At 43.1% G+C, this 131728-nt stretch overlaps 1 protein-coding gene across 6 annotated transcripts; it reads left to right on the top strand.

The window, feature by feature from the left end:
• Positions 1-12525: 12525 nt before the first annotated feature.
• Positions 12526-124558, top strand: FGD3 (FYVE, RhoGEF and PH domain containing 3). Of its 6 annotated transcripts, none has more exons than XM_037385437.1 (19): positions 12530-12961; positions 73061-73231; positions 78977-79145; positions 80299-80896; positions 88463-88552; positions 89773-89909; positions 91618-91774; positions 95778-95916; positions 96759-96817; positions 99796-99942; positions 100508-100600; positions 101043-101122; positions 101548-101578; positions 102086-102187; positions 106183-106245; positions 112187-112309; positions 114295-114447; positions 116930-117070; positions 123244-124558. In XM_037385437.1, exons 1-19 carry the CDS (start codon positions 12814-12816, stop codon positions 123466-123468), a joined length of 2826 nt encoding a protein of 941 aa, XP_037241334.1. In that variant the 5' UTR covers positions 12530-12813; the 3' UTR covers positions 123469-124558. The 6 variants fall into 6 exon arrangements, with proteins under 6 accessions (XP_037241340.1, XP_037241334.1, XP_037241339.1 ...); XM_037385442.1 differs by lacking the exon at positions 12530-12961 and adding an exon at positions 43479-43496; XM_037385439.1 differs by lacking the exon at positions 12530-12961 and adding an exon at positions 43832-43950.
• The last annotated feature ends 7170 nt before the right edge of the window (positions 124559-131728 follow it).

Raw genomic sequence — 131728 nt, 5'->3', positions numbered from 1 at the left:
GCTGATAGTCGTGGTTATCTAGTAGCAGCTTTGAAAAATAACATTCCCTTTGCAAATGCAAGTTCCTTGTGGTTTTGTCTTTTTCCATAGGGATGGAATTCCTAGCTATCGGTTATCGCCGGTATACGCATGCTTTTCATGCTTGGGGTGGCAAGGGTTTTTTGGTTAGTGCAAATACCAGTCAAACAGCAGAAAGCTCGAGCGTGAGCAGAACAGCCAGCGCCTGTTGGGACAGCCACTAGTCACCTGCCGGGTGGAAGCTGCAGGTGCTGCTGGTTGGTTTAGCGCTGGTTTAGCTCACCAGTACAGCCTGATATGCCAGAGGTTTGCTGTGCTTCGTGTCTATTGGCAAAAAGTCGCTGCTTACTCTTGCCTGACTCCAGATGCTTTAGTTTGAATAAATCGGGTAACTGGGCAGATTCAGAGCAGTGTGCAATTCTGTCAGCCTGTCTGAAGATGCTGCCGTGTTGGAGGGTGAAGCAGCTACCCCGCTGAGCTGGAGATAAACTAACGCGTCTCACTGTGCTCGGGGAGCTGGGTCAAAGAAAACTGACCGCTGCGTCACCGCTGTTGTCAGGCCAAGCCCTCATCTTCCATCTGTTCTCCCTGCTAAGGTTGTCTTTGGCCTTCAGATCTGTTGTGCTCAGATCCCGCTGCGAGCGTGAGCGCTGCTGTTCTCTCGCAGGCTCTTGTCCTGCGCCTGGGTTTGTGCAAGCTGCCGAGCAGCCAGGAGGTATCAGGTTGGGTCTTTGCTGCTGTTGCTTTAGAAACCAGCTGGAACGAGAATGAACCCCATTTTCAGGCACCATGTAATTTGTTTTTCAGTTGCAGAAACAAAGACACCTTACTCAGGAAGACCCGACTGTTCCACAGGGCTGTTCACTGTGGCTGGCACCTGCGGTTACGCTGCTGGCAGTGCGTGGGGAGAGGGGCACCTTCGGGATGTGGCCGAGTTGCACCTTCCTGTACGCTGCCAGTGAAACTACTTGTCTGACTTTGCATCACTGATCGTGGCTTTTAGGTTTTGTGGGTTTCTTAAGTTACTGCTTTTAGGTACAATACTAGAACGGTAGAGGAAGAGAAACAGGTTGCATCTTTGACTTTTACGTTTTCTCCTTTGTGCTATATGGATGAAAGCCTAGGTATTTTTTCCCCCCTTTAAATAACATGAGATAGAGATATCTATCTTTTCTGACTGAATGTTTACTTTCTGTAAAAAAATAGTTGCTAAAAGCTTGTTGAGCCTTTAATTGGAACAAGGAGGGCACAGAATAGCTGAGAAAATGTCTTCTAAGAGCTGTTATGCAGAGGCTAAAATATCTTTCGTCACCTCAGTGAAATACGCAGTTAGGCTCTTGGTGATGTTCACAACCCCCCGAAGTTACCAGCAGTCCACAGCAGAACCAGAGCTGCAGCTCCAGAGAAGGGCTGAGAGCTAATGGTGATGTTTGCGTTCTGCAACACTTCTCATTGCAGAAGATGGTTGGGTCATGGAAAGAATGGTAAGAATACATGCCTTCTGCTCTTCCCTGTTGTTTCTTATTGCCTTTAGAGTGTTGTTATCATGAGCTCTCCTGATGCCTTTCCTGACTTGGGTTATACTCTTCATTCTCATTTATAAGGCTCTTCCCAGCGATGTAAGGTGGGACTGTCATTTTTGCTGCTTCGTTATATCTGTGGAGCTCAGGGTTCTTTTAGGAAACCTGACAGATGATCTGCTAGCAAAGCATCAACAAATACATCTTCTTCTATCTCTGTGTCATTTGTAGGAGACAAAATTGTTATTGCTGCTTCTGCCATTCCTCTGAAGGCCAGTTATCACCAGTTCCTGTCTCAGAAGGGTTGTTACTTTCCTGGAGGCAGAAAACTAGCAGAAGGCAGATACTGGTCAGATGCCAAATACCTATTTGTAGAAAAATTGGTGTGTTCCTGTGGGCATGAGGGGAAGGGGAAGTGGCAAGGGGAGAATGGAGGAAGTGGGGGGAAAGGGTGTAAGCATTGGGGCAGATCTAAAAAGAACAATGACAAAGGAGAGGGAGGTATGCAAGAATATGAAAGAGGCAGCAAGGGAAAAATGGCAGCAATGGATTAGGATGGACTGTTGAGCAGCTCGGAGCAGCTGGATCTGCTGTGGGCAGGGATTGTTTGGCACAAAGCCTAGGAACAACTCAATTCCAAGAAAGCAGCTGGCAATGTAGAGTAGTCTGGTCGTACAGACTGCATAGTGTGCGTTTCTCCATCTTAAATGCATCAGCTGGCACATTTATTAGCCATCAGGGGCGAGAAAGAGGCACACGAGACTACAGAAAGAGGGAACAGTGCAAGAAAATGAGGAGAACATGTGGGAGAGGAATATGTTTTCTGGCATATTTGAATGCTTTTTTGTGTGGTTTCGGAATGTCTCGTGCAAGTCTCCTGGGCTGCAGCAATCCTCTTTCTTTAAGCTTCACTTCATAGAATGATTTCCTATTAAAGTATATCAAGGTATTTCTTCTAATTAATATCAGAGTCAATCTAAGTGCAGCTATACTTACCTGAATATCAATATCAAGTGTAAGCAGGTACATCTGACTAGCCTTGGTTAGATTGTTTTTAGACGTGGTTTTAACTAAATTAGTTTCTGTGTTGTTATATAAAGAGAACTAAGTTTGCTACCCCAGCTGCCTGTGGAAAACTACCAGCCAAGTCAGTGTCTGTGTCGTACCAGCTTCCAAAGCTAAAATAGCCCAAACACTGCGATACTTTATCCTAGCGATGGACATGCTCCTGGGAGGGCTGGGGAATCCGTGAGTTGCAGTACTGTCTGGAAATTGTGCAGAAAATCATGGACAGAGAGAAACAGAAGGATGATTAGGCAGAGAGGCAAGAAAGCCCGGCAGTGCTGGACGGGTCCACAGAGAGGGAGCCACACGGCTGGTATGGGTTATGTGGCCGTCAGTCCCTGCATGTTTTACAACTTCATATTCACAGCTGGGATATCGCTGTGATAACCATCTCTAGCTTATTATCTCTGCAACATCCTCGGTAGAAGTCACTCCTTTAGCCCGCATTCGGTGCACCCTGCTAAAATGTGTAAGTGCCGATGCTGGTGTGAGTCTCCTGTGGTGGTGTGCGCATAAAGTTTGCAGGGTTTGTGCAGTCACAGGCTACTAGGGCTCCTGACACAAAATACAGCTATTCTCATGTGTAGTTGTTTATACTGGGGAGTCCAAAACTGGTTTAAGTAGTGTGATTTTTTTTTTTTTTTTTTTTTTTTTTTTTTGCGCCAAGTGAGCTGCAAGAGACTAGAGGGGAGGGAAGAGCGCAAGTCTTTGATAGGCAGGACACCTGCCTGTTGAAGGCTTGATGGGAATGCTTGTGCGTTGTCCTTGCTGGCTGTTTTTTATTGTTAGTGCCCAGCAAATCAAGGCATAAGTCTGGACAGATGCGTTAAAATTTGTATGAGCAAATCAATTTATGCAGCATGGCTGGAGGATCTGGCCAATATGAAGGTGCCTTTTAAATTGTATTCTTTACAAGTCTGGCCATCACTGAAGATCAGAGCTGTTTTTTCTTCTATGTGGCATTTGTGCAGAAAGCGCCAAATTTCCAGTTCAGCCCCCTCACGCTCTGCTAATTAGGGAACTGCTGAATGTCTGGACCAGCTCTCTTTGTAATCTCAGTTCTGTGAAATAAGAACAGCTGTGGTCTAAGAGAAGGGAAGAGAATCCAGAATGGGAGATAAATATTGTTCCCATCTTTCCAAGAACTCTTTTTCAGATGTGAGGATACAGAAAAAAAAACCAACAACAAAATATAGACGCTCAAACACCAATGCTTAAATTTAGCACCAGTGACTGGCTTTGAGGTCTTGCCTATAGAAGATGAAAACATTTTCAAAGGCAAAAACCATGAATAAGTTTACTGAAGCTTGCTGGGAAAAGACTGGATGCCCTGGTAATTCTTTCCTTCTCTCTAGTGTTTGGCAGTCTTGTAAAGGATTGTTTCATCCGTTAACTGAGGTTAAGGGTATGTTGCTGCAACCAGGACTTTAAAAGCTTTGCATCCAGTTTGCAGCTTTGTGAAAAAATAAATAAATAAATAAAAGGGAATAAGATAGAAAAAAAACCTTCCGCTTATAACTACACGGTAAAAAAATTGTGAAATAAATTATGCTTGACCGTGCAGCAGCAGCATCGCCTGCAGCTCCTCGGCCGTGTCGCTGGGGCGCAGTTCCGGCAGGCGGCCGCCAGGTGGCAGCGCGACACAGCGCCACGGGGCGGGCGCCAGGCGAGCGGCGCCGCGTCCCCTCCGCGCTGGGACCCTGACTTTGGTCTCAGTAATTCCTCCATTCCCCTCCGCTTCGTCCTCTCTTTAGTTTTGCCAGTGTTCCCCGTGGCTTTTCGCAGTTCGTCTTGAACGTGTTTCTTGCCCTTGTGACAAGTCGCTGGCTTGGCAGGTTTGGCCCGTCAAGCTTCACGGATGGTTACAGTGGCTGCAACCGATTACCCGAAGAGTCACGCGATAGACAATAAATGGAACCACAAGTGCAAAGACGTTTTTCTGCTTCGTTTTTTGGATCCCTCGGGTAACTCAGCTCGGTTCTTGAGTGTATGCCACATAATCAACTACTGTGGGCTTGTGCTGGACCTGCTGGGACCAGGACCCTGCTCTGCCTGCTGATTTTAACGGCTGGTAGGAATGGGTTGTGAGCCAGCGAAAGCAGCGCGTTAGGTCAGCAGGCCTGCCAGAGCAGCTGCCAGCCAGCAAGGCTTCAGCCTGCACCCTCCGCCTCGCCCGCCCCTCACCGCGCGGTTGAGAGCACCGTCTCAGAACAGCATGGCCCAGGCTTCACCCCGGCTCAGTACAGCAGGCGGTGCCCGGTCCTGGGGCAGGCGGTGCCCGGTCCTGGGGCAGGCGGCTGCCGGCCAGTGAGTACTTGTACGGATTTCCAGCTCACCACTTTCCAGCACTACCAGTTTGCACGGGGGCTTTGCGAAAGGTAAAAAGCTAGGCAAGCGCTGCAGGGGGGCTTGCACCAGACATCCAGGCCCGTTGTACAGAGAGGAACAAAGCCAAAGCTATCGAGAGACATAAATCTCGTTACCTAATGGATCGCGTGGCCACACGTGCATGGCAGGTAGAGGAAACTCAAACACGGACTTTTATAGAAGGTGTTGCGCTTCGGCTCTCTTCCCCGTCATGCCTTCAGTGTTTGGGATCTCACCCTATTTTTAGAAGTCAGAGAACTAGAAATCTGCTCTTGCTTTGCAACTGATCGGGAAAAGATTTAATGCTGATGAGTGTACGCTGTGCTTCCTGCCACCGCCAAGCTACTTTCCATTAAGGAGCAATGGTGAATTCTGCATCTCTCGTCTCTTCATTCGTCGTTTCTTGCTGTTTCTGTTCTGGCTTGCTTCAGCACACATTTTGGGTAGGTGTACCTGCCCGCTCAGGACTCTGCCATGTACTGAATCATTCAGAGTCAGGATAGCTTTGCTTATGGAATGCTTTGTGCTTTGGCTTTGGTTGTGTGTCCTACTCATTATGCCTTCAATGGCAATTTCCTTACTTACAGATCTTTTTCCCCTTTTCAATGACTGCAGGAAAATCCAGTGTCTAGTCACAACACGATCAACTAGTCTGAAAAGTTACGAAGATGTGTCTAGCTGATGGCTCCCTTCTGCACTGGACCTGAACTCATGGTGTACCTTTTTGGTTACGATCACTCTTCACAAAAGAGAAATAATGCCATCGATGCTTTTACCACCTGGTAAAAAACCAACCCCCAGTGCCAAACAGCCTGTGTCTGTGATAAGACTGAATAAAAACATAGACTTTAGTGGGGAGCATCAAGGTATGAAGGCAAAAAAAAGAGGATGGAACTTTGCTACTGAATCATGGTAAGATGTGGATATCCATAGAGATGTGAATCATGGTAAGGTGTTGATATCCATAGAGATGTGGGCAAAAATTGGCCCAAGAGTGTTTCAAGCAAATTTGATAAGTACACAGAAAGGGCCTGGATGTAATGGCTTGCACTACCACTGCCACCTTTCCCTTTTTTAATGTCTCATTCTTCACAGAGGTAGAGTCTTCCTCTCTTTTTGCAGAAAGTATTTACACAGAGACATGTTTTGTTCCATTCTGGACACTGGTGGAGAAAAGTCTGAGACAGGTTATTCAGTTATTAATAATAACGGGGGGAAAAAAAAACCAAGTTGAGCAAACTGAGCTGCAGGTGACCGAATTCTAATTGTCAAAATGAAAAGCCTGGTTTGATTTGTTTATAAAGTTCTGCTGCCTAGTGCCGATGTAGAAACTACAGGAATGAATTCCAGTGGCTGCCTGCTACAGCTGGTGTCCTTTCTCAATAGGAGATGGACCTGCTACATCAAAAGTAGTAAATATTTCTATAGTTAATTGACAATTAAAGGCTGATAGCATTCCAGGAAAGACTTTAGTTTTCTCTTGAGATTTAAAGAAACTCCATCCTGGCTATGTAATTAATCTTCAGTTGTGTTTTTTCCCTCACAAGTGAAGTCATGTGGTAGAGTAGCTGGTGCGTGTAAGCCTCACAAACAGATCCGTAGTTAAGACCATGCTACTTAAAGCCTGCCTTTATTCATTAGAGCGACATCTAAGAAAATACAAGTATAAAGAAAACTAGAATCTAACATCTGTTGTCTATTAAGTGTATCCAAAATGTATGCACAAGGTAAAAATTACATCTGCTATATAATTCAGTAGATAAAGATCTAGAAATAAAAGCCCTTTAGCTAAAATGCCACTCACAGGTTCTGACTTCCAAGGAAGTTCAAGCTTTATACAAGTACATAAATTGCATTAGATTTTTGAAGAAGTCACGTAAGATGCTTACGCAGATTCAGCCTACCCAATAAATTCTATGAGGGGGCTGGCCCTCTTGACTCCTTGAAGACAGAAGATGCAAATTGCCTGCACTTTAATAAATCGGGTTTATTTTCCTGCTTTCCTGGGGGCAGATGTGGCACCAGATCCCCTGTGTGACAGCGAGCAGGCACATGGTTGCAGGGCAGGAGCTCTACGGAGACCTTTCTTTCCCTCTGCTTTGTGACTTAGCTCAGCCAAATCACGGACTGGGCAGGACTGTAATTATCACCATGTTAAATTGTAGTTGTAAGGGCAGCTTTGAGGGCTGCAGGAGTAAGCTGTGGGTAATTCTTAATACTATTGCGTTCATCAAGATCCTGGTAACACGTAGACCAGGTCTGTGAGAAAAGCAATTGATGATGGCTGGTTTGAAACTTTTATAAATGATCGTTTCAGAATGTTACTGTATGAGAACCTTCTAGCAGTTTCATGAAGGGTCAAATACAATCTGTTTTCAAAGGATGTACGTTTGTATTCTGGATGTTTTAGTAATAGATTATAGATTACATAAATATTGTACTAACTAATCACCATTTTGGTGATCTTTTTTCAGAGTAAAGAAATTCTACTAAATATTTTGGTTTCAGCTGATTTGCGGGGTCACCCATGTCACAGAATAATTACTTAATCGATGGGATATATTTTGAGTAACATAAAAAAGAGATGAGGATGATAAATTTTTCGAATCAAAATTCAAAAGAAGTCAGTGTTTGTTTCTAAGCCCAAATTAACTGTGACCAGGATGACAAAAATCAAGTGCTGTAATTCTCTCTTCCTGCTTAAAAGCTAAGCCTTACCGTCTGCCGGATCACTGGCGTGTCTTGCCATTTCTGGCCTCTTTCAGGCCAAAGCTGGAGTAAATTTCTAATCTAATGGTGCCCAGAAAAACAGTATTTCACTCTATTGTATGACAAGAGATTCTAGTTTTAGTACCGCTCCAATCAAAGCAACAAACTGACAGAATCTCAGTGTGGTTGATTTTAGGTTACTGAAAAGTTGAGGGTAAAATCTATGATGCCCTTTAGATTGTTTTAATATCTAACTAATAATTTCAGAAAAGGCTTAACCTAATTCCTTCTCAACGTCAAGAGTGTTTAGGTACCTCTCCTCCTTTCAAGTACTAGTTTATATTCCTGAAAGGCGTTGCTTTTGAAAAATACCACCCTTGATGCATGTGTGCCATGTCAGATGACTCAATTCGTAAAGCATATCTTGTTTTTGAGGGTAGTGCAAAATTGGAAATGTTTAATCGAATGGTGACAAGCTGTAACTCCTCATCTACTTTATAATGTGATAGAAAACAAGTTACAAACATGAGAGTTGAAAAAACTTTCTGGGTCGCTGAGTTCATCCCCCAATTCTGCAGATGAATGTACATCTCTGACAGCTTTCAGTAATCTAAAAATATAAATGCAAACCCACAGTAAACAGAATCCGGTACGTGCACAGAGGTTTCTGTAACACTGCTGTGTTCTGTTGTAAGTTTAGCCTTGGCGTTCTGGTTGCAGCTAGCAAATGGAGACACCCACTAAGAACTCGAGAGTCTGGTGGCTGCCACACATGTTGGCTTTTAGCTAAACCGGTCAGTAACACCTCCTCATGCTTGTCACACTCTCCTGTGCGTGTGGATAGTCACACGTTAAGTGTAGCTTTTCTGGTCAGGATATTAGGAGTCCTCTAATAGGGTCCTACCCTCATTTTACACCAGAGACACAAAGAAAGCGAGCGGATCCACCACCCTTTTGCTCATTAGTTATTTGTCCGGTAATATATGTATTTATATATATATAGCTCATTATTTGTCCAGTAAGGGCAATGCGATTATTGTTTTCCCCAGCCCAGCATTTAAAAGATTAAGAATGGCCCTGTTGCCTTCCTTAGGGACTCCACAAAGAACATTTTCAGTTGTGAAGATCAGGCTCAGGAAAGAGGTGACAAGCTCTGATCATTTATCTGTGATATGAATCTACTGCTGCTTTCAGAGAGTCCAGATAAAAATTCTGCTGTATATTACCTTAAGAAGATCTGAATCAATTTATATGAGAAAAAAAAAAAAGTTAAATCAGCGTATAAATTATACCTGTGAAATGAGAAAGACCAGGGTTTGAAATGCCTCGATGCTGAGGAGAATTAACTTGATTCAAAATATAAGCCTTAGTAGTTATTTTAAGTTCAGCTCCTTTATGAAGTGGGGATAAAATACAGACTATTCCACTCTGCTATAAAAATCTTACGCTATAGCATAAAAGCTGCTACAGGATTTGTGTCTTGACTGGAGAACTGCTTTACTTTTATCTGCAGTTCCTTATTTGTGTCTCTCTGTTCTGTGGTTTGTTTCTTTTTTTTTTTTTCCTCTGGATTCCTGGCTGCTCTGGTAACTGGTGTTGGTGAATGTGGAATAAACTTGCTTTTGCCCAAGGTATCATTAAAAAAAACAACCAACCTTACCTCAGTAGGGTTTCAGTTTAGAAATATTTCCCCTTGAAAGCTACCTTTGATGCATCATCTTTTCCCACTTTTTTGTGAATTTAAAGTGACAGAATAGATTTCAGTGCTACCATAAATTTTAATTTTTTTATTGCAATTGCTGGTTTCATCTACTTGTGAATGGGAAATAAAGCAGTACATCTTTCTCTGCAATTAAAAAGGCTCAGTTTCAAATTCACGAAAATGAGATTGCATAAATACTCAAAAGACATGTTGCAGTGATCTTCAAATGAAAAGTAGTCTCTTCAGAAAGGAAAAAAAAAAAGCTCTGATCAAAATTCAGAGACTTACAAATAAGGACTCTGTACACAAAGGAACTTTGTATATTCAGCAGAGTGTCATATGATGGCAAAAGCACATGAGGGTCACCCTGAGGATTACATCATCCGGAAGAGAACACAACATGCATCTCTTACATGAAGAGCATGTCAGACAAAACCCATGTATTTGCAAAGCCATAGCTTCTTGGTCTTCATTGTCTCATTAAATTTGTAAGAGGTTATTTTTACCCTCTTTAGATTTATCTTTCCTGGGCATGCAGTGGTAATCCTTATTTAACTGCAAAGCCTACCATGAGGGAGAATTAATTCGTGTTGAGAGCACTTTTCTTGTAAAAGAACATTAATGCCATATGACAGGCAACTTTTTTTCTTTTGGGGGTAGAAAGAGCAAGTATTTGTGTGAACTTTGCTAACCGCTTACACTTTGACTTTGCATTTATTGATCCTTCTCTCTTACCCTTGCATGCACGTGCATTAGACATCAAGGTTTTGAAAACAATAAAAAAAATCCCACAGTAAAGACCACATGCAGTAGACGTTGCCCAATGCTTCAAAGCTTAAAGAAGTATATTGTACTGTGTACAAAGTGCAATTTGCATTTGCAAATAAGATTTAATAAAGCTAAGACCTTAAGGTGCTCAGCAAGATCCAGTTCAGTGCAGAAGATTGCCAACCAGTTTCTGCTCTATTTAATAGAAGCTTTGACTCTGAGATTAAGCCTCAGAAAAGCAGAAGAGACAGAAATGTTGACAAGGCAGACTTGTTCCTATTACGACTTCCTTCGTGACACAGTGAAGGCGAACAGCTTGGGTGCCTGAGATAGGTTTAGGCGGAAGGGGCTTAACAGAGCTGGATACCTGCAACTCAATAAAAGGTCGAGTCCTGTATTTTTACTCAGGAGTCATAAACTGTGCTGAAAAGCACAATGCCAGGTTTTGCTCCTCACAGTTTTAAAGGATTGGATGCCTTTCAGTGGCGGTGGGGGGGGATTTAAAATATTCAGAGGAAGTGTTCCAGCAAACACCCCCCTGTTCTAACACCAAATCTGTACTGTTTTGCTTTTTTGCTGGTAGCATCTGCCTACCTTCCCAGTAGCCTTTATTCCTTCAAATCCCTAGCAAAGCTTCAAAAAGAGACCTTCTTTTATTTGTTCCTTATCTACTGGAATCACTGTCTGAGTCCAAGTTACTTACCTTGGTTGAAGAAATGTCTTAGATGTGAAGAAACTTGTATTGGCCCTTTGTTACAACCTTAGCTGGCTAGCAGCAACGGCTGCAATTTGATGTTTGCTTAAATTGTAAACTCCCTCCAGAATTAATCAACTGATTCTGGTCAGAAATACAAATTATATACTGTGATTGCCCAGACTGTAAGAGTTGAGAGCACCTTCAATGAAAAATGCTCTAATTCTCTAGAAGAAACACAAAGCAAAGCAAAATGCTGGCTAGGGTGGGGAAAGAACCGGACAGGAAATAAAATGATTTTTTTAAAGAATGCTGGTTATGTGGTGTTCTGGTACCATATCGAGTAGGCTTAAATGCTTAAAATAAACAGGTTTTTGTCTCAGCTTTATACTTCATAGCATGGACCTTGCTTTCTTGAGAGCAAAGAACCTGGGTAATTTTTTACAATGTTTGAGCTGGTTTCTGCTGCTGAGCGCCTGTCCTATGTAGCCACCATGCAGCAATAGCCGGTAAGCTCAGGTCTGCTCTGGTGGAAGTACTTCAGCGATGAGCCGCCTCGTTGGCCTGAAGCACAGGACTGACGTCAGGGAGCCATAACCATCGCACATGGCTACGACTGCGAGGAGCCTAACCTCTGAAATGGGTAGTTGTGTGTTGAATCTGTGTCTGCATATTAATGCTTTGAGGTAGGATTTTGAAAGTAACAGGTAGGATTTTGAAAGTAACAGATATGATTTCAAAAGGAACATCAAGAAATCTGGGTTGGTTCATTACTGAGAAATCTGTTCTCTTACGCTGGTTTAACTAGACCCTACTCACAGAGTTACTCTAGAACAGCAACTCCTTTTATTCTGGAATAGCTAGTCCGAGGAAATCCATTATATGAATTTCATTACAAAAATACGTTTCCATTCCACTGCACTATTGAAGTTACGCAAAAGTGTATTTCCGTAATGCGGCCTACATCAAAGCCAGACGTTTCAGGGATAAGGAGCAATGGCCAGTTACTGGGTAATAAAAAATGGACTAAAGCTCAACTTTAAAGTAGTTCACTTCTGAATGTACTGGTTTGGATTTTTTCCTGAAGGTAAATGCCTTATTCAAGGCAGTTTTACGTGGTTTCATTCTTTCGGAGACAGATTGCTTGATGCACGTTTTGGGCCTAACACGCGCGTGTTGCTCAGGGCTGAGCAGCCTGTTCTCCCAGGGAGCCCATCGCACCTCGCTGCACGGGCCGGGCTCTGCCTCGCCCGCCGCACCCCCAGCGCCAGGGGTGCACCCCAGCGCCGACATCGCCACCCGCCACCCGCCAAGGTGCGCGTCGCCCAGCCGCTCCGCGGCCGTGGCTGCGCTCCCCCCGCGGGAAGGACGGGGCCGGGGGCCCCCACGGCCCCAGCCCCGGCCGCGGGCAGCAGCTGGCGCGGAGCCCGCCCCGCAGGCCCCGCCCTGCCCGCGGCTTCTGGCGTGACTTCGGGCTTCGCCCCGGGGACGCGGTTCCCTGACCCCTGTGCCCTGAACCGGGAGCGGGGAGAGCCCCTCTGCGGCGCGGGCGGCCCCAGGGCCCTGCCTGCAGCGGGCCCGGCCGCCGGCGGAGCCCACCCGGCTGCCGTGAGGGGGCGCGGGCCCCGTCCTGCCCGGCGGGAGCCCCTCGCAAGCCCCCGGGGCCGCGCAGGCGGGGAGCCGCTTTCCTAGGAGCGGCCGGGCGGGAAGGAGGCGGCGGTGTCTTCCCCTCCCCGCCGCCGCGGCCTGCAGCGGGGCCCCCGCCTCCCGGCCGCCAGGAGCGACGGGCCGGCCGGGCGCGTTCCTCCCCAGGGCCGCGGCCGCACCTGGTCCCGCGGCAGCCGGCGCGGTCCCACTGGCCGCCGGGGCCGGGCCGGGGCGGGCGGCGCGGGGCCGAGGGGCGGCGGAGCCCGTCACGCCTCCGCCGCCTTTGGGGGCGCCTCGTCCCGCTCGCGGCGCCTCATGGCGCGATGCAGCTGCAGTGGGAGGGAGAGGAAACCCACCCCCCTCGCTCGGCGGCCGCCTTTGTAACCGCTCAGCCCGGCGCGCCGCCCGGCCCAACGCGCAGCAGCTCGGGGAGCGCCGGAGCGCGGCGGCGGGAGCAGATGGAGCCGGAGGGTAAGGCTGAGCCCCCCGCGCCGCGCCGGGCCCCGCTGCCCGCCCCAGCCGCTGCCCCCGCGTCGCCTCCTCTCGGCTCGGCGGGGGCCGGGGGCGCCTGGGCGGGGTGGGGGCGGCGGGTCTCCCCGGCGGGCGCGGGGGGAGCGCGGAGCCCGGGCCGGCCCCGCTCCAGGTGTGCGGGGGGCAGCGCGGCGCCCTCCCCGCCCGCCCCATCCCTCGCCGGCCGGCGGGCGCTGCTCCGCGCCGTCCCTGCGGCGCTGCCGGGTCAGGGCCCTCCTCCGCCCGCCCCTGCGCGGGGCGCCGGGCACCGGGCACGGCCCGAGCCGCGGGGGCGGGGGCCCGGCCTGGAGCGGAGCAGCCGGGGCGACGCGTAACCGCGTAACTTTTTTGTTCATTTTTTTCCCCTCGCCTCACGGGCGCGCTGGCCGGTCCCTGCGGCTGGGGCGCTGCCGGCGGGGGCAGGGCGGCGCTCGCTGGGCCCGGGGGCTGCAGCCAAGGCGCCGCTGCCCGCTGCCGCCCCCCGGCCGCCCCCCGCCGCCCCCCGCCGCGCCGGGCCCCCCGCGGGCACCGGGGCCTGCCCTGCCCGCGCGCCGGGGCTGCACGTTGGGGTAAATGTAGCACTGAGCTGTGTAAATACATCTTTAGTTCTCCTAAACCACATAAAACCGGTTCTGTGAAACACTTATTTTCGTAAGACTATTATTAACTGCATGGATTAAATTTATTTCCTGCCAATCCATATTTAGGCACTTATGAAGTGCAAAGTTTTTCTCCGCTCTCCTTTTTAAATACCTTTTGGAGCTGTTAGTGCTTATAATGTAAACCATTTCTTGTTGCAAATTGGAAACCTCTGAGCCATAATGGTCTGTTGCATTTAGCTGGCTGCCTCTTGTAAGCTGTACATTCTCATGAAAAAAAAAAAGGGGGGGGGGGGGAACCACCTAGAACGAAAACCTTATGAGATTCACGTTTAGAAAATTGGCTGCATACATCGTAGCTGTTTTTTAAACCTCAGTACCTAAGTCACATTTTCCATTCCAAATATTGAGAGTGGTTAAACTATGTTAAAGGGATATACTCTACCTTGGTTCCCCTGCAAGCGTTAGGGAACTGTAACACAAAGGAAAATGGCTTTACAGTTTAAACGAGTCTGGAACTAACCACTTCTTGCAGCGCCTGATACACAGCAGCACCGGAGGGTGGAAAGGACTGTTGGCGATTGTTACTGACCAGAATTGGTTCTGTTGTCCAAGTGGAGAAGTATACAGAATGTAAATGGGATACATGTGGCAAGAAATACATTGATAAATGTATTCTTGCGTTCTTTGTAGGAAGTTTATTTTTGATAGAAAGCTAGTTTCGCATTGTTATTAGGATGTTTTAGTTACAGAGTTCATATTCAGACTAGCAGAGCTGTGTGTATAAAATCATACCCTGAAATAAGCAAGCTGGTTCTGTTCCTGATTTAGATTGTTTGTGACCATATTGTGTGTCGTGTCTCCTTACTTTAATGAAGCTAGACAAAAATGATAAAAATTAAATGGACCTTAAAGGAATTCCTTCCTTTGAAGAAATAAATCCTTTTTAAAAAAATGGAAGTTATCCACCCTGCTTCTCAGGTAGATAAAGGCTGCCTCAACCCAAGAAGGATTATGGTGGCGAGTTGCAGATCTGCCAAGGTTCCCAGTCTGCCCCGGATTCAGGGATATTCAGACAATTTGACTTCTGACATCTCCTAAACTGCGTGGGTAGCAGTCTTCGGTATGTTAAGATTGGAGATGGGTCCTCCCATGAGGATTGGAGCCTGCAGGAGCTGGAATACCTCTGTTAGCAGCCTCTCCTGCCATTAGTCATGGAAGGAGACAGATTCTCAAGTTAGATGCTTGTAGACAGGTGCTGTGCATATCCCACTGTATGCGTGAGTGTGTGGTGTTCTTGGCTGTGGCTGTCTTGAGTGAGAGATTATATCTGTTCTCAGAGCTGTGGCACCTGGAGTATGGTGATCTCATGGAAGTCTGTAGAGGCTAAGCTGGCTTGCTCTTCTTTGATCATATGCGCCCTGCTTGCATAGTCCTGGCTTGAATCATTCCTGAATGGAGCTGGAATTGCTGTTGTCCAGTCCCTGTTGGTGCAGTTCCTTGCATTTAAATGTATGTCTAAAACTCTTGATGAAAATGAAGCCGGGACTCTTTCTTGCTAGAGGAGCTCAGCCTCTTTCCAAAGATGCAGATGCAAGCCCTGTCAGCTATCTTCTGCAGAGGTGGGGAAGAGAGATGGGGCTGATACTGGGTTGCTCTTTCCTAAAGGAAACCCAGTGTAGTAATGCCATACTGACCCAGAGAGTTCTTGTGGATGGCTCCCAGACTCCAGACATCGACTGAGGTGATACTGTGCAAGGAGGTTGGGACTTCAGAGCTCGTTTGGTCTTGAAGTGCCTCAGAGATGCAAGAGAGGATGTTACGTTCAAACAAATAAAAATGGTGGAATCAAAATAGAGTGGTGATGGTCCTCGTGGCTTTTTGTGTGAGGTGAGGTTCCATAGCATGGTCCGGAACAAGGGAGACTGTCTTAGGTCAGTAGCAGTGGAAGCAGTTTGTCGAAACCCTGGGACAGTGGGAGGGAAAGACTTGGGAAGTCAGAGTCCAAGGCGATGACTTTTTATTTGTGCGTTGTTGGCATGGCAGTGTTTTCAAGACAGGCTTTCTGGCTGGGATTTTTCAAAGCATCTCAAGGGGTTTGTACCCAGAGCTCCCTGACCAGGTTGCTATTGCTATGTGTTTGGGGAAGCCGCCTTCTCAAACCGACCGTGTGTGATGGGGTGATTTGGAGACTGCTGCTCTCTGAAATGCTATCTAAAATCCAGGTGTTTTCCACTGTTTTTAAAAGAAAAATGAGCTAACTTCTGTAGGAGGTCTTTGGAAACAGCTTTGTCTTCCTGTGTGTCTGTAAAGTATCCGGCTCAATGGACACTGACTGAAGCTTGTCTTTTACTACTGACACAGATCAATAATAATGAATGTATTTTTCTAATTATTTGTATTCGAATTATTACCTTTTTTTGTTTTAGGGATCTTGTTAAGATTATCAGATGTGAGCAATATTGGTCTAAATGATCCTGCTTTGGTTACTGAGTGTGACTGAGTGGTCTGTATGAGAATTGAAAGGGCAGAGAGTATAAACACAGCAATGATTTGCTTAATGCTTGGTTTCTTCTTTGACTGTACACCGGTTTCTGCTAAAGCTATAAACTTGTAAAATCCTTTTGAGTAAGATTCATTTTCTTCAAGCAGTTTTGTAAACATTTAAAATATTTTTCATTTAGTAAATACTCAGAGCTTGAAGAATTTGAAACTGTTTAAAGGTGGCTGGTAAAAGGTAATAAATGCTTCTACTTTGCAGGGCTGGATGCAGATATGTTAGGTTTGAGTTGTTGATTATGTGGATGTTAATGTGTCTGAATGGAGGAAATGGTGTGGCAGATTAAAATTAGCAGCAACTGCTTTGGTATTCATTTGAGTTGGCATTACCAAATTTTAATGTGAAAATGAATGTTTCACTTGAGAGGCCTTGGTTTACGATTCTTGCATAATAATCAATATTGATAACCTTTTGCAAAATACGTCTCTGGTTCCAAATTCTCTGAACTAGTTGAAAGTTCCTTTTAAGTAAAAAACAACTTCACGTATGTTTCAGATATGGAACCAGAATTTGAGATAGCTTGAGGTAAGGTGGACTAAGGTACAAGTGGGAGAGAGGAGAGAGAAAATTCAAGGGAGCATCGTTGAACTCTGCTAGCTCTTTCCATGATGTGGCAGCTCCCAGGCCACGCTGCATACCTGCCGCCAGCCCTCGGTCTCTGTTTTCTTGTCCTCTGCCAACCCCTTCGAACACCCTGCTGAGCACTGAGCCCACTTTCCCCGAGCACAGCACCCTGGACCTCCACCGTGAAAATCCATGTGAAACTGGGGATAGATGTTTGCAGATGAGTGCTGTGTTCTCAGGAGCACAGGGTAGTTGGAAGCAGGCGGTCACGGCACAGAATTCCGGCTGGTTTGGAGGTTATGAGTCGTGAAATTTGAGAAGGCCTTTGTTGGTGGAACAATAGTGGAGGTAGGCTGGAAAGTCTTCCAGTAAAGCTGTTTGCCCCTCCCTCCACTCTCCCCTCTCCCATTCCCCAGCTATCTCCTAAAAGCCAGGTTTAGTATAACTGTATTTGCATTTTACACTTTGCAATGTCTTAAAATTTTATGTATTTTATTTCAGTTTGTGTCTTTTCACTTTACTGGCTATCATTAGGAGTTTCTGGTACCAAAGTACTACTGCGCGGTCACTTTACCTGGGTACTGGGCGAATGCTGCACTACCCGTGCAGGCAAGAAGCGCCGGTGCGCAGCGCGTGCTCCTGCAGTGCTGAGTGGAGCGACGGCCCCACGTTCGCCTCCCTTCCTTCGCTGGTAAGGCCACGGCTTTTTCTGGTGGCACTCACAGTGTACTTCTATGAGAAATACCCAGGGCGTGCAGTTGTGACCTGGCTACTTAGAGTTCAGTTACTGAGTTTAAGTGGCATTACTGAAAGCGCGTTGCCTCTGCGGTCCCTGACCGCTGCCTCTCAAATCGCTCTTCTGCCTGCGTTTTCTGGCGGTGTCGCTGACTTCTGGTGCTGTTTTCGTCTTTCTGTGAAATGCAGTTGTATTTCAGAGGTTATTGGTATTACCTGCTTCCTTGTTTTCCAGGTTGCACTTTTCTTACAGTTTATCCAGGCTTAGGACCCTGGTGTGGGAGCGAAAGCCCCTGATTCAGTTACTGTGGGAGGACTGGGCGGGGAGCTGGACGGGGAGGTTGGGGAGAGGAGGCTGGTGGTGTAGTATAACCTGGGTCCTGTCACGCAGGATTCCCTGCGGGGCTCGTAGGGGGCTCAGAGAGGTGATCTCATCAACTCATCACCTCCAGAAGCTCCATTAACACGGGGCTGAGGTTCCTACCTCAGAGCTGGGCTGTCTGGATAACCTTCAGATATCATCAGAATACTTTCCTCCCTCTGTCTTTCTTCTCTCCCTCTTAGCATGATCAGTGTTGCGGCTATGAACTCTAAAACCCCGTGACTCTTTGACAGTCAACTGTCAGCAGAAAAAAAGTTGCAGAAATGCTAAGATGGGATTTTTCTCCTGTGTTAAGACGCTTGATACCGCCTGAATGATGCAGCGTGCGTTGGTGGTGGGACTGGGAGGTCCGGGCTTACTTTCTCATGGCATCCCTGAGGGCTGGTCAGGTGAACGTTGGCGAGTCCTACTCTGTCCTCATGGCAGGCCGTAACAGCCTGGAGAAGGAGCTTTTTTGTCTTGAAGAAATGTATCAAGCGCTACCAACTTTTGTGTCTGGCTTGAATGCTGGTGAGCTAGAGAGGTCAATGTTATTAAGAGCAAGAATAACCATTTCTAAGGTTTTAAATTGCACAGGCACAACATCGAAATGTGTTGGAAGTATGGATTGCTGTTCTGGACCAAGCTCCTGACGTTGCTAAGAAGCTGTCATCAGGCAGAGGATGGAGTAATGTGCAATTCATGATCTTCAAATCTGTTGGTAGTAGCAGTAGTAGCAAAAGTATCTCTTGGGATGATAGAATCTTCAAGGCATCAACAGAGAGGGATGGAGCAGACTGCTGGCAACTGCTGTGAGAGGCGAGGAACTGCTAAACTTTGTAGATCCTTGTGAATATGGCTGTAATTATATTACTGTTATATTTTAAAATGCTGAAGCGTTGCTTTTTGAAAGGTGATTCTAGTTCTTGAATTTTTTCAAAGATTGATTTGATGCTGCTTCTTAGAAATTCTTTGGCCCGATGAAGATTCAAGGAGAGCGTATTTTTATGCTGAATTGCTGAATGAATCAATTTTGCGTATCTGCCATTTTTCTATCTTCAAGCATTTTGAATATTCTGTTGCTGAAGTATATAGAGGCACTGCTTTAAGTGTAAGTACCTCTACTGTTAATTTATGGTACTCATTGAACCGGTTAATTAACGTGAAAGGCTGAAACACTGATACTTTGGACTCTGGTTAGATGTCAGCCTGTTTCTGGAAGCCCAGCCTCTATGGATGGAGCATTTGGGTACCATGTACGTGTGCAGCAGGCATGTCTGTACACATCATCGCAGCAATGTGGATGCAGGTTTTTGGAGGCTACCAACCTTCGTGTTGAAGAATCTGATTTCTGAAAGTCCAAAGAGCCCAGTAGTACTGGTATTTTTTGGAAGGCAGAGAGACATTTAAATATCACTTGAGTGTCCGAGGTTTCTCCTGTTTATTTTAGACTTCTGAAAAGCAGGCAGGTGTCTAACTATAATGAAGGAATTTAACACTGGGTTTAGTTTTCTTAAACTCTTGGCCTCTTTTTATTCTTTCACTTTGAGCTTGCAGGCTCTGAGCAGAAATTCTCTCTTGGTAACTTAACCCTGAGCAAATATTTACATTCATGAGATTCTTGCTACTTCAGCAATCATTTTGGGCCTTGAGGTTGGAACAGGGTGAAAGTTACTGTACCAAACACTGGGGCTGGGGAGGGAGCAGGGAAAGGAAGCCTGAAGAAGCCTCCCAATACACTTTTACCATGTTTGGTGGGAATCACCTGTTTGGTGTATCTTGGTTGTCACTCCACACAAACATTGCCGAACTCCAGACTGAGATGTGCAGACACTGCGTTTCCTACCACTGGCCCTATGCATCTGGTGGGTGCTTGTGGTTTGAATTTCACATGCATCTTCAAATAAATAATGTTTGTGTAAGAACTGTAGTGATTGGAGTAGTAGAAGGGAAGAGTGAGATGGAAAAGAAGGTAATATCGGTGAGTATAATGCAAAAAACATTGAAAGGGATGTAGGAAGAGATTCTGGAGAAAGCGGTTTTTGAAGTTAAAATTAGTTAAGAAATCTGAAATTTGTAAAAGAGCAAACATGTACAAAATCAACCTGTGGACTGTGCAGAAATAAAGAAAAGGTTCTCCAGGGTACAGAACAACGGAGAACTGAATAAATAAGGGAGAGATCTCCCCCCAAAACCAGTGGATGAAAATACCACCAGATCTCAGCCTCCTGCGTTTATTTTTTTTCCTAGATTTTGCCGCTGGCCGCACCCTTTCTGTGAAAGAAAGAGGATGGCAGTGAACTCGGTTTCCCACCTTTTCTGGGAGAAATAGGCAGGCTGCTTGTGGCCGCTCCCAGCAGAGGCTGAACATGGATGTAGCTTCCTCTCCTGAGCCCTTCTCTGGGGTGCTGCTCAGGGTGATGTTGGGAGCCCTACAGGAGCGCTCTGGCCCTTGGGCTACAAACTGGGAGCCCTACAGGAGCGCTCTGGCCCTTGGGCTACGAACTGGGAGCCCTACAGGAGCGCTCTGGCCCTTGGGCTACAAACTGGGAGCCCTACAGGAGCGCTCTGGCCCTTGGGCTACAAACTGGGAGCCCTACAGGAGCGCTCTGGCCCTTGGGCTACAAAGCCCAGCTGCAGGCTTGGTGTGGGCAAGCTGCCGGCAGCGCAGGAGCACATGCACTCGCATAGGAAGGCTGAACTCGCAAGCCAGTACAAACTGCGTGTTGTAGTCCATCTTAAATTTGACAGAAAAAGGAATCGTGCCCCTGCAGCTAAATTTATAGTGTTGGTTGACATGGTTCTACTGGAGCCGTGGCTGAATCCGCACAAACTTACGCTGATCAAAGGTCTAGCCCCCAGGCTGCAACAGCGTATAGCTACATGTTGGAACTCTTAAGGTTTGCATTGAAGTAGCATGTGTGGTTTTTCTATTTGATTTCCCTCCCCCCCCCCCCCCCCCCCCCCCTTTTTTTTTTTTTCTGTTTGTTGAATATCTGCAAAGCCCCAGGTTGGGGGTGGATGAATTTTTCCTGGAGGAACATCTGAGCCGTTCCAATTTCCTGTTGGGGCCAGGTGTGCCACCTCCGTGCGTCGCTCCCACTGGCTGCGGGAGTCAGTCACTGGTAGTTGAGTTTCCCATGGAGGAGTAAACGGTGCTGCCTGCTGAGCCCTCCTGGATCTGTTTTACTGATTGCTATTGAAACCCTTACAACCTGTTTCTCAGTTGTAAAAATGCAGATCCGAATATCCAAGTTGAGGGGAACAGTCCCTCCTCAATTATGGTGCAGCTGAGAAATGAATTTCTTAAAAAAAAAAATTCAACTTAAAGCAAATACATGCCTTGCCTTACCATTCCTAGTTTACTAATGGAAGTGCCAAGTGTTCACAGCTGGGGGAGACGAAGATTTCCTCAAAATAGTAAAATAAAAAAATAATAATAGAAAAAGTCTGTCTCATCCATACTCTCTGGAGCTGTTGGAATTGGGTCATTGCTCTGAGTTACGGCTGCTTGATTTTGATGGTTGTGCAGTCAAAAAAGAAGTTGCTTCACTCGGAATGCAGAACAGATGCTTTTCTTATTCACTTGAAAGGGTAGTCTGATTTTTTTTTTTTTTTCTTTTTTATTTCCCAGACCATGCAAGTCCCAGAAGTTATTTTAAAATTTGCTAATCCTCGTTAGGACAAAGAAACTGTGGAAAGCTAATTCTGAGGGTAAGAGAACTGTTGTGTTAGTTGTCCATCTAGTCCTGGGTTCAAGCTCTGCCCCTGGCCACAGCCACCACTTCAGCTGTGGAAAAACTTTGTAGCAAATGGTTACGGAACAGCTGGCACTAAGAGGTGCTTTTGTGTTTTTTTTCTTCCCCCCTCTATGCCCAATCATTTAAAAATTGGATTGTGTCTTAAAGCAGGAGGATTCATAAACTCAGAGAACTCATGGCCTCCACTGAAATAGAAATTTTCTTACGGCTGGTAACAGATTTAGGGTTGTTGGTATGTATTATTGTTGGTACATAATGAACAAATGTTCATTTCTAGTTGTTGAGAAAATACGTAGGAGTGGTGTCTTTTTTACTTCTTTTGGTATGTTTTACTTGTTTTGTTCTACTTGTATGTTCAAAAAGTATGTTAACAATAAACTTGGGGAGGTGGGGGACGTTCAGCTTGTGCACAGCCGCTTGTCCAGCAGAATGCTGCATTTTGAATTTAAGCTGATGCTCCCAAAGCAGGGATAAGGTGCTGGTAAGGTGCCCCCAGCTGGAGCACAGCGCGTGCCGCTCTGATGCTCCCTTTTCTCTCAGCTGTTGAATAAGGCTTCAAACAAAACCGCTGTTGAAAATTGAGCAGGATCTTACTTAATGATTATCTATGGCAGCAGAGCCATAGGGTGATGTTTTGTTTTAGGTTATGGTTGGAAACCCAGCAGCCTACAGGTGGTGCCTGGAATTTGGGAAAGCCTTGGTGAAATGCTGTTACAGGTGTTAAAGGTTGAGAGCGTAGGTTTTAAACTTGGCTTTTTGATTTCCACTACACGTGCTTTTGTACCTACATTGCTTGGCTGTCCCAGGCACACGCATATCAACTGCTAAGAGTGTATTCCAAACCTCCCAAACACACTAGATTGTCCTGTTTCATGATTGATTCCATCAGCTTCACCAGATGAACCTCAAACTCCTGTTGAGCCCTGGGCACCTGTTTGTCCCACTCCAGGATAACCGAGGAACCCTCATGTGCTGCCAAATGCCAGCCTCTCACTTGCTTTTTCCATTTCTCTGTTCTTGGTCTCTCACCTCTCCTGACATCTTGTAGTTCTGTGGTACCTTCAGGATATTCCTGAACGACATCTCTTTCCAAGATACGTTTCTGTTGTGGCATCTGCTTGGCTGACAGTCTGTAATAAAAATTAATAAAACCCAAGTTGTTACAGTTACAAGCTAACAGCATTGATCTTCACGTCCTTCTGGTGGCCAGATTGCTAAAATGCATGTTTGTACTTTCAGCCTTCTGAAACTTTTGGTTTTAAATTCAAAACGTTGAGGTTTGATTGTGTGCATGCAGTTTTGAGAACTGCATAATTGTGCTGTTGTGTTGCTGTTTTGGGGTTTGGGGGTTTTATTGTTTGTTTGTTTGTTTTGGTTGGTTTTTTTTTCCTTCAGAATTTGTGTTCCTCTATCTTGCAATGGAAAAAACAATCTTATGTATTAAATCAGACTTTTCAGCATGTAGACTCTGGGTGTAACTTGCAGAATTCTGGGTGTGGTGATACAATAAATAACAAAATTGATCATTGTTGTCATCCCCTAGAAATGTGCATCCTACAGGGACTCCCTCAGCGCCCTACAGAGGAGGCACTTTGCACTAAAAACTGGTTTTTTTATTTCACCATGTAGAGGGCGAAAAAAAGATGAGGCTTCATGTAATACCCGTTTGATTAGTAAATTAGTATGTCATATTGATCTGTCTTTTGAAATGCATTAGAGATGTCTAAATGCCATCTACTTTAGTTTCTAAAAATACTGCAAAATCATCATTTGCACTGAAGGCCTTAATATACTCTTTTTGGAATATATTTTAAGTTTTTATTTTTAAAATGTTGGTTAGGATTTTCAAAGGGAGCACAGTTATAAAAGGGGAGCAGTTCAAATGTAACTTGAATCTGTAACTTCCATTTTGGTTTTATTTTTTTAAGACTTGAAAATCTGGTGGTAGTTTAAGGGTTTTTTTAATTGATGATTGTGACTGCAGTGGTGTCCTCTTGCTGAAAAGGCTTATGGCAGACCTGAAAATCAAGATTTCTGGCACGATGGTGCAAAAGAGAAGGCTGTCATTTAGTTCGCTGAAGGAGAGTATGCGCCGTGCTCCATTTTTTAGTTTTTCAGCCACTTTGGTGTTAAAAGACATGACCTGAAGGAATTTTGCATTTTTACGCCTGACACTTCTGCTACCAGGTATTGAGGGGAGGTCACACTTAAAAGGATTAACAGAGGATGGAACAAGATAAAACCTTGTCTGAACAGCCTGAGCAAGCAGTGCTTTGCATGGGTATTGATTCTGCTTGGACGTCTTACAATGTCAGTGGTTAAACAGTCGATCAGCCATATTGCATACCTAGGGACTCCTAGAGAAAAGGAATCTGAAAAATGCTTATCCAAAATAGAGCCTGGGCTGGAAATATTGGTGGTGATGTACAAGTTACTGTTAGATTTATATGCAGAGTTCTGCTTAAAATGATGCTGCTTTATTATATGTATTTTTAGATGGTGTAACAGCTGGGTAATAGACTCATGGAAATGCGTCTGTTGAATGGCTGTGTAATTAATGCTGTATAGTATGTTCGGAATAAAAGAACTGTAGTTCTCAAGATTGTTCTTCATAAGGACTGCATTTAGCAAATAGGCTTGATTTTCCTACGTTGCAAACGTGTAGAAACTGGATGTGGATTGTTGGATTGTTTCACTTTCATGTTTTGGCTTTGACTCTTACTGCTTTTGGGTTTTAGTGATGAAAAAGTGTTACCGTGTCTTTAGCTGACTCTTCAACTGACTCTGGATTTGTCCCCATTCCCTGCACCCTGCTGGTCTATTCAAAATGGTGTGTAGAGTCTTCGATTAGACTTGCTGGTATTGATTAAACTGTAGATTTTTTTTTTTCTTCTTTCTCATTTTAAAATATGTTCTATGTATTTTTAAGAGCTCCATGCTGGATGTCACAATTGCAGGATTCGAGTTAGTTTGTTTAAACAAAAAAACCCCAACAAAAACTGGAAGTCTGCATTTTTTCTGCATTGTTGTTTTTACATTTATTTAATGGCAGTCATGATAAAGTCTGATTTATGTAGGGTTTGTAGCATAGACTCAGCTGTGGTTTTCTACAAGCAGAATTGTAGAGAGCTTTAAGTGTTTGTAGAAGTTAGACAATGACAATATTTGGTGCTGCGCCCTGGCTGAAATATGTGGCTTGTAAAGTCAAGATACCAACATACATGGTCTCTTTTGTGGAGCTGGACTATGTGGGTCAGTGTTGCTGCTCTCTCTTCGGGCCCACCCATTAAGTCTGTTCTCCATGTAGTTGGACTACAAGGGCTAAAATCAAGATAAATGCATTTTCAGGGTTTCTTTTGTGGACTATTGAAATTAAATCTCACGTGGGTTTTGGTTTGGGTTTGGTTTTGTAGGGTGGTGTGTGTTTGGTTTTTTTTTAATATTAATTGCAGTGCACTCACTTCTTGAGAGCAGTCAGGATTATGACTTCCTTCCTTCCAGGCTGTTTTTCAGCACTGAGAATTGTCTTCTAAATATTTGGTCCAAACTGGCAGATTCATGCTCCATCAGAGAGACCTGCTTCCGAATCATTCCTGGCGCAGTAACTTTTCCAGAAGGAACACAAACACTTACAGTTTCTTCCTTCCCTCACCTTCTGTCATACTGACCATGTAAAAATAACTATTTGTGTTTAAATTTGAATTGTTTCCTTTTGCTAGTCTCCAAATTAGGCGTGCTCCTTAAGCTATCTTCTGCTAAGCCAGCTTGGAGGTGTCAGGACCTGGCTTGTTGGGGCTGAACCCGTACGCTAGGCTGAGGTACAACCAGGGCAGCTGAGGGTCTGCTGGCTGGGAAGGCAGCAAAATATTTGTTGCAGTTGGTGTTTGGGGGGTGGGGGGTTGTTTGGTTCAGTTTTTGTGTGTGTGTGTGTTTTTCTTAAGATCTTCAAAAATTACGTGGCGTGCTGTACACATGACACAATACCTCTGTCCCAGTTGAGGCAAACAGCTGATCCTTGGTAATGTGAGCTCAGCTTTAGGTTGCGTTGCGAGTTGCCAGATCCGGGGATGAATTTCCCAGTAGAAAAGGAGCGTTATCTTTTGAATTCGGTTGGCTAACCCTCTACTAAAAGTGGTCTCGCAATGTTTGCAAGCTAGGCCATGTCATAGTCTTGTATCATATAGCCAGGATTATTATAAACAGTGAAATGCTTTGCTCTGTCTGCACGGTCACGTTTAGTTTCATGGGTTTGGGGATGAGACTTCAAAACCAAGCACTGATCCTTGACTTTTCGTGTGGTAGGCACCCTACGATGCTAAGCAGACCCAGTACAGCAGAAGATAAAACAGTTACCAGTGTCTTGTCAGGGAAACCAGATTCTTCTGAGTTTATAGGGATTCAATATATCCCCTTGCAATTACTTCCAGCTTTGTAAGAAAATCGGTATTTATTTTGCTCAGGTTTAGGCCATAATTATACTCAGAGATCTGAACCAAGCTTGAGAGTTCCCTGCAAGTCATGGCATGAGTTTTCTCTCCTTAGTGTTCAAACGTTGGGTAATCCTTAGATTATTTTAAAGAGTGTTTTGAAGATACAGATTGTAAAGTAATGTCAGTGTCTTAAGATCTAGGATGCTTAACAGTTAATGATTTTCCTCAACATACCAGTGTCATTAGGAAAAAACCAGGCTATTATAAGTTGTTTTTCTACTCTCTTTTCCACTCTCTAATTGCAGGCTTGATATGGATTTTATCATTTAGGCAGCATGACGGACTTTGGTCAGTAAGAGTAGGAAATGACAGGGACAAATGTTTACTGTCTGCTACACCCCTCTGTTCCAATAGGAAAATAAAAGTAGGAACAAAACTATTTTATTTTTTTCCCTTCATGTTCCTCTTTGTTGGATGGGTGCGAGCTCATTACAAGGGAAATTAGTTGAAGAGGCTCCACATGGGATTCTGCTTATGAAGAACTTGGGGACGTCTAGAAAGACTAGATTTCTTTGAACCTGGGAGATGAGGAAACGTTGCAGCAGTCAAAGGTATCTGTCGTTCTCATGGTGGATATAGGATATTTTATGATTGGTGGCTTAGGGTGTTACATATATACTTGGGGCAGTGGGAAAAGTAAAATGCTGGATGCTGAAAAGGTGTGGGGGGGTCTGTTAAAGGAAGGAGCTTTGCAATGATCTTATTTAATGGGGAACACTCTAAACTGTTGAGGCTCTGGAATAACTGGGTGTCACAGTGGGAGCGGAGATCGCCTTGGCATCTTGTAATGGCTAACCAAGTCTAAGAGAAGAAAAGCATTTTCTGCATTTCTGCAGCTGTTTGCCAGTGCTCCACTGGTGCTGCAGGAAACTCCTAGTTCCTAATATTGTTAGGAATGCTTCACTGCCCCCTCCCCACCCCCCTCACGTTGCAAGCCTGAGTTACTACTGTGCTGGCAGGCGGCATACTTGGCACCAACAATAAAGGCAGTGCTAGAAAGATGTGTATTTAAGGAATCTCTAAGATGTATGTCAGGAGAAGAGTTCTTTAGCTGGAAGCTGGTGCCATAATGGAGTTACATCTGTTTGTATTGAATAAACAGGAATTTAATTGAGTCCTCGGAAGACCACAGTTCTCTACTGGAAAAAATGGGTGTTGTAGGAACTCTAGATATAGCCATGCTAATTCTCGTAAATCTCTCAGCTTCTTTCCATGCCCCTAAACATAGGGTTTGCAATCCCTAATGGGGTATGAAGACACCGCATTGAAGTGGCTTTACTTGGCACTGTGCTAAGACTTTCTGGTGCCTTGAGCCGTAACACAGCTTGATTCTGGCACCATCGCTGCACTGCAGTTCATAGAGGAGGGCTCTTCTTATCATATGTGCAGAGCGAGGAGCTTTTTATTCCTCTAGGACTAATAGCAAGACTGTGTCTTCACCGTGAAGCACCAGAGGTATATGCATGGGGCAGTGTACTGATCATTATTACTTTTTAAAAAATAAATATTTTCTCCTCCTTAGCTACCTTAAGTATTTTTAGATTTCACCCAAAACAACTGGATGTGGAATTAGGAGGTACTGGGAGGTAAGGTGCTGCTCGAGTGACAACTGTTTCAGCTTTTCCTGCGGTTGGGCAGACCATGTTTTGCACGAAGTCACTTGACAGTTTTTAATCAGGAGAAACCAGAAACTTGTCCCGTTTCAGGTACTGAGTTACAGTCTACACTTTAAACAACGGACCCTTTAGATGTTAGTATGCAGTATTGCACTTCAGCCCGACTGTGAATCAGCTATCTTTGTACTGAGCCTCGAGGTAATGCTTTTCGGTCTTTGTCAGCTCATTTGGACTTCTGACAGCTATTGAGAAAGTCGGGAAGAGGATTGGCTTCATTTCCTCTGATCTGTTGAAACTTTTTGTTTCTTCCTTACTTCAGCTGGTGCAGCTGAGGACTTTATTTGGAGTCTGAAAAAAAGAGGGTTAGGTTATTTGAATTGGAAAACCCTGCTGGAGTGGGGAGTTTCGGCTTTAAGGATGCCCAAAAGCTTGGGTTGGATCTAGGCGGCTTGTTACCAGCAAGGCAGCTCTTTGCACGAAGAACTGCATCCGTTGGTGTTTTGGATAACCTTTAAGGTTTCAGCTTGGTGTAAAGTGTGTAAACACATAGTCTCCCTTGCAGACAGATGGATCAGCGCTCTGTCTGTGGCATTGGCATCTGTCAACAGCAGCTGTCACTTGGGATGCAGAGGTGAGCAGTCCCTAAGAAATGTTTTTCCAGTGGGTGCTGCTTGTTAGAAATCCCTGCAGAGAATCTTGCTCTCACCTCCTCCTGAGTAGCCCAGACATTGTTAAAAATAATAATAATAATAATAATAAAAATGCTGCAGTAGTTGGCTTCTCTCTTGTGTCGGGTTTGGGGGAAGACTGGGTTTGGCTAGTCGAGGAGGCACGTAAGCAACTCTGGAAGAATTTTTATTATGGCTTCAGAAGTGAGAAACAGTTCCAGTTGGTGTTTTCACTGTTAGGATGTATTCTTAGGTTTTGATGTTTAGCAGTAAGTTGTGCTTGGGTAAAACATTGACTTTTAGGTTAAAACCATCAAAGAAAAGAAAAATAGCTGATGTCGCCTATGTCTACATCAGCAATAAATGCAGCCTATAGAAATGGATCTATGGAAGGGAGCTGGCGCTGAGGACTGTACGTCTGCCCGGTGTGTGTTTGAAGGGCTTTTACATCAGATGAGCTCCAGGTGGGCCCGGCAGCCCGAGTGCCTTTTGGCTGCTGGGGTGTGCTGGGCATGCGCGCTCAGCGCCTCTTCTCGTTCCAGTCCCTCTGAAGGTCATATGCTCCGAGGCTGGGCTGAGCTACAAACCAGAATACGGTCGGGTGAGTCTGGCTTCAGAGGAGCCTCTGGTCAGAGCTGAGATGGGGACGGTGACCCACCAGCCCTGTGCAGGGGCTGGAACAGCCAGCTTGGTGGGGCGGTGCTCCCGAGCTCAAACGTGGCCTTGGCCAGTGTCCTCTGCCCAAACCTCTGATCCCATGCAGGAAAGGAGCATCAAAGAGTGAACTGATGCTGTATCCAAAAGGTGTATTTTGCTCATCAAATTAACTTCGGAGTAATGCTTGAACTTGATGTGGTCTTTCTTCTGTAGACCTTCACAAACACAGCCACGTTGCGGAGGCTGGGCTGCTTTCTCCAGCAGTCAGATTTTGCCGTGGTTTCAAGCAGTTACAAGTCGCTTTAGTGCCATCAATAGCCATGGTCTTCCACAGCAGAGGTGAAATTGTTTGAAAGGCCAGGAAGATGCTGCTGATTTTTCAACCTTGATTAGCAGTCATCTTCTTTCTAAACAGTCATCGCCTTTCTGAAAACTTGAGTGTTCTCCAAAGGTGGCTGCCCTGTGGTTTACTTACCAGGTTTGCTAAATAACGTATTTTAAAATCAATGCCTTTAATGTGATGCGTTTGGGGAGTGGGGGGTGTGTGTGTGTTGGGTTACTTTTAGAGTTGAAGCATTAAAAGTGATAGAAGTTAATCTTTTGGTCGTGATCCTGGCAAAGGCTTTTTTTTTTCTTTTTTTTTTTTCTTTTCTCTTTCTAGCTTCATTAGAAGTCTGTTACAGTCTGTCTTCTCTTCTTGGCTCGGTTTCTTCCCTTCATTGATAAGAAAGAGATAAAAAAAAAGAAATATTTTTTTAACATTATGATGTCAGAGGTAGTTAATCTTGGTTTAGAGGGAGGAGACCAGAATACGTGTTGAAAAGGCACAGAAAGAAATAGGAGGTTTGTTTTCTAGTTAAGTGTTTGCTCTTTTATTTAAAGCATTGCAGCATAACTGTTGGCCTTGATTAAGTTGTCTGATTTTTTTTATTCTTTTTCTTTTTTCCCCATGAGGGAAAACAGTTTGATGGATCACCAAAGGTGACTTTTTTCCTTTAAAGCCTCAGTTCCGGATTCAGTAGTTACATATGGATCTCAGATTACATTAAAAAAAAGTAATTTGCCTAAGGTTCTTTTGATGTCTTTGCTGGAGACATATGGGTTTTTAGTAGATTTCTGAATGCTTTTTGATAGCTTTTGGACAGTAAGTCGTAAATAAGTCAAGTTTCCTGAATTTCAGTAGGTACCTCAAATCCTTAGATGTGTCATGGGAGTCTTATGGCTGATCTTCTTCTAAACACCTGCACCTGATAGAAGTTTGTACTACTATTATTTGCATCTCTAAGGTAATAGGTAAATATTATCTTTGCTCAGTTTGTTTATTTTTACTTCCCTAGTAAAATTTGCCCTAAGGAAAGGTTACTTTCAGTGCAGTTCTGTGTCAATCCACCAGATGACACTTGATGCTTAAAGATGGAAAGATGAGTGGACTTGCATTAAAAATTCTGTATTCCTTTGTTGATTCAGAAAAAGAGTAAAATTCACAACTTATTTCCAAAATGTTTTCATATGGTCCTTGTAAAATTTTAGAAAACAGAGTAGACCAATGAGCCAGAACACTTTGCTGTAGCGATATTTTTTTTTTTTTCTTAAGTATATCAAATATTATGTTGTAAAGAGTTCTGGGTGATGTTTTTTATCAGCCTGGACTCATGCCATCAGATACCGAACTTGGGAGATACCGACCTTGGGGTGAGCACCAGGAGGAACGCAGTGATGGAAGAAGTGGGGCGCAGTCCCTTTGTGAGAGATGCTGGAGCCATGTACACCTGCAGCTTCGTGCTTGTACCGTATTTATCTCAGCAATACTTTTGTACCTCTGTCACAGTTTCTCACTTCTGTTCGTCCTAAGAAGCAGTTTGTAATTAGAGGGAGGGAAGTACGAGACAGGTTGTATTTAGCTGTTCCAGGTCAAACTGTGTGGTATTTTAGGAGGCTTATAGATGTGTGAAAAGGCTCAGTGGCTGATTGGTAAGAAAAATGCATAATTTTATATGAAGTAATGCCCCTCCTGTCAAATAACTTTTGTTGCAGCTTTTGCTCTCTTCATGTCTTTTTCTTTACCCTCTGCTGAACTCTGCTAAGGTACTGTGCCTAAGTAATGTGATCAATTAAACTGCAATTTTTGAAGTAACGTGCCTCACTGGTGGTTTTTAATCAAAAGCTTTAAGATTAATCTAACATTTTATTGATATTACCTTTGAAATAATACAGCATAAGTAGCTAGCACATGAACTATGTTTCTTCTACCGATGGAAAACATAAATCCATGGCTGTGCCTTCCTTGTTTTCCAAGGTAACTTACTTGTATTTCCTTTTTATTTTATTAAGCAGCTGGTTTGCACAGCTCAGCAGAGTGTCTGCTCTGAGGCCCTCGGTCCCGGAAAGCACTTTTGCTTTATGTGGCTGTGACCTGGCATTAGTGGTTCAAGTGACTTTCTCTGAGACACTTGACGTTCTTGTTTCTCTGTCCTTGATGCTATTCGTGTTGATTAAAGGAGCAGTGTTTAACACAGGCATTTTCAATCTGATGCACTGGGGTATGGTGCCAGGATTTGGGAATTGTCCTGGATTGACTGAAGTGAAGATTGGTCATTTCCCCAGTGATTTTTTTTTTTTTTTTTTCCTTTTTTCCTGGTTGGAAAATACCAAATCATGGCACCTGATATAATTCCTCTGGAACACTTTGCATTTAAACGTGCTCAGCATCCAAGATGCAGGCAAGGGGCTGGTGGCAGCACCCCTGGAAGTCTCTGCAGACCCGCCAGGCAGGGGGACCAGAGTTGAGGTGTGCCCTGGCTGCTGGCTTCGCTGCTGGACCTGAGAGGTTGCACACAGTGAGATGTCCTCGCAGTCCCGAGTGCTCAGTGCTGGATTTTGCTCTTTGAAATTACCTTTTCTGATGAGCAGTACAAAGTGTGAAGGGCTTAGTGTTTTATCATGGAATTTTGAAATCACAAATTCAGTGCCAGTATTTTTTACTATTTTAGTAAAAATGAATCACCACCATTTCACCCACCCCAGCTGATAAACCTAGTCTACCTTCTCTATTTTAATGCAATGTAACCTGTTACTGTTTCTCGGCACAACTGGTAAACGGCAAAAATGCAGAACAGGAGAAGTGAAGAGGAATGATATTTCTTGAAGATGTGGAAATCATCTGCTTAGCAGATGTTTAAAATAAGTCTTGCAACTATTCCGCTTATAGATGTGTGTGTGTGTGTGTGTAGCTTATGGATATATGCACATTCTTGATAGAAAGACTGAGTTCCCCTGATAAAATCCATGATCAGCTAGTGACGTTGCAGTTTATGTGTTGGCACGTTCACTTGTTGCCAAGTTTCAAATCTCTCCTGACATTCATCTTGGGAAAATTGAGGATCGGTCATTTTCATTAGTGGACCCTTGCTCAGGAATTTAGTTTCAGTCTGCACAGCTGGAAAGGTTGGGTTGCTTGTCTGTTCACGACTGCTAATTTTAAGGAGCTGCAGATTTATGCTACGTGGCCCACCCTGTAGGTTTCCACTGTCTTTTTCTTTTTTTTTCTTTTCTTTTTTTTCCTCTCTTTCCTTAAGTTGAAGAGAATACAGAGAAGGCTTGGAGAGTTGCTCATGACCTGGCCTAGTGATAGGTTTCTTTCTAAATGATTGGGGGGGGTGGGGGGTGGGGGGTGGGGAAGGAGGTGGAAAGAGTGGAGTGTGGAGCTGCAGGCATCTCCTGAGAGCAGACCAGAGTGGCAGGATGGGTGACTTCTGGAGAGCTGCTTCTCAGGGGTAGATTAAGAGCTGCTGGAGCTGAAGGCAGGCGTGCATGGGTAGTTCTGTAGTTAAGGTCCAGGTTTGCAGTGTTCAACATAAATGAACAGTATTTTATTTATGGATGCAGGATTTAAGCTGACTTTTGCAAGTCTGCGGTTCTACATTTTTGGGGTGATATACATTGTCTTTAGCCCAGGCAGAAGTTGAAATGTTGTCTGATTCAGTCAAAGGGTCAGTCTGGGATCAGTTTGGAAGGATGGTTAAGAATGAGTCGCTTGTAGCATCTCACCCAGACAGACTGAACTTTACAAGACCTGACTGTCAGGGTATCTCCATTTAGATGAGAAGTGGACAACCCTAAACACAGCTTGGAAAGTTCTTAAATGTCAGGGGGAACATTAAAGTTTGTGTTTGGAGGGCTGGCAAAATTGAATTCAATAGTTGGTACCCTTTGTGATTTGAATCTGAGTTTTTCTTTGTCTTTTATCATATGCACAGACTAAAAACACGTCCTCATCTGTCTTCCCCTTCTGTCTACCTCCAGCCCTTACACCTGTGCAGTATGTTAAAATAGAGGAATTCCATGTCTGATTGCACAAAAACTAAGCTGGGATGAAATAGTTTACAGGCCATGGTATGCACTTGTCATGGTCCCTGCTGCCATCCCTCTTCTCTTTCCCTCTGTTACCCAAATCCTTTGGTTTTCATTTTCACTTTTTTCCTTTTTTTCCTTTTCTTGTAATGCTTATGGTCAACTCCTTTGTTACTCTTTTTCTTCAGTTTTGTCTCAAAACCCTGTGAAGGAGTTACACTGAAAACATAAAGCAGTAATTCTCAAACAAGCTGAACTTTTAAACTGAGTGTTGAAAGGACTTTTCAAATTAGGCAATGGGAGTTTATGCATCCCTAATTAGAAGCAAAGCTAAGTGAGCATGACGAATTTATTGATTATAAACCTCAGCCTTGATTAAACATCTGTTGAAGCCCCACTTAATAAATTACAGCAGATTATTGCTGCCTGAGATGCAGTTATGGGGTGTTTGTGGGGCACTGGAGGAGCTGCATCTCGATACATTTTGTAGGACCAGTAAGAGCAATCTTGGGCTTCTGTCTGCTGTGTGAGGCTTGCTGCAAGGGTTAAGGAAGTCTCTTGTCCTTCTTAAAGCAACTTGTTTCCTTTAAAAAAAAAAGAAAAAAAAAATCTAAAATCTTCTCAAGGTGTACTACTGAAGGGGACAAAAGATAGCACATACAAATTTTCTTAAAGGATTTGAACAGATCCTGAAGGCAGGCAGAAGACTGTCAAGTTCCAAAGGCAATAAAGTTATTTAGCTTAATAGAAGTTTGAGCTTGCTTGTGCAGAAAATCATGTTTTACAGGTTGGAGGAGAGTATAGCAGGACAATAGTGAAGAGGTGGTTCAGTGAGGCTCCAGTTTCGTACTGTTGGAAATAATCCAGGGGCAAGGGTAATTTGTTTGACTCCACAGCACACACATTTTCTCGCTGTGGGAAACCTGGGTACTTCTTGAATATGGTGTTTTGCCTTTCCTTGCTTCACTTGTGCCCTACTTTTTTTTCCCCTGTAGTCCAACAGCTCCAAATTGTGATTTTTTTTGTAACTGGTACAGCAGTTTTCCACCTTTTCCATACAGGGATCCTCTTTTTTCGTATTCATTTAGCAATATGGAAAGATATTTCCTCCAGAAAATGGGTTTCTCGAGCCAAGAATACATTGCCAAATGTTTGTCTAAAGCATGTCATTAGCGTGGATGAAACAAACGATAACCAGCCCAAATCCAAACCTCTTGGCAGCAAACTAGAACAAAGAACTCTTTTGACTGTCTTGTGCCAGCCATTTAAACGCATGCAAAAAACTGTGCTTAAAAGAACAACATTCAAAATAGAAGCCCTGGGTGCCATAAAATGGGCAAGTTAGTGCAAGACAAGAGGGCTGGTGACTTTGTTCCTCAAGCCAGTGTGTACTTCCATGGCTATTTGAAATACCCACGAACAAAAGCAGATCCTTCTCCTGCAAAATACTGGGCTTGTTATGGGTCCAGAGCATTTCTGGTTTGGCTGGGCTCTGGTTACGGAGCAGCACTCCTCCAGATAGCTGTGCTTCGTGCCCCATAAGGATACTGCAAAACAGCGGCTGGCAAAAATCAAAGAAACAAATCCATTGATTTGTTTTTCTTTATCTGGTTCCCTTAAGAAAAACCTGCTAAATCTCAGCTGGGAGGTAATTGAATTTCTGTAATTGATATATTATTCCATGTCAATAGAAATGTTACTTCATAAAGTGCTTTGGGATTATAATTTTTTTAAAAGTCTTTTGTGTAATAAGATTATCATTAAGCCTGATTAATTATGATTGAACACATTCCAGAATCCAAGATGAAGGCTCTAGAAACAACAGGCTTGAGTTGGTTGTAATTTTACAGATCCTTGTATAGCCACTGGTTTTTGATGGGTGCAATACAGAAGTTAGTAGGAATGCCCAGTTGTCTGTTGTTGTTTTGTTGGCTTTTTTTAATTTGTATCGATACAGTTTCAACTTTTCCCTTGGTGTAGCAAGATGCACTGATTTGCCATGCCAGGCAAGTGTGCTGCTGCTGGTTCCTGGCAGGGAAACTAGGTCATTTGTGGCTCTTAAGCATGGTAGAGAAATGAGCAATTGAGTGAATTGTAACCTTTCTCTTTACAGCAAAGGATAAAATGAAGGGGAAAATTAAAAAAAGACCTTTGCTTTGTTTTACATGAAAGCATACACATGTGCAGATAATTGCAAAAGCTGCAGAATAAAGCTTTGAATGCAAAAGCCTTTTTCATAAATCAGGAGTAATAGTCCATACTAAAATTGCTAATATAATCATGGTCTCTTTGTTACTGTGCAAATTTCCACGGAGTAATTTGTCTAACACCATTTTTGGTGTTTCTGAATCCATTTGAAAACAGAGTAAGAGAAAGCAGAAGACCTCTGGGTCCAGTTGGGTATTTAGAGGAAAGCAGTGTCAGGATCTGCCTGTGCCAGTGGGGGATACTTGCACTGAGCCTGAAACCAGCGCAGGGGAGAAGACTCTCATATTGCGGGGTTCTGTCACCTTTACTCGTGGGAAAATAGCTGTGAATTCAATGGAATTCATTGAATTAAGCCTTTCAATTTCTTTGGTTAAGCTTGCTGTGTTTTAGCATGTGGGTGAGAATTGGCCTCTCCTTAGACCATCACGTATTTACATATAGATCCTTATAAAAATAAGGTTTCTGTTCTGTATGATATTACTTTGATATAAATCTATGTATGAGTCCACCTGCCTGTTTCCATCTGCCAATGGATACCTTTAAAAGCAATATTTAATAGAGTTGTGAAAGTAAATCCAGTGCTCTTCCACTAGTGGAGGACAAGACCTTTCAAACATTAAACCTTGTAATGGTGGCTGCCAATGACTCTGCTTCAGTGCGTCATGAAGAGGAAGCACGTTCTTTGAAAGACGTGAAGTTTTGCTTGGAAGCACTGATTTAAATCTTTTCAGGAAATTATTTATTTGCAAATACACTTACTGCTTAGTGCAAATGAATCCATATGGTAGAATAGTGTTCTTTTTGCCACTTCTTGCATGAAATGCTGTTATGGTGCTAACTTCTTTGCATGGTGTCTATTCCCTGCATGTTCCTTTATGGTTTGGGTTTTTTTTTTCTGCACAGTTGCATATGCTGTTTGCATTGGACTGTGACTAATGTACAAATTTGCTTTCTGTAGCACCGGTGATGTTCTGCCAGTGTTTGAGCAGGGGATTCCCATAAGAATTTGCCTGCTTTTCCCATGTGCCAGTGAGGAGTTGTGTGCATCAAGAATACATGTACTTTATTTATTTACTTCGGGGAGTGGGAAAATAAAGGCTCCCATTTACTTTTTTTCTTCTTTTTTTTTTTTTTTCCTGAAATGATGCTGCTAGTTTAATAGCTGGTGCCAGAGGGGGAGGCAGCTCTTGTCACGGGAGCTGGGTAGGACAACCACTGACCAGGAGTCCATGCTCCAGTTCGGTTCCTGCTGTGAAACCTTGGCAACACTTTCCTTTTTTTCCCTTTCCTTTTCTTTCATTTTCAAGCATTCTTTGTTTAGACTGTGAACAAAGACTGATTTTAGTAAGTATTTGTACAATGCCTATCTGGCTGGGCTCTGCTTTCCTTTGGGATTTTTAGGTACTTTTGCAGTCATAATAAAATTAAAACTAGGCACTGGTCAAACAAGGCCTAGGTTTGCACTCAGGGCGCTATCACCAAGAGCAAAGGCTGGCGTTCCACACCTCAGGTATTCCAAAAAATGTGTGGAATCCACAGAAATGCAGACGATGGGTTACCTGCATCATGCATATACACACGTTCAGCTAATTGCAGAGGTTCATTCTCTTCACTGCCCCTTCCCTTCCCCCCCATCCCCACATCCTTCTGCACTCAAATTAGTGCTGAGTGGAGGAGACCATAACCACTAGTGTACCCCTGTGGAGACCCCCTCTGTGTTTTGGTGGTCATGGGCTGTTCTTTTTTGTGTGTAGAGAGGATGATATGCCCATGAGATCCGGCAAGACTGACTGTCTGGGATTTGGGAGGAGGATGAATAAAAGCAGATGTAGAAAATGCAGCCTCTACTGAAGGTGTCTGCTTGCAGTTTGCCCCATGAGCTGTTTTGGGAAGGGTCCATGGATTAAGTGCCTCTCTCCTTACTTGGCAAAATAAGCGAATGTGACCATTTTTCAGCCTGTCTTTACTTCTGGACTTTTTTCTAGTACGAGGGTGATACCAGAGCTTGACAGACCTGAGCACTAACCATGTGCTGCTCTCACACATTGGCTGCAGAGATTGGAGTTTTTGAAAGAAAATTGTTCGTTGATGTGTTGTGAATAAGTTTTTATTTCTATTGCTCTTAAAGGGATGATGCATAAAATTAATCATGAAAAATTACTGTAACAGCAGCAAACTACCTCTTTGTGAGTTTGTGGTTATTACAGGGAATGATTGTCAAGGTGTGTATATATGTATATATATATTAAAAATATGTGAGAGCATGTGTATGTATATATAAAATCAAAAATTATGTATATAAAAAATTTAAAAAGAGTTGGCCTGGCTTGTGCTCTTGCTAAGGCTGTTCAATGTTACGCACCGTTCAAAGTACACAACTGTGGTTCCCCTTGTACAAAGGCTATCTTTGTTTTTTATGTGAAGTCATGGTCTATTTAAAACTCTGTGTTTTAATAATGAGTTTCACTGGAAACTGGAGGAAATGAGACCATGGGGGTTTGTCCTGATAAAAACCAAACTGGAAATTGCAGAGTCAACTGTGAATAAATATGCATGTCATTTTATTGTTTCTGCTTTCCAGTTTTGTTCCTCTTTTGTAAATGTTTTGGAAGAAATTGTAAAGTTCACATCAGTGACTCCATCAAAGTAATTTCTACTTGCTTTCAAAGCATATACTGACCATGGAAATAAAATGAGAATGGAAAAAGGCACTTCACACCTTTCCTATTTGTTTCTGACAGATTTCATTGAATTGTGCTTCCAGGACTAACCTCCTTTCCCCACTTCTCGCAGGCTCAGTTCTTGGTTTTCTTCAGACGTTCCCCTGACGTGTTTCCAGACTAGGGTGCTCTGGGTGCTCCAGAGACTTGCAGGCCAAGTGTTTGCTGCTTAGGTTGCTTATCAACACTGCCTGTTGCTGCTGCTGATGATAATAATGTCTTTACTAGTACAATGAAATTTAATACCCTTATTGAATGCGTGGTATGAAACGGTATCAAAAATCTCTTATATAAAGACCCATTTTTCTAGTTTTGTTGCTAAATGATTTTTTCATTTTAGAAGAATTAGCAGACTTAAGTGGCTGAAGTTATTTGGGTGTTTAACATTCTTTTGACACCAGTTGCACCCTGCAAGTGATTTAAACCTCTCTCTTTCTTTTTCCTGCAGTATCTTAGGGGGCAGTGTCTAAACGAGTTCCAGAAATTCATCTGAAGAAGGCAAAATTTTCTGTTTAGTTTGTTTAAGCATAATAAAGCAAAGATGTTCAGTCCTCAAAGGAATGTGTTTTGACAGCAGAGGTGACTGACAGAGAGGCTAGTTCCATTTTCTTAAAATTTATTTGGTTTTCAAGAATCTACCTTGCACCTAAACAGTGCTAAAACCCCATTGATGGCTTAATGCTTCCAAGGAAACTCCAAGTGGATTGGAACAATCATGCCTTCAAGTTGCAGTGCCTCTGCAGTAATTGCAGATTCAGGGGAAAACAAAACTTAAATTGATAAACACTGTTCCATATTTTTTTTATTGACATTTTAAACCAGCCTTTGTTCTTAGGGAAGCATCTGTAAGTGCATATGAGGAATTTTTCTGCTGTTGTATGAGAAGGAAATGCTGGCTATCAGCAGAGATGGGTTTTAAAATGTTGAAAACTTAAGGAGCCTTGTGAAAAGGCATCTTTTTTAAAAAAATCACTTCAGCTTCCTTTCTAGTGGCTTGGATGAGGTTAGAATATGTAGAAAACCTGTATAACTCACAAAAAGCATCCTGGGTTGTCTGTCTACCCACACAGTCAGCACTGTGCGGGAGAAAATTATAAAAATACATATTGCAAACCACAGGCCATCCTCATATATAACAGATACTTCTATAAATCTTCATTTTCCTGAGCTGGTGTACTGGTTTGCTCCTAGTTGTTTTATCAGGAAGCTGTAATATATTCACAAAGTGTTCTTGTGTAGCTCTCTGCCAAATTAATAATTGTAAATTTTTTGTTAGGTATTTAAATTTAAGACGACATTAAAAAAAATGGTTCTTTTGCATAATGGCTTGAGTGATTAGTTGCATCTTCTGGGTTTTTTTGTGATTTTTGCTGCATGCAACTACTGATACTATTAATACACAGCAATTCAAGTATATATCAGGTGTTTATATCAGCCAGATATGTAGTGTTGGAGTTCAGCAAGCTGACAGTGTCTTCCTTTGTTTCATTCACAGGTGAATGTAGTTGTCAGAGTATTAAATAAAGGATAAACACATAACAGGTATCTCCTTGTTCCCTGTTTTGCTGTGTACATGATTTGAAGCGTTAGTTTATCCTTAATAATGGCATTTGTGTTTTTTTTTTTTAAATTATATCTCTATTTTTTTCTTCCAGCAAGAGGTTATTGATAATCTAAAAGCTACCAGCAAATGAGAGATTAATTCTTTTCTTCTTTGCTTGTGAACAATCCTAGTAAAAAGCTTAAGAAGATTACAGGAGGATCACATAGTAATAAATAGCCATTCACTTGTCACTTTTGTTCCATTTATTCTTTCTCGATAAAAGATTAAAGTTGTTCTTTTTTCGCATCGGCTTTGCACATCTGATATCTTGCCTTGTTACTAGGAGACATGGTATGATATGTATGTTACTTTCCTCGAGCACAGTGGTATTAGCCACTCCATCACAGGAATGGCTGGTAAGAGTCTGTTGCTGTTTCAGTGTTTGGAAGCCAAGAACAGTGATGATTTTTTATTTGTTCAGGGAGCCTTTGAAGAAACCTCCTGGCTATCCTTTCCAGACATACCTGGATATGTGTGGTTTTTATAGCCATATAGAAATATGTATATTCTTTGACTTTTGATAATCAATATATGCTATTCCTGCGATTTCTTGGCCTTCTACTGTGCCTCATTTATTACCTTAGTCTCTCCCTGGTGGGCTGCCTTTTAAAGAAGAGGGTGATACGTCTGAGCTGCTCCCATGTGAATTCCCCTGATCTTGCTGAGCTTCCTTGGTAGTCAACAGTGGCTTTTTAATCTGGTTTCCTGAGGAAGTGAGGTTTATGCATTGTGCTGCCGTGTCCCTCATTGCTCTTGAGACTACGGGCTCACTTCAGAGCAGGTTGATAAAAGGGGTAAAGAGCTCTGGAATATTTTTTTTTTTTCTTTTTTCTACAATTCCTCAGCCAGATAGACAGGTCCCGAGAGAGGAGGAGACAAGTGGGCAAGACCATCAGGTTGACAGCAGCCAGCTGGGCAGTGGGCACGGGAGTTGTTCCAGCCCAGCCCCATGCTGCACTGGTCGGTGCCTGCTGGGGCTGTGAGGGGCACAGTGGAAAGCTGGCGCTGGTGTAAGGGCATACGGCCAGCACTGTGCCGGGCTGGGCTAGCTGAGCCCTGCAGGGCTGCTGCCTGGCTTTTGGCTCCAGGTGGGCCGCTCTGGTTTCTGGCTGTTTGGATTTTTAAACCTTCTTAGCCCTGCCCCATTGCTTGTTTGCAGCAGCTGGTGTTTTATGGTGCTTTTTTGCTGTGTATGCGTTGGCAGATTTCATTCTGCTCTTCCTTGAGTTTGTGTAGGAACTGGGATTTTGCTTTGAGTGAAACTTTGCTATTAGTGGTTATAAAGACTGTTGGTGGGGGCGCAGGAAAGCATGGAGAATCACGCGCTGTGTGCTGTGGGTCCCGTGCAATCAGCAAAACTGATTTTCATTGTGCTGTCACGAAATAAGTAAGATTTGCATTTTATTTGTATTAGGCTTTTTCATTTGTGGCCTAGTAAAGAAGTGTTGAAATCCTTTTTGGAAAAATGGGTAGAAATATGTGGATTAGGCTGTTTGCTCTCCGCTTCGCGGAAAGATGGTCTGCCTTCTCTCTGGGGTTTCTCCACTCCAGCAGTATGTCTTCTAGGGACGGTATATGTATAAATACAGTATTACTTCATCTTCGTGCTGTGAGATGTTGTTGAGGAAAACATTTTTTCATACTCTTCCCACCCCTACCCCCATTCCCCCTTTTCTCAAAGAAAAGATGCTCTTGCACAAGCTGCGTGTTGTCAGCTCCAAACTGAGGCAGAAATTGCTGCAGTGAGAGAGGTCAGAAAGGAACCTGGTTTACACTCTTTCTCCCACCAGTTCTACCCTGGCCCTGCGTGGGTGGGAGATGTCAGCCACCTCTTTAGGAGCACTGGGACCCCAGTGGTGTCTCCTTTTCCGCCACATGGGACCGGGGGGGTGAGGCGGGTGCTGCAGGGTGAAGGCAGCTGCTGCTGGAGCAGCCACCACTGTCTCTGCAGAGGCTGCAGCCTGACGGGTCCTTCCAGCCTGTGCCCAGCTGGCTTGTAACTGCTCTCACAGTGTCTTCACCTCGGCTTTATTCCACGTGTGGCCTTCTGTACGGCCCACAGCTCAGTTCCCTTCTCTCTCCTTAACTTTTTAAACGAGCCTGCTGGAAATGCTAGGTGAGCATACGGAATTCCGAGTGGATTGCCTGTAGTGCTGTGCCTGCAAACCCAGCGCGGTCTGTTGGCTTCTTGGTGTCCTCTGCAGGGCAGCTGAGGAGTGCTATGTGCCAAGGTGGAGCTCTCTACTTAATAACTATTGTTAAAACACCTTTAGCAATTCCAGTGTGTTCAGAGAGAGTGTGTGGGGACTTTCATCACATGCAAAATGTCAATGCATCAGTAAAGTTAATGGTAAACTGATGTCGGTGGACGTTGCTGTGGCTTTGTGGCAAATACTGGACAGAGTATTGTCCTTTGGTCAGGAACATCACATTAATGTTGCTGTACCTAGCAGCCCTTGTATTGATAAAAATTAAATTTGTGTGAAATTTAATTGGATTGGTTTGATGAAATGTTGTTGGCCATCCTCAATGGGATTCTTTTGCCGGCTTCAACCTACCATGGATTATTTTTGTTGACTTTTAATGGGAACTCTGGCAAGACCCAGGGAGGGGGAGGACAGCACTGGTGTGAAGTCAGGGTCTCGCCAGAGGAGCAGCCGTGGAGCAGTGTGTGTCAGTGCCCACGCTGCTTCTGCTGATGGGCTTTCTTCAGTTCTACAAATGGCAGCAAAGTCATTGAGGTGATCTGTTTCATACTGTGCGTGATAATTGTCTGTAACAGCAATGCTACCCTGCATTTTAATGATAGGCTGATGCACCTTATCAAGCCTTCCTGAAACTAGTCATCCTTGCTACAGCCTCAGCTCTGCAACAGGTTCATCCTTGTCAACCTACTGTTAATTGCAATCGAGCATTAATTCCCATCTGTGCAAATTCAAATATGTAAATAAAGTTCCAGCTCTCCAGCTCCTCTTTGGAGGGCTCTTATACCTCACTTGTTTCAGCGTTCCCCCAGCGTCCCAGAGAAGTTTCATGCTTTTCAACTATACAAAATTTGGTGAAAATGAAAATAAGTGCAGGTAAAACAACAGTGGTAGTAGTAAATCCCGTTTTCTTCTCTGGGCGTACAGTCCTGTGCAGCCTGGCTTTAAAGCATCTCCGCTGAGTAGCAGCATTACCATCAGCGAAGCCCCCTCCTCTTCCCACATTTATTTCCATGGTAACCTGAGGAAGGCATTCTGCAGCCTCAAAACTACTTTTGCTCTTTCATCATGCAAGCTGGCATTGTCAAGGGCTGAGTGTATTCCTACAGCTTTGAATGAATATATAAAAAAAAAAAAAAAAAAAAAGGCTGAATTTGGATGGGCAGTTGTTATTTGGGAGGCCCTACAGCAGGAAAGAACAGGCAACCTTGAAGTGACCTAGTGTCCGTACATTGCTTAGTAAGGAAAAAAACAGTCTTGCTTCATTAATTGATTAACTTGGAGGGTGGGGGTTATCAGAATTACCCTTCTGTGAAGCGAATGCGGCAATTTCCTGCAACGGCTTTGTGGCGGGGGGGAACGGGGCAGATGGCTGGCCAGGCTGTGCTGGCGAGGCACTGGTAAGCTTGCATGCTGTGATCTGTTGCAAATCTTGCTTTCTCATGGAGTCTTTAATGTCTTTTCAGGTATCGTTTAGGAAATGGTGTCTTAGCAGATGCCTCCTCTTTGACTGTGTTATGCGTTTGCCTTTTATTGGTGCAGAAGTGGGGATGTTTAGCAGTCCGCAGTGTGTGCTCTGTGTGAGCAATTTAAAAGCTGGTAGTAAAGCGTTTGCTGTGTTTCTTGCAGTAATGAGCTGGATTGATTTTATGATCTCTGTGGTGCATGCTTTCTAAAATCCCTATTTATGCAGCATTTGCGTGTAGATGTTGAGAGGATTTTATTATATTTGAGCAGGCTAAGGCTATTTGATTGCTATGTGTGATAAGAGTAACATGTGGAACTGGTAGTACTTGGTGAAAGAAAACCAACTGCATGCAGACAGTATCTGCAAACGGGGAAGAATGAAATGATGTAAGTAATTATTTTTTCAATTATTCTGAAAGCAGAAACCTGTCTGATGTAAGCATGGTCAGAAATATTTCAAATGGTATCCTCATCTTCTATCATCAATTAATTGGGCAGATTATTATTTTGAATTTTCTGCTTATGTCTGTTTCCGTGTTGTCTTGAGTACGTGAATCACAGTGCAGCAATAGTATCGATTAAAATATTTCAGGAGTGCTGCCTGATCAAAGGGTCGGATTGCCGTTTGCTTGGCTTGTGACAAGCTGTCAGGATTTTTGGGTTTCCTTCATGGCATTATTTGGCTGGGGAGGGGTGAAAATGTAGCTTTCTTCTAAATGTGCCTGAGTACATAATGGCTGGAAGTCACCATGACAACAGGGGGACCTGGGTCAGATTTTCTCTCCACCCCTTCTCTGTTTTGTTGTTTTCTAAATATTTATTTATGCCTTCTCTGAGATTTTTGAGGGAGTACCTTAGGGCTTCTGGCTTCTGTTGGTACGGGACTTTTAATGATAACTAGCTCTTAAAGTAAATTATGTTTGCAGGGTTGTCTTGATTAAGCATAGTCCCACGTATATAATTTGCTGTTCAGCTAAAGTGGGATCTAAACAAGGACACGAGCACCTCCAGCCGGAGTTGAGGGTCTGCCGTTCCTGCGATTCTGGGGTTGCAGCCCTGAAAACTTCTGCTGAGCTCTTGCTTGGTCCTGGGGCCTCCCACGTTCTCGTGGAATTGCCCTGTGGGGTGTGGAGCCTGGGGACTTTTGGAAGTTATGCACAAGCTGAGGTGTAAGAGCATCTTCGTTCAGGCATGGCTGGAGTTTGGGACCAGCTCGGAGATGGCAAGAAAAAAAGTCTTGATTGCGGTCAAGAAACAAACACCCTTCTTTGCTAAGGGATGCTGAATGCACCTCCCAGGTGGAAAGAGGGTAGAGGCTTTTGCAAGATGTGCTAGCTGTTCCTTCCCACTTGTTGGGACTCACTAAAGATGTGCTGCCCAGGGTGGAGCAAGATTTGTCTTCAGTTCCCATCTTGGTCTGAGGCACTCAAGTTTCACCACTCACAGATTTTACCAGCCTGCCAAGGGTTAGACTGTACAAGGTGCTTCAAGCTCTTATGAAGTGTTGGCACTGGTCAGAAGGGATTGACAGACCAGGTTAGAGAGGGCGTGCAAGAAAGGCAGCGGCTGCAGCACAGAGGTTAGGAGGCTTTGTTGGGGAGTGGTGGTGGGAGAGCATCGGGCTGCTAGTCTCCACTCCCACAGCTGCAGGCAGGTGCGTGGAGTTACACTTGGGTGCTTACTTTGTGGTTCGTGCTTTGGGGCAACCCAACTCAGGAATCTTCTAGGTGAGCATTTACTTCGGGAAGCAGGTGTCTTACCTGGAGATCTCTCCCTGGTGTCATCTTGCACCTCCTCTTGGCAGAGTTTATAGGATGGGAGGAGGGAAGGTGTTTATTTCACACTTGTAGCAGCAACCTGTGTAATTTATAGTGAATCTAGAGGAAAAATTAGTAGTAGTAGGTGTTCTGTGGAGGTGACATTTCAATGTCAGCAGAGAAGGGTAATTATATACTTACAAGTTATCATCATACTTCTCGATGGAAAAAACCCACTGTAATTTGGGTAAATGGAAGTGAAAATCATTGCAGTTGTCACCTGTGCCTATGTAAACCTGGAGAAGTGTAGTTCTGTGAGATTTTCAGAGAACATACAGATTTACTTGCCCTTGTGGCAGGGTTGTAAGCAGATTTCAATATAGAGGCAATTGGAAAGTAAATACAGCATGACGGTGACATTTGTCTTTGTCTTAATACCCTGCATGCTTGGCATGAGAAAGTGAAGATCTGGATGTTTTCCTGTCCACTCCCATCAACCTGATGTTTTACTTGCTGCCACGTGAATAATATAATTACTTTCTTTAATTTGGAAAAGTGTTGAGTTCTGTCACGTGCTGGGGGCTGAGGTTCCAAGCAGTGTTTAACAGGAATTACCTGCTGCTGGGTAGGATCATGTCCTTTGAAGAACTGCATGTCTGCGTAACACAGCCTGTTTCCCCTTCTCCATTACCTGATGCTATCATTTTGAGTGTAGGAACTGTGCAGAAAATGCAGTCCTTTTGGAAATTCATCTTGGCTACCTGAAAAAAACAACAACTTCATTTGAGCCAGAGATTCAAAACAATGAGATACATCAGTGATGAGAACAGCAAGTAAGAGCAAGAGTCGGATGGAGTTAGGTTATATAGATTTTTGTGGTTACGTACTTTGCTTTCAAGATCCTTAAAGGTAGGAAACATACCGTAAATGCTAGAGGCAAAAACTGGAAAGTCATGGATTCTGGAGTAGTTAAAAAAAAAAAAAACCACCCACAAAACAAACCTAAACCAACCCCATCCCCACCCCCCAAGAAAAAAAAAAAAAAAAACAAAAAAAAAAACAAACACAAACACCCAACCACAACAAAACAAAATCTCTCTTATTCCCAAGGTCTTCTGTAAGGAAATCCAAACCAAAGGAAATCCCTGTAGATGTATGAAGACCCAATGGGGATAGAACATACCGAGAATGAAGGTGGCATTGTAACATTCTTGATGCTTAAGGGTCCTGGAGATTGAAATTACACTTTTTACTCCATCTGATTGGTGTTAACAGTGGTGCTTTAAGAGCTCACTGACACTCACCTGAAATCAAGGCATTTGTGTCTGGTTTTTTTTCTAATAATTTTTTCCATTTCTAAACGGGGAAAGGAGAGACTTAATTTCAGTCCTACAGAATAGGATCCTATTAATTTGCAGTATTTTATTAGGAACAGCCTGGGGTTGCGCTGTGTCAGAGGCTGGTGCTAGCCTGCAGTATAATCCTTCTTCTTGCTCTTTTGCAGCACATGGGGAGTGCTGTCATACAGACTGCCATGAAGAACTGCATCCAAGGTCCAAAAACCCTTTCCAGCTTCTAGGGTAGGCCTCTTCCCCCAGCCCCTCCAAAAAAGTGAAGAATCACCATAGTTGCTACATCCACAATTCATTGTTAAAGCTTGTTTTTATAGAGTTGTTGTTCTTTGCCTGCCCCCCCTCCAAAAAAAGAAACAAACCCAACCAAAACCCCACCAGCTTTCTGTATTTACAAGTTCCAACAGGAAACCAAAATTGAACATTTTCACTTAAGCATGGGATCAGTTGAAGTTTCATTTCCCCTATAAATGCAGATGTGGCATTAAAAAAACCTTGCCACAAAAATGATAGAGGTCTTGAAAAAACACTTCCCCGAAAAAGCTAAAGGTCTCAACCTCTTTAGTTATTAAAGATGAACTGGTTTTAACTTGGGTTAAATTAATTGAATGACTGGCCAAAATACTGTGGTCTGAGAAGGTGGGAAGATGAAACTGTTTATTTCGCTTGTAAAGGTGAGTTGGTTTTTAAGAAGAAATAAAAGTAGCGATGTTGGATGATACTTTCAATACTGCTCATTCCCAGTGAAAGTATTTTGTTGCAGAACAAGAGGTTTCTATTTTTTTTTTTTTTCCATGCCATTAGACAAAAATAATTGAGATGCAGTGCTTCTGCTTACTGGCCAGCTGAGTTGCTGAATCAGTTCATCGTTGAGTCAGTTTACTGACCGGACAAAAACCTTCTAACCAAGACCAGGGCAGTGCCTGAGGGAGCAGGGCAGGAGGACGCCTTCGGCAGAAGTGTGGTGTAAAACTGCACCGTTAGTCCCACCGTCTGTGTCTTGCACCTGTGTTAACTCGTGTCCTGTAGCACGGGATATACCATTTCTTCTGCTGTTGGATGCTTGAGCTGGTTTGCTAGAATGGCCTTTTCTGGAAACATCGCTGAGAGAAGCAAAATGCCTTTAACTTGGTATGCCAGCATGGAAATGAATAGGACACACAGAGGGCTAATGGAGCTCCTGGGCTGATGCTGTGAGGTGCTGAGTAACCCTTCCAAAGGAGCTGCCCAGGGCTCTTGTGTTCCCTCTGAGCATCCTGGACAGAGAAATACACAGAGGCTTCAGGACTGAGCCTGTAAAGAGTCAAATGCACAGAAGTACTAATCGGTGAGTAGTTAGGTTGTAGAAGACTGAGGCACTGGAGAAAGACTGAACATTACTGGCAGCTGGTGGGGTTTATGTTGCTAACAGAGAGACTGGAAAATCTCTTCTCTAATATTAACGCTAGATTCAGAGTTTCTAGTTGTGCTTTCTGTTGTGTTTGTGTGCTTAGCTGCGTTTCTGTTGCTTTGCAAGAGGTTAGGTGTGCAGTGTGTGTCTACATGGGCTTTCTAGATCCATTACTTGTGTCTTTCATCATGTCAAACAGCCCTAGCTGGAGTTGTCTTCCTAGTAATTGTAGATGTTTTGAAGATTAAACATGGGTAATTTGTTGCCTTTTCTGAAGCAATGCTTACAAAATTCAGTGTCTTCCTGACTTTCTGCAGGGCTCTGTCCTGCAAACCGCCGGGTGAGTGTTTGCATGGTATGTGTTGTGGCTGTGAGCAGCCCCCCTGAAATCCATGGGATTGCTCATGCCTCCAGCCATGTCCACGTTCAGGATTGAAAAACTTTAATTTAGCATCCCGGGTAAGGTCTGCAAGAGTTCGGTCTGGTCTGGTCTGTCCTCTCTCCGCCTCTGAGCCAGACGCAGCGTGGAAGCCGGGTCGAATGGTGCTTGCCGGCTGCTGTACATGGGTGAAGCGGTTCTTCTCGGTGACACGTTCATCCAGGCACAGCCATGCTAATATGGCTGGAAAAGAAAGGAAGTTGGATTAGCATCAAATTGTATTAATTGTGTGTGTGGTGAGAGGGCTGGGTCTCTGGTTTGGAGAGGAATCCACTGAATAAAGCTCACTGAAAATGCTGTGTTAGTAGGAGTTCTTTTATGGCTAGTGTCTGTATTTACATGGGAAAAGCAGTGTGGGAATGAGTAAGGGATGCTGGAACACTTGCTGCTGTAGCAAAAAATCAGCCACGTGTCCGAAAGGGTAAGATTTGGTTCTGGAAATAGGTTTCTTTCATGCCTTTGCTCATGATGCTGTGATTTGTAAATTGTCATTCAGTGAAAATAACTCTCAGTAATTAATTTTTTTTTCTTATCACTGGACTTGGTGTATCTTGTTAGTTTCTTGTCTGCTTCAAGGCGAGGATTGTCTGTATCTTGGAATCAATTGGGTTCTTTGCTTGGCGTTGTTGAGAATTGCTCAAACTATGCTATTATCATCAATGCTCATAGGAAATGAAAGCAAAATGTAGTATAGGTACAAACCCCGAGTAGCCCCACACCCCCTGCATTCATTAGAAACATAACTTTAAAATGTCAGGGGAAGACAGACAAACGTTCCCATTAATATGGTATTTTTTCATGGTTTCTTATATTTCCACAGAGGTGGAATTACATGTCTTTTTAAACTTTGAGGTAAGAATGGATAGCATATGCCTTGCTACGTACAATGGAACTTTCATGTCTTCCTACTTTCATAATAATTTTGTTTGGCAATGATTTTTAGCGTAGTAGATCAAGGCAGGGGCACTGGTGGTTAGATTAAATAGTGACATCTTTGCGATTGAGAGAGACAGGGTGCTCACAAAATTTAAATGTAGTTCTATCTAGCGCTCTTGAAACAAAGAGCTTTGAGAGAGTATCTGTAACCTTGATTTGAAAGATTGTTCTGTCTTTCACATGAAAATAAGTAATTTCTACTAGATGCATTTTCTGAGCAGTAGTCCCTTGTGCCTGTTCTGAGCAAGTTATTCTGATGGCAACATTTCATTTACTTTTTTTCTATTATTATTTTAAAAAAGAAATAGAATCGGATAGTCCTAAAGTATTGAGTTGACGGCTAAATTATCTAACTGATACATCCTCATTTATTCCTGCATTTGTCCTGTGTTGTGTGCCCAAAGTACAGCAGTTCAGATAAATGTTTGGTTTTGTGCTAAGGCAGGGTGAGGGAAACAGGAAAATCCTTGGGTTTTTCTTCATCCTTGTGTACTCGGAAACCGACTAAAGAGCTCTCTCAAATAGTATGCGAATCTATTTATTAAATTAATGTGAAATGTGTTTTTTTCTAAGCCACTTAATTAAATCTAGAGCGACGTGCAAGTCTTTCCAGGCTACGCTTTTGCTGCCAGCTTGGATGCCCAGAGAGGAGGGGCGAGCCCTGCGGGGTCAGGCAGCCGTGTGGGGTGCTTTGGGTAGGATACCTGTGGGGAGAAAGTTGTCTTGACTTTAAAGAAAAAGATACTGAAAAATGTCAGAAGTGTTTAAGAAATGAAGTTATGTATACTGGGAGCCTTCCACAGACACATTCTCCGCTTAAAACAGTGGTGTCCAACATTAGTTTACCTGTTGGCTCAGTTACTGAATGGAGCGAACAGAGGGAAAACAGTATAATGTGCCCTCTTTGCTGACTTCAGCATCATTTAAACAAAAAAAAAATCACTACATCATGTTGTTTCCATGGTGTTGCTTGTGGTTTTAAGGAATTCTTCAGAATAACTGATGCAGAGCCTCCATTTAAAGTGGGTGTTTTCCATCCTTGCATAATTGTTGTGTTTATGGATCGAAAGCACAGTTCCATGGACAAAAAGAGCTGTCCTCCTGAAAGCAGTGGCACCTGCCCTCCTGCCCCTGTTCCCATGATCTGTGGCGTGTGCCCATATGGTGTGCCTGGAGTTCAGCTGGGGAAAGCAGAGAAAAGGAAAGTAAGGACCAAGAACACAAGTTTAACATGTCATCAACAGCTTATCAAAATGGCATCAGCGGTGATGCCAAAAGAAGACATCTACTGGTGGGAGAATAATTCCTCTGATGGATATGGACAGACCCATTGCTACATGTAAAGTTGCTCCTAATAATACTGTAAATCATAATTAGGGGAAAAAATAGAAGCATATTCAATGTGTGAAATGTGGCAGGTGTGACCATCAATTCTCATTGAGTAGAGAAGTTTGCCATCAACAAAAGGACGATCTTAGATAGAACCTGCAGTAGTTAAAACGTTTTTCCACCAGCAGGGCTAGCTAGTGGTTGTTACGGGGCCACTGGCTGCGAATTGCAGGATTGTGTTAGCCCAGAGTGGGTTCCGTGCTGCCAGATCTGCTGAGTTTGAGTTAAAATTTTGATGAGGGAAGTCGAAACCGAGGAAGAATTCAGATGTATCTTTTGGATAAAAATACCTTTGCTACAGGTTTGCTTGTAATAACAATCGTAATGAGAATTAGAGTGATAGGATTGAGTGGACTAATGATAGCTGCTGAAGGATACCAGATTTCATGTGGTTTTATTAAGCCCTGGACAATCCAGGTCCCCTCATAATGAGGTTTTCACCCAAGTACTGTTTCTCAACACAGCTATACATAATGTAGGCAGTTGGGTTTTGTGAATCAATAGTATTTTTTCATTCAATGACAAAATATTGCTTTCTTGTTTGTCCTTCACTGATCATACCACGATTAATACTTCCTTTGGTGGTATAGATTACGTTGCTTCCAAGCTTGGGATTTACATTGTCTACAATGGGCGGTGAAATTTAAGCCATTGTCCACCCGTTGAGGACTGTCTGCTGATTAATAGCTGCATTCTGTGGTACTCAAACTCGCTCCAATTCATCTGTGAAGAACTGGATTTTGGATGTTAATTATCCAGACAAATCAGCAATTGGTTTAAAGCATTGTTAAGGACAAAGCGAAGAATAAATAGCTCCTGCAAAATACGGCATCGTGAATAGTACTGATACTATCTGCTATAATTTGTCTGTCTAGCTTTGAAAGCACTGTGCGGAAAGATGAGCTGAGCTTTTTGAGATAGTGACCCGTAGTACATCTGAATACTAGCCTATTTCTTCCTTGATATTAAAAGACAAAAGCAAAATTCGTCATGTGCTTCTGTAAAAACAAACAAACAAAAACAAGCTAATTAAAACTTGGCCTGAATCTTGCGGTCCTCCTCAAAAGTGTCACTGATTTCAGTATCTGCGTTCATGATTTTGTGCTGTACAAGAAGTGTTGGCGAGGCGGGAAGTCGGTGCTCAGAACTGGGTGTTGGAACAAGTTTGGGAGTTGATTTATGTAGGGTTGGGGGAACAGTTGTGTATATGTGTGTGCACACAATGTTTAAGCTATGGTAACAACAGCAATGCACAAGCACACAGATTTATTCCGATTGTGAGAAAGGAAGTGAAGGCACATATAAAATAGGGTTTTGACTTAACAATGCCTTGTGTTGCTTCACAGCTAATGACTGCATTCTTGCCTGAGACGTTTTCTAACACAATTTCAAAAGTTTGTCCATCTAAGAAATGCGTGGGATTGGTTGTGTGATACGTGCAAGATCCTTAAGCCATTTTGACTATTACCCTTTATGGTTTACTAGCCAAACATTTGGAGCTGAATTATTTAGGAATACGTTTTTACCAAGCCGTCTTGCTGTCCATGTTGTCTTGCTTAATCTGATCTGCTCCCTCATCCAAGTACCTACAAAGTAAAATAGATTTAGAAATTACGAGGTATTGATTGTCTTTTGATTGTGGCTGAGGGCTGCTGATGGGAGTTTTATTTTGGCTTAATGAGACTTTCCTCTGTTAAGTTTTTAAAAGACATTATCTTTTTTTTTCTTGGAGAACTTAACATCTGAAAAATCTCCAGGCGTTATTTTCACCCCACCCTCCCAGTTCAACCTCTTGAGTCAAGTGAGAAAAGAGGATTAAATGCAATTTCTGCAGTGCAAGATACAGAATCCTTTTGTGCTGTTAGACCTTGGATCTGTTCTCAGGTAGCCTGAAAATGTTAATTGATTTGAAGCAGTTAAGGGATCAGTACTGGCCTTTGGTATGCGTCTGTTGAAGGTTTGGGTTGTTATTTTGGGGTTTTTTTCTGTTCTTTTTCTTTTGCCCTAAATAAAGGAATGGGATAAACCAAAATAAGAATTTTAACCTTGTAAGAATCCAGGAATACAACTGTTTGCGATCAAATTATGTCAGAACAGTAAGTTACCATCCATTAGCTCAGATCCTTAGTGGGCAACATGCGAGCTTTTAGCTTGCCCCAATTTTGAGATAAAATGTGTCAGTTTGAGGTTTCATGTTCTCTGTGGTCACACAGGCAGTGATGGCAGCTCTTTGGAGGAGGCAGGAATTTGCTAAGCTGCAGTGTCGGGGGGTGCCAGGTTAGTCTGGGTGAGGCGGGTGCTGCATCCCTCCCACCTGGAGTCAGCACCCGAGGGGAAGGCAGGCAGTTGTGTCGTGGTGTTACACGTTTACAGGCATTTCTTCCCATTGCTTGCCCGCTTCTGGAGCGCTTATCGCTGATAGCCTTTTTATGATGCAGTATTAGGTGGCATATGGATTTGTACCTCATGAAAACGGAATGAAAAAAATGACTGCTCAGTAGGTGGTGCCATGCTGGGGTGACTGGGTCTCTGTGAAATGATGTAAAGTGCCACCCATGGGCAAATGAAAATACTCATTTCTACAGCCATCGTGCAAGTGAAAATAAAGGCCATTAAACAGGAGCAGAGTATTTCATGTTGGTGGTGGTTCTTACCTACTCGTGCTCCTCTTGTTAGTCACAGAGTGACTTCCTCCTCCCCCATTTGATACCCTGTTGTAACTTGTGATTATTGTTTGACATTGTGGCTGTCATGGTAGTACCTGAGTGTGTCCAATGCATCATCTGCTTATTCCAGAGGGGTCTCAGCTTTGTGGTCTCCTTCCTTTATCAAACAAGGAAAAATTAGACGTGGGGGGAAAAAAATGACCTTCAGTTCAATCTAGAATAAATTTCTGGACCTCTTCATTCCAAATTCTCCCTGCCATCACTGCTGACCCCAGATCACAGGGAGGACCATGCAGCCAAGTACTTTCTCTGTTCATCTTCCCAACACAGCCCAAGCATTTTGCATTGCACAGTGAGTCAAACAAGGTAGGAATAAGCGTCCTGACAGAGTCCTCTGTGCTTGCTGCTGCAGGTGTGCCAAAAGGATGGATTGCAGTGTGTGTGTGGTGTGTCTGTGCTTCCTCAAAACGGCTTATGCAAGTTCTGCTCATACAGCTTTGCTCTGTCCTAGTAGATTTTGATTCCCAAGGGCAGGGCTTTCTAGTCTTTTATCTGTCTGTAAAATGTCAGTGAACTTGTATGGTGTGGCGTACATAATAACGCGAATGCTGCTCTAGCGCTGTGGTATGTTTCCCTGGGGACGGCAGCGACTCCTGCCCCACCGTTCCCAGCCCTGATGGTGCTGACTCTTAATAGACTTGTTTGCATCCCCTTCGAACACCAAGACTAGTTGATGTGGCAGCCTTTGCCACTTTGTATGCAGTCTTTATGAATCCTGCAATCTGCCTTTCAGGCGATTTTTTTAAATTATTATTATGTTTAAGCATGACTTTTTTTTTTTCCCTCTCCAAATGCCAAAGCTCAGTAATTTTAGTTTAACGTTATCGTCTGTATTTCCAACCAATCACTGAGTGGATTGGAATGTTATGCTGTTAAATGTAATTACAATTTAAGTTCTATGTTCAAAGAAACTATTGTAATTTTTATGGCTCTAGCTTTTAGATTTGTAGTTCTGAAAATGTTTTGAAATAAAATATACCTTGCTCTATAGAAGAATGAGGAATCCCAGGATATAATATGGTGTAGAATATGTGATAAATTGAATTTAAGTTGATATGAAAACTTTATATAGTTTTCATGTCTAGAATGAATTATTTGATTTAACTGTAATTTAACCCTTGTAATTCCATCATCAAATGAGATCAGTGAACTGAAATATTTGGGGAACATCTCTGGTTGGGTCACTTATTTTGAAAACTGGACATATTGTGTATGCTCTGCACTCTGGCATTCAAATATTACTTAATGTTTTTAAATGACATGTACAGAATTCTAAATTGACTTAAAAAGAATTAAACGTGTATTGACTTAAACATGTATTGGGTGTCCACTAAATTAAACATGTCGATGCAAAAAGAAGTGATCACAAACACAATGTTTGCTACACTTAAGCCAGTCATGCTTTTCTTTTATCAAATGCATCTCCTTATTTCAGGAAATGGAAGAGTGCGGTAGTATTCCTCAGCTGTACATCTTGCCCTCTATGCCTTTCTGTTAACATAAACCTGTTGCAAGGCACGTTGCCTTTTTGTGCATCTGAGAATCCAAAACCAGCTGCTTTGTCAGGGGGAAAAAGTATCTGTTCAGTCAAAGAACAGTTTTCCTGGGTACCTGGTTAGGAAAATAAGGCTGCAGAAGTTACATTCCCATACCTAGCCAGGCGGAGAAGGTGCACCTCAGTGAGAAAGAAGACATCCTCCACTCTGATCTGGGACCAGAAAATGGGAGAGATTGACTAGATTTTTTTCCAGTTGTCTCTAGTTTTATTCTGGTTGTTTTGTCAGCAACCATACATCTTGCAGTTGAACAAAATATGGGATCCTTCCTGATCGTTAGTGCAAATGATATTCTGAACTGGAAACCACCTCCAAGCAATTATTTTGCTTGGCAGTTACGGGTTTTCTTTTACCACAGTCCATAATAAAACCTAACCAGAGTTTTGCGATTTTGAGAGCACGGCTTCAGCTAAGGGAACCTGGGTATCAGGGTCGCTCGCTCTGGGTTTGTTTCTGCGGTGCATATGGGGGTGTGACACCTCAGCTGTGAACACTTCCTAATTACCCCCAGTTCTTTTATGAGCAGGATAACATGGCATAAGGCGCCTTCTGAGCACTAACTTTGTTTGGTGACAATTATCATGTATTCTGGGGAGGGGTTGCTCATCGCCTGCAAAAGCAGACCTGTAGTGCCGCAGGTCAGAGGTGGGTAAGCGGCCGTGTGGCAAGGTGATGTCAGTCAGTTGCGAAGTGGAGCAAGAGGGGCTGGAGCAAGCATACGGGTATAATCAGAATTTATTGCAATTCATGTATGCATGTGCTTTGCCTTTTGGGGTGTTTTTTGGTGTGTATTTGGTTTTTTGTCTTTTTGTTTTGGTGTTGGTTTTTGGTTTTTTTTTTAGTGGTTCTTTTTTGTTTGTTTTGGCTTGATTTTTTTGGCAGGGCTTTGGAGGGCTGGCAGTGTTTGCTGACACTGAGCAGTGTGCTGCCAAGGAAGCAGAAAGTGTGCTAGGGAATTTGGAGATGTTCTTGTATTACTATTTATTGTTTATTGGTTGATGCTGACTCAGGTCCTCGCTTCAAGTGTAAAGATGCTGCTCTAAAAGGTGTCTCATTCATCTCCTTGTGATGTGACGTTCACAGCAGTTAAGGCTAGCTGAAGCCAATATGCAATAATAGATCTGAAAAAACTCAAACCAAACAAAAATTATTTATCCATAACCCATTCTAAAGGAACCAATGCAATTGTGATGATATCAATAAATTATACTTATGCTGTTAATTGTTGTAAGAGCTCAAATTTATAAATTCATTGCAAGAGTCATTATCTGACATAATCTTGTAATGATCTTTTTTTACTGTTTTTCTTCTACAATGAAAATTCTTTGCATTTTTCTTAATAACTTCTAAATTTCTGCGATCACTTCTATTTTTAAATCCCTCCATTATTTGCAGTCATCCTTTCTCCTTAATAATGCAGCTATGCCAGCAAGCATACATTGTGTGCGTTGAGTATTCTTCATCAATAAAAGGACAATATGGAATAATGATGCATAAATTTCATTAAAACCAGTAATTATTGAAACAGTGACTGCCATACAGGAAATGCTATTTTATTAAATATAATTTTAAACACTAATATTCAGATGTGTCCTGTGCAAGTAACATGGTTAATAATCCTCCTCATTAGCTATACATTCAGATTTGAAGATGCTAGTTGCTGGTTACATTTTATATAATGATAGACCGATCTCTTTCTTAGTTTATTTCAGGATTGAAAGCTATCACCTAAGCAAGAGAAAATGTATACTATTTTCAAGGTATTAATTTGAACATACGTTTTGGGTTAAGGACCTGATTCTGAAATTTCTACCTGATTTACGTTCATCTTGAGCTTCAATTTACTTCAAAGTTTCTTGAAAATTATTACTGGCAGAGTTGTAATGCAGTGTTGAGATGAGGTATGATTTTTTTTTTTTTTTTTTTTTTAGAATGAAGATTTAGCAGTCAGCCAAAAGGTTTTGTTATTTCTGATTTATAACTGTTGTCCCAAATAATCACCTAGGTGCTTACAAAATGTCCTAATTTTCATGTCTTCTAGCTACTGATTTGATGAAAGCGCAATTATAGATAACAGGAGAGATGAAATGGTTGCTACAGATACAGTAAATTAAGTGGAGTGTTGTTGGGAAAACTCATAATAGTTCCTTTTAGTGCAGCTTTTTTCTATAGTCTGTGTCACAGGCCTTAGAGCTGGTGTTACTTTCTTTGGAGCTTGCCAGGCTGAAATAAACGTAAAGGATGCTTTATACTATCCCGTGTTTGTTCTGGCATCCAAAATACTGGAGCGGGTTCAGTGGTTTCAGTCTCATCCAATTTATTTATCCACAAGTTGTTTCTGAAGAACACCTTTAACCTTTCCAGGTTCTTTTTCTTGTTTTATTCCGTAGAGACTGCGGATCTCAGGTTGAAACAGCATTGATCTGGGCTCCAGAGATGTTAGTAAGGCTTTGCTCTCATTTCCTTCGTCTGCAAAGTACAGAACATGGTTGTGTATCCCCTTGGAGGTGGAAGCCAGGTGGAGTTGCACACCAGGAGCACCCATTGTAAAGCAGCTGTGGCATAACCTGGCAGGGTTGTATCTGCTGCGCGAGTCTCTTAGGGAAGCAGCGTGCAGAGCCTGGGGCTACAAAGGTCGTGGCAAGGACTGCATTTTCTAGTTAGCTGAGAAACGAGTGCAGCGTAGCATGGACCTTTGGGCGTCATTGTAGGCTGCCCAGAGTCTCCCAAAAGGGGCATCTAGGCTCTTGGTGGCTGGACAACTCCAAGGCTTCCACTGTGATGGCTTTGCAGTAACCGTGTTAGATCGCTTCGTTAGTGACGCAGCACTAAGGATGCTTTTGCTTTTAGCCTCTCAGTGCTGGACAGGCTTTTATAAAGGCTTCTTGAAACTGCGATTACCGTTGTGGCCTTGCGTGGCTCTCAGTCTTGCGATGCGCAGCAGAGGCTACCACAGTGACCTGCTCGCTCCTCTCCGGTTCCTGCCCATGTTCAACCTCATCAGACAGAAAGACACTGCTTTCTCTTGACTCATTTTCTCAATAAAATGTTTATCTTTCATCATGTTTGTATTAAATAGGAAAAAAAAATATTATTATAGATGACGTACCATTATATGTGTGTCCATCCTTGGAGACTGTCAAACCAGCTCCTGAACAACCTGCTCTGTGTGATCCTGCTTTGAGCAGAGGGGTTGGACTGGACAATCTCCAGAAGCTGCTTCCAGCCTCAGAGACTGTGGCTTGGTCATTTTCTGTAAAGGCATTAAACTTCAAGCAGAGAGTTGCCAAGTGGCACTCAGAGCTGAAGTATGTTCTCCTTTAATGATTATTGTGAACTACTGGAAACACACTGTTGTGAAACTGTTCTGTATTTTGCAGATGTGCAGCTCTGCTACCAAAATAGTCTATCGGTGTAAAGTTACTATAATTTTCCATGATGAAGTTGAATTTTCTTGACTTCTGTGGTATGGAGTGACAGCGCCTTGCGGTAACACAGAAAAAGTAGTCCTCTCCTGCAAAGCTTTTTTAGCAAAAAAAATTTTTAGCAAAAAAGTTGAGCTCAGTTTTACCTACATGTATTTAGTACCTAAACAGGCCCTTAAATGAGCAGGGGCTAATTATTTGTTTTAGTAAAACTAATAAAACAATTCAAAATTTGCTCTCCCTGTTGGTTAAATGAGAGCTCACTCATTGTGATGTGTGCCATTAAGAAGATTCACAAGCACAGCAACTGAATTGTGTGGCAGTCTCTCGCACGGTGCTGTTGTCATTAGCAAAAAAATGTAATATGCTTCTAGTAAAAGGAGAAATGAAGCACATGAAGCTTTTCTTTTATGTCAGTTTCAAACGAAGGCTGGAATCTCGCTTATAGGCACTAGCATCTGGATGTTTCTTGACTTTGTGTAGAATAGTCTTTTAAATCATTGGAAGGTGAGCAATGTAATGCTTCCCCCTCCCTCCACCCCACTTCACACCATACGAACAATTCTGGGAATTGCAGGTCTGCCATCTTCCTCTTTTGTTCTTGGGAGAGAATCCCCAAGACCGTAAATCACCCAGATACAGGTAATCTGAAAGGAACAAATTGAAATGGCTTTGGCTGGGGTAATTTGTTTGTGTCTTAGCAGTATGAAATCTCTTTAGGTTTTTACAGTAATGGATTGCTCTGATGTTACGATTCCTGTGTTAAAGCAGTAGAGATGTGAAGTCCCAAGAGTGTTATTTGCTTGAAATATGTTCTTTGATTTGCATAATCAGTGTAATTATAAATCAGGTCTCTTTCATCATAATGAAAAACATGTTACCTGTCAAGGGGAAAAGAAAAAATAATAATAATGTCTGCTCATCTAAGAGGAGAGTCTCAGGAACACTGAGTAATGGTTCTGCCTGCATCCCTTCATCAGAGGCCCAACGTGTGCATCTTCTCCAAGAGGCTGTGTGTGGTGGGTTGACCTGGGCTGGACAGCAGGTGCCCACCAAGCCGCTCTGTCACTCCGCTCCTCATCAGAACAGGATGGGAGAAACGAGGATGGGGAAAAAAATAAAAACCAAACTTGTGGGTCAAGATAAAGGCAGTTTAATGAAGCAAAAGTCACACACGCGTGGAAGCAAAGGAAAAGAAAAGACGATACACTCTGCTTCCCATCAGCAGGTGATGCTCGGCCCCTTCCTGGGAAGCAGGGCTGCAGTGCGCATCGTAGTTGCTCTGGAAGGGAAACGTCATAAATAACGAATGCCCCCCCTCTTCTTTCTCCTTTCCCTTAGCTTTTATATCTGAGCAGATGTCACACAGTATGGAACATCCCTTTGGTGGGTTTGGGTCTGCTGTCCTGGCTGTGTCCCCTCCCAGGACCGTGCCCACCCCCAGCCTGCCGGTGAGGCTGGGGGGAAGGTTGGGATGCAGCCCTGATGCTGTGGGAGCGCTGCTCGGCAGGAGCCGAAGCACTGGTGTGCTATCACCACCTTTCTGGCTACAGTACAAGCACAGCACCGTGAGGGTGCTGCGGGGCTCAGCCGGGGCCGATGCGCTGGGTTGCAGACATCTGGCATCAGTGATGGCCCTGAGGTTGCCAGATAGACAAAGTGATCGCTTTAACTTAGGAAATCTGTAGAGAAAGCGCAATAGTTGCAGCTACATGCTGCACTTTGCCCTTGGTGGCCTTTCAGCTGTTCTCTGAGGACACTGCGTATAGGAATCACAGACTCTCTCTATAAAAAAATACAGTTCTTTATGGGGTGTGCCTTTCTGGGTGGCCGGGGCAGTCCCTGGGTGAGCATCTTGTGTTGTGCGAGGAACGGCCAGGCTGAATCTGGAGACCAGAGCTAAACAGAGTTAACCAGAAAAAGATGGGATGAGAAGCCAGTCTGAACTGTAGAGAGGGAGAGGGAGGGAAAGGTCAGTTGAAACACAGCTGCTGTGCTGCAGGACACCGCGGTGGTGGTGTGCAGGACTCGGCCCAAGAGAAAGAGAAATGCCCCTTCTCCTTGTCAGCTTGCTAGAATGAGGAGTATGATGGTAAAATTCTGATGAGAAATGCTTGTCTATCAGTAAGACTTCCTTATAGAGCGTTCTAGTCTATGTCAAGTGCTTTTTTTTTTTTCTCTCCAGTCATGTTGTCTGCCCAATACTATATAATACCACTAAATTTTTTTGTAATAGGAAAACAGGAGCAAATTAGAGAGAAGGGAGCATTACCTGCCATCTTCAATTAATCTTTTTGCAAAAGAGAAAAACAAAGCAAAACAAAGTTTTATGAATTCTGGGTTTAATTATAATTGTAATGAAATATATGAATGAAACTCCAGTCTCCCGCCGTCTTCTAAATTAGGCACCTGCAACAACTCAAGCTGGACTTTTGGTATCTGGATCTTGCCTGTGTAGGAATTAAGTCTGAAATCTAGCACTGAAGTTAAGTAAGTTGCTCTTCAGAACACAAAAGTAAGACTTGGTTGCAGCACATTGATGAGTCTGGCGAGTCTTCTCTCCTTGCCAACCTGCCTGGTGCAGAGGAATGTTGTTTGGCGTCCCTGCTTGGTGGCCGATCTCCTGAGGTGCACTCTGAGCCCTGTTACTGGCAGGGCTTTCGTTACCTGCAGCATCATGACTGAGGTCTGCCCCAAGCTACTTCTCCTTTACTTTGTTGCTCTTTATGCCACAATCTTTCTATGTCATTTAACCTGCTTTCCTTGCTAGACTGAAGAATCTCAGGGTTGTTTTTTTTTCTTCTACCTTTGGCCTTGGTGTCACTGGAAGTTACTGTGCTTATTATTTTAGCCTACAGTAATTCTATTGTGTCATCCAGGGGGAAAAGTCAGCTAAGGGCTTCTCCCAGAAGAACGAGTTTTTCATAGCCTGTCTGGTTTACTTTGTTAAATCATAAAAGTTCATAACTTTGCCTTCCAGTTGTGGAGATTTGATGTTCAGTATCCCCCAGTGTTTACTTTCCATATACCTATGTGGAAAGCAGGCTGAGTGAAAATTTTGAGAAAACTGTAGCTAAAGTCAAGAATTGACTTACCTGTGAATACTGTCCCACACTAGAATGTGAGATTAAAAATATTTTTTTAAAATTGAAAAACTATTTTCTGTGTGAATGTCACTGCAGGCTTGAAATTATATTGCCAAAGTTTGGGACCATATCTGGGAAGATGCGTCCGGATGCCGAGATGCGATAGCAATGCTATTGCACTGCACAGGTTGCTGGCGGGTGCTTGTGTCGGAGTCAGCTGCAGAGATGATAGGACGCAGACTGGTACTTCCCAGAGGGGTACAAAATGTAAGCAAAATAAGAAAGAATTACTTCGGTACAGGTTTCTCACAAAATGGGAAGAAAAAAGCTCGAGGGTTGCCATTTAGAGAATGTGAAGGATCACACATTTTACCGTTGGCATTGGTCAGGTCATTGTCATAGCCAGCAGTGTTATCGACACAGGAACAGAAATCAGAGCTAGAAACTGAAATACCAGAATTAAATTACAAGAGAGAACACACATGACTACTTAAAAAAAAGCCCCAGAAACCCCCAAAAATTCATCAACCCCCACCTCAACTCCAGCAGGGTTTAAATTAAATTCACTTAAAAGTTTATTAGCCAAGAGATGATTACCTGTGGATTTTTCCACTCTGGAGACTTGCATCCATCCAGTGCTTGGGTGACGGCGGTGCATGGTCAGGAGCTGCTTCCCTACAGTCCCCCATCCTCCGAGCAAGGTGTGGTGAGGCTGGAGGGTGTCCCTGGGGTGCCAGACTGGGAGAGCTGCGTGCCTCCTGTGGGAGCTTCTGGTGCCACCCTGATATGTGGGGCCGACTCTTGTGACGGAAGAAACGGAGGCTGGGGCCACGCGGCGTGGCAGCCGGGTCCTCGGCATCCCTGCGGATGCTAGCGTAGGGCTCAGTTTGGTTTAAAAAGACAACAAGGCTTTTGTTTCTTTTTTTCGTGTCACTAATAACCTCAGGAGGCGAAGGTAAGCGCTTGCCGTCTGTGGTACCGCATCCTGTTTTGTACAGGAAAAGAAAATATTTTTGTTTTGCGGCTTTAATGCGCTCATTGTTGGTTCTGACAGAGAATGTATTCTGTGGGGCTTTACTTTGGTTTCTTTCGCATTTTCCTTTTAAGTGAGCATATTTTTATTCTGTTCTCAGTATGGTTTTTCTGGTCACTCCTTCCACCCCTGCAGCTCCCTTGGAGTCGCCAAGCGTCCTGGTCTCGGCTGGGACACAGTTCATTTGCTCCACAGTAGCTGGTGCAGTGCAGGGTGTTGGCTTTGGTGTGAGAGCAATGTCGACAGCACTCTGATGGGTTTGGTTCTATCTAGGTAACGTTTATACCAAATCAAGGACTTCGTTTCTCAGGCCCTGTCAGCGAGAAGGCTGGAGGGGCATGGGAAAACGGGAGGGGGACACAGCCAGGACAGCTGACTCGAACTAGCCAAAGGGATGTTCCGTGCCATGGGACGTCACGCTCGGTGTCTAACCCTGGGGAGGTTGGCCAGGGCTACTGATGGCTGCTGGGGGACTGGCCAGGCATGGGTCGGTGGGAGGTGAGCGGTTGTGTTCTGCATCACTTGCTCTCTTCTCTCCTTTCCCTTTGGATTGCGTTCCTCTCCCCTTCTCTGTCCTTTTCGTTATGACTGTTGTTATTATTATTGGTGGTGGTGGTTTTGTTTTATCTCAACTATTAAATTGTTCTTATCTCAGCCCTCGAGGTTTACATTCCTTTCCAATTCTCCTCCCCATCCCTCTGGGTGAGGAGGAGTGAGCGAGCGGGCGGCTGCGTGGTACTTAGTTACTAGCCGGGGTTAAACCACGATACCAGTGTCGGGAGCTAGTCCTTGCTCCCTTTCAGCTGGGTTTTATCCCTTTGCCTCATTTTCAGCAAGAATTGGCTTGGCGGCCTGCTATAAAATAAGAAATATCAGGTTTTTGTTAGGAAAAAATTACCTTCTGTACAGTTAGTGCTAGATTCTGTCTTTTTCTCCTGTAAAGTAGTTTAAATGTTCTCTGTTGGCAGCAAGTTGAGTTGATCCTGGGTTACACCTCAGCAGATCCTGTCATTCCCGCTTTGGTGGGAATGTGGAATATCTGAGCAGCCTTTTAAGCGTCCTTGCTTTGTGTTGCCTGGGGGTGATGTGGTGGCCAGTTGTATTTGGAGCAACATAACAAGCCTAAAACTAGAAGTGCGTGCCTGCTTGGGTTTTTGTTTTGGTATTTTTTTTTCCCCCTTGCCCCAGTGTGAGGTTGTGTGTAATGACTTTCTAGCAGCAGAAGTTCTGAGAGATGCTTGTTTCTGCCTTTTCTTTACCTTGCCACGTAATAAGTATAAAGATCTCAGTAGGGGTTTGGTTTACACACCTACGTTGAGTAGTGCTGTAATACAGAATTAGGTGTGAGGCTCGTCGCTGTCGCTCAGAGATCTTCTCCTGACTGTTATACATTATATAAATGTATATACATTATATACATGCATATAAGTGTAGAGCAAACACTTGAGACTCATTTTTATAGCCAGTTTTTAATAGCGGTTTGCCAGCTAACCCATATCTAAGGGAGAAGCCCTAGTGACCCAGCTGCACCCAGCGGGCCTGGGAGGTAAGATCGCCTGTGTGTTATATATATATATATATATATTTTATATATATATATATAAAAAAAACATAAGAGGTGTGCTGGCACCTGCAGTCCTGCTTTCTGTGCTGAACTGGCCATGCCAGCAGCGTTTCTTGCTGGACAGGTGCGGATCTGGGATGTGAGGTTTTTTAATTGATGTGCAGGAGAGAAAGCAGGGACTGTGCTGCAGTGCCCTGCCTGGGCGGCACCGAGTGGGACAGGCAGCGTGCTTTAGTGTTGCGGCGAAAGGGCTGATGTAGGTCTGTTGAAAAGCTAATTCTCTGAGTCAAATTAAGTAAGATTGAAAGAATCATTAGAATTCTGTAATGATTTCTTTAAAGCAGTTGTGGAGTAATCTCTGGCTGCATGATCAAGGGTGAAATATCCCAGAGGCAGAGGAGGGTTTGAGTGGCCTTGCACAGGCATCTGGATTAGATGCTGTTCTGGCTGGGGCAATAAAAACAAGATTGTAATGAGAGATACAGAGACTGCACCAAAACGGGCATGTAAAAATGGAGAAGCACTAAAAGGAGTTACAAATCACGAGGGAAACCTCAGCCCCCTCTGAAGACAGTAGTGAAATAGTCAGTGATCAGACAAGTACCCTTCGTTTCAATGGAAGCTGCGTGGAGCTACGCTGGCGGCTCTCAGCGTGAGCGCACGGGGTGGCTGTTCTTGGGGAGCTCAGTGCTGGGAGCGGTACTCAGCAGAGCAACAGGCTTTTGGGACCTGTTTTGAGAAGAACAGAGACAGTGAAAGCTGAAAACTTTTCTCAATAATATGCCTGTTGTGATTCTGATGATGAGGGCTGTAAGGTGTGTGCCAGGGCCAGTGAAGCGCAGCCTTGAATCACTCGGATGAGGGCAGGAGCTTGCTTTAAAAGGGTCTGATGAGGTCAAAGGTGGGAAATCTTGATGCAAGTTTATGGAAAACGCTGACAGTGATGTTCATCAGTGACCCTCGGGATGCTGTAGCAGTGTCTGTTGAAGGAAGCATCCTCACTTAAGGCACTGAATAGTAGTCAGAACAGGATAGAAGTATACCACATCCCCAGAATCCCAAATCCTAGCACTGCAGGTCTGGGGAAACTAGTGGTCCTTGTGCTTTATATGCACAAGTGTGTTTATTTTAGCTATTTGGTTCTTTCTCTGAAAAATCCTTTTTTTTTTTTTTTTTTTTTTTTCTTCCCCTTCCCCCTGGATGTGTTTCTGTGGTGGTGTAAGTGCGTTAAACTGCATATACCAAATTTCTCTCGATCCTCAGACTAAACGGTTTGGCGTGGTTTGCAGGCTTTGTGTTTTTCTCGTAAGGAAACAAACCAGCAGCCCTTCTGCAGCTCCCCAGGGATGGCGCTTGCACTGAAATGAAGCGTTTCATTCAAAAACTTGACGTTATGTTTCTTCCTTTATCGTTTCCTGTGGTAGGATTCTGCTGGAAGAGAGGAGGAGAGGGAGAAGGAGCACTGAAAATTTTCAGGATTTTTGATTGAGATCTAACCAGCTCCATCCCGTGCCTGCTGAATTGCATTTATTTTCACTTCTAGAGGCTGTTTTGTGCCAAACTTGGCACCTTTATCTTCAGAAAGCTCTTCAGACACCCCAGTTCAACACTTTTGGTGAGACCACTGAGGCCCTTCATTTCCCAGAGGAGCTGTGAAGCAGCGTGAGAGTTTGAGTGCTGGGAACTGGGACTTGGTTGGTTTCCATGGCATGTCACTGCTGTTACTGACTGGTCTTGCATTAATATTGAACTTTAATAATAATATTGAAACGCAGAAAGCTTTTAAAAGAGAACTGGCTTTCCCTTCTTTTCTGCTTCAGAAAGATTCAGGCTTATAAACCATCTGCATCCTATGTATAGTGTTTCAGACGCATATGAAACTTAAAACCAAAGAGTTTTTCTGCAGACTCGCAGCAATCTCCTGTAACTTCTGCTTAGTAAAGCTCCTCTGCTCACATTTGCCACGTTTATATTCTTTGAGTCACCTAACCGCACTGATGGTAGGAAGTGGGAAGGGGGATGGTCAGTTCCTGTGAGCATGGCATTTTAAGCCATGAAATAAGAGCTGCAGCAGGAGCTGGTCTCCCTTATTTTTGGTTTTCTTATAGCTTGAGAAAATAAGAAAAAATGTGGGGGTCTCTGCTCGAACACAAGTAAGTGATACACATCTCTTCCGATACAGAACTGCAGTCCATGCCAGATTCTCGCTTGCTTTCTAACATAATGTTTTCTTGATTTAATCTGTTTCTGAAAGCTTATGGTGATAATTTTTGGTGTCGCTGCTTTTACTGAAGTTGATGTTTGGGAATATCAGAAAAATAGACGTGGTGTGAAATAACTGTTGTCAGTGTCATTGAGCTGGGTTTTATGGAAGGGCGTGCATCGAGCCCCGGCGCACACTGCTTTACATCCCTGCTGGGGAGCCTGGTGGGCTGTGGGCAGGAGGGAGAGGAGAGGTTTTAGGTGGATTTGAGGAAGATGCTGGAGTTAGTGAAGCAGTGTAAGAGGGAAAAGAAGGGTATGTCTGGTGGCAGGATGGGAAAGGCTTTGCTCCCTCCTGCCTAGCAGGAGAGGGTTGGGAGGCAGTCTGGTGCAGGGCAACGTGTGAAACTGGAGACGTGAGGAGAAACAGGCACTGGAGCCGTTGGTTGTGGACCACTCTAAGGATGGTGTTGGGTGTTTGTACCTGACTAACAAGCAGGATAACATGCCATTACTGGAGCTGACAAAAGGAGATAAATTCCATTGCAGTGTGTGGCAGGTAAAGCTGTCACCCTGGGTTTTCCTGCAGCGTAGTGGGTGCTGTAGCTTCTTTAAAGACACCCTCACCCAGCTGTGTCTGTAACACAGCCTGAGCATGAAGGACAGAGGGTTACACTACTTGCCAGATTCCTGCTGACACAAGAGAGACATAATCAGCACCTTTTAACTCATGTTAGAGTTCCTCTTAGCAGGTTGTGGGTTTTAAATTCACATACATACATTAGCTCTGCCCTTGAAGCTCTTTGCTGTCGAGCAGTAGGTTTCTGCCTTAAGAGCAACCCCTTCTCCTGGAAAGGCTTTTTCTAAGGGTGGAAGGGGTGAAGAGAGAGAGAGAATTTCACTGTCAGTGACAGCATTAGGGAATGCCCAAGTGGCTGTTCCAGTTGGAAATACAGTGATGCTCGCACTGGGCATAATGAAACCTGTTAGCAGAGGTTAGAGGTGCATGGCATGTGCCCAGTTCGCAGCCAGATGTTGGGAAGAGCCATATTCCTGCTAAGGATTGTATTAAGATGCCTGGGCAAGGAATAGCTTTCAAAGTAGCTCTACATGTTAACACCCGAGGGTTTTGTTGTTGTTGTTTTAAATTGGTTGGTTCTGGGCACACACTTAATTGTCCAGACTCCTGTTAGCTGCAAAAATGTCCTTTACCATTACACAGATTCTAGTTCACTTACCTTTGTGTGTTTTCCTGCAGACAGGTTTTTAACCAGACTGGTGATGGTTGCTTTTCCATTTGATGTTCATGACACATATTACAAGACAGCATTAGAAATGGAGACACCACTACTGGGTGCATTTCTGGATGCAATAACCAGTTTGCATCTGGAATAGTTTCACATTTAGATGCTTGAAGAAAGATTAGAAAATTATGTTTTCCCACGCTTGAGTTGGACCTGATGGGTCACATTACCTGATGGTACGTCACAGCCTTTTGGAGCTGTTGACTTCTCTGATGTTGCAGAGAGCCTAAAACACTAAAGAATTAATAAAATGAAAGCTCCCAGAGCTTGTTTAACTGGTGGACAACGGGAATGGGTGAGTGATGGCAGTGATGGCGGGAGTAGGAATGCCCTTCCACTGCTTGCTAAGACTGTTTTCTCTTCCCTGGAGATGGCAGGGAAGATTGCCCCAAGGAAAAGCAGCAAGGGCTCCATGGCTGGGGTCGTGCTGCCTGCAGGACAGCCGGAGCCCTGGGGAGAGCCTGCCTTTGCCTAGGGGTATCAGGTTTAGGCATGGCAGAGGGCTTGAGAATTGCCCCTGAGCAAGCCCCCCTTGAGCAGGCATTCAAAGCCACGTTCGTCGTTCTGGATGGATGGAGAAATCCCCCAAGGTATTAATTCTTGGTGAAAGCAAACTTACAAAGTAGACGTTGTTTATCAATGCCTTTCCACTGTGTCTAGCCTGTAGAGTGTTTTTCTTTTAGTCCAGCATTTGTCATCCCTTTTACTCCTTTTACACTCTCCGTGCCTTGTGTGGGGGTACAGGAGGTGGGCTCGTCTGTTGAGGTGTAGGCTTTCTTTGTTTCAGCAGAATACTGCAAAAATCTCCTCCCCTGAAAGAGGGCTGGGTGAGGAGTCCTTCCATCGGAGCAGCAAACGCAGGATGCGCCAAATCAGTACCTTGTCATAACAGTTCGGGTTCTTGCTGCTGTCTATCACAGGCCTCCAGGATACATTTTATTTTAAACTGGGATTATTTTTGAACCTGCTGCCTGGAGACCAGGTGCCAAGCACAAGGTCTGAATCTGGCAGGTGCACTGGGAGAAAAGCTTGAGAACTGAAGTTCGGATTCTTGGGGTCAACTGGTCTCTTTAGTACTACACTCAGTGGAGCACCCACAATCCTTATATTTTATCTTAGCCTAATAGAAAAATGTATCACACCCTTCAAGACTGTGACGGCGTCTAAGAGAAATTCCTCAAAAATACAGGCTTGCTTCTGGGTGCAGACAGGTTCGTGAGGGTAAGGGGAAATACTTGAACAATTTCTCTGTGCCATGAAAGAGCTTCCCGGCGGTGCTGAATTCTATCAGAAAGTCTGAAGTTATTTTTCCATTTTAATGAAAATTGTGCGTGGTCTTAGACATTTTCAGAAGTTCCCACTAAGTTTTACCTTAGTAGGAGCTTTAAATGCGTATTATTTTATTAATATAATGCAAAAATTATCTCTGGAAAGCATCACCTGTGTCCTCTGCTTGGATTGGTTTTGAACAGAGAAATTGTAAGCAGCATTGTTCCTGTGAGTACCATTACAAACAGGCTGTGAAGTGCTTAAGCTTAAGTAGGGTAGAGACACAAGGACTGTGCATAGGAAAGCAGAGTTTTACACGTTTGGAAGTGTGTGCTCAGGTTTTTAGAGCTCTGCCTGTTGTGCATGCTTGGGAGGCATGGGCACGCTCCACGTCCAGGCAGGCTGTGACTTTCTGCCCAGAGCCGTCGCAGGTAACCAGGGATCAGGTGAGAAGTCAAGTCAGCCAGGCTCTCTGGGAATAACCGTTTATTCTTATTATTAGCCCATTATAAGGTTTGGCTGTTCGCGTAAACATTTTTTGTCAGTATGCACGTGCTGGTACTCTGCTCACGTGCTTCCGTGGCAGTTACGGCTGATCTGTCTAGGGAGGGTTTGCACAGTCCGGCGCTGGACCAGAGGGCGAAGAGGAGGTGGGTTCTGTGTCGGCTCCTGCCCGCTCAGTGGGTGCAGAAGGGCAGGCAGGGGGGGCCGGCACCCACTCCCTCCTCTGGAAGCTTCTGGCAGAACCACGGACGTCTTGGGGGTGGCTACCTGGGCTGCCCCTGGATCTTCCTGATGGTTGTCCCTCGTCTTTTGCATTCCCAGGGGCACCCTGGAGCATGCTGGGCAGACAGTGGGTTTTACTTTCAGAGAATTCCTTGTGAAATAATCCAGGAAATCTTGTTTTCACAGATCATTTTATGGCACTTGAAAAAATATGTAAGGAAAGTGGATTTTTGTCTTGTGTGCAAAAAGCTGCCCTTAGGGGCCACATTAGAGATGAATAGAGAAGAACCATCTTGGCTTAAATTAAATAAAAAAGAATGAAAGCCACTTCTGTGGTTTCACCCATGCATATTTTTCTTGATTTAGGGCCAGCACTACATTTGGTATTTAAGGCACTTGTGGCTTTCCAAGTTCCTCCTCTTTCCAACTACTTACTGATTTTATTTTCTTCTTTGTGCCCACTTGCTCTTTGGATGTGCCATCGATAAATGCATGGGTGAAGTGCAGGCAGTAGGTGAACAGCAATATGTTCTCAGCAGTAACCTATATATGCAATACGTAACATGATATAAAATGCTGTCTTTTTAGAAGACAATGGTTTCTTTTGGTTTGTTTTTTTTTTCTTTTGTTTTTGTTTAGTATCGGGTCTTGCTTAATGGGAAGTGGCGTAAGGCTTCACTAAGTATTTACTCTGCAAATGCCTCTGAGCACAAGTCCTAGAGCATTCGGAGCCAAGCTCAGAGCTTGTTTCAGGCAAGATGGACATGGTTTTTCAGTAATTACCAGTGGACGTTCTTTTGCCTTGATTGTTTGACAGGATTATGCAGTAGAAGTGAAAAACCTGTCTGTGGATTTATAAAAAAAGGATCAAAGCGCTCTACTTTTCAGTAACATAAGCAGGTTTGCAAGAGCTTTTAGCCTAGACATGAAAGAGTTGTCTAGTGCTTACTTGAAAGCCAGCAAGTAAGCACTAGCTCTTATTTTTATCAGTAAGAAAGGTGGTTGGACCAGCTTTCACAGTGATGAATCTCGGTAGGGAAGAGCAAGGAGCCGGGGTTTAGTTCCTTTTGCAACTTTACAAATGATACCAACAAGACAGTTCTCTTCCGTGGCAGTGGCTGGGGCGGAGCAGGGAACGCTTGGGGCAGCTGGTAACCTCATCCCAAGTCACGCAGGGGTAGCTGGGTGGGCTCAGGGTGCCTGGCTGAGGGTGCCCAGGGATGCAGCTCCCGAGTGCAGGAGGAGCTGTGGCTTTCCTCCTCCCGCTGCACGCGGGGACCGGCCGCGTCCCACAGCTCCCACAGGCTTCGGCACTCGCCGGGGCTGGGGCTGGTGCCACGCTTCAGTGGCCAGACAGCACCGCGTGGTTAGAGGTGTCTTCTCATCTCTTCTAGAGCTGATAAAGGTACAGAGGTTTGTCCACTGAGAACTGGATCACGGAAGTAATTCTTGGGAAAATACAACGTGGCCAGGTTGCCTTTCAGTCGCAGGCACTGGCGAGACACTGAGTTCTGTCGTCTGTATGCCGCCCTTTTTATTTTCTGGAATTAGAGCTTCTCCCTTGTGGACTGTTTTAATTTCTTGCTGTGTCAAGCTACTGCTAATAATGAAGTTTTAGGCCTTCCCCTAGAGAGCCGGCACGCTGCGGCACTGCCGCTGTCAGAGGGAGCCTCGGTACCCAGAGCCCAGGCAGCTGTGTAAGCTCTTTCTGTGATGATGTGTTTGCAATAATCTATTAATCTGCTCTAATAATCTCCTCTACTTTCACTGCATTTTCCTGATAAGTGAAATTATGTTTGAATAAAACCTAGTACTTAAAAATTTCTGGTTTCAGCTGGAAAGATGTTTTAATAGTTTGTCTCAAATCTGCTGAAAAGCAGATTTTATGGTGGAAATGCTAATGAAGCTTCAACAGCAACAACTGGCAGCCATTCGGAGGAATTCGGGGGTTGTGTATTTGGGTGGCAGGGATCAGATTTGTGCCATCTGAATCTATTTTGGTCAGCAAAATTGACTTTAATATTTTATGCTCATTTAAAAAAATAAATAAATCTGAATTGATGTGCAAGCTTCTGCATTTTGAGGCCAGCTCTCAGCTAATCTTCCCTAGCAGTCTGTACAGCTCAGATTTCAAAGTCTTCATTCAAAAGGTCACATCCTGATTTAATACCATTAGTATAAACCCAGGATAATTTAGTTGATGTGGATGGAGGTGCTTGTCATTTCAGGGTTTTGATCTTAATATAAATCTGGCCCAGAGCAGGTTGCCTTTGTGAAGCTAAGGCCGTGTTCTTGAGCCTATCACAGGGAGGCGAATATTGATTTTTCACATTTAGATGAATCCTTTCTACATGATGCAGGTCACCTCTCACTCCAGCAAGATGCTGGTAATTTCTGTTAGTCCACTTTAAGATGGATATTTGGAAAGAATGTTTTTCACGTTTACTTTGCCTTTTTTTAATGGATTAGCATTCAAATTTCTACATTTGATACATTTTCCGCTTCTCACTACTGCCAGAAGTATATATATTCATGTGTTCATACGCAGCAATTTCAAACCGCAGGGGTTTTTTACCTCTTTCTTTTTTGCTGCCTTAGGACACACAGGTAAAGCTGGCATGAGGATTTCATGTAGCTGTAGGCTTGCCACAAGTCCAAAAAAACCCTAAATACAAAAATGCAGTATCCACTGTGTGCAAGTGGATATATGGCTTTATTTCCACAGTCCCCACAGAAATTAATCAAGAATGCTAAATTAAAAGACAAACAAAAAAATTAATCACTTCTTTCTTTGTTTTCCCACTGGATCATATCTTAATGGCATCTTGTAGACTGGAGCTTTTTCAAGGGACATTAATATTTTATGTAAGGAGGATTAATAAATAGCAGTAAAATGCAGCTTGAATGATTAAATCTCCTGAAGGAATGGTGCTTGTACTGTTCCTGCCACGTGGGACACATTTCTAATTCACAGTAACTTAGGTGTATTTTGCCAAATAACATGATGTGGTATACTGGGGCACTTGCATTTCTGTTTGGAGAAATCCTTTTGAAAAAAATTTAATTTTTGTATTTACTCTTTTATTTTGAGTGTCCATAGTAAAGAAGCAAGTAATTAATTAAAGATAGGATTGCCAAGATTCCACCTCTCTTGTCAGTCAGCTAATTTGACGTGATTATTAAGGCTGGATATATTGCTTGTAATAACTTGTGAGTGAATGGCTCACCCCTCATCTACCCTCCCTCCCTTTCCTCGGGAACTTAGATGAAATAGCACAAATTTTCTTTGGGATTAACAGCATGAAATAAATACTGACTTTTTTTTCCCCCCACTCTCCCTCAGGTTGCGCTTGCTCTCCTTTTCAAATCAAATGTCACATTGACTCAAATCCGGTGTTGGAAGCGTGCGGGGAGCTGCAGCACATCAGCCCAGCGCAATGTATCCATCAAACTGGAAGGAAGCCCAAAACCAAAACTCCGCTGGCCAAAATGCATCCTCTGCAGAAACCCCAAGGCAAGTGGCTTTGTCCTTCTAGCGATTGTGCAAGCTTCTATCGCACGTGGAGTGTAATATTTTAAAATGAATAGCTTTAATTTTTAGGTCACAGCAAAATAGGTATTTTTATGTTCTGAGGTTCAATTACAGCTGGTAGGGTTTTATTATCTTCATTTTTTTCAAACGTTACATAACCTCTTAGGGAAGCCTTCAAGAAGGAATTGATTCAGGAACAGATTACTTAACTTGTCAAATTGTGTTTCCTGTACTGTTTATATGCCTCATGCAGCTGCAAAGTTTAAGATTAATTTAACAATATTGTTTTCATTCTTTAATAATTTTTTTTTTTTCAAAAGTATTTAGTTAAGAATAGCTCATTGTTTAAACCTGGTCTGTTTTCCATTTATTTTAAGAACTATGCATAGCAACAGGAAATGCCTAAATGGAGTGAATGTATTTTAAAAGTGAGAAATGGAAGCTAAACCAGTCACGTGCAGGGGTAGCACGTGGGCTGCAGTAATTCCACAGACCTGCCAGACTCACAGCAAATAGGTGGCAATCCCAAGGTGTTGTGGAAGAGCAGCCAGGAAGAAGCATCTTCCAGCTGGGCTCCAGGCAGGTCTTCAGGTCTCCCCAGGCTTTTCTCCCTAAAACTTCTGAACACTAGAAAAAGACTGCAGTAAATTTCTTGGTGGAGGATAAATTGTTTCCATGTTTCTCCATCAGTGCAATGACGTGTGGTCTCTGTAATGTTTGTCAAGCGCCTCCACTGCCACCACCCTCTGCTTTGCAGAATTGGTTAAAATACTGTATGTAATGGGCACCTGCCTTAAGGTAGTTGCAGGTGCAGAAAGCGTATAATTTCAGAGGTGTTTGGAACAAAGGAGCGTGACCCCAAAGAAGAGAATAAGTTTGTAAACCAAAAATTTTTTAAGAAGCATGCCTGTCCGATAGGTGGCCATTGTCATGTAAGAAGAGAGAAGGTATTTTGGTCACTGTCAGGGTGGGTGTGCTGTGCAAACTGAGCCTCTGCACCACCACCCCTCCCGTTCAAATGCCTATACAAAAGTAGTTCTCTGATACACGTTCATTAAACAACTACAAAGAAAACTTTGTATTTTCTGACTCTGAAAGTAGTCCTTGAATGTTAAATTGGTGTATGAGTTCATTCTTGAAACGTCTCATGAAGTCTGTGTATTTATGGAGCTTTCACCTTGAGGTCTTGGTTGTTTAACTGGTGGGTGTTCCATGAGTGTTGTTAATACTAACAATAAAAAGGAATGGCAGAAGTGTCTGTTCAGTAGGAAATGGAATTAATTCATCTGGTGCAGATCCTTTGCTGTTGTTCTGATTGTACTGATTTCCAGTTACTGAGGACGTAGCTTGCTTTTTATACATAGGTATCTCAGAAAAGTTGGAGGGAGCCTACTTAGCTTGATTCAAATCATGCTTAAAATTAGCCGTGTAGGTTAGTGTAATCTCTTTCCATCACCGAGATAGGTACTGCTTCTTCCTTCTGCTGTTCACACCCATCCAAGCTCTCTCTCCCATTACAGCCATAAGCTTAGAACCAAGGAAGCCAGTGTATCTTACTGGTTAATGCCCTGAAAAGAACCAAAGAAGCCAGCATATCTTACTGGTTAATGCTCTGAAAGGAGGGAAATTTTTAAGGTGGTTGTTGAGGTGAAATAAACACCCAAGGGTAAAATGCTTTCTTGACTAGTTACTCTTGCTGATACTTTTTTTTTTTTGGCAGGACTCGGTTTGTTGGGCTTCTTGATGTCACTGTAAAAAGTAGCCCAAGAAGAACAGGAGTCCCAGTGAAAATTCCCATGAGAGACTGTTGAGAAGTACCCAACAGTCAAAAATCAGGCCACCTCGTGTTGTCTTAGACTAAGCCAGGTTAGCCAAAGCTACAAGTCAGTCTTACAAGTCTTGGATGTGCCAGTCATCTTCTTGAAAGATACTTTGTCATAAATTTTAAATGATGATTTTATTATTTCACTTCTTTATAATAAAATTACTTTTTAAAAGTATCTGCAGTTAGCTTACCTATGACAGTAGAGAACAATAGGTAACGATAACTTTGCAAGGAAGGGAAGATGTCACAGGGGGTTTTCTCTTCACTTTTATTGAGTTTGTAAATTTGAAATGGCTTTTCTCCTTTGTATAGTTCATTAATCTCCTGTTATATACCCAGTAAAGAGAGAAAAACAGTTCACGCCTCTCCAGGAAAATTAAATCATAAAAATAGTACTAAAAAAATAAGTTGTTTTTATTGAAGTTGACATTTCTCCTGTAAACCATCTTTGCTTCCTCTTAGTGGCCGTGTTCAGAAAAAGTGGTTGTGAGAGTGTGGTGATTTTCTTGCAGCAGACATAAATCTTTCCTCAGTTTCTGATTAGTATTTTTATGCAGCAGCCTTTCTTCCTAGGGCTTTCTCTCCCTAGAGCTACAGTGATCCCTCCTTAAGGCCTGTTTCTGTTTGGTTTGTTTGGTGGGATGTGCTGGTATCACCACCTGAAACTCCAGGAGCAGGTCTCTGCCCCTACCCAAGGCTGTGCTGTTGGGTCATTTATTCTTTTTTGAGTGTATTCACTTCCCAGGGGATAACCCTTCATAACCTGCTTCATCACGTCTATTTTTTTAAGTCTCTTGTCAAGGGACATTAACTGAAATAAGTAAATGTGCAAGTGTGACTCACACCGCTTGCATTGCTTTTTATTAGGTCCTCCCAGCTTTCCCAGTGAGTCACGACAGACCTGCCACCACTGGGATGATTGATGGGGACGCCTCCATCAAGTCGCTAATAAATGTGTTTTGACTGTTTGCTTTACTGTAGAGGAGGCAGTTCTGAGAGAGCACTTCATGGGCTGGGGGGCTGAATTAATGTGGTGGCTGAGGTGCTTGTTTTGCAGTGAGGGAAGGGTCCTTACTCCCGGCTGCTTTACAGACCCAGGGCCAAGCTTGGGCTGTAACTTCCCCCTGGTTATTTAACCATGCCTTTCTCTTTTCTCATTCTGTCCTGCTGCTTCTTGTTATTTCAATTGTTCCTTCTGCAACAAAAGATTCCACATCTTGGTTTCTGCTTCTTCCAAAGAGCCGTGAGCTGCTGTGTAAAACCTTCAGCAGGAGGAGGACTGGGAAAACACCATTCCAGTGAGTGGCTTCAGCCTTCAGGTGCCACCTGAAACGTGCTCAGCGATACTAATATCCCTTCCATGCAGCTGGGTTGCTTTCTTCACCACTTTACTTGTTGGTGCGCAGGACGGGCGCTGGAAGCTGCATCCAAGGTCCTGCTGCTTTGTGGCTGGGACCTGGCGCGAGAAAATAGCAGCACTGGTTCCTGTGTGGGCTGGGACTGGTGGGAGGTGGCTTCAGAGGGCAGCCAGGAGTTCTGCTTGGGCTTCCACTTCGGATCCCGAATCCCCACCTACAAGCATCACCTACTCTTTTTTTTTCCAGGGCTGACTGTGCACTCGGTGCTGCTGCTAATGGCACGTGTAAGAGGAGCTCATCTAGTATTGTTTGGTTTTACTGTGCAGATCTTTCATTCAGTCTCTTGTGGAAGCCTAAAACGGCTTGGGGTTCACAAGTCTGTGTTGTGCTGTGTAACTGCTGCCTTGTAAGTTCTGAAGGTAGGCTTTCTGTGTCAGTGCTGGAGTAGACAGCTTAGGATTTTGCTTGGTAAGTATTGCTTGATCAGGTCAGCAGCTTTGTCTCCCTGCTGATGTCTCAGTTTCTCGAAGTTATTTCAGTAAATAAAAAACCAGTGACTAACAGCAGTGTTTTTTCCTCCTCCCTTTTTGCCCAGCGCAGCGTGTGCTGCCCGGGATGAAAGCGCTTCCGTGGTCGGCAGCGATGCTGCCGTTAGCGCACACGCTCTGGCAGTGGGCTGGGGGCTGTGGACTGATCTGAAGCTGTATGAGGGGCCTGACGGGGGCTGGGGGGGGGGGGGGGGCGCGGGTCTTGCCTGCCTTGTGCACCTTCTGTACAGAGCCTAGAGCTTGCCTTTTCTCACTAGACATGCCAAATGGCTGTGTGGATACTTTTTTCTTTTTAAGTTGGGGGTTTTTTTGGTTTTTACAAGGAGAAATGTGGCCGGGCACTCACTGATCCCACAGCGTACAAGTGAAAACCTGGTGAGCAAAACGTAGAGCTCCACCATCCCGTTTATATGAGAGATGATTTTCTTTCCCTGCTTGCTTGTTTGTTGTTCCAGTGTAAAATAGGTTTTGTGATGGTGGTTTCAAAATTGAACTGTAACGCCTTTATTTTAAGACAGGAATTCCAGATATTTTTGGGGACTGGGCGAATCAGTCCTTTTACAGGATGTGTCCCATTAAATCTCAGATCCTTAGAAGATGTGATTTTATTCTTTGGTGCAGAAATAAACTCAGTAATATGGGTAGTTTAAAACCTGACCTATACTCAGAGCTCGAAACCTCTTGAACAGTCTTCATCACTGACCTGAGACAATGACCGTCCGTAGCAGCTCAGCATCAGCTGGAGCAGGGAGGACGTCTGGGCTGATGTGGAGCTCACAACAGATGCAGAGCCTTCTGCAGGGCAGGGACAACAGGAATTGGCTTTTTGAGTACATATGCCTCCATTTAGCCCCATAAAGAAAATAACTCTGAAATTAACATTCAGAACAGTTACTAATTAAAGTTCTATTACAAAGCTAATCACGTTATGCTGATGCGCCATATGGACCATTTAAAAATTGGAAATGCTTGAAATAAATTGTTCCTGACGTGTTGTTTAATAAAACGCATATTTAGAGTTTCCTCATGTAATACGTTCACGCTTTGGATAGTCTAGACTGGCTGGGGTACTTGGCAGCACCCTGCCAGTAGCCTGTACTTTGGGAGTAACCACGCAGTTGTTTTTCCTACCTTCTAGTGCGAGGTTGCTTTCACTGTATGAAACTATAGCGACACGTGAACCTGTTACCATGGGTTACTGCTTGCGTATTTCCAAACCCATTTACTCTGCAATCAATATAAGGTCTGAATCATTTTTTTAAAAAATTACTTTACATTTAAATTCTGGGGTTTTTTTTAAGTCCTGTATTAAACTTGGTGCCTTTACCTCCTAGTGAATCCTTAAGAAGAGCATATACATTCTTACAATGTGTTTTATTTATATCGTGTATAACTCAGTGTAGAACCAAAAGAGGAAGGAAATTTGTGAAGACTGTACCACAGAAGAGAAGGGGGAGGGAGAATGAAAGGAAGAAAAGCTGTTACGTTCTGCCTGTGACATTTTTGACCAAGGCACTGGAATCCATGGTGGGATTGTTTATGGGGGATTTGTTTTGGGTTAAGAGTTGTGTATGTGTGTGTGTCCACCCCTTTTTTTTTTTTTTTCCCAGTGTAAGAGATTCAACAGAGTGCCTGAGTTTTTGAAAGGTCATGGGAGGGGAAACTTGTTGGTGTGATTGAGATGGTGAGCACATTTGCAAAAATGAAGTGTGAGCTGCGCATCCTGTTTGGTAACAAGGAAGCGGTAAAGTTCTGTGAGCCTCTTGGTTTGCTAACACATCCGATACAGCTGTAGAAATACAAAATAGAACCCTGTCGTTTTTCTTCAGCAGCTTGCTTTGGTGTACAAAATACTTTGGGACTGCACCTGTGCCATTTATAAGGGATGGTGAAAGAAGGATACCCCTCGTTCTGCATTGAGCGCTTGGATTTTGTTCCCAGTAGGGTAAAGAAGATGGAGATTCATCCTCCTACTTTTTCCCCTCTCTTTTACTAGTACCTCCTAAGCCTGTCCATCTCAAACCTGGGCAGGAAAGAATTCCTCCTGCACCTTCTCGGCCTTTGCCAGCTGATCCCAAGTCGTCGAGGAGCTTAGCACCTGGAGAGGAAGAAATACCAGTATCAGCAGGAGTCAACACACTCATTGAGAAATTTGAAAGTATTAGGTAAATATGGCTTTGCGAGATCTGCTTTTAATCTCCATCTTCTGCGTCTTTAACTTAGAATATAACAATAGAAAACATTAATTGTAATTGTCGCGTAGAAGCTCCTCTTGGGATGTTTTCTACTGGAAGTGCAAAACTTGACTGACTACACAATGATTTTTTTATTTCTTTTCTTATAAAAGCATGTATTTCAATGACTTTTAGTTTGTAACGTACAGTTGTTCTTAAGGAGCTTAAGCCCTGCTGAATCCGGTAAGTGTTCTACCAGACATAAGTGGCCCAGAGTCTGCTTTCAGAAAGTTGATTTAATGTCAGGTTAGGTTTTTGCATTATATGAACTTGATTATCGGGATTGAGTTTTCTGCTAAGATTCAGCGAGTGTCAGCCATACTGTTAACTTGCTTCTTGGGGACAGAGGAGAGTTAAATCGCAACGTACTGTGAAACAATGTCACACAGAACAGCATTTCCTCTGAGACTTTATATATGAGGCATTAAATAGGACAAAATATATGTATTTTGCAAACACATAAAAAAAATCACTTAGCTCATCAGGCAGATCTCTCTGAAGACCAGATCTGCCTGATGGAGTGATTTTTTTTTTTTTTTTTTTTTTTTTTTTGTGAAGAGGGAGGTGGAGACAGAGGCACCACGCTGTGCCATGGAGCATGTTACCACCTGGGTGAATCTGGTGGAGTGTCTTTCAATCTGCAAAAGCGGTGCCTTCTTGTGCTTCAAAAACATCCTCTCTCTAGCAGAAAATACTGTGCCCCAAAGGCTTTGTTCTGTTGAAGAACGTGAGTTCCTGTTTAAACGGACCCACCACAAAACGCTTCTTTTAAAAGATGATGATTCCTCCCTCCCCAAACCTTCAAACCAGAGTGTTCTTCAGGGCAGCATTGGGAGCGTTAAAGGCCCAGGATTCTAGTGGGGCCATTTCAGTAAAACTTACGGCTAGAGGTGCTGGGTTTTTTCAGAGGTTGTTGGGTGAATATTATTGCAGCAGTGTGCGCACGCTTGCCTCCTAGGATTGTCGGGGGGTGCCAGATATATAACTTGAATCAAACGATAATCAGGCCCTCTGTCTTTTGGGGCACTCTTGAAACCTCTGAATGTTAATGGGAGTGACTGTGGTGCTTTGTCTTCACCCGCAGGCAACCCGTGCATATTCTTCAAAGAAACCAGCTAAATTTAGCTCTTAAGATGGAACCTGGCCTAGACTCATCCAAACAGCCGAGCTCGTGTGACTGTGATACGGTGGCTTCCAGCAGCTCTTCCACAAACGAAAAAAGTGAACCGGATGAAAATGAGCCAGACGTACTGTGCAGCGTGGATCTGTCTAACACAGACATAATGAAAATTAAAGAGCTAAGCATAGGCGATAACAAAAGCCATGAAGACTGCACTGCTGTGACTGTGAGCAAAGAGCCCTCTGGAGAGCTTGGCAATAAAGACTCAACTGCAGAACTGAACGGTAATGGTAAAATTCCCAACAGAGACAGTGGCATTGACAGTCCTTCTTGTAGCGTGGCAGGGGAGACTTTCCCCAGCGAAGAAGGTGCCGAGCAGAAGAAGCCCAGTGTAGCTGGGAACCCAGGGGAGATGGAACCTGACAAAAAAGGCACCAAACCTGCCTCTGCCGAACAGAAGAGAGACTCTACGCAGGATGAAGACAGTGACATTGACGAGGGAAGCAGCGAGGAGCAAGAGACGGCAGAAGCACCAAAGTTAGAGTATTTGGATGTAAACAAGGTAAGGTAGCTTGTGCGTGGCTCTTCATTGCTCTGAAACAGTTCCTGACTCTGGCCAGAGATCCCTTGCATCACTGTCATACGTTGTTTGGGTTTTTTTGTTTGGTTGGTCTTACGTCAAAGGATCATGACAGTCGTCATAATTTCCTGCTTGATGCAGGACACAACTTGTTCCTGACCTAGCTACTGTCTTTTAGAAAGGTTCCCAGTCTTAATTTAAAAGGTTTCATATAAGAGCGTCCATCATAGCCAGAGGCAAGTTGTTAAAACTTTGAGCGCTTTTCTAAGTAGAAATTCCCACCTTGTGGTTCTGTTTGGGTTTGGATAGGCTCAGCTCCTGGTTGTTAGGTCACGTTGTTTTCAGTGGGGCTGCATGATGTGCAGAGGGCTGGGGCTGGCTTGACAGTGCCTTTCGCAAGGTCAGGGCCTTGCATCCTAGTAGGACATGCAGGATGGAACTCTCTTCTAACAGCATTTTTTTTTTTTTTTTTTTTTTTTTTACATAAAGTCTGTGCTTCTACAGGTGTGACTATTTCTTGAGTGCAAAGAAGTTTTTTGGAGGGTAGATATATCAAATTACTCTTTAGGAAGCTGCAGCTAAAAGAGATTCTCTTTGAATCCAGAGTGATGTAGTCCAGGCTGTTGTGTATTTGCTGCAGCTGTATAAAATTAATGACAGATTCCTCTGATTATCTGTTAATCAAGACAGTTATTTTTAGAAATAGTGATGATAAAATGGGTTAGTTTCTTCCAGAAAAAGAAAACAGAAGATGTTTTGAGCAAACTGTCTGCAAAAGATTCCACTTTTTGGTTGGTGGGTTTGGGGGTGTTGTGTGGTCCATCTGTCCATCTCCATGTCCATGTCCCGTCCCCTGTCCCCCGTCGTTGTCGTCCGTCCGTCCCCCCCCCCCCCCCCCGCCATCATGACTGTAAAGTTAATATACTGGATTTTTCTGTTTTTTAGAGACTGTGATGAGTACTAGCAACTAGTGAACTGTAGCATTCAGACCTTGGTTTGTGCGAATCGTGTGGTTCTGCTGAAATCACCAAATATATCCCAATTTGTATATGGCAAGAGCTTGTCCCTTGGGAACTACGGCAGTTAAAACTCATTCACTAGCTTCTGGGTCAAACTAGCCAGGGTCCATTGAAGGGTGGTGGAGGTGGCATGTGGGTATGTAGTGCACAAGAAGCTCTGTCTCTCCAAGCAAACGGGTGCTGTTTCAGAGCACAGTTACGTCTCCGCAGTGTCCCCTTTTTCTCCAAGAACAGGAGGCAGCCTGCTGAGGCAAACATACCTACAGGAAGGCATGAAAAAGCCCCAGACTTTCTCTGATGGGTGCATTGCTTTATGCTGCCATTCCTCCTGCTGCTTTATCTCAGGCTGGTGCGACTGGCCTCCCGTTCCTGTGGTTCAGATGCTGCCTTTGTAGCCGGTGGCTCTTCCATACGGCATTGCCGTGCTGCTCTTTCTGCAGGTGTGATGGATGGCAAATCCACCGGGTGCTGGCCCAGGCTCAGGCAGAGGGGACCGGGAAGGACCCAGCAGAGCCAGCAGCAGTAAGGGCTGTTTCCCAAACCCAGCTGCTTTCTGTAGACAGGGAGGACGTGATCTCGTTCACCTCTCTGTGAGTCCACAGTCCCACTTGGCAGCTGCTGTGGATTCCAGAGGAGGAACCCGGTGGCCTGTCCCACCTCCACGAGATGCAGGGAGGCACTGCATGTATCGGACGTGACCACCCTGGGCGTGGAAGGCTGTGGTGCCGACTGCCTTGGGCTTGTGGAGGAATAAATCCATGGCAGTATGGGTCAGGGGATCCAGCAGGAATGGAGGGTCTGTGCTGCCGAAGGAGACCTCTGTCTTTTATCTCCTGTGCAAGAATTTAATGTGGGGTTCCGCAGGAAACATCTTAGTGATGGAGAACCCAGTGAACAAACATCTGTCTATTAGCACGTGTTAACACATCATCTAATGCATCCATTGACATCTGGTGTCTCCAGTAGTCTGCAGCGAAAGCTTGTTTACCTCTCAGATGGGCAGCACCACCATCGTGGTGCAAGGCTTCTTGCCTGCTGCTGTTGGTTTTCCCTTGTGCGTGTGTTTATACGTACACACACACACTGTGACATACCTCAGTTACTTTATGTTCATAGTATGTATGTATGTGCATGTGTGCAACTGAAGTGCTATTTAAAAGATTGTTTATTAGTTGCAACATGCCAGCAAGAAAGTAATGCATTAAATTAAGAAAATCTTTCATCTGAGAGTTAAATTTACTGTTTGGACTAGGAATGCAGTATCAAAACAAGTGTGGCAATCCCAAGCAGAAGACTTTACCATATGATTAAGAAGTGCTTTACTGACAAATACCAATGTTTTCTAAAACATCACGAGTTTTGATGGCTGTTGTTAAGTCTTGTTCCTTGGGTTAAGTATCCAGATAGTAAGAAATAATGCTGACAAAACACAGTTGTGAGGTTATAATTCTCTGTAGTATGCTTGGTGAATTTATGAGAGACATATCTCTAGGGGAAGATTTTGGGGTTTTTTTTGTTTGTTTTCTTGTGTTACTCTTCTTCCTCAAGTGCATTTATGTGATGCTTTTCAGGTTCTCCCTTGAATTTTGAGTTGGTTTCACCATCCAAAAGGCTGTTTTGACACTGACCAAGCCGCACTGGGTTAGCTTGCTTTTGCAGCCACGTGGAGGGGGAAGGCTTAGAGATGCGCTGCCTCTTCTGTAGTGTAAGGAAGGACTGTGCCCTCTTCTAGGGATGTGTCACGTGAAGCCAATTTATGTGTTAGGTGTCCACATCATCCTCCTGCTCTCCTCGTTGATTCTGTTGCAGGTTTGGGGCACTATGGACTAAGGATTAGGGTTAAGGGCTGGAACCTCCAGCAAGGAGAGCCAGTGCCATTTGAAGTTGACTTGTTCAGTAGTTATTCTTAGGCTGGAAGTTCACATCACCCTCACCAAAAATTTTCCAGAAAGCAAGGTATCTTCCCTACCTGAAGGAAGAGAGGAGTGTTTGGTTGCCATCAATTGCTGGCTTGAGAACTGGGGAGGCCCCAGCTCCTCCAGAAAGCTTTGTGTCGGGAGCCACCATCTTTTTCCGGCTTCCCCCTTCCTACCCCTAGTACCAGGCTTTGCAGCTGCACGATGGAGGTGACCAGCACTCATTCAATATGCAGGTTTCCAGAAAGCTTTGTTATATTTGGAGGAGGATGCATAAGAAGTACAGCTGCAGAATGATTTAATGATGGCTCAGTAACTCCTAGGATATCAAGTTAAGTGAAGCTTATGAATAAACATAAGTAGGAAAGAGAAATCAGATTTGCTTTTTACTTCTCTAATTTTCTACTTCAGATATCTCTCTGTCTACTACTCAAACTTTCACACATCCCATGGCCAGAGGAGTAACGTTGCCTGATATATGACTCGCATTGTTTTATTTAGTCTAGGTTTAGCTCTGCAGTGTGATGTGGCTTCCTTTGGGAGTCTGCAGCACAGTCTAACAGGTCTCACTATTAGCACAAAATTATTGGAATATGTTTTAAAATCTCAGGAGTGACTTACTGGTATTTCCAGTTATCTTTTATCAAAATGAAAATGAACAAGGGGAGCTTATTCGTTTTGATAATGTCTCAGAAAATGTCAGGAGCTCCAGGAACTGAAGCATGTTAGCCTTGATGGTTACAAAAAAAAAAAAAGTGACATAAAAGTGAGACTGGGGGGCTGTCATGCTCTGTAGTCATATACCGAAGGCTTCTGCCAGCTGCTTGGCAGCAACAGAGTAATGCTTCTGAGACGGCTAACACTTCTTCATATATTTTTATTTGGGTATTTTTCACTAAGAGTAATATGTGCTTGCTAGTAATCACCAAAAAATGCCTTTCTCCATCTGTCCTGCTTCCTGCTGTGTAAAATAGTAATAATGAAGTCCCACATGGGCCCTGTACAGTCACCAACACACACTTCCATTCTGCCTGTACGTGGCTGGAGTTTCACTTCTGATTTCATTGTACAGTTTGTGTTGGAAAATGTGACCTGCAGTCCTGTAAATCAGACATGTGGGTAAGATTATCTCTGTGTATAGTCTGAAAACAATTTGCGTAGGTCAATGTTGTAGCCGTAATGCTGGTTAAGAAAAATCAGATATGTTCTCATCATCCTTTTTTTTTTTTTTTTTTTTTTAATATCCTAAGGAAAATGAGATATCAGTGCAACAGAGATGACAACCAAGCATAGGACAACTTTCCATTATTGCTTTCAGCATTTTTGAGTATGAAGTTTTCTGTGATCTTTCTGAGACTTTCAGTGTTCTTTGTAAGGGTGACTGGTGGGGTTTTAAAGCGTAACTGTATATGATTTTAACCTGAGCTGTATCTCAGCAGCTTTGTCACAAGATTTGCTGAAAGCCCCTTGTGATAGAGATGCTGACTGAATATGGTTGTGCACCACCAACTGTGTGAAAAATGGTTGCTGAAGGGTATTGCCTGAGTTTTCTCACATCAAGCCTTTGGTTTTTACTCGGTGGGTGTCTGGCCAGCTCAGCAAGTGGGTTCACAGGCAGCGGTGATGGGCTTGTGGCCACTTCATTGCACAAATCATTGCTATTCCACAGTTGGTATCTGTGATGGGGTACCTGAAGAGCAAATGCATCCCCCGCACACTCACAGCTGGGAGTCTGACCTGTATGAGACGCTGGTTCTGTTTGTTTTCAGGCTGGGTGTTTCATTTTGCTTTAAAACGTTTTATGGACAGTTACATCTGGAAATGAATTTTTGAGCCTTCCGAAAAGAAGTGAAAGAGCATCCTGCTACTGCCGCTTTGAGCGCTGGGGTGAGCTTCCTGTGTCGTGAAGCCAACACCTACCGCTTCCCTTTTCTCCTCCTCCTGGTGGCCCTGCCAGCCAAGCTGATTCAGCAGGGCTCTGCAGGAGGTGTGCAGCTGTAACACGGGAGCAGAGGACAGTCGTAACACGCAACAGTTGCACCAAGCAAGTCGGTCAATAAGTGCGTTGGGCGAAGCAGGATGTAATCCGCGTTTGGGTTTGCAAATTTGTTCTCCTTTAGAAAGGTAGACCATTAAATACCTCGTTCATAGTGAACCGAATGATTCTGGCTTTGTCAAAGCTGCCCTGCCATGGCACAAAAGAAGATTAGAAGAATGGGACTGCCTCACATTTAATTAATTAATCTACTGTTTCATTTAAAATAATATGTCCATCGAAAGGCAAGTATGTTGCAAATTAGTCTAAAACCCATGCCTATCTGTCCCTAGCAGACAGCAATTGAAGACAGAGTTGCTCTTTAAAACCGAGCCCAAGCTGAGACTCTGTTCAGCCGTTGTTTGGTATTTAAACAGATGTCAGCAAGTTTCTTGGAAATATAAACTGATTTGCAGATGGTGAAGGTCAGGAGGTTAAAAAGTGCCTACACTGTGTAAAGATTTACTTCTGAGAACAAATGTATTTGGTTGGAAATAATTATTTTTCAGATTCTGAATTCAAACAAATGAAAGGATGCTCTTGGCAGCTGGCGAGCCGGCTGGTTACGTAAGGGCCTTTCATTCAGGCGCTCTTCTGTGCCCAGCAAAACTGCCGGATGAATTCTTTCTCAGTGAGAGATCCTCATCGTTGGAGTTTGAACAGCCAGCAGTGCATTTCGTTCTAAGCTGTAATACGTTGTGTTTTCTTGTAACAAATTCAAAGCTTTGTTGTGCTGTGAATTCCGTGCCCCTCCCCCAAATATATATACATATATCATGTGAATGGATGGATCAGGATGTTGTGTGGCATGTTAGAATAGCTTAAAAGAGTATTTGAGTTGGTTTGAAGTAATTTGAGTAGGGGAATCGGCAGAGTACCTGTCAAAGCCTTATTCATGGTGTGGTTGCCTGGCTCCCGGTTTGTGCCTAGGAAGAGAGGGATTGCTTCAAGGAAAGGCTAACGCTGTTTCAAATCCAGAAAAGCTGTTCCCCTTCCTTCAGCTAATACTTGCATCACGGAACTGTGGGTACTTCATGCTAAGCTAAATGTCGTGTGTTCATGCATTTGAACTTCATGCATTCTCGTCAGATAACTGTGGATCTGATTTGTTCACATACATGGCTGGCTTTGGAAAGTCCTGGAGGTCTTTCAGCTGTATTGCAGTTTGCCTAAATGTGCGGGAGGGTATTTAAGTATTTCTTGACAACTTTGTTGGGAAACAAAATAAGATTATGTGGAATAATCTTAAAAGAGAGCATTTGTCGTTTTCTAACAATCTGATGGTGGCTTCTGCAGGGTTGTGTCTAGAAATGCCGGCCACAAATGCTGGTGAGCGCACAGAGACAGGCACTTGGGATGGAAAACGCTACTGCTGGTGAGGGGCCCAGGTGCTTCCTGAGCTGGAAACAGCCCTGCCTTTTTAATAGACACCAGCTGGACTTGTGCCCCATGGGTTTGTCCAGTCCTTTTGTGAACCTGCCTGCAGGTTTACTTTCTACAGTGACATGTCATTTCAGGAAGCAGGTCTTGGTCTTGAAGCAGCACCTTGGTAATTTTATTTGATGCCCTTTAGTGTTCCCATGGAAGGAATAGTGAGTAATTGCACCCAGCTGGTGCTCTGTATGCCATTAATCATTTATACATCCCTCTAACCTTCATCGCAGTTGTCTTCCCCCTGCCGTCCCCCCGCCAATCTGGCCCAGTAAAATTTCCCTGCATTTAATCATCCTTACTGCCTCTTCTGCATACCTGTATTCCCAAACACAAAACAGCCAGCCCTCAGTTCTGGACTGGTTGGGTTATATGTAAGCCTGGTATTTGAAGTCTAGAGCCTTGAGAAGGTATCTAGAGTTTGTCAGAAAGCTAAAGCTGGTACCCTAATAATTCAAGTACTTCTAAGCACTCGGAGAACGAAGAGTCTATGTAGCTTTTGGCTAAACTGTGAATAAAGTCGGTGCTTCATAATTGCGTTTGGGTTTTTTAATTATTCCTTTCTCATTTTATTTTTTTTAAATGAGCTTAATGAAAGACTTTCACTGAGTGACATGGGTCAGATTGCCAAAAACTCTTTCCAGGGAATGGGCCAGCGTTTAAAGCTGCATAAAAATCTTAGAAATATGCCGTAGAGAGCAGTGCTGTGCTGGCCATGGAGAGAAACCTGGGGCCAGACGGGTCTGGTTACTAGTTCTCTTTTCAGTCAGAGGACCTGAATCCAAAAAGTAGAACTGTTGATTTGCACTCCAGTGCCTTAGTTACTAAATGCACTAGACTTATTTCCAGATTTGGAGGCTGTTTCTGGTTCTTTACACAAAACCATAATGAACTAGAGTGGTGTCCTGACCAGTCATGGACTGCATTATTAATTGCTCTTTTCAGAAAATAGCTTTAAAAATGTCTCTGAAGAAAACTGATCCTTTTGAGTGGTGCAGAGCTGATTCTGAAATGCGTTAACCCCCTTCACTTCAAGCTTCTCTACGGGCAGGGAATTTGGCCCACTGAGAAAATGGAAAAGAGAACAGCTGATGAAACTTAGGTTTGTAGATGCAGATGCATTCTGTTATTTGTAACTTTTTTTCAGTGTACAGAGCCCCAAAAGCTATTCAACATTGCAAATGAACTGCTCCATACCGAAGAAGCATATGTTAAAAGACTCCATCTGTTGGACCAGGTAATTCAATTTTGATTAAACTCAGCTTTCATTTCTATGAGCAGCAGTGATGTTCCTGTTCATCCCCTAACCTATAGCCCAATAGTGTGAAAACGCTGTTTGTAGGTGGGAGATGGAGTTTGCTTGCCAGCCTGTGTGCCGTGGGTCCCAGAGGTGAACTTCTGGCAAGAGAGTTCCCTGAGCTGGAACCCGAGGATTAGGATGGCAGAAAGAGGAATGGGAAAGCAGCAGCCCAGGGTAGAGACACCATCAGCATTTGGTTCCTGCCTGGGTGTGCATGGAGAGGAAATCACAGGGACCCTGAAGGCACTGGGAAATTATGAAATCTGTGATTGCCACATGGGTGAGCCCCATGCTCACAGGGAATAATTATTTTATATTTTTTTTTTCACCCACTGTCTTTCATAATTGTTTGACCATCATGTTTACACGTGGGGATAAAGTAAAACTGGTGTGATGAGCCTGAACTTTTTTCCTCATAAGCATTAGGGTGAGTCTACACAGTTCAGGCATTTCTACAATTATCTCCAAGGAAAAAAACAAACACATGAACGTGCCGGGAAGAAGTAAAAATGAGGATGTCTCACATTGCTAATTAAGTCCTTTTTAAAAACAAGGCCGGGGGGGTGGGGTGGGGTGGGGGGTGGGGAGGGAAGAGAAAATTGTACCTTGCTCGAGATCTTGTTAGAAGCTGTAACTTGCAGAGTCCTCTACCCTCCGACACTGGGACATCTATGGAAGACTTTCCAGTGTTTGCTTTGGATGAGCAGAGGCTGTTTCAAGACCTTAGTAATCTAGGGAGTGTCTTTCCCTTTTGTTCAGTACAGTGTAATTTTTCACACAGAGAAACAAAATAATCACATGGTTTATTTTGCTTCACATAAATAGGAGTAAGTGCTCTTCAGGGACTGGTTGTTCTTTGCAACTTGCACTTCCAAAGAAGAGATGTCTGATCTTCTCAGTAGTTTCGATCTTTTTTGACTTACCCCTCAGAGTTTTCTAATTTATGACTGTGGCCCATAGTTATAAATCTAACCCTAATTGACAGTGGGCTTAGGTTCTGTAAACCTCCTGAAAGACCCCAAGGACTGACTACCAGAAGTCAATAATTGTAGCTCTGTTCCAAGGCAGTCAGCTTTGTAATACTGCAATCTAAAGCCAGCGTGTCTAGCATTGCTTTTTGTAAATATATCTTGGTACTGTCTTGTTGTCTTACACAGGTTTTTTGCACTAAGTTGTCAGAAGCGGGTATTTCATCTGAAGTGATAACGGGCATCTTTTCAAATATTTCTTCCATCTATTGTTTCCATGGACAATTTCTTCTTCCTGAGCTCAAAGCAAGAATTACACAAGAATGGTGGGTAACTGTCGTTATAATTTTTTAAAAAATACATTTTCAGGGAAGTACAGTAACTGCAAGGCCTAGTCTAATTCCAAATTTTTAATTGTTTAGTACAGTAGTTCACTTATTATTTAATACATTAGTGTGGAGTCTCTTAAGCATTTAGGACTACTGGAATAGACCTGAGCACTCAAAATTTCCAGAGTACGTTGTGAGAATTTTTTTCACTCCCAAGTGTTGCCAGAGCTGTTTTCCTGACTGTATTTCCACTCTCTCTATTATTGCAGAACTATGAAATTGCAGTACTAGGAAGGAAGGAAATTGCTTGTTTTGGCCCATAGATGAAGTATTTTGGCCCAGTGTGCAGTATTAAAAAAACGCAGTTACTTCTAAAAGAAGGAAAATGCATCATCATGTCACAGTCTAGACTTTGCATGCCATGTTGGAGACATCATGAGAAACATCTATTTTATATTTAATGAATTTTATTATGGTTATATACAATTTAATTTAATGTTAAAATCAGCATCATAGCAGCCATCCAATGGAAAATCTGGACAGATAAGATAGATGACTTCATATCTATAAATCTGCTTATGTCTGTTATGCAATCACTTCTGTTGGGCACCACAGCATTGCATAAGTTTTTACTCCAGAATTTGTTGGCCTTCTGTTTAATATTATTGGTTACAGTGTATAGGTACTTTCTTTAAGCACATAGTTGTAGGTTTTGGTTTTAGTTGGGTTTTCTTTGTTTCCAATGACTAATAAAGGTCAAATACCAATTAAAATTTGGCAACTGTAATAAGCTGTAGACAGGGCAGAGATGCAGCAATGGGCAGAAAGGTTAATTGTAAAGCAGATCTAGGGAACTTGATTTGAGGTGACACCGGGGCTGCAAAGAACGTCCTGCGGTGGAAGGTGCAGATAGTGCTGATTCTGCTTCTTTCCAGGTACCCCAAATGACAAAGACAAGACCAGAGGTCGCACCTCTCTGGGCTGAGCCCAGTTTTCATGTAGTTCATCAATGACCAGGAATAAATGAGTCTCAGCACCTTTGCGCCTGACTTGCATTGACAGGGACAGGTGTAATACAAGGGGAGGAAAACTGGAGAGTCTGGAAGTCAGAAGAGGGCCTGTGAAATGGCTAAAGAGGGTCTAAATGGCCAGACTGCAAGTCACGAGTTCAGCAGGAGGGAAAAGCTGGGGGGACGGTGGCTGGTGCTCTGCCTGCCCATGAATGTGGTGACGAAGATGTGTGGCTGCCACTGTGCCCAGCCTGGGGGCTCCTCTAGGCGTACGTGTGTCTGGCCTCTGGGGCTGCTCAGCTGAACTCGGCAATCTCTTTGCGTTAAAACCTCTTCAGATGTTTGGCTGTGATGGAAAAGATGATTTTGTAAAAGTAAGTTTCCCACAAGATTTTGTGCTGAACAGCAGAGAGATATAGAAGTTTCTTTAACAGCACATAGTCAGTTTGAATCTGATCCTCGCAGAAGAGAGTGACGGTGGGGGTAGAAATATCAGCCTTGGTGCATGCAGATTAAATGTTTAAGGCTTAGTCTGGGGTACCATGTAGATCACACTGAACTTATCCTAAAATATCTTAGTAGCGTGTGTGTGTAAGTGCTTGTGCACATGCGAGAAAGACTTACAGTTGTGTTTTCTCTCAGAAAATAGTATTGAGTTACAGAGATTTCAGTACTTACTTGTCTCTTTCCTATAGGAACATCAACCCACGACTAGGAGATATCCTACAGAAACTTGCTCCTTTTCTGAAGATGTATGGAGAATATGTAAAGAACTTTGACAGGGCAATGGACATGGTGAACACATGTATGCAGAGGTCCTCTCCGTTCAAAGATGTTGTTCAGAACATACAGGTATGTTGTTAATTGGCATAATACAGCTTGGAGAATCCTCATTTGTTGTGTGAGAGTTGAGGGGGTTTTGCCAGTGCATGACACACAGTATTTAGCTACAAGATAATAGGCCTTTAATGCTAAAAATATACTATTTTAGTGGCAGTCCTTTCTTCTTTTACTACATGACACGGATTTTTCACATAGCTAGGTTTTTCTCTGCTCACATATTTAAGAGTAATCAAAAGTCACAGAACGGAAGTTCGCCATTGGCCCAGCAGTTCTAACAGTGAACATATCCTTTTATAAACTTTTGTATTTCTCTTCCTCTTTTAATTGCTTTTGAATAAATACATTTTCATTCCGAGGTGTGTCTGTTTGGGTTTGGGCATGTCACTGGCAGCATCTGCTGTTGCTCTGATTTTTCTGAGGGTCACAAAGTGGCATGCAGCTCATGGTTTGCAGCTCTGCGGGAGGATGCTTAGCCTGGATTTTCATGTGTTTTAATTATACAGAAAGCTGCGTGGGGAGTGGGGAAGAGCTCTGCTTGTACTGGCAAGTCCCTGAAACCTCTCTCTTGCTCTCAGGCCCCGGGCCAGCTGACGGGATGCAGCAGGTTCCAGCACACTTGCAAGCATCCCTCCACGGGTGCTGGGAAAGCAGCTAAGGTCCTTCGGGAGGGGAGGGCTGGCGGGGAGCGGGTTAAGCTGGGGAAGGAGCACAGCTGCCTGCCCTAAATGGGAGGATTGTGGCTGGGCCAGCTGTCGGGAATCAAGTAATCCCCCAGCAAGCTGGGAGAGGAGAGGCCCTGCCTGCAGGGTCAGGGCTGCCAGCCGGTGACTCAGGCAGAAGCTTGGAGAAGCAGCAACTGGGGAAGGTCCTCTCCTACCAGGCTGTCACTCCACGTGGCCTTTTCTTAACCTTTTTCTGCCTGAACCCAGCATGCTTTCACTGAGCTGCTTCGTAGCAAGCAAAGAACATAAAAAAAAAAAAGCACACAGGCATTTTGCTGTCTTTGGTTTGTGCTCAGCCGCAGATGTGGCTTTCTGAAGTGTTTTGCGACAGTTTGCGACTGTTTTCCCTGCAGCACGGGCATCTACCCACCCTAAAATTCATCTGTTTCCTCTCGCTGCCGAGCTACAACAAATGATTTGTGGTAGCTGCCAGCCTGCAGAACGGCTCTGCAGCTGTCCGAGACGGTGAGCATTCCTGCTGTTGCTTGAGCAAAACTTTCTGGCAGGCAGCATGAACACAGTGCATATCGGAGATGCAGTTCTGAAGCCTACTGATGACAGTGTTTCACTGTAGGTTATTTTAGCGGCAACATGACAGCATCTGTCACTTCTGTCAATGACCATAGCTGTGGGAGGCAAAGATTTCTCCCAGAAAACTTAGTCCGGTCATCTGACCTATCTCTGCCATCAAATGCCACAGTTACTTTTCAAAATACTGGTTGAAGTCTGTTGTGATCCTGCAGTAACCCCCAAAGCTGCTAATGCAAGTTACACAGCTTAAGGCATTGACAATTATTAATTGCGCTAAACTAGGGAAAACAGAAAACAGAAATAAAATACTACTTTTAATTGAAGGACTGTGACTTACTAAGTTTACTTTAGCTGACCTTGAAGATACACGTACTTTCTTTTCGGTTCACATCTACCTACTGGCGCCAAAACTTGGTAGCTGGTGAGTTTATTAGGGGTTTTCTTTTGGAATGAGGAGAAAATTTACATCACTTAAGTACTTTTTAATATATATTTCTGGGTTTTGGATTGTCACATTAATTAAACACAGAAATAAACATTTATCCTTCCTCTAGTAAAGTCATTTGAATTACAGTATAAGTTCTGTAAACTTTTAAAAATTGCATAGCATTAAACTTTTCCTATTTGGAACAGTTTATTTTTTACTGCTCACTTTTTAGAGAGGAACACTTGGCATGTGGCTACAACTGACGTGAGCCTTGAAGAGACTTCCTCCTCTGCTTCCCTATTGCTCTTCAGTGATAAGGTTCATCCTGTTGCAGGAATGAAAAGACAGTGGAGAAGGTTATAGTAAATGGATCTGGGAATACAAAACAAGTGCTAATATGCAGTAGTGCAATTCTGTGCCCCTTTTAGTTCTTCCCGGAATCTCTGATTCTTTCTATCCCAGTTGTATTTTCTGGGAAACATGGTGCTGTAGAACTGTGAGATAAGAAATTCTCTCCATCTCCTATAAACAGAAATATATTTCATCCTCCTGTACTGTGACAAGTTATTTCTAAAAACAGATTTACATCTTTGAATTTCTGGAAGGATAGTTAGTATTTTTCTATCAGACATTCGTTTCATCTCCAGGCTTTGCTTGGAGAATCGGGCGAGTGTCAGCAGTGTGTTGTGGGCTGTAATATTTATGAAGAAAATTGCAAATACTTGAAACAAGCACCTTTCTCTAAGAAAAGCATACTGAAATTAGTGTGGTTGTTGAGGGGTTGCTTACGCTAGAGCAGACCAAGACAAGGCATTGCTGAGCTGATGGGAAAATAATGCTGTGGAGAAGAGCACACGTGTGTATATATGAGGTCTGCAGGGTGATGTGGGATTCAGGAGTCAAGTTACCTCGCTAACAGAAACTTCCTGTGTGCTTTAAAACACGTTACTTTCGCTTAATGTGTTTCTCATTTCTCCGTCCCTCTTTTAACTAGAAATACCCTTTCACTTCATAGGGATCCTATGAAAATAAGCACACTGCAACACTCAGCACCATTGCAGGCAGAGCAAATCAGTGCCTTTTGGGGTCATATTTAGTGTAATCAGTCTCAAACCTACCCCACTCCTTGTCAAGTTAAAAAAAAAAAAGAATTTGAGGCAGCTCCTTCTTCAGAAGCGGTATGTGAACAGTGTGTCTGCTGCTCATACAGTAAGCTCCAGCAAGTTACCTACCCCTGTGGGGTTTCTGATTTTATGTCGTCTTTTGGGAGAAAAATGGTGCGTGGGGCCATGGATGGGCAGAGTTTTTCTGAGCCTGTGGAAAAGACATGCAAAATCTAAAAGGAGATTGTTGCATGTCTGAGAAAATTCCAGACATGGGGCAAAGGTTCACGTGAAGCCTGGCAGCTGTGGTATCTGCCAGAGGGCAGGGGCTCTGCAGAGGGGCCTGGCCAGGCCGGGCCGATGGGCCGAGGCCACCGCATGGGGTTCGAGGGGGCTGAGTGCCGGGCCCTGCCCGGGGGTCACACCAGCCCCAGCAGCGCTGCGGGCTGGGGGCAGGGGGCTGGGAACTGCCCGGCGGGGGAGGGCCGGGGGGCGCTGGCTGACGGCCGGCTGGGCATGGGCCAGCGGTGTGCCCAGGTGGCCAAGGGCTTCCTGGCTTGTGTCAGAAACTGTGTGGCCAGCAGGGCCAGGGCGGTGACCGTCCCCCTGCCCTCGGCACTGGTGAGGCCGCCCCTCCAACACCGTTCAGTGCTGGGCCCTCACGGCAAGGACACAGGGGCGGGAGCGTGTCCAGGGATGGGCAATGGGGCTGGGGAAGGGGCTGGGGCACAAGGAGCGGCCAAGGGAGCTGGGGGGGGTCAGCCCAGAGAGGAGGGGGCTCGGGGGACCTTATGCCTACAACTGCCTGACAGGGGCTGTAGGCGGAGGGGGTCGGTCTCTTCTCCCAGGTAACAAGCAACAGGACAAGAGGGAACAGCCTCAGGTTGTGCCGGTGAAGGTTTATATTGGATATTAGGAAAAATGTCTTCACTGACAGGGTGGTCAAGCACTGGAACAGGCTGCCCAGGGAAGCGGTGGGGTCACCGTCCCTGGGGGTACTTAAAAGACGTGTAGCTGCTGAAGGACATGGTTCAGTGGTGGGCTCGGCAGTGCTGGGTTAATGGTTGGACTCTGTGATCTTGAGGGTCTTTTCCAAACTGAATGAGTCTATGATTCTATGATAGCTTGAGAAGTTGTTTCTGTGTGTGAGTAGTCATTTTTCATCGCTGTTTAAGACCAAACATAGGAGCAAAACCAAATGCTTCTGTGCTTGTTTCTGTCTGTTACAGAAACAGGAGGTGTGTGGGAACCTGACATTACAGCATCACATGCTTGAACCAGTGCAAAGGATTCCTCGTTACGAGCTTCTCCTAAAGGACTATTTAAAGAAACTTCCAGAAGAGTCTCCAGACAGGAAAGATGCTGAAAGTACATGTAAACTCCTCTCTGTCTAATGAACACAATAAAATCTTGGAAAGTTTTGTCTTCGCATGTTCAGATACTTTCAACTACAGCTGTGGTAGAAATGGAGATTTGAATTAATCAAGTTATTGCTGAACATAGTACAAAGAGATTTTGAATGCTCTTGAGCAGAGAAGAAGAGGGTTGATATGCCAGCTCTAGGAATGAAGGGAGCTTTGGCAAATAAGCAATGACAAAGTATTGAAGTTTGTAATGGTAGAACATCTGGCATTTTTATTTAATTCATTGTATGGCCAAAGACAAACACAGGAGGACATCCCATAGCCTGAGGAAGAAAGTAAGAATGGTCTTACATGCTTGCCAGGAAGGCAAGTTAAACTCTAACTCAAAAGAACAGGAGAAACGGACTTCTGTTTGTGATCTTGACCAAAACATCGTTGGTATTATCATAAGCACACAAGTCCTGTTTTAGGAGAACAGTCTAAAAAATGTGCTTATGAAGTCTCAAGTGAGACTTAAGCTAACTTTTAGTAGGTTGATTGGTAGAGTGTGGTTTTTTTTTTTTGTGTGTGTGTGTGTCACTATGTGCTTTGGCTCACCTAGACTTTTAGGAGAGAAAGACTAAGCATTTAGATGCATGTGGGCCAGTTGAACATGCAGAAGTGATTGTGTATATATATAACTGCTTATAAGCATTCCTTTTACTTTATGAAAGGAAAGAATATAGTCCTTGCTTTTGCAACAGCAATTTTGCAGGAAAACCAAGTCAGTGAGGTGTAAAAAAACCCCAAGGTGCTATAGACAAATACCACCCAGAGAATGCATAACTGTTGCTAAATTTATTGCAGAGTCACTGGAGCTCATATCTACAGCAGCGAACCATTCGAATGCAGCGATCCGAAAGATGGTGAGTAGGAATTGCATAATGGAGTTGTAATCTGACTGAAACACTTCGTTGAGCCAATGGTCCCCCATTGCAATAGCCTCAGTGAAGTAGGCTGGGGAGAATTTTCAAATACAGTGAGTCAGAAGTAAAACATCAGTTGGATATCTTGAGTTCTTTTTATCATAAATAGTCCTGTTGTGGTTACCGTGGTTTGTTGGGCCTAAATTTCACTTTTCTTGTTCTTAAGGACCCAATGGGTTGAAAAAGGAGGCCTTCATAAAACTCGTTATTTGCTTTTCATTGAGAAATACTGAAAGTGTTACAACGAGGTCCATTCGCAAGGTGTACTTGCAGATTTTCACACTGATTTTTCAGTCCTACAGTCTTTACCAGACTGGAGTTAGTTTTTGTTTGATTTTGGCTCATCTTAAATGCACAGAGTGTGCATTTAGCATGTGTCAGTAGCTTTGATAAGCTGTACTTCTAAAGCTGGGCAGACTGAGACCATAGAGATTTTGAATGTTAGCATGTGCTTTACATGCAGAATATACAGGTTGTGTGTTACCATTGAAGTAAATGGACTTCATAGTTACAGATATTACCCCTTTTGTGCACCCAAGTGCCTCAGGAGCTTTTGTATCTAATAAATCTGAAATGCTACAGATCAGGCTTAATGCTTCTTGACCATTTGTGGGTACAAGGTTTACATCCCCTTCTGTATCAGACCCTTACTTCCTTCCCTTGGCTGACGGGGACACCATGAGACCACGTTTCCTGAGGCTGCAATGGGGAGGTGACCAGCTGATGTCTGTGTATTTTCAGTATGTCTCAGTGAAAACCCATTTTGAAACCGTATGTTTCTACTTTAGTCTAGTGTGTTCTCTCAATAAGGATACACTTCAGTGGAAATTTTTCTGGTTTGGGGTCTTGAACAACTGTGTTGCTGGGGACTGTGTACAGTATCTCCAGTGATGGCAGGAATGTGAAGCCACCGGTTAGCTGCTTTCTGCATTGGATACTTTTTCTGTTAGTACACAAAAAGCTGTTAGAAAAGGGTGCTATAATAATTTTGCACACCCTGTTTATTGCTGATAATAACCTGAAGCCTTTAATCAAGCTTCTGATTGCATTGAATTATTCTGTAATGAATAATTTTTTATTAATCTGCCTAAGCAGAGACTTGAAGGAAAAATACCCAAGTAAGAATTTCAGGTTTGACCGTGTGGTTTCCCAACTGGCACATCCCAGCAGAAGGTGCCGTGATGTGCTGGGGCAGTTGGTGGGTTGGTGGGGAGCAGTGCAGTGTGAGAGCAGCACCGTCCCACACGCGTGCCTCTGCAGAGCCCCGCACGGCGGCACGAGTGGCTGCGGGAGGTCAGAGCCAAACCAAAAGAAAAGCAAGGGCTGTAGCAAAATCTCTGAAAGTTAGTGGAGGTTAGAATTAATTGTTGGCTGCTTCCTCCTGTTATGGTGTAGTAGAAGTAGTAAATCATGCTTCCAAAGCTGAATTTTCCTAGAGGTGCAGATGTCCCTCAGGTTTTGGATCTGGTGTTCGTGTTACAGCTTCTCCTTTAAAAAAAAAAACTTGATAAGTCACTGGTTTTTATTTGTTTTTAGATTAGTGGGAGCTCTTGCTCATCTTCCATTTGGTGGAAAAAATCTACAGCCTTTTTAGGCTGAGGTGATTTGCTTATTTGTTTTCAGCCCACAGCCCCCACCTCCCATTTTGTTTTGCAGTTTGTTTCTTTTAACCATTTGGGTTTGATTGGCTTTTTTTGGTAGGGTTTTCTGGCTGTTCATTTGTTTAATCATTGGTCAGAAGAATTGGTTAGGACAGGAACTGGTGTGATGTATATTTGTGGTGAAAATTGTGAAGTCCATTGGGGGTAAAAAAAGTGTGTAAAGACCTGAAACTCCGGCTTAATCTATAGATAGGTGGAGGTACAATTTAGAGGTGTGTTTGGTCATGTATTTGGGTGTCACGGTGTAGATCTCTGGCCTCACTTTCTGACCATTTGCTGACAGTGCCATTTGGAGCACCCCAGTCCAGCTTCTGTGGGTGAAAGCCAAACCTTTCCAAATGCTGTAACTCAGCAGCAAGATTTACACACCTTCCTTACTTTGACTTGTTGAAGCTGCTGCAGTGCTTTGTGTGGGTGAATTAGTTGAAGCTGCAGGTGGGTGAATTAGTTACCTTTATCTATTTGAATACCGTGCAGAGGGACTTTAATATTTGGATGACTTAATATTAAGTAGAAAGAGTGCTTTGCTGAAAAAGAAAAAGTAATCCCTTCATAAAGAGTTTTGAACAAGACGTAAGGATGTCTGAGTGACATTAAAACTGTATGTTAGGCAGTTTGTCCTGGCCTGTTTCAGAGGTGCTTTTTGCCGTGGACGTCCCTGCGTAGGATTGCAGCATTCCCCATACAGCTACAGTTTTAGACTTTGCTTAGAAAATGACCATGAATATGAATTTGCTTAGAATATGACCGTGCTTCCTGATGGAGACTTACCTGCCCTTCTGTCAGCAACAATGCAAGAGGGGAAGCATCTCAGAAGCTGAGAAACGATCATACTGTAGCAGAAATCTTAGTCTGAGGTGTGGCGTGGAAGCTGAGTTAATAAATTTGGAAACAATTGGGCAATATACTAGTCACCAGCTTGGCCATTGATTTTATTGGACCAGATGCCATTGCTTCCAAAGATAAATCTTTATTGTTGAATAGGAATATCTAAAAATATCAAATAGCTTGACCTCAAAACATCATTAAAATTGCCCAATCCAAGTGTGACTCGTGAGTGACTAGTACAGAGTAGGGGAAGAGTACTGAAGAGTATGGAGCAGGTATTGATCAATTTTTGAAAATGCTAAGCTATAGCAGAAGTGAAAGACTTTTCTTTCCTACTTACATACACATACCACAGAAATGATACTGTGGGTAATAGACCAAGTGGAATAATTTTTTACATTTACATTGCCGGGGTTTCTGTACTTGCAGGAAAAGATGCACAAGCTTTTGGAAGTCTATGAACGACTCGGTGGTGAAGAGGATATTGTTAACCCAGCCAATGAGCTCATTAAAGAAGGACACATTCAGAAACTTTCAGCAAAGAATGGCACCGCGCAGGATAGATATTTGTTCCTGGTGAGTGTTTTTGTTGTCCTCTTATTTTCAGAGATATGCTCTGAAATGTACATTTCTGTCTTCCTAAGCTGAAAGACAAGAGCATTCACCAACTGAGCCCAGTTAGTCCTTCCTCTGAGCAGCGGCTTTCTCTTGATGCTTTTTCCTCGAGGATTTCTTTCCTTTTCCCATGCTTGTGCCCTGTGCCGATGGCTGGTCAGGCCCAAAGGGGTCTTTCCCATGTCTCTCCTCAAAGATGGTGTTTTGCTAAGCGCCTGAGGCAGTGTGGTCCGGCTGTGCTACCTTGCTGCCTAAGACGGCCAGCTCTCACTGACATGGGGGGAATAGTCCTTGTCTGCTTTCAAGGCAGCCAAATTGGTACCAGAGAGAGGGGGAGAAGTGGGAAGTGACTGGTTGACATGTTTCTGTCTGTTCACTTCTTTCAAACGATATGTGAGCCTAGCTTGCTCCTTAAATCTCCTCTTGAGAAGTACATCTTAGAGTAACACACCCCAGTCCTAAGCCGTCAAAATGCAAGCTCTGTCCGGTGTGTGATGCCTTAACTTCAAGCTTTCCCTTGTTACAGTTTAACAGCATGGTGCTATACTGTGTGCCAAAACTGAGACTGATAGGCCAGAAGTTCAGTGTTCGAGAGAAGATGGACATTGCAGGACTACAGGTTTGCACCTCTTCTTTTCCCTTGTTTTAATGCTTCCCCACTCGACAGCATCAGACCCCCTCTGAATCCAAAAATATAACAATATCTGTATGGAGGAATATAATGCAATTCTGAAATCCAGCTTTGGATCTCTTTTTTGGAATTTTGAGGTCATCATCCAAAGGCAAGTAAAAAAATGGTGACGCTGTACATGCTTTGATTGAAAGCCTTCCCTTGTCGCTTCGCTGACACAGGAGATACCTTTTTCCCCTACTGCTGTAGGGGACTGGTTGGTGATACAGATTCAGAAGTTTTGTAGCAAGACAAGTAACTATGTAAACAATCCTTTGTTTTTCTACCTCTGTACTGTATTCTGAGTGAACTTTTCAAGTATTTTTAAGTCATTAAAAATGATTGAAAGACGACAGAGACTAGGCAAGAAGCTGACGTGTTCTTTTTACAGGTCCAAGAAATTGCCAAGCAGAACGTGGCTCATACATTTTCAATAACAGGAAAAAAGAGATCACTGGAACTACAAGCTAGGTATGGTGCTTGTTCTGTATTTTGAGGTTTCTGAATATTTATGTAGAAATTTATGATCTAGAGGATATGGCTGTGCTAGTATGACATAGCTTTAAAGCAGGAGAAGAGCATCAAAGATGCATAGCTTACGTATGCAAGGGGATATGATGGTCCTGAGTCAGAGTGTGTTAATGTTATATTGATTTGCTTTATTGAATGTTTATGGTGTTTACAGTAGTGCTCGTAGGTTCCAGTGTATTAATAATTCAAACATTTTTGGTATTTGGTAATAATTGAGGCCAATGATTATTAATAATGTTTATAAAATAGTGGATAGCAAAGCTAAAATATTGATGATATAAAGCTGCGCAGATGTGAATTGAATTTACTGAAAATATTGGAAGGAGAGTTATGATGTTTTCTGTATTTTTCTTTTGTTTTAACAGAACAGAAGAGGAGAAGAGGGAATGGATTCAGGTTAATACAAAACCATTACGATATGGGTGGAAATCATCATGCAGTCAGCACCTTCTGGTTTTTTAAGTTGGTTTTGGGGGGTTCTGAATGAACGAGTCTGTGCGAGGAAGCTGGGTAGTCTGGCAAAGCCGCTTATGGAGAGATGTGGAGCCCCAGTCAGGGTCCCACCGCAGACCCACTGTCCCCAGGTGGTGTACAGGGGCTTCGAACAGGTTCCCATTCCCTGCAGTCCTCAGCCCAGCGAGAGGGGAGACTGAGATGTCAGAGATTGGCCCTCTGTATTCTTGCAGTCTGTCTTTGCAGAGACACTGACAACAACCGTAGTTTTTTAAGTTAAACAGTAGTGAGTTAACAACAGCACTCGTAGGTATTAAGGTTTTTAAAGTTTCCATTTCGTTTACATAAGGATTTTTCACTAAAATTATAATCCTAACCATCTTCCTATGAGAGAATTTTTCCAAGCCTCCTTTGTGATGCTTCTCATCTTTGCTGGAATTTTTGTCTCAGGTCATTCAAGCAACAATTGAAAAGCACAAACAGAACAGCGAGACATTTAGAGCTTTCAATAGCTCTTTTTCTCAAGAGGAGGAGCATCTTCCCGATTCCTCAGTAAGTATGAGTGCTTAGTTCTCCTTTGCTATAACAGTTTTACCAACAGTTAAGCTAGACTTAACACAGCTAACTAAAATAGTGTAGTCTTGTTCTTGATTTTTATATTACATTACGGTACAGTTGGCTCAATTTCTCTGGCTCTCAAATGCATATCAGTCATAGTTACTCAACCATGCAGGTATGGAATAAATTACCCAGGGTAATTCGGTGCAAGAGATCTATCAGTCATGTTTTCCAGACTAGTGGCTCATTTAGCATAACAGGTGTAATTCTTCAATGTCACGAGCAGTTGGCTGTCTGGAATGATGTTTGTGTGCCTGGGAGGTTTTCTTCATTACTTTTCCCCATCTTCTCAGAGCTGTGTTTTGGGATTATTTCCTGGTTTTTATTTTATAATTATTTTAAAAGTTTTAAAGAGTTGGGGAAAAAATTGATGCTTTCAAAAATACTATCTTACAGATATTAAATACATTTGAGAAAGAATGCTTTTCAAGTAAATACACAAAATAGTTTTGTAAGTTTATTCTGCTTCTCTGCAACTGTAATTTATTACTCTGTGCTGTGTTTGATAGGAATTTTGGTTTTAAAGTGTTCACATAAGGATGATAATATCTCTTCATTTGACTTGAAAATAATGGTGATAACCTTAGCCACAGTCATTTGCTACAAGCTAAAGAGGAGAGAGCCTGAAGGGGGGAAATTTTTAGGAATTTCATGCAGAGCTGCCTGTGTGTTGATGATGTGGTCAAAGGTGGTAAATCTTGGAGCACAGGCAGAGAAGGTCCATCTGTAGAGATTAAACTTGGCGCCCTTTTATCTTCCTCCTCCCCCACTTTTCCTAAACTTTTTGTTTGGTTTGTTTTTTTGTTTGGTACCTAACCATTTTTGAAACCTCTCCTTTCCCAGATCTGATTCAGTGACTCCGTATTGCTGGATTTTTATCTGACTGATTCCCAGGGAGCTCAGGAGAGATGCTAGATATTCCTTTCATCCCAACATTAATCAGGCTGACAGCAGAGATCATTGCAAACCTTTGCAGAGTCTAGGATCCTGTTGTTGATAGCAGCCAGCAATGAGCCATTTTCAGAATACGGTGTAGCTTACTGATCTTGAGCTATTCATCAGCTACAATTACTCAGAAAAAATTGGAAAACTATCAGTTAATGCCTATATTTTTAAGTTAACTCATGGATGCCTTCAGAACCAGGATGCTTTGATGGAAAAAAAATGTTTTGCAAATAAGCAAACTGCTAAGCACACTTCTTTCTATCCAATTAAGACACAGTGTCTGTTCAACTTTATTATTATTATTATTGTCTTGCTTTGTAAATTCCATTTTATTTTGCTTCTGTGTTAATGGTGTAGCCATAAAAGTCAAGCAGAGCAGAAATCTGGTTTATCTCCTGGCTGTGATATAAATGCAGTATGCAACTTAATTTATTTTATTCCATAATGCTAACGTGCATTTTTAGGAGATTAGCTTACCTAGATAATCAGCTTTGAAAACGAATGTCGCAGCTAAATGTGGCAGAAATCGCTGCCAGTTAAAAAGACCTGAAGGTAGTTCTGTAAGGAAAACTGGACAAATACTGAGAGCGTTCTTAGTAGCAATAAGCTGCTGTAGGCAGCATCCACCATGCATCTCTCATCATATGTATGGAATATTGGACAGCATGCTTTAGAGGAAAAAATGACAATGATCTTCCTATTTTTTCTCTCATGAGTCAAGAAATAGATATGCATTCATGGATTCTGGGCTGGATCTGTAACAGCTACCAGAAATTGGACTCTGGTTCTAATAAGCCTGTAGAAAAATAGCCAAATTGCTTTTCTTCCATCCTTGGCCATACATTTGATATGTTACAGTGCTTATGATTGATTGCAGTTGCATGACCAGTGCGTGCCTTAGCACGCAGTTCTTACCATGCTTTTCTTTTCCCTGCTGACTTACATAACCTCGTACAAGCATTAGGGGTTGATCTTCAGCCTGTAATTTGCCTACAGAAGACTTGTGGTTTTTTGGAGGTGCAGAGACCTGACGTTTGACCCGATTCTTAAGATTATGCCTGTGTAATAATGTACAGAAGTTAATAAACTCCCACCTGTCAGGAGGTGACTGGGGAGTCATTGCCAGTCATTCCCCTGCAGGGTGACTGCAGCCGTGGTCTTTCCAAGTTTTTTCAGAAAGCTTCAGGGTCCCTTTGTGGCTTAGTTCGTTCAGAAAGAGGACACTCATTTCCCTGTTTTCCGTTTTCATCTGCAGCATTTCAAAGCCATTTAAAGGTTTTGTTTTGTTTTGTTTTTAAAGCTGCCTGATAAGGTTCCCAAAGAAAAGGACCTCTTTCACCACTCCTTGATCTCAGGGGAGCTGGAGGCTCATGGTGTGTGGGAAGGACGCAGTTTGTGCGTTATTAGAAGACCAGCAAGAAAAAGTGCCACAGCGAGCTCAGTTCTGTGGAACTGGCATCCCTAAGATTTGAGACTTGTGAATGCTTCTGTTAGTCAGATCATGATTTTTAGACGCCATTAAATCATTATTATTTCCCATCCCTGTTTCTGTTCCTCCTCCTAGCTTTGGGGTGGTTCTGACAAACGTGATTAACTGTCCTCCTCCGAACCAAATCCTACACGTTTTGAGCAGTAATGGTAACGTAAGGGGGAGAAGCCCTTTGGAAATCTTTTCCAGGTTAAGAGTAGAGGGTACTTGATTTTTAGCACATTAATCCAAATAAATATTAAAAGGGCACAGGGATCTGAACAGGCAACTAGAAGAATTTACTCTTTATCCTAAACCTGCTGGGGTTTTTCTCAATCTCTCCTTCAGATCCCATTTTCTCTCCACATTTTGCATTTTCTTTCCCAAGCCTTATGTCACAGCATACAGGTGCTCCTTTTACTAGGATCTAAATACCTGGGTTGATTGAGATTTCATTGGAAAGAAACCCCTTTCCACAGGACTGGCGAATAGCTGATGTGAAGACCCTAGGGTTCTTGGGTTTTTGCACAAGCAGAAATAGTTGGCTAGAGTCAAGTCCATGATGCTTTCCTTTAATTAAGTGGCATTCCCTGAGGAAATGCGCCGGGATGGCACAGCCCTAGCCCCAGGGGATGCATTTGCTCATTTGCTTGTTCTCAAGAGCTGGTTGATTGTATTAGTATATAAATAGATACAACTAGGTATCAGAATGAATAGCTCTTGAATTTGGCCACTTAAAGCTGCAGTTTGGGTTGTTTTCAGTAACAGAAATTACAGCTTCTGACTTTCAAATGGGATGAAGCTAGAGTGCAAAAATGCACTGGAGATTTGGATGACCTGGAAGTATGAGATGTCTAATTTACAAAGGAAGAATGACCTATGGGAATAACAGGAGAATGTATCTTAAAGATTCTAATATTTTGAGAATCCCTGGTAAACTAGCAATCTCCCAGTAAATTAATGACAGGTGAGATTGTTTTCATTTTAGGATGTAGTCTATGATTTTACTGTAGGCAAGCTTGTTGTTTGCTCTCTGTGTGTGTTGAATACGTACAGAGAGTGAATACATATAGATGCCAGTTTGCATTTATTAATAGATTAAGAGATGTATTGCAATTAAGAAAAGCTTAACGGCGTAGTATTTGAATGGAATAAATGTTCTTCCTTCTCTGAATCTGCTGACTACACAAAGCACTTGCTTGTTTGGCTTGCAGGGCTCAAACGGAGCGGTGTAACAGCAAATGTGGCCGTTTGCTTTCTGCAGTGCTTGTGGGGGATAGGCACATGCTGCCGTGGGAAGCAGGCCTGGCAGCCCAGTGCCATCTGTAAAGTCACACACTTCATAGTCAGCCCAGTATCTGAGGGTGGCTGAGCACATGTGCAATTAAAGTGTATTCACAAGTAAAGAGTTGAGGGGCTAAAAGCAAATGATGCTGCGTTTTCTTTTTCAGTGTTTAATATAGTTTAGGAAGAGTGTCTGTGTTGAAATAGGTCTGTGTCATTCTGTTCCCCTCAGACAGCAAGCACCAGCTCGGTGGAATCGATGCCAGGAGCAGATGGTGGTGGTGTGTTTGGAGGGGTAAGTAATTTGAAGCTAATACTTTCAGTAGAGCAAGGTGGGGCTAGGGGGGTTGCGGGTTATATTTCTTTTGTAGCAGGGAAAAAAATCGGAGATACTTCAGTCTAGCAGTTTATATTCTGCTGTCCCTTGCTGCAGCTGTGCTGTCCTTAACTTCTTGGCACAGTGATACCCACCACTACTTGCAGTGTTTGCAGCGTCAGTGAATTTAAATCCTCCCCTTCCAGATAAATGCTGCTGGCATGTTGTGAGCCTAGTTATGGGGAACCTACGTGGAGGGGTTGGTTGTTACATTTGTAGTACTGGGGGATTTTTGTGGGGTTTTTGCTTGTTTTCAATTCTGATAGCTACAGTGAATGCTTGCAGGGAGGAGGGCAAAGAGAAACAAGGAAACCTAGCTGGTTAACACTGTCATAATATGTAACTCGGGATTTCATCTGCGGAACTAAATTTTGGTTAACACTTCTTTCATAGCGTGCTTTTCATGTTTCTGCCAGTACAGAGGAGGAGATGATAGTACTTTCATACATCTCTGGCCTGTAAGTGATTGGCCGCTGCAAAAGCAAAATATACTTTCAAAGGTATTTTTCATTTTGCTCTGTACAACGTCTGTGACTGCTGCTGAGGCAAACTCATTTTGAGTCCTTGATAAGGTTTATTTTTTCACATTCTTTTCTCTGCCTTCTAAAATCTTGTCTAAGAATAATAGATTTTCAGGAAATGGCTTAGGGTCAGCTGAGTTCACTGATAAAAGCTCCAACAAGAAGAAACAACAACTAAAAAAACCCCCTTACCTGCTGAGACTTACTATAGGATATTATGTATTAACATGGCCTTTTTAATTACAAAGGACCCACTTTGCAGGCTTTTCCAGACCTCTGGCCAAGCTTGTAACCTACTGGCAGAGTTTACAGAGCATCAATGAAAAGCTGTTAAACAAGCCAGCAACCTAACCTATACAAACCAGAGCTTATTAAAAATCAGTGTTTGTAATTAGTGTACTCCTTGCTGTTAATTGTCTGCTTGCACTTCGTATTTTCCCTAAGCAATTTTTTATTTATTTGTAGTCAGTTTTGTGATTAGTGCCCCTTTTCCTGAGTTACAGATGCTATAGTGAGCTAGCTGCTTAATGAAAAAGATGTTTTATATGGTACTTAAAAACAAACACATAAAACATACTGTTGGTCTGAAGTTTCTTAGGGAAATGTAAATTTTAGTTGTAATAAATTTTAGATCTTTTTAGTTGGTTATAAATAGTTGTGTCAGTGATTCGCATGGTATATCTTAACACACGAAGTAATTTTCCTTAAGTTGTGTATTTGAAAAAAAAAATCTAGTTCCTGAGATAGAAAAAAAAAAATACGGAGCTGATCAAAAACACAAACTAAAAATATCCAAAATTGTGTAGTATTGATTCTGGGATCTCATTCTGCTGTATTGTAGCAAATGGATAACATCAGCGTGAGCAGTGAATTCAGCTGTTGGATGCAGCTTTAGAAAATATCAATTTTTAATGATGACGTCCCTGTAGAAACATCTCCGTGAGTGCATGAGCAAGTGCACTCTATGCTTAACAGCTTCCCCATGCAGACCACTTGGTGGTAGTGGTGGTCAGCAAACGAACATCTTCCTGTGGTTCTGCTGAGTCTGCTGAAGAGTCTGCTGGGGTTTTCTTCAGTCTCGCTCGTTAGCGTAACCAGACAGTGAAAACCTCCTGCAGGAAGCATAACCTACTTGCTGTGCAGCGTTGTGGGAACAGTTTGCTGCGCTGCACCGGTAGCACACTTTATACTCGACCTATATGCACCAGGAAAGTGCAAGCTAGTGGAAGGTTGTCTTGCATGTAACCTTGCTTGTAACCTCTACTGGCATAGAGAGAAACAAACTAAACAATTTTGCTGCATTACAAAGTACAAAATATACCACCTAATTTAAATTAATTTATCATGTATATTCAGCGTTTCCAGAAACACCTGCTGATGTTCTGCCCCATTGCGGGTGTCTCTAAATATGTAATTTGTAAATGGAAAATACGCAGCTGTATAAGCATGAGAAGAAAAAGATTTGAAACCCCTTTGTGGCTCCTGCATCCGCCCATAGTAAGAGTCTCATCAGACCATGTATATATTGCATGTACAGCATTGAGGCTTAATTTCTACCTACTGACCCAGACAGAATGAAATATGTAGCAAGCAATAAATGTCAGAACAAGTCTCCTGAGCCCATTGGGTTTTGTGCTGGTTCCTACCACCTGTTCGGTGTTTCTTCCCAGCTTTTCAGAAGCAAACCAGGGCTCCAGTGGTCCACTAATGATGTGATGCCTGCTTTCCTAAGCAGGCCAGCCGCAGCCTTAGCCTTGCAGGCCCTTAGCTCTAGGTGTGAGCTGTACCTCTCACTGGGGCATAGGCTCTTGTTCCACCAAAATGTTAAAGTTGGAGGAAACTGTCAAGATTTAGTTAGATGCAGCTATGGAGTAAAAGCAAATTAGTGGTCAAAACAGCCCAGTCTGAAAGGATTTACTGTAGATCCTGGCTCTGAACAGATTTTATGCAAGTATTTTCCTGTCAGACTAACCAGCTTCAAAACAGAGCTGGGTACACCGAGACGGATGAGAAATACGACAATTATTCAAGTGCCTTAGTACCAAGATATTCCAGCTTCAACTGGGGCAGCTTTGTATTAGCTTCCCTCTTAACACAGCTTGTGTAAGAAGGGACAGGGTTGCAAAGTGACTGTTAAGTTTATCTTTGACGAACAAGGTTTGTGGATTACAATGCACGTCCTTGTTTTCTACAAAAGCCTCTCTGTTCGGATGGTGTACAGTTAAGAGCACATGGCAAAGTCAGCTTCCTGAGCCATCGCTGGGTGGGATGGGGGGACTGCCCATGCAGTGAAGTCTCATGGTTTTCACAGGGGTGGAAAGAAAAAGGCTACTTAATTCTTTTCCAGTGTCAGTGGTTAAATAACATAATATTGAATAAGTCTTTCTTCTGTAATCGCTCATTGGAATTTGCCAAATCATAAGGAAAATACATTTTCATTTTATTATCTTTTCTACAGCTGCAATAGCAATCCTTCAAACTCTTGTGTTCTCACTGTATTCTCATAATGTTGAGAAATATTATGAAATGTTGCTGGTATTCAAACACTTAAAGACCTCTTTATGCAGGGCCTTTTTTGATTAGTGAAGTTAGTATTAAATGCTTGTTGTGTGCTACAGCACAAGTTAAAATATAATGATCTAAAATAACGGCTTATGCAAAACTGTCATAACAAATCTTGCCCAATATAAACCCAGTCTGCTTTCTTTCCTTTGTCAAATATGGGTCATGTATTTCTGAAAGTGAACAGTATCCAGACTGTTTCACATTGAGGAGGGAGCCAAATACGAGATCCATTAGAGGAAGTATTCAACTTGAGCCTTATCTGTGTTACAGCAACATGCGTATGGGTGATGATGGATATTCCTGCCGAAGGACAAATCAAATTAACCAATTTCTACACCAAGCAGTCCATTCAGTTCATGTTAGAGGAACTTCAGCATGTTTCCTTTGCAGGCATGTGTAGATATCAACTGAAAGCCAAAAACTGGTTTTGTTTAACATTTGTCAAGATTATTTTCCAGTCACAGCTCAGGAGGCCTCCATTTATGCTCTTGCTATTCCAGGAACACTAGTGAAATTGTTGTGAACATAAGAATCAAAAGACTGGTTATGCTATATGCAAATTTTAACTATTAAGAAAAAAATAAGCTTGGCTGGTGAGGAAGTGCTCTGATCTAACAACTTAAGGGGAACCCTCCCTGGCCAGTGGAAGGAAGATCAGTCTTCTAAAAAATTAAATAGCTTTAGCATCAAGATCAGAGTGAAAAACAGATGACTTTAGCCAGTGTATGCGATACAAATAAAAAAGTCACTCTGTAAATTGCTGTTGATCAGTAACAGCTTTTCAAATCACCCTAATTATACGCCTTACTTGGAGGGGTCTAGTAAAGTCTGAAAGGAATGTTTTTACCAGTGATTCATCTGAGGCATTGTTCAGTTGGTGTAATTCAATGTTGTACTGGTTACATCTGGTTCTTCACAAGAAAAGTGAAATACAGCACTCCGCTGATGTGTGTGGGAGGACTTGGATTTGCAAGCATTCTGTTTTGCTGAGCAATTAATATGGACATGTATGGTGGTATAATAGTGATTTTCCTGAATGAACGAATCTGTATGACTGTGCTTCACCAAGTTGAATTGCAAAACGTCCTATGTACTTGTATACAAGTTTGAAACGTTGCTATTGCAGCTATAGAAAAGATAATAAAAACTAAAAGATCCGATCCAATTAGAAGCAATTAGTTCTGGTTTTGTTGTGTAATGCCATTACAAGCCCGGGTGGTTTCAATTGCTCTGCTGAAAGACAATTTAATTGTTTCCCTCTGTAACCTGGGAATGGCAGGGCAGAGACCCAAGGAAAGATGGGAGTGGTGTCAGCTTTTAAAATTTGATAGTGTTTTTTTTCTTTTTTAATTGGCCTTGAAAACCTGTAATAGTGACTTCTGCAGGTTAGTTGGAATCACTAAGGTGAGACCTGAGGGCAAATGACAGCATTTCCCTGGCGCTGGTGGCACCTGCATGGTGATCTGTGGGCAGCCTCTGCTAATTGTAATTGCTGCTGCCTTTCCTCCCACCCTCACGTGCCTGCATCTGCCTTAAAAAGAGAAATTTGAGCCAATTGTTCTGTCTTAGGTGGGCCTAAGCTGTGACTGAGTGTGCATGGGTGCTTTAAAGGGAGATGGGGGGTGTTGAGGAGCCCAGAATCTGTGTAACCTACAATGGGCCTGATCTTTGCCTGGTTGGTTTTTCAGAAAAAAATGTAAAATACCTCTGCACTTTTGGTTTAGAGGAAATGTCCCGCTAGTCTGTTGAACGATTGTGTCAAGCAAACAAAAATGAAGAGTTATCGAACCTCTGTGTTCGAAGAGCTGTGCCAGAGGAACGTGTTCCAACCCCATCCTTCAGGCTGGGTGTCCCGGCAGATGCTGCCTTGCTGGGGGTGGCCCGGGCTTACCCCCCAGGAGCTGCACATACCATGCTGACAAGGAATGAGGAACAATATTTATGTATTTAACAAAAAAGAAAACAAAACAGAGGGTCTGCTTGAAGTTCTGTGGGAAGCTGTATTTTTGTGAACTGCACGTTGTCATGTTAGTGGTCTTCAGTTTATCAGAAAATTGTACAATTGTTTAGCTGTACTGAGTGACTTGTATGTAACAGCTCAGGTGCATAGCTTCAGAGGCTGAACTTGCTTGGCTTTCTAGACAGCTGATGGAAAATGTCTTCTGCCAAGAGCAGCTGATAGCAGGTCCCTGGCGTAGGCGTCTCTGTCTTCCTGAGGAGCTTTATCATCACAGGCTGGGAGGGAGCCTGAGGAAACTCCTAAATTAAGCATTTGTAGTTGGGTCGTGCAAAAATCCACTGTCAGCACCACTTGCTTCCTCGACCGAGCTGCTTCCCCCCAAACCTTCGCACCCTCTCCCCACAAACAGCAGTTTACAGCGCGCTTACAAAGTCAACGTTTACCTTAAGCAAGTCGCGCTGCAGCAGGGAGGAAGAGGTGAGGGCCAGAAGGAAAGCACTGAAGAAGCCCACGTTGCCCGTTCCTCCTCATCCTCACCAACAGACAGTGAGGGGAGGTCAGTCCATGGCACAAGTGGGCAGGGAGGGACTTGAGGCATCAGCTTTAGCAATCTGCAGTCACGTAATGCAAGCCCAGAAACCTCCGGTGGCTCGGCCGGCCGGCCGGCCAGTTGTGGGTTGCCAGCAGAACCAATGTCAATCCTTTCCTAAAATGGTGTGAAACCCAAAGACCACCTTCGTCAGTAGGTCTCTGAATTGTTGAGTAATCTTTTTTTGAAAAAAAAAATATCACCTAGTTTTACTTTTCATTTCAGAGTGATTCCTGTAGGAAATCTTCCAAATCCAAGCGAGACAAGGAGAAACAGACCTGCAAGAGCTGCAGCGAAAGCTTCAACTCCATCACTAAAAGGCGACACCACTGTAAGCAGTGTGGGGCCGTAAGTATCAGAATGCACTGAGCTTTCTAGTTTCTTCTGCAGAGACTGTTGAAGAGAATTTATTTCTTTTTTTTCAGTGCAGGAACTAAGATGTTCTCATTTGTGGCAGGTCATTGACAGAGCAGATATTTCCACTTGCTCTGCTCCCTGGGAATCAGGGGAAGAAAGAGCAAAATTCTGGTTTTGCCTAGTCTGGGGCTGTTTTAAAGGCAAATACGGTGCCTCAGTGGATAAAAAGAAAGGTGGTACTTTCCCTGGGAAGGTGTGTGTATCTGGGGAGGGAGCTGTCCCCTGTACTTTGTTTGCAGAAACAGAATGGCCTGCTGTCAGCCTCATTCACACAGCAGCTCTTTCTAGGGTGGACAGCTGAATATGCAATATTAAAGATGGGTGGGTGGTTCTTTCCCTAAAGCAAAGTTGTTGAGAGTTGCTTGCACCAAAGTGATGTCCTCCTCCTTGAAAAGGCAAAAGAACCCAGTCCTAGAGATTGAAGGCCAGGTTACTGAAGGCACTTGGCCGCTCTTCCCCAGTGCCCTGTGCTGAGAGCTGAATTCTCAGGTGTTTTTTTGCAAATCACAACCACAGCCAAGATGAGATTGATTTCTGTAAGATGACGTGAAACTTGCCTTCTACGGCTTGAGTTTCATGGTTCACTGTTCCTAATGTAACTAATGTTATTTAAATACCATTATTCATTTGAAGTGGAGATAAATTTTCAGCTGAAGAGAGGCGCAAATATATATAGTTAAGATGTTTAAAGAAACCTCAGTCTCAGCAATTGAAATAAAATGACTGTGGAGGAGATGCTTTTGCACTGGAGTTGGGATTATTCAACCTTCTGGGTTTGTTTCTATTAATAACTACTAAAATAATGAAATATATTTCTGGAGGTTTAAAATATTCCATTGCAAAGCTCAGTATTATTAAAGGAATTACATAATAGCTTTCCCGCCATGGACGGTGAGATAACAAAATTACTTTATTAATAATTTATTGTTAAACACTTGTTGGTTATGCGATGTTCTGTGATGTGGCAATAGCATTCAAATTAAAGAAGTGAATTCTTCTCGAGGAAAGACTGTCATGTTTCTAAAAATGGTAGCTTGCTTCTGTTCATAGAACCCGGCTTCCCTTAACACTTGCTGAACTAAGGCAGTTGCCTTCGTACAGTAATTAGCGTCTTGCAGTGAAGCGTATGATTATATGTACTTGTACCTGAAGGCTGTTTGAGGTGTATTCTTGTGCAGTAAATTTGGAATGGATGTTGATCCAGGCTGCCTGCCCCTGCCTTGCATGCCAGGGGAGCAGCTTCTCTCCCTGGAGCAGCGGTGCGATAGCGAGTGGTAGCGTCAGAGCTTAAGTGTGAAAACATGTTCCCAAGCTGCAGATCCATTGTTCTTCACGAGCGCCGGTTTCGTGGGACTGATGTGTCCTTGTATGATCTTGGCAGCTGAGGAAAGGAATCAAAACTTGTTAATTTGGCATCAGACAAAGAGTTTTAAATGGATAATATATCAGACTGTGCTTTTAAAATGGTCGGTCAGTTTTGGATTCCTCCGTTCTGTCAGGCTGAACTTGATGCCTAGTTGATGAGGAAGTCAGCCACCTTTAGTCTGGAAATCAGCCCTTCCTAGGCCGTTTTTTGATTGGCTTTAGAAAGCACTAATTGCTTTGTCATCCTAAGCCCTTTTTGACTTACAGAGGCTTATAAGAAAAGAAATTCATACTTGTGTGGTGTTAATCATAAAGTATTTCCCAAAAGGCGTATGTTTTCTTTAATTAGGTATTTTGGTATGCAGCATGGGTTCACAAAAAAATAATTATTGATGAAGGTAAAGAAAGTAAATATTATATTGGTCACTCTATCTTATGCTTACATTAGTTTTCCGGATTTAACTTTAATAACAACCATTCTGCAAGCCATTTTCTTTGGAGAAGCGTTATGTCTTAATGATGGCTAATAAAGCACCATCTTTCTGATACAGGTGATCTGTGCAAAATGCTCTGAGTTTAAAACACTTGCAGATAACAGCCGTCACAATCGAGTGTGTAAAGAGTGTTTTCTGCAGTTACCAGCAAGCCCATGCAGCCCTGGAGTGGAAGCAGTCGGAGAACAAAAGAAAAGACTAGCTGTAGAGGTACAGTATTTAGCTAAGAATTTTTGGTGTGCTAGCTGCCCTTGTGAGTCTCTCTCTTCTATTATTTTTTTTAAAATGTAATTATTTAAAACAAAATTTATTACCTTTTTCCCCCCACCATGATATTTGACCCTCTGGCCTATAATTTGTATGGAATGTGCATGCATCCTGAATGCTGTTTGTAAATGGCAAGCGTTCATTGTGGGATGCTGATCAGACAGGGATGCACACAGATTTTGCAGCTAGGTTTCAGCTTTCAAAGTAACCAAAAAAAGAGGAAAAACTTCTGGTTTGTTTTTGTTGTGGGGCATTTCAAATCTTGAGTTGTGCGCAATAACCACTGGCAGAACTTGACAAAATAAGATTTGCTTTTTCACTTTTACACCATCTAGAAGATACTTTTGCACTCCTTATTTCACATCCTGTCAAAATATTATTGAAGGGAATTTTTTCTTAGTTGATTGTGCAAAAGTATGGCATCCTTCTGAAAGACTGTCAGGATTCACAGAAACTTTCTGTAACCTGCTATAAGGCAGACTCTTTTCTCCAAGACTTCACTTCCAGAAATGATGCTGTGTAAACTGCTGCTTCACAATTGACACAGATGTCAACAAGCTTTATACCATGATAGCAGCACATCCTACCCTTATTTTTTACAAGAACAAGAAACGTGTTGGCAAACTGATTTGTTTTATCCTCACCCACAACTGAACCTTCTCTTACCAATGCTTTTTTTAGACTGTTGGCAGAGCTGTGAGTATCGTTACGTGCCATGCTTTTCATGGACCACCTTGAAGAAAGGTTTTCATTTATTTTACCTGTGAAATACAGCCAGAAGTCACAGATATGTAAAAGAGGACATTCATCTCTGTTGAAAGTGGACCCACAGGGACATCAAATTCTGGAAAGACACACTGAGACACAGAGAACTTAACTTCATTGCAAATCGTCCTTCCCCCTGATGTGCTGACCTACCACCATTCTGCTTTGAGCATGGCATGGAAAATTAGGGAACAATTGTGGCCTATACTGAAAAACATCTTACCTTGAAAAACATCTTTCTGGAAGCTACCCCTCAGTGCCATCAGACTGCCTTCAGCCTTGTTATACCCTTCATGAGAACAAAACTGCATGGAAAAGAGCTAGACTGAGCAAGAAACGTAAACCTGCCAGTGCATATCAGAGCTCCTGTAATAAATGCTTCCTCAAATAGTCTTTTTAGACCCTGCCCTGCTCTGCTTCCCAGCACATTATATTTCTTTCCAGGCTACTAAATGTACCTACACAGGTAAAATTATACTAGCATCGTGTCCCAGAGTGAACTCTGCTGCTCAAGTGCTTTGTCAGGTTTGTACCCAAACACATCCAGAATCTCAGAAATACAAAGTAGGGTAAAGCTAGAAATGCACGTTGCCCTTCCCTGAGCTACCACATCTGCAGAGTGCGGAGAAGATTCTGGATCTGGAGCTTGATACCATCAAAAACTGCAGATACACACTACAGCTATGACTGCAGATGATGAGTGCTTAGAATGCATCAGTATAGTCTGTGGTATCTCATAATAAACTTTCTAGCACTGTTTAAGCAGAGCTGCTTGCCAGTAAAGTGAAAATCTACAGCTACCCAGCCCAGAGTTAATCTGAAAAGCCAAAAAGCAAACCAGTGAAACGTGACCTATGGCTTTACTTTAGAAAGCAGATTACAGCAGAAAACTGCAAAAACCAAAGGAAAAGAGTCATCTTTCCCTCATACACTCAGGCTTCTAGCCTTCTGCTAAATCTTCAAAGGATCAGGTAAAATGCAAGAAACTAGGTGTATAAAAAAGAAAGATGAGAGCTGGTCTTTTTCTTTCCCTCCTATTTACATTAAACTTTCTTAACAAGCTTAACAGCAGCTGAGGAGATTGCCACTTTACAAATGTTATTAGCAGATGCCAGAAATTCCCAGGAGACTTCCGTGTAGAGTCTGATATGAAAAGGAGTTTTACTTTTCTTTTGCTTTCTATCAGAATACAAAAATTTCTTTCAATCTTTTTTTTGCCTTAGTGCTCTCTGATTTGGCTCACACCTCTCTGCATCCATGCACAAGAGTATCCATTAATACACCTTTTGCATTAATTTGAAATCATCTCCCAGGCTACTTTGCTAAGCAAGAAACTAGCTGCATCATCTTAATTACTATTCTCAATTTTCTTGGTGGAGGTGGAATTTAACTTCAAGTCCGCTGGGAACAGTAGCTCAGCATCTGCCTGTATTATGTGGAATTGTGCTATTTCTTGACGGTATATAATAATGACTACACTTTTGTTCAGCTATGGGCTATCCAGCATTTGCCCTACAATATTAATTGACTCTGGACAACTTGTAAGTATTTTTCATACTTAATTCTAAGTATTTTTGCCCATGTAAGCATCAGTGGAAACAGCCCTTTTTTCTTTTTTCTTTTTTCTTTTCCCTCTTTTTTTTTTTTTTTCTTCATCCAGAAGCAAAGCATCTTAGCAGCCGAAAATAGCCTCTTCAGCAGCTACCTCCAGTTCCTTGAAAAAGGGAAGACTTGGTACAGAATGTGGGTGACCATCCCCAAGACTGAACCTCTTGTTCTGTATCTGCAAGGAAGTAGCCAGGTAAAATGGCATTCATGAGGGTTAACACACAGGAAAAAGAGAAAATAAAAAGCCTAAGTTTAAATATGTCAAACTGAGAAATAGGTCAAAGGATTTGGCTTGGTTTCAACAACAGAAATTAACTTGGTATTCTGAATATAGCACAAAGCCTCAGAGATTTCAAATTTCCTTGTTATCTGTAGTTACTGCTGATATGGTTGTGAGCAAATATTTAAGTTCATAGCTTAGCTTTTCCATTTTTCAACAACAAAGGACAAAACAAGGATAATTTGCTTATGTTTTGGGGTTATTTTGAGGTTTCAGGCAGGTATAGTCAAAGGTTTTATTACCTTGTCGTTAGGGAAAGCACTTTCCTCTAAAATGTATAGAGCTGTGAAGCAGTCTGAATATTACAATTGCTGGTTCAAGATTTTATTCTTTTTTAAACCTAGTTCTGGGCCAAGGGGATGGAGGAATTTGTGGGAATGTAGAAGTTCTTCGGCCTGAAAAATGGACTGTGTTTGCTAAAGCTCCTTGTCATAGCATCATGTGATTTTTTATCTTTATTTGAAATAATTAGCGTTAAGCATTTTTTTTAAAGTGTGCTGTTGAAGCTAACTAGCATTTGTGTGTGGTGAAAGTCCAGTACAGAAATGCCCATTTCCATGACAGAATATGCAAAATAGAAGTATCAGTCATGCTTCCTCAGTGCTGAAGGTAAAGAATGACAATGCTGGAATGAGATCCCCCATATCCAATTTTTTATGTGGTGTTTGACACATTTGTGTACAGCTTTATCTCCTGGGTCAGACAGAAAAAGAAACGGGTCCAAATTCAGCCTACCATTACCCTGCTATAATTGTAGTGCTGTGAAGGGTTTGCTTTTTATTAACCTCAGTTTGTATGGCTGTAGCTAGGGGCAGTCTGGGAACTAAAGACTACCAATGATTTTATAAAGCTATTCAAAGTAAAGCTTACCCCATTGCAAATGTTCAACAAGAAGTACACGTTGTCCTTAGAAGTGTGTTCATTTTGCTGCTTGTCAGCAAGAACACCTCTGGTTTTGAACAAGCGTGTGTAATGATTTAAGCGTAGCGTTCAAAGAGACTGAAAGCCTGAATCTGGAGCTCCAGGCACAGCCCACTTGGCTTCATCTAGGACTCCAACCCCACACTCGGGTAAGCTTCCAATTCCTCCTGCAGGCAGCGAGCTGCCTGGCTCTCCTCCTAGTCAACAGGAGATGCATGACTGAAATTACAAGTTGAAAAAGCAAACAGCCTCAGACAAAGCACAAACTGAGTGCAGCAAACCCAATCTTTACATCTCTCTGGAGTCAGAGTCTGGGGAAAGGAAAAAAAGCTTCAAAAAGCAAAGCAGAGAGAATGGCTTCGCTGCATTAACTTTTCAACTGATGTGAAAGCTGTGCCTTAGGAAGGGACTAGTGCAGGCTCCGTAGCCTGTACAAAGCAGAGTCTCTCACACAGGCAAGCTTGGGGAAGGCAAGTGGGAACGGGGAGAGGTCTAGATTCTTTGGTCTTCCTCACCCAGGAGCAACGTGTCATCTAAGAGATGACCAGAACAAGGAGTTGAGAGGAAGCAATGCCTCTTACACAGTATGACCTAGAAAGAGATTTTCTCTAGTGCCCAACTAACTGTCTCGGGACAACACAAATAATAACCCATGGGACGTAGATCAGCTGTATTTAGAGCATAGCAGAATGATGCTCAACTCCCCGGGGCCCCGTCCTGACAGTCATGCAAAGCTAGGGCTGGAAGCAGGAGGAGCATCTGTGCTTCAGATGCTACATTCTCTGCTCCATGTCCTGCCATATTTGATCTTGAGACTCTGTTGACATTACTGGTAAGATGCTATTTTTTAGGAGAGAGCAGTGCCTTGGGCACTGATTGTTGATTTTTATGACACTTAAATTTAGTGGTTAGCGCCCTCCAGGTGTGAGAGAAATCTTCCAGTAAAGCTGCAAGAAAGCATACAGGGCAAGGTTGATCTATCTTACATTCAGTAACTGAGCTCTTACATTCAATAATCAAGCCAGGATTTACTGTTGGGAGTCACCAGTTGCAGGCTGACACTATAAACAACAAAAATTAATCCCTTCTTCAAGGGCCTACCATTCTCCCTCGGATACTTTCTTCAATTTGCATCTGACTGAAGGAAAAAAAAAAATGAAGTAAATCCCATTCTTTGATACTAACGCAACGTTCTTGTTAGTTCTGGTTTGCATAGTATACACTAGGCTTCCAAGAAAAATCTCTTCCAGAGCTGCTTTCCTAGTGGTTGAGCATCTGGAATCAGTCGGGCACCACTCTGGCTCGGATGTTACTTTTCCAGGTGTTCTGTTTTGTACAGCCACCTCGATGTTATCTCACAGACATCTTTAGGCCTGCAAAGAAGCATTTCGGTGCCTAAAAAAAGACATGCCTTCTGGGAAAAATACTGGCAACAATGGTATTAAAGGTCTTGAAACACAGACCAAGCGAAGCATGACTGTAGGAGTTTGAAAGTTGGGAGATTATTTTCAAAAAGAACAGAAAGAATAGCACCTCTTGGGAAAAAGGAGTAAACCAAGCTGAAGCTGGAGCTTCTGATACAGTAAAAGCCATCACAGCTTCTGTTCTTTGCACCCCCAACCCTCACACTGAAGAAGGGATGCCGGTGCAGATGGAAATAAGTAAGACTCACAGGCTTTGAAACAGCAAGAAAACTGCTTTTTTGCTTTAGATCCTTGTTCCAGGAGAATGAATTAATCCCCTGAGTGTTCACGGTTTAAGTCTTGCATAAGGCTTTATGCATGAGGATAAAATTCACAGCTTATTTAGGTATGGAAATCATACCAATTTTATCTGTCCTCAAACTGAGACAGAATTTGTGCAGCTGTTTGTCACATGTATCTGAGTGGAATTAGAAGAGCTTGCATATAAGCAAAGACTACCTCAGGCTTAAGGCTCAGCAGTTTTACAGAAATGTGTCTTTCCAAGGGCTCCACCTGGACCTTCTGTCCCCATTGGCCTTGTAAAATGCTCAGCTACCTCCACAGCTCTGATACGAACTCACACCTAATTGAGAAAGGCACAATTAAGGAGTCCCAGCTAGCTAGAGAAGTAATGAATTTTGGAGAAATACGGAGGGTAAATCTAGTACAGCAAGAGCTAGTGTATACAATAATTACCAGGTTTGATCCAAGAAAAGATTTTGCTTTATAAATTCTGAAGAAAAATATTTCATTCATCACGTAAAGGTGAGTTACTCCTAGAAAGTAAGGGAGTAGCTGGTAGTTTGAAGTTGAGCTCAGGTTTTAGAGTTTTGCGGCTTCTCTGTTGGCCACATTTAGGTGAAGCTTTAGCTGGCCCTGCACGAAGCTCTGCCTGTCCTTCTACGTGGTCCTGCAGAGCTTTGCATCTTGGCTCACCGTTGCGTCATGGGAGTCTCTCAATGATTTGTGCAAGGCTGGGATTAGATCGTAAGTGGGTTGAGTGGGAGTTTGGTGGAAAACCCAGGGATTTTCTAAACCTACTCAAAAGTAGGAGGGAAAAATAGTAGTGGTCCATCAGTGGGTAACTGTTGTTCTGTATATTTGCCTAAGAGAGCTTATACGCCTCAAATTGACACCCAGTGCAAGAGGGATGTCTGTGTGGAGGGGTGCATGAAATAGAACCGCCTGTATGGTGGAACTGGGCTGTCCGTTCCCAAATCTTAAGCCCTGGATATTGGAATGGCTCTACTAGAGCAATAAACAAATGCTGCTGTAATTACCTAGATAAATAACCCATTAGTATTATACTGCTTAGAGTCGGTAATGCTTGTGATTACTGACAATGTCACATATCTAGTAGACTTTTGTGTATCGCTCAGTGTCTCAAGAAAATGATTGAAATCAACCATAAAGCGGAGCTCTTTTCAGCGCTGGGTAGTTTGGTTTGATGAAATACTGACATCATGCAACCCTAGTATGTTGCATACAGAAGTATTTTTAAAAAACATCCACCAATTCAACCAGCCAAATCCAGTAGGCTCTTGAAAATGGAACATGAAATTTACCTCTCCGTAAGGCCTGTAAATCCTACTTATGTGCTCGACGTAGGGCCTGAGTTCCTTGTGGGTGCGGCATAGCCTCTGGATTTGCTAAACTCCAAGTAGGAGGGGAAGGGCTCGGTGGCAGAGGCAGTCCAGAGATGCTCCTGGTCACACAGGGTGACCTGGTTTGGGTGTGTGCTATGACTTGAGGCCGAGTTCTTCACCTGAATTTGTCAGTAGTGGAGCTTTTCAGAAATAATTTAAATGCCTTCCTTTTGGATCAGGCAGGTACAGAGAAAGTGGCAAAGGCATCATATTAAGAAAAGGGAGGAAGCAAGACCAAAGGCAGTCTGCTTAATTTGCCTGTGTCTGCACACGTTGGGTAGGTGTAACGTGTACAATTCAAACATCAGTTTGCTCTTGCACTGCACTTCTTGGCTACAAATGATACCCTTTTCATCGTCATGGGCAGCCTCCAGTTTCACATGTGACAAGTCGTAGTGTCTTTTTCTAAAAGAAGATTGGTGAAGCAGGCATGGTTGAGCTTGCATGTGCTCTTGTGCATTTTGCGTTCATCAGTCCCATATTTGCTTGCTTCAGCACTGCCATGTATGCAGGTCTAGAGCCACTCTGTACATGCCAGTTCAAACTTCTGCATGTGCAAGACCTCCCTGTTTATATGGATGCGGCTGTGGTGGCAGGATCTAGAACTTGTATACTACTTTGAAAACAACTGCTTACACTCAAATAGGAACTGAATTCTTTAGTGTTTGACCTAAAGCCACCAGAAATCTCCTTGAATAGTGCTTGGTCTTCAAGCAGATGGACTCTGGCATTTTTTGCGTAATAATAACAAGTAATAGATTAATAAATCAGGAACCCTGCATTGATTTCATAAAACGTTGTAGACATATTTTTGACTCTGTATTTTTTTGCCCTTTAGTTAATGTATGTGTTTGCATTGATGTGAGCAGCTCTGAAACATGAATTACTTTAGCTGACGTGTTAGAAAAGTAGAGGGGTTTGCCATTGTTCTCAGAGCTGTGGTCCCCTTCCAGATTACTAAATCATCTGAATTCGGTCTGGGGCGACAAGAGTGACTTTGTCACCTCTTTGTGGGATGCCTCGTTAGCTTCGGTATGAGGCTGCTACACAAGTAGCTGCTATGACAGGCGACAGCTTCTGACAGATGCTTGATGTCTGTGTGGTTTAAACTTGAGTTTGGAGACCCGCCTTTGAAAATGCTTTGCTGGCATCAGTTGGAACGAGTGGCTTGGTGATGGCACACCTTGCCTTGCTAAAGTACATCTTCCCCGAGAACTCAGTAGAGGCTGGCTGATGCTCAAGATGTGACTGTTAGAGAGGTGTGTTCCACAATCTGAGCTTCAGCCTCCTTGACAACTCTGAAAGGCATCATAAATAACTCTGTATTTCATAGTCACTTCCCTGGTCATGGCCTTTGTGTCTCTCGGTGTCCAGCTCTGCTTATTTCTCTCCTCTGAATCAACCTTACAAATGTCCCACAAGGTTCAAGAGGGGTTGCACTGAACTATTCTCAGCTGGATTGAATTGCCTGTACCTAATGCAACATTTTTTTTGTTAAAGGCAACATGCATAAGTTATGTGAAATTATAGGAGAATCCCCATCCATGCATGCCACTGCTGGATCTGTATTCTTACTGCAAAAGGGAATCTCTTAAATAAGAAGAATAAAAAGCACCGATAAGTCATTGCCTTTTATTGTTTTGAGTCAAGCAGTCAATATTGCCTCTTCTCTGTTTTCTGTGCTGTAGTACTGAAGGAGGAGCTGAACGCACACGTACTCTGGAACTGCATCAATGTGCTTACCGAAGTGCGCGCGTGTTCCCCCGGCGGGCAGGGTGGCAGGCTGGAGCTCTCAGCCGGGGGCACGCACCCAGACACCCCACTTTGGTGAGAGTTGTGGCATAGCCAGAGCGTGTGTGCCTGCTGGCCATGTCCCAGGTGTAGGGTAATGCATCTCCAGACATGTCTTACTACTTCGAAGGTAGTTCTAAACTGTTTGAAACAGGTGGTTTTTTTATCCCCCGGAGAGGAAATCTTTTTTCCTGCACAGCATACCCCTGCTTCTCCCATTTCAAATACTGCTTGTTGCTGACTTTTTGTATTTGTTCTTCTTTAGGATGGACGGAGCCTACGTCCTATTCCTTTGCTGGGATACGAAGTCAGTTTACCAAGTTCTGGTGAGAAGTTTGAAGTGAAGCATGTTTTTAAGCTTTGCCAGTCCCAGCAAACTCTGTATTTCAGTGCGGAAGATGAAGAACTGCAGATGAAATGGATGGAAATTCTCACCAAAGCAGCCAAAGGGGAAACTGAAGATGTAACTGAAGGGCTTGGCAACCCATAGAGCAAGTTCTGTTTAGTTTCTTTGCTACACGCTATAAACCATCACTTGAATTTGGTATTCATGGCACTTTGGAATCTGTATGGCTTTATATTTTCATGTGTCTGCATAGGAAATTCAGTGGTTTCTCTCCTTTTATTGTACATTTCTCACATACGGTAGTTACCTGGCATGTGTTATGTTAAAGGAAAAGGTAGTTGTAGTTGTTGGTGGTGTCGATGCTGGTTTTAAAACAAAAGACAAGGAGAAAAGCATTAATTTTAACAAAGCTAATGGAAAACCATCAGTCTCTTGTTTTCCTAAATGTATATTTTCCAGTCCTTTTGATTGCTGTTCAGTGCAGGATGTGTATAGTCTGTGATTAGTTCTATAAATGCTGCCTTTAAGTTAAATGTTGTAAAGGCTTGTGCTGGCCACTGACATTCCGTTCTCTGTCCTTTCTCTCCTGGTAAAAGGTCTTTGTGAAATGTGAGCAATGTACTGAATATTTTCTCTTTGCTAAAACTATGTCTCTGCTATTTTGAGATGACCTGTTCACAAGACAAATACTGTAGAAGGGACTTCTAAAAATGACTGCAAACTGTGCAGAAAATAACATTAAGAAGCCTCATTGATTTTAAGCATTTATAATATTGTTTTGTTTTCTTTTGAAACCAATACCTTCCTTCCTTCTATTTGAACCCATTTTGATGTAAGTGAACAAACATTTTATACTGCAAACTGGGTTGTGATCAATAAACAAGAACATTTTTAGTACACACAGTACAAAAAGGCGACTTTTTTTGTTGTATTGGTTAATTTAAAAGTGACCTAGGATTTATTTATATAATTTGTAAATAATGTTTCATAAGTATTTCAAGAATTTTTAAAAGATCTCGGCTAAATAACAGGATTTAGTGCATAGAATAAGAGATATTTGTATGAACTGAATTTGTAATTTAATTTTTTTTGTTCACCTGTATTTGTCTTATTTTCAGACTTAAGTGCTTATCTAATTAAATAAACATTCGTGCAGGTAACTCCTGAGCCAGATTTCCAAGGCACAGCAAGCTTTAGGTCAACATTTAATATAGGTTTACCAAAAAAAAGCAAACAAAAAAAAAAACAAACATGGAAAAAAAAAAAAAGCGGCATGTCTGTTCCTAGTGATAGTAAGCATGTAGTACTGATAAAAATTAAATAAAAACTGTCACAGTACTGTATTTTTAAATGGTTTGGTTTAACTTTTGTTTCCTCTTCAGCCTTCTACATTTTCTGATATTGGTAGAAAGAAAGAACTGCTTCATACAGCCAGAGTTTGTTAGGATTGTTGAAAATTAGCGATCTGCATCAGTGAGTATTGTTCTTACCTACAGAAAAGAATTTGGTTTTCTTCCTTGCTTGGGCTTTGGTGGTTTGGGGTTTTTTTTATGCTGGTGAAATACATCATATGCCTGAAGTCCATGATGCTAAAAATCAGAGGCCATGTATTTTATTAGCTACTGGTAAAATTTCATGAGACTTGCATCTTCCCTCTCGTCCCTACCTGCCCTCTCGAATCAGTTAGCATGAAAGATTTCTTGCAGAGTAATTTTTATCATATAGTTTATGAAAAAAACCTCAGTGTGTGTTATTTTCTCCCCCAAGCTTCCCTGAAAGTGTAAAGATATAGAATGCTTGCCTTGAAAATTTAGTCATTTTGTAATATTTCTGGTTTGGATTTTTGTTGGTGTTGGGTTTTGTTTGTTTTTCAGGGTTGGGGTTTTTTGTTTGTTTGCTGGGTTTTTGTTTTGTTTTGAAGTTTTTCCTCTGTTACTCCACTTGCTTTGTTCCTTTTCTTTGTTACCAAGAGAGCAATGGGAAGGGAGAATGGTAAACCAGAACAAAATTAATGCATCTGAATATATCTTTCATTTTCTATTTTTATTAACCAAGAAAAAATCTTTAGCATACATTTTTTGCAATTTTCCTCCATTCTTTTTTTTAACTATGTCAAAATACACATGTAATGACTTTATATTCCTCAGTTCACCTTCTTTTAAAAAAAATAAATATAAAAAATAATTTGTAGTGTGCCTGCAGTGTTAACACATGATGGCACCTGTGGGCATTGGCGGTACGGTTCTCACGGAGCAGCCTTGTTTCCAGCTTGTCTTTCCACTTTCAGGGGCTGTGGCAAGGAACGTGCCTGGGGAATCTCTGCTTTATGACTAAGCCCCAAACAATCAAGAGCTTTTATAGTTTCAAGCCAGCAACTTAAACCTTGTCTAGAAAACTAATACAAGTCCCTTGCAGAAGATTCCAGAGCTCTGTCCGCTCTTGTTTGATACACCATGAAAATGCCCAGCCTAGAGACTGAAAGGAAACGGGTGATGGTGTCAGAGCTTGGGATCTCATTCCCTCGGTCATGGTTGGCAACGTTAGTGGTACTTCTCCAACTTTCAAAGCCTGATTTAGCTCCCGGTGGAGCTGAAGGACAGTCTGTTGGCCGCAGCTGAAGCTGCATTGTGTTGGGGTGAGTTACCGCTCATCCGTGTTGAGGCGTTGTTCAGGCTTTGGGTTATTCTTTCCTGTTCTTGGGACATGTGTGTCATTTATATAAATGAATTCAGCGGTATGAAGGCTGAGAACGTGATTCTGGGAGATGAATCTTTCAAAGTATCTGAATGCACATCTTTTAAGAATACGGGAAATAATCACTTCAGACCTCCTTCAATCCTGGTTAGTTCATGTGTCCTGCCACACCAAGGAAATAAGCTGCTTTCCCCCACACCCTTTTTTTTTTTTTTTTTTTTTTAACTTATAAACACAAAAGAAAGCCTGAGACAGTGGCAGCCTAGTTCACATGATGATAAACAGGCATGCCAAAATTGCAGTCAGCTAGGCCAGGCAGGGGTCCCCGAGCTTCCAAAATCTGCATTCTCCCTATTTAATTTTATAGCTGTGCACTCAAATTCTAAACCTCAGTTGGTCCCTGGCTGGCAAATTGATATGGCTTTGGAGTGCTCTGGGGAAAGCATCAGTAAATGTTTTCTCTCACGCAATGCTCTTCCCTGAGCACATGTGTTTGATTACTGCCAGAATCAGGGTGCTGGTTATATGAAGCTGTAGTCAAGCCTCATTCTTAGTTTCTGTTGATGAAACTAGAATATTTTACTTAAATGACCTGTTGAATGAAGGGTTGCAACTGAGAAACTCGTTATGTTGGTCAGTGGGATGACAGAGGTGGCGATCAGTCTTTAGTGATGGAAAGCCAAAGATCTTGCAAAGCTGGATGCATACACCTAACTTAGGGGAGTATCTCCATTGCTGCCTATAGAACAACGCAAAGCCTGCGTGAAAGCCTACACAGTATGGGGACTAGTATAAGAAACAATTAAAATAAACTTTACAAGCATGTGGCTATAAAGAGCTTCATAGCTTTAACCTTTACTTTTTCTACTATCATTTCTGTCTGTAATATCTTAGAGATCTATTAATGTGTACTTACTCCCACAAATAATTGCATATGCAAAAAAAAGGGAAACTTTTATTGTGTCTTAGCTATTGAGTTAACGTAGAACAAATATAGTACAGAAGCCTCCCAGCACTTTCTCTGATCATCGCATGGGGTTTTTGTTGAATTTGCATAGGTTTTGAAATTAACATGTCAGTTTGGACCAACTTCCTATACAAACATGTTTTTCATGAACTCAGAGGTGCATCTGGTGTATTTCTCTCTGAGAGAGCGCCACATGAAATATAAAGAAAGGTTTCTTATGTCTACAAAGTTTTGTTGCTCCGGTCATCCTTCCAGTAAATCAATAACATGAATGGCTCAATCATATGTAACTGGGTAGCTCGGAGGAGGACAATGTAAATGTCAGGATTTTTTTTTATAATGGTTTAGGAAAGGAGAAGATCTCTTGCTTCTTGTACAGGACACCAGATTTCCAGCATTTTGGCTGTCAATGGGAAAGAATTTAATGTCAAATGATAAAGCTGAAAGTGTTATTTTATTCTGAAAGAACTGTGTTATCTTGTTTTTGATCCAGCTCTGAAATCAATAGAGTATCTCTCTTCATTTATCTGGTTTGTTTGAAAAAAGTCCAGTCATCAGTTTAGCAGGTGCTTTTCAAGGCATAAAGTGAGCTCCAAGACACGACTGTTTCCTTTAGTAGATCTTATTCAGACGAAAGACAGCAGTATTTGTTTCTTGTTCTTTGGGATGAGGTAACAAACGACGAGGGGGTTTCTTGCCTTCTTCATTTAAATGAATCCTAGCATCGTTTCCCAGAAACAGCTGCCCCGCAATACTGAAAGTGTAGATTAAAGCTGGTGGTTAACCGATCTGGCTGTGGCTTTACTTCCCTCATTGTCTTTCACCAGCAGGATGGAGCGTTTAGCTGCTAAATATAAATGACTGCATATCCTGTAAACAAGCACCTTCCCTTTTCACACACCTACCGTTTCTCTTTTTCTGTTCTTCAATCCATGTGCAGCATGGCCAGGGCTTTCGCTGGGCTGGTGCTTTTGTCTGGGTTTTCACTTGGCTGGGCACTCTGCGGCCCAGGGGAGCTTGGTGGAGTAGAGCAATTGCATTTTGCTGTAAAATGAAATAGCAATAAAAGAGGCTTTTCAGAAAGCAGTTGCTGTCTGTCCTTGCAGATACTCCGTGATCTGTGATCACAGGAGATTAGACTAGAGGAAGAATTCTGTTTGGTGTCTCTGAAATAGGGTTTTGGGAAGCTGTAACCAGCTTATGTGCATGACTTGCTCAAATGCAGCAAAATAAACTTAGCCTTCTTAGAACTGCTGCTAGTATCAACAGTGTAAAAGGCTGTTACTCAGACAGGTCTTATCAAAGTGGTTCAAAATTCAAAACCACAAATCCTCACCTGGAATAAATTGTATTAACTTCACGGATGCATTTAAATGAACCTAGATCTGGCCTACAGTGTTGGTTTGGGTTTGACTGACAGTAGATTTCAAAAAAGCCTTCTCTCTTCCCAGTATTTTTGCCCCCCTACACCCCAAGGGTGTCCCACCCCAAAGAAAGCTTATTTAAAAGCTTGTTTCAGAGCAGCGTGTGCATGCAGTGTGCACTGATCAGTGGTGAGTTATGTTCAGCTTGGTGAGGAAGCAAATGGAAATCCCAGCAATTTAAAGAGGCTCCGTGTTCCTATGTCTAGACTGTGCTTGCTGCTTTGGAAAGCTTTAATTTGCAAGTCTCAAAATGTGTTTGTCCGGTGGACCTGTTTTCCTTGCAAATGTCGAGTAACTTCCTTATGTTTCAGGCAGACACTCTACAGACATGGGAGTATCTTAGTTGTCTAGTCAGATCAAGATCTCATACGATCTGTAGCTGGTGTATTTAAGTCTGAAAAGGAATAATCAGTTACTCCAGCATCTCCGAATGGGCAAGAATCCGTCAAGGCATTTACACTGTGTTACAAGAATTAGCCGTTTGCTCTATCAGGTATTGGTCTTGTGCCATAGTGCTCTATAACTTTCAAAAAGAGGTTAAATTGGAAAATACAGTGTTGTCCCACTTCTATTGGAGAAGGTGCTCTCAGATTCCAAGCTGAAGATAGCAGTGTTTGGTGTGAAACTGGTGATAGCAAGTACCAACTGACTTCTGAATTGGGTAAGAGTAATTAAACATTGCGTATTGGCCTTGTGCATGCATTGTTAATGTCACTCTCCACATTGGGCAGCATGTTTTTGCTTTGATAAAAGTCCTAGTATTGACTCAGATTATACTGGAGCTGTAAAGGGATCTCAGGAAGTTTTACTTTTCAACACTTTCAAGTTGCCTGTGGTGTTAAGTTATAGTTGTCTGGGTGCTTTGGGCAAGTCTGGAGTCATTGGGATGTTTCCACAGGCATCCGTAGATAGGAAGGTGTCTTAGGAACTCCAGTGCCATTGCATTGTTCACTTAATTTTTTTCCCCAAGGAAAACTGTACATTGAGGTTTTAGAAGTCTCTTTTAATGACAATAAATGCTGTTGAAACCACGTCATGGAAAAAGGGAATAACTCAGCAACAGAATTAAAACAGGAAAACTTTTGTACTGAAAACAACATGAAAGGGAAATAAACTCATTGCATCTGTTGTACAACTCAGAGCTAGGTGGGTAGTGTTTCAGCAGCTGGGGAGATGGAGCAATAAGTACTGGTTTGGATAGTCAAATTGTGTACTGCAGAAGAGAGAAAATCTGAAGCTTGTTCCTTAGGCTGTGCCAGAGATATGCCCATTGCTAAAAAAATTACTGTTCCTGCACACATCCAATTCACCTGGGAGGAGCTAGTCCTGTTTCTAGAATCTGAGTGCCCAGAGCGAGAGTACGGACTACGTGCTCATCAATTCATGTGAGGAAATCCCTTTTGGTAATTAAGCTCCAAATCCCTCTGTTAACCAGTGTCAAGATGCATCAGATTCTTGGAGTTGGGCGATAAAAGCTCTCCTTGAATTCATGTTGAGTGACAGGGTGAGATCGGATTGATTTAATCAGCCGTAAGAGGCATGTCTGCCTAGGTTTGTCGTGGCGTACGGCAGTGCTGTGTCCACGTGTGCTGTTGTGTACCGGTAGGAAGGGGACTTGCCGTATTGCTCTTGTGCGTAAAGGTAAGTGGATGGTGCTCTGCTCGCCTGAGAGCGAGTGAGGCGGTGGGACCTGTGCGTCCGTTTTGTACAGAAGCAACCGGTCTGCGTTGTTGCTGTTAATGGAAGAGTTTCTGGTGCAAGGCAGATAGGACACACCTGTAATCATCTTACGGTCGTACAAAATGAGAAAGTAGGGAGGAACTTCCATCAGTTACATGGATCTCATCCTCCCTGGAGCGGCTTCATCCTGTGCACTGAATATGTATCGCACCACTTGCAGGGAAGGAGATCAAATTAAACATCTACAGACAATGGGTATTCTGAACATGGCCCAATTCTTAAGTCTTTAGTTTTGCAGTGTAATATTTTTTGAGGTAGTTTCAGGAGAGTGGGAGAAGGTTGAATGGTTTTGGCTTGAAAAGGTAATTTCATTTTAAAACTAAAAAAAAAAAAAGTATTGTCTTGCTCCCACTTTGGTTACCCAAAGAGTTTCAGCAGCAAAGAGTTCTGCTGTAAGCTAATAAATGGAGTTGTTATAGGATGTAATCAAATAAATTGCAGGTAGGGATTTGAGAGAGGGGAGTAGGCAAGTGGTTTTGCTGAATTACTGGTTGCGTACTTGTGCGTGACTCCAGAACTGAGGAGGGATCGGGACCTGGTAACACACGGCCCGCGGAGGAATTCCCAAATCCATGCCCATGCAGGACTGTGGCTGCAATTCACAGGGCACAAGCAGGAGCAGGCTCGCTGCGATAACTCTGCACTAGCAGCTGTCCTTCCCCTGTCCTTACTTTTGCCAATTGTCACACTGCGTCTGGAGCTGCTGCAGTAGTCGGTGCCTAAATAAACCAGAAGGAAAGAGTCTTCATGGAGCCGTTGTGCCCACAGTTGGGGCTTCAAGGCAGTCAGAGGAGGGAGGGTGCGCGAGCTGGTGCTAACGCACAGCCCGAGTCCCCAGGCACACGTTTGAGCGTAACGTTAGAGAATATAATGCAGGGTAAGAAACCACACCATGACTGTGTCCTTTCCTGTAGTCTGGTGATCATCTGCCATTACTAGAACCACGCGTGACTTTTAAAGCAGCAAGTCCCGGGGGATGTGAAAGAAGGGTCAATAAATAATACTCACGGAAAGAAAGAGCTACAGAAGAACTGAGTTAAGTTGAACAGGGAAGGAAAAGAAAAAAAAGAAAGAGAGAGTGCTCCTGAGGACAGATGCTTACTGAAAAATACAAAGAGTGTATTTGCCCATGAAGAAGCTTTTCCTCTTTGTTGAAAGGCGTTGGGAAGAGCTGCTTCAGCCCGGTGGTGCCCTGGGGAAAGGGGGGGCAAGTCTGGCCCCGAGCAAATTGTAAATCTCACCGCAATCTCCTAAGGTGTGTTTTACTAGCTGTTTTCATTGGGGGAGTGGGCATTAAGGTGGTAGGCACCAAGTAATGCAGTTGAAGGTTAATTAGACACACAAAACCATTTAGAGGAACGTGGCAATTCCTGAAGAATTTCCATTTTCCTGCCACCTTTCCTGTCCCATCCTTTGGATGCACTTAATAGTTTTTGTGTTTTTCCAGCTCATCCTTTCTCCTACATCTTTGGATTGCCTTTCCTCCCTTAAAAATTCTACTTTAAAGGAAATAAGTTGCGTCACCTTATTTGCCTGTTGGGTTGAAGGGAAAAATACCGGCTGGAAGTGGGAGCAAGAC

This window comes from Falco rusticolus, chromosome 4, assembly GCF_015220075.1.
Source record: "Falco rusticolus isolate bFalRus1 chromosome 4, bFalRus1.pri, whole genome shotgun sequence".
Lineage (NCBI taxonomy): Eukaryota > Metazoa > Chordata > Aves > Falconiformes > Falconidae > Falco > Falco rusticolus.
This window is presented reverse-complemented; position numbering and strand designations above follow the sequence as displayed.

What these genes read in the sequence shown, in the direction of transcription:
- FGD3 (XM_037385437.1), top strand. Translation starts at nt 12,814, where the DNA reads ATGCAGCTGCAGTGGGAGGGAGAGGAAACCCACCCCCCTCGCTCGGCG. An exon ending in ATGTTGTTCAGAACATACAG is followed by an intron (nt 91,775 to 95,777) that starts GTATGTTGTTAA and finishes TGTCTGTTACAG; the next exon opens with AAACAGGAGGTGTGTGGGAA. An exon ending in ACTGTAAGCAGTGTGGGGCC is followed by an intron (nt 112,310 to 114,294) that starts GTAAGTATCAGA and finishes TTTCTGATACAG; the next exon opens with GTGATCTGTGCAAAATGCTC.